This window comes from Leucoraja erinacea, chromosome 8 (assembly GCF_028641065.1).
Source record: "Leucoraja erinacea ecotype New England chromosome 8, Leri_hhj_1, whole genome shotgun sequence".
Lineage (NCBI taxonomy): Eukaryota > Metazoa > Chordata > Chondrichthyes > Rajiformes > Rajidae > Leucoraja > Leucoraja erinaceus.
In genome coordinates, this window is record NC_073384.1 from 28,566,497 (window position 1) to 28,710,675 (window position 144,179).

The 144,179-nt window shown below is 42.1% G+C and overlaps 2 protein-coding genes across 4 annotated transcripts; one reads left to right on the forward strand and one right to left on the reverse strand.

Moving 5' to 3' along the window:
* The first annotated feature begins 253 nt into the window (after positions 1 to 253).
* Positions 254 to 69,941, forward strand: adss2 (adenylosuccinate synthase 2). Its single transcript, XM_055639298.1, has 13 exons — positions 254 to 577; positions 36,448 to 36,550; positions 42,384 to 42,452; positions 44,075 to 44,125; positions 45,064 to 45,130; positions 46,907 to 47,014; positions 51,037 to 51,118; positions 53,080 to 53,206; positions 57,754 to 57,908; positions 62,305 to 62,429; positions 62,644 to 62,741; positions 62,967 to 63,116; positions 69,472 to 69,941. Exons 1-13 carry the CDS (start codon positions 362 to 364, stop codon positions 69,522 to 69,524), a joined length of 1,404 nt encoding a protein of 467 aa, XP_055495273.1. The 5' UTR covers positions 254 to 361; the 3' UTR covers positions 69,525 to 69,941.
* Positions 69,942 to 111,399: 41,458 nt separating this feature from the next.
* Positions 111,400 to 116,599, reverse strand: zbtb18 (zinc finger and BTB domain containing 18). Of its 3 annotated transcripts, none has more exons than XM_055639300.1 (2): positions 116,468 to 116,599; positions 111,400 to 114,848 (listed from the first exon to the last, which is right to left on the reverse strand). In XM_055639300.1, the coding sequence occupies exon 2, from the start codon at positions 114,832 to 114,834 to the stop codon at positions 113,257 to 113,259; it is 1,578 nt and encodes a 525-aa protein (XP_055495275.1). In that variant the 5' UTR covers positions 114,835 to 114,848; positions 116,468 to 116,599; the 3' UTR covers positions 111,400 to 113,256. The 3 variants fall into 3 exon arrangements, with proteins under 3 accessions (XP_055495275.1, XP_055495276.1, XP_055495274.1); XM_055639301.1 differs by lacking the exon at positions 116,468 to 116,599 and adding an exon at positions 115,941 to 116,266; XM_055639299.1 differs by lacking the exon at positions 116,468 to 116,599 and adding an exon at positions 115,452 to 115,934.
* Positions 116,600 to 144,179: the final 27,580 nt, after the last annotated feature.

Here is a 144,179-nt window from a genome sequence, read left to right on the forward strand (position 1 = left end):
TTTGCCATCTTTCCTTCAGTCTTTGCTTAATAATGTCTTTGATTTCAGTTTTACCTATGTTAATACTTAAATCAATCTTACTTCTTTTTGTTACCTCTTTTGCTACCTTATCTGCCATTTCGTTTCCTCTAATGCCAACGTGTGCTGGTACCCATAAAAATATGACTAGCGAGGCGGGTTTGGCGCAGCAAGGGAGGGGGTTGTGTGGGCGAGACTAGCGGCTGAGGCGGGCGGAGAGGAGAGGAGAGGCGCGGTCAGGGCCGGCGCTCGGTGGACCAAGGGCGGAGGCAGGCAGCAGGAGGGAGGAGTCAATCTGCCGCCGGCCGCACGATACACGGGCTCACTCGCACACCGGGACATCATGACGGAGAACGGCAGCGGGGGCGGCTTGGACTCGGAGCCGAATGGCGGGCTGTGCTGCGGCTCGGAGCCGGGCGACGTGCTCCGGCGGATGCCGAGGAAGGCCGAGCCGCCCAACAAAGTGACGGTGGTGCTGGGCGCGCAATGGGGGGACGAAGGCAAGGGCAAGGTGGTGGATCTGCTGGCGCAGGATGCCGACATAGTGTGCAGGTGCCAGGTAAGCGAGCCCGCTGGCAGCCAACTCCGGCCGGCCGGCTGGCGGGGAGCGAGCGGGGCCTCAGCGTGGGCCGCTGGTTCTCCCGCCCACCCGTCGAGCCCCAGGCTTTGGCCGAGGGGAAGGGGAGAGGCCGGGCCTGTTCCGGTCCCTGTGGCCTCAAGCCCGCTGCGGCGAGACCAGCCCAGGATGGCGGATTGAATCAAACCGCATTGGAGGGGGGAGCACGCCCACCATCTCGCCATCATCCCCCATCCCCATCCTTCACTCGTTTCTCCACCCCCTCTCTCACCTCCACTCTCTTCTTCCTCCCATAACTTTTCCAAAACAGTCATCTCTTTCTGTCCTCCATCCCGTTTTCCTCACCTGCTCTTTCTCTCCCACTTATTTATTTCTCCTTTTTTGAACCTGTCCTCCCTCTTCTCACTCATTGCTGACCTCTTCGTTTGGTTGTTTGGTCCAGCCTGCCCCGTTTTGGGGTTCAGACTCAGACCGTTGTTTGCTCCTTTTTTCACTGCGTGGTTCAGCAAAGCGCATGAACCCTTGCCGCGTCTACTTCAAGCGGAAGAGCTGCTGTATTTTTGTTGGTTAGAGACGTATTTATGTAAGATGTTTATTATCACGTCGCCGGCGTATCTTCATCTGGGTTGATAACGTCCTTGGCGGGACGAATATTTCGGGAAAGCTGCCGAAAGCTGCACGTCACTTTCTGGTTGCTAGTCTGAGTAACAGACCCACTTCCTTTTTGCCTTTAACACTACTCTCACACTTTCCAAGACGCAGTAGTAACATTACATAAAAGAGAAGAGAGCCTCCGTTTAAAAAAAACCCGTTACTATTTGTTTTCTATGGAAGCTGCATATGTTAAAGGAAATGGTATTTTATTACCCCATTATCTATTTCTCTCCCTACCCCCTTCTCCCCTCCCCCCCCCCTTCTTCCTTCCTTCCTTCCAAATGTAAACTGTTACCAGGACTGTATGGAAAAACAATTGCCTGGCTCAAAACTATGCATTTATATAGTTATTTAATGTTGCAGTGGATCCCAAAGAGTAGGGTTGTCGCAAAAATTTGAGATGTTAAAAATTAAGCCTGTCATTTTATCCTATCAGATAAAACATTAAAAAAACTTTAATTTGATAACCAATTTACTTTCATATCTTCAGTATTAATAAGGTTATGGTCATATTCATACTCGGAAATTAGCATCTTATTCCCGATTGTTTTTCCATTAACTTAACATAAAAGCTGTGATCGAGGGCAAGGGCCGTTTACACAGACATGTGTCCAACATCCACGCTCAAGATAATCAAAATCATTATTTTTTGCACAACCATGTCATAAGAACATCTAAATTATCTGTATTTTGTGTAATTGTCTATCCATGATCAATATTTTCATACTAATATCTGACTAAACACTTCCATGGTACATACAGATATCGGGGCCAAAATAACTTATTTCACATCATCAGATTAAAATGAAATTACACCAAACACTAGATAAGATGTTAAATAAACGTCCTACATACCTTTTATTTTGTCCTGAACTTGATTCCGTGATTTGGAAGGTGTTGAAGTTGAGCCCGAATTTCAAATCCAGCGATCCAATAGACCAGCAACGTTTTGAAAATAAAACGTGAACGGGATGACAGAACGAGATTTCCTCTACATCATAAGCTTGTCGTACGAGGAAATCCCTCCCTGACAACCAATGAAAAACGTGCATTTTACTCCCTCACCCCACCCCCCCCCCCCCCCCCAGCCTCTCTAGTTGCACGCACAGGCAGTGGGCAGATCTAGAACGCCACTGATCGCGGGGATTGTAACGTTACTACAAAGAGTGTAAATAACAGTATGAAACAAAAATTGACATTTAACCATGCAAGATATTGACATTTGTACCGAGAGGCTATTTGGCCATGCTTGTGTCAAAAACAGTCATACTGCACAGAAATGGGTCCCTTTGCTATGCCATCAAAGCCAAAAAGACTATAAAAAGGGAGCTCATGCAAGATTTAAGAGGATGAAATCAGACGGGTCATTTGACGAATATAAAGAAAGAAGGAAATAACTCGCGGGCAATTAGAATGGCCAGCAGGGACCACAAAATGGCTTTGGCGAGTCGGATTAAAGAAATTCACAAAGCTTTTTATGCCTTTGTTTAAAACGAGGGTAACCTGGGAGAAAGTAGGACCGCTCAATGATCAATTTCAAGAGGTCTAGAAAACAAAAACAGGGATGTAATCCTGAGGCTCTATAAGCTGCTGGTTCGGCCGCATTTGTGGTATTTTGGGCACCATATCTGAGGAAGGATGTGCTGACTCTGGAGAGGGTACAGGCGAGGTTTACAAGAATGATTCCAGGATTGCGTGGGTTACTATCTAATGGCCTCAAGTTGGGGTAGTACAACGGGATCTGGGGGTCCTTGTACATCAGTCTATGAAAGTAAGCATGCAGGTATAGCAGGCAGTGAAAAAAGCGAATGGCACGTTGGCCTTTATAACAAGAGGAATCGAATATAGGAGCAAAGAGGTCCTTCTGCAGTTGTACCACACCTGGAGTATTGTGTGCAGTTTTGGTCCCTAATTTGAGGAAGGACATTCTTGCTATTGAGAGAGTGCAGCGTAGGTTTACAAGGCTAATTCCCGGGATGGCGGGACTGTCGTATGCTGAGAGAATGGAGCAGCTGGGCTTGTACACTCTGGAGTTTAGAAGGATGAGAGGGATTCTCATTGAAACATATAAGATTGCTAAGGACTTAGACACACTAGAGGCAGGAAACATGTTCCCGATGTTGGGGGAGTTCAGAACCAGGGGCCACAGTTTAACAATAAGGAGTAAGCCAGTTAGAACGGAGACGAGGAAACACTTTTTCTCACAGAGAGTGGTGAGTGTGGAATTCTTTGCCTCAGAGGGCGGTGGAGGCAGGTTCTCAGGATGCTTTCAAGAGAGCTAGATAGGGCTCTTAAAAATAGCGGAGTCAGGGGATATAGGGAGAAGGCAGGAACTGGGTACTGATTGTGGATGATCAGCCATGATCACATTGAATGGCGGTGCTGGCTCGAAGGGCCAAATGGCCTACTCCTGCACCTATTGTCTATTGTTAACATATGATCAGCGTTTGACGGCACTGAGCCTGCACTTGCTGAAGTTTAGATGAGGGCTGAAACTTTCATTGAAACTTACCGAATAGTGAAAGGCTTGGATACAATGGACGTGGAGAGGGTGTTTCCACTAATGGGAGAGTCTAGGACCAGAGATCATAGTCTCAGAATTAAAAGGGATTCCTTTAGGAAGAAGATGATGATGAATTTCTTTAGTCGGAGGGTGGCGATTCTGTGGAATTCTTTGCCACAGAAGACTGGGGGCCATGTTAATGGATATTTTTAAGGCAGGGATAGATAAATTATTTATTTACGGGTGTCAAGGGCTATGGGGAGAAGGCAGGAGAATGGAGTTAGGCGGGTGATATAGATTAGCCACGATTGAATGGTGGTGTGGAGTTGATGGGCCAAGTAGCCTAATTTTGCTCCTATCACATGATCAAAAAGGGAATTTGTGCTTGGAGTCTGATGTAAGAGAGGTATTAAACAAGAACTTTGTGCCTGTTTTCACCAAGGAAAAGGAAATGGAGGAGAGTGTGATAAGCATGGAGAACATTAATTTGCAAGGGCACTTTGAGATTAGGGAGGAGGAGTTGTTAGGGGTCTTGAAGAGCATTAATGTGGTTAAATGGCAGGTTATTGAGTGAGACGAGAGAGGCGATTGTGGGAGCCTTGACAAGGATATTTGTATCTTTGTTAACCACGGGCAAAGTCTGGAGTAGCTATTGTTCCTTTATTTAAGAAGAAAAGTAGATAGAATCCAGGGAATTATATGCTCATCAACCGCATGTCAGTGGTAGGGAAGCTATTGGAGACGATACTCAGGCTTAGGATTTGCTCCCATTTGAATGAATTAATGAATGAATCTCTTTATTGTCATTGCACATGGTACAACAAAATTTAAAAGTCAATCCCACAGTGCGATTCACAAGAGCAATTTTAAATATATAAGAAAAGGTAAAAATATATACATATTAAAAAAAAAAAATACAGATAAATAACAATAGCAGTTGAGATAGAACCATTCAGTTGAATGTGAGTGTTATTTCTTATTTTGCATTGTTAATTTCACGTATAGCTATGGGGTAGAAGCTGTCTCTGAGTCTGTTTGTGCGAATTTTGAAAGACCTGTACCGTCTGCCAGAGGGCAGCAGGTGGAACAGATTGTGTCCAGGGTGGGAAGGGTCCTTCAGGATGTTGGCTGCCCTGCCAAGGCAGCGAGAGCTGAAGATGTCCTTCAGGGAGGGCAGTGGGCAGCCAGTGATTTTTTTGTGCGGTGTTGATGACCCTTTGAAGGGCTCTCCTGTCCGCTGCAGAGCAGCTGGCATACTATGTGGTTATACAGTACGCCAGCACACTCTCGATGGAGCAGCGGTAGAAGGACACCAGCATTTGGAGGAGAATGGGGTAGCCTGATCGCTATATATAAAATTGTGAGAGGCATAGATTGGATAGATAGTCAGGATCTATTTTCCTATAATGGAAAAATCAAATAGGAATAGCTTTAAGGTGTGAGGGGTAAAATTTAAAGGAGACTAGACCATGTGGGACGTGGCCTTCATGGTGTGATTGTCAGGAGAGAGAATCTCAACATTTTTTAAACACTAACAACTCTTTTATTTTTCATCGATGGGAAAAATCCTCGGCACCTGATGAACAGAGGGGGACTCTGAGTAAGATTGCCAAAGATCACAGCCGTACGTGGTGGCGTTTTTTCTAAAATCAATACACAGCGCAAACAGGAAGTGATTAGATTTTTAATTATATGGAAGGCAAGGCAACTTTAATTAGGCAAGGCAACTTTAATTAGGCAACACAGCTTTAGCATTTCCAAACCAATGGCAACATTGGTTTACAAACTATATTTTCAAACCACATTAAGGGCACTGACAGGTCAGTAAAACCACTCACAGTTTAGTAGACATGTGTTCAGTGTTATTCAGTGTCGGCACCCAAATTATGGAACGATCTGCCTCTCCACATTAAACAGGCCTCTTCTCTGTCTGTTTTTAAATCACTTCTAAAAACCCATCTCTTCTCCATGGCCTTTGATACACAGTAAGATGTCGACTTTATTTACTTGATTTAATTTCTTTTTTGATTGCTTTATTGCGTGGTTATTATTTTTTACTCATGTTTTATGTCTTTTAATTTATTGTTGGATTTCATATGTAATTTTTGTGCTTTATGTGAGCTGTTATGTTCTGTTATGTTGTCTGTTTATGATGTCTTGTTTATTCTTCTGTACAGCACTATGGTAAACATTGGTTGTCTTAAAGTGCTTAACAAATAAAATTGGATTGGATTCACAGCTAGACTGAGAGACGTGACCCTCTCGCTCCCCATTCTTGCAGCGACTGACTGAGGCACTCAACATTTTCGGGTTTAAAGTCCCTCCGGAAGGGGGCATGGCATCAGGAGAGAGAATCTCAACATTTTGTAAACACCAATAACTTTTTTATTTTTCATCGATGGGAAAAATCCTCTTGTCTTGCGCAGCGCAGGGGGACTCTGAGTAAGATGGCCAAAAATCACAGCCGTAAGTGGCAGCGTGTTTTCTAAACTCAATATACAAAACAACAGGAAATTGTCAAGATCAGACTTTTAGTAATATAGATAACGGTTTTACCACACCAAAAGGTGTATCACTCATTGCAGGTACCTTGTCAGCAATCGGAATATTTTTTGATCAGCTGTAAACTTGGCTTAAGAATGTAAGAATTGTGTAAGGATTACATCTGTGATGAGAAATAACATGGACTTGTCAGACTGCTACAAGGCTTTTGAGGCATTGAGGCAATGCCACTGCATTTAAAAATAGTGTATGATTTCGCACATTTATTAATTATTCAACATCATGATGTACTGGCACTTATCTGGCTAAACTCCATAACCTGTAGCCTGTGAAAATTTGAATAACTATCAATTAATATTTTTTAATTATTAATATGTCACAGAGCACTAAGAATTAATGTTCTGATCTTGTGTGTGACTTCATTTGGTGAATTGGATGAAGATAATAGATGGAGCTGGTATGGATTTTAGGGTTGCCTTTTTTCCAAGTTGGAATGGATCTTGAACTGAGCTGTGTGAGGTGCTATTTTGGAATTAATCTGTACTGCAAATTATCCTTCAGAAAGTTCTTATTTTGTTGTCATTGAGAAGCGCTGCAAAAGATTTTCTGAAGAGATTGATTTCTTTTCTCAAAATCGCAGACAATGCACTCTAAATACAAAATAAATCAGCCTGGTAATGTTACTTTAAAGTAGCGGGTGAAAGAAGTAAAACATAGGGGTCTAATGTTATGCTTAATTTGATCCATAGCAACTAGTCAAAACTGTCAACAAAACAAACAACAGCTATTCTGAAGTTTAATTTCTGCTGTCACTCAGCAACTGTTGATCAGCAACCAATGTTAGAGACAAGGAACTGTAGATGCTGGTCCCGACCTGAAATGTCGCCTATCCATGTTCTCCAGAGATGCTGCCTGACTCACGGGAGTTATGCCAGCACTCTGTGTCTTTTTTTAACCAGCACCCAATGCTGTATGTTTTAGGCTGAGAATAGAACTACCAAACTCTGCAATACAAATTATCAATTCAAGTTATCATCTAATAAGGGATAAGGGTTTGGCACTCATCTGCTCTAAACTGGCTACTGAACGTGGAGTCAATTATCTTCTGCCTCATTCTAGATAACCTTGGTGTGAACTTCTCTGGCTGAGGGAACAGGTGGCAGATCAAGTCACTTGTCACTATATTTTATCTTGTGTTGGTTATATTTGGCTTCGTAGAACTGCTGCATGAAGCAATTCAGCAGTAGATGTGACTGCTGGGGCTGTGGAGTTGCCTATTTACATTGTTCAGTTTCTAGGGAAAGGCAACACTTCCTCATCTATTTAAAAAAAAAAGAAGAAAATATCATCTTGGTATGTACAAGAGCTGCACGTGTCAGGACAAGATGGCGTACCCCTACTGATTTTATCAAATCAAATGTTGAGGTATATAGCTGGCTCTTGAAAGAGCAGTCAATAATCAATCCCAGTTGGAGACATGATACTGCAGATGTTGGAAAAAATGTGTGAGCAAAAAATAGTGCAAAGGAATTGAGCAGGTTAGGTAGCATCCGTGGAGAGTAATGGACAGGCGTATTTTCAGTTCGGAACCCTTCTTCAGTCAGATGCTGCCTGGCCTGCTGAGTTCCTCCAGCGCTTTGTTTTTTGTTCAGTCCCACTTTCCTGTTGTTTCCCATAACCTTGCATTTAAAAATAGCATGCAATTTGTTATTTATTCTTTTGAACTTCATAATATACTGACACTCATCTGGGATTGAATCTATATTGCAAATTGAAATGCCACTTTAGTTTAGTTTATAATGTTCACATGTACCGAGGTACAATGAAAAGGTGTTGTTTGTGTGCTATCCAGTCAAAGGAAAGACTATACATGAATACAATCAAGACGTCCACAGTGCTAGATAAAGGATACAACATTTAGGGCAAGATAAAATTTGATTAAAATAGTTCAAAGGTCTCCAATCGGGCAGATGGGTGTCAGGACTGCACTTTAGTTGATGAGAGCACCATTTAGTTGCCTAATAACAGATGGGTAGAAACTGTCCCTGTATCTGGAGGTATATGTTTTCAAACTTCTGTACCTCTTACATGATGGGACGGGGGAGAAGAAGGAGTGACCTCGGTGAGACTGATCCTTGATTATGCCGGCAGCGGAAATGCAGATGGAGTCAATGGAAGGGAAGTTTGTTTGCGAGATGGTCTGGGCTATGTCTACAACTCTGCAATTTCTTGTGGTCTTGCATACATCCCAATGCTAGCCTACAGCACAGTAAATACCAGCCTACAGCACAAAATTATTAAAATACATGGGATGAGTACTCTGAGTTGCATGATAACAGCATAACACAACCATAAGAGCCATAAGAGAGAGTCTGGTGCTGGATTAAAATATTGTCTTTTAAAGGCAGAGTTTAAATACATTGCCAAGTTAATGGCAGAGTATTTGAAATTGTATCAAATTGCTCCTCGTCCACTGTGGTCAATTGATGGACAGTGGAAGCATATTCAATCCACTCATCACTCTTCAGAAGATTGGCAATTTCGGCATTGGTATTTGATTTTGTAAAATTGAAATATTTTTTCTACGCTAAAGGGCCTGTCCCACTTAGGAGCCCTCCACAGCAACCTCTGGTGCCCTTGCCCGCCACCCATGATCGCTGCAAGGTCACCACGAGGTCACAGGAAGTTTTGGTCACTCTCCCTAACGGTCGAAAATGGTTTCCGCGTGGCCGAGTCTTCATCTAGGTTGCTGCTTTTTTTTCATCATGATTAAAACCGGCCTCGACTAAAAATAGGTCGCCATTTGATAAAATCGATCATTTTTTTTTAGTCGCAGGTCTAGTCGTAGCTGGTTGTGATGCTAGTCGTAGGTAGTCAAAGGAGGTCGAAGGGCAGTGGAGTGGGGTCGCTATTTACTTACAGGTAGTCGAAGGCAGCCGTAGGCAATCTCCTTCGCTGACCGGCCATTTTGATGGGCTCATTGGGGTTTCACGACCTAGAAGACCCACCAGTAGGTAAAATGCCCGCTAACTTTATTATACTTCTTTAAACTGTCTCTACTCCTTCTCCCTCCCCCTTCTCCCTCCCCCTCCTCTCTCCTTCCCTCCCCCTCCCCCCTCCTTCACTCCCGCTCCCCCCGCTCTCTCTAAAGGACTTATCATACTCTGTGGCAGCCATTTATCTTCATCGTGCAGGCAGCGCTACTCCGCTCTCCATGGCCCCCACCTTCGCGATGTGTTTGTGTGTGTGTGTGTGCGTGGTCTATAGATGCAGCTCGCGGTTTCAACGTGGCTGGTCGATCCAGTTCGAGGCTTTCCAGGTGAGTGCCCTCGAGCTTGAAGTTCGAAGGCACTCTTCTGGACTCGCGGATTCGGTCGTGGGACAGGCACTTAAGTCTATGATCAGCTATTGCTTAGATCAGTGGAAAAACCCCTTTCCCCAGATAACTTGTCTACAAAAAATCGCCTTAATCTAGTTTTGGTTTTATTTTAAGACTAGAAGTGTGAGAATGCACTTACCTGCTTTTATTTCGATAAATTATAATTTCCCATAATGTCTGCATTTTGATGACTGGATTATGTAAATCACTATTGATTCGTACTAATGTTCCTTCTTGCTACTTTTGCTGGAGAGGCCAAGTACTCTAATCCAAAGGTCATCTTCACTCCATATTTGATTTTTTTCATCAGCTCTTCAAGTGCTGAAATGTCCCGAAGTTTGACTATGATCTGTCGTGGGTGGGCTGGATCTGCTTGTGATCTTGGCTTAAATCTAGGTATTCGATGTGCCACTTCAATTTCCGGTTCCACAGGTAAATTGAGTACGTTTGATTAAGTTGGCAGTGAACTCACGGGCGTTGTTCCCCTCTGCCCCTTCTGTTACTCCCAGTATTCGTAAATTTTGGCGTCGTGAGCGAGCTTCGAGATCAAGACATTTATCTGAGACTTTTGCCAGTTGGCTCTTGAGGCTGTCTAGTTCTAGCTTCATTCCCTGCATATCTTCAGCCAGTTGATCACCAATTGTTTCCATGTCTTTTATTTCAGTTACATGTGAAGAAACAATTACATGCACAGCCTCAAACTTCTTCTTAGTTTCTTCTTCCCCTTTATTAATTCTCCCCATTAGCTCTTCATGCACTTCCTCAATTCGTTTTTGCAATGCAGTCAATAACTTTTTGATTACCAGCATTGATGTTTGACATATTTTCCATCAATTTAACATTAATATTTTCCATCATTTTTGAGTTTCCAGCCTCAATATCCTTTCTCAGTTCTCTTACCGAGTTCTTTATCTCCTCCATTTCATTTTTCGTCTTAGTAGCCATCTCAGTCTTGGATCTTGTAGCCATTCCAGAATCCACTTCAGAGGTCTGTTCTTCAGTTTTCTGTGTTTTCAGCAGTTTTGAGATTGTTCTCTGAGGGCTCTGAGCTGAAGACAGTTTTTTCATTTAAAATCCTTTATCCTCTGTTTTAAATCACAGCGCTTACTGATGACGTCATCAGCGCGACGTCCCGGGGCTCCGGTGAGTTTTTGAATTGGTCACGACCTCCAGATCCGTTTTAACGCAAAAAAATCGCGATTTTACAGCAGCGGAGCTAAAAGTTCCGACTGCTAGTCCAGCATGGCGCTACCAGAAGTCTCTTAATCGATTCTTAATCGATGGGATAGTGCCAGCCTCAACTACCTCCTCTGGCAGCTTGTTCCATACACCAACCACCCTTTGTGTGAAAAAGTTACCCCTCGGATTCCTATTAAATCTTTTCCCCTTCACCTTGAACCTATGTCCCATCTGGTCCCCGATTCCCCTACTCTGGGCCAAAGACTGTGCATCTACCCCAGGGGTCGGCAACCTACAGTACATTTCTTTACAAAAAAATTGGAACTGATATAATCCCACGAACTGGGAAAAAGGTTAGTTGGATTGGTGGACACGGTTCCACTGATGTAAAAGTGCAGAACGTTGCAGCGGCTGCTGTGCTTGGTGCTCAGCGCGCCCCAGAGCCATCTAGCCCCGTGCATCACCCAGGGGAGGGTCAGTGTCAGGGCCCCTGGTGGCCGTTGGTTCGTGTGGACGCGGCGGCCAGGAATCCAGCGGTAAATGGACGGGACTAGGCCTTGGAGAGGAGGGAGGGGATGGGGGAAAGGGAGAGAAGGGAGGAGAGGGAGAGGTGGAGAGGGAATGGGGAAAGGGATGGAGACAGGAGGGAGGGAGGAGAGGTGGTGGAGAAAGGTGGTGAGGGGTAGAGGGGGAGGAGAGATGGAGAGGGTGGAGGCGAGAGGGGGAGAGAGAGTGAATGTGGGAGGGGAAGAGAGGGTAATAAAGGGTTCACATGGTTTAGGTCAGAGGGGTGAGGGTAGTTTCAATAGCAGTGTCTCAAACTAACTGCTATGTTCAGTAGACATAATATTGCTTAAATATATAAATATAAGTCAAAGTTTAGTTAGTATGTATTATTACCTCCACTTGTTAACTAAGATGAAAGATGTAGCCCGCCATCCGCTCAGATATGGGTCCTGGCCCCTATGCAGAACAATGTTGCCGACGCCTTATCTACCTGATCTATTCCTCTAATGATTTTATACACCTCTATGACATCTCCCCACATCCTCCTGCGCTCCATGAAATAGAGACCCAGCCTACTCAACCTCTCCCTATAGCCCACACAATCTAGTCCAGGCAACATCCTCGTAATTCCTTTCTGAACCCTTTCAAGCTTGACAATATCTTTCTTATAACATGGTGCCTAGAACAGGACACAATATTCTTAATGCTCTCACCAACGTCTTATACAACTGCAACATGACCTCCCAAATTCTATACTTCTATACCGCTTTGAATCATCACAACAGCAGCACTCACCTGCTACAGCCCTGTTTCCACCCTCACCTAGCTCCTGTACTACTCCACTCACTGTAACGGAGCACGATGTCAGACGGGTGCTCCTGGCAGTGAACCCCAAGAAGGCTACCGGCCCAGATGGAGTCCCTGGTAAGGTGCTCAAAGCGTGCGCCCACCAGCTCACTGCCATCTTCACCAGAATTTTCAACCTCTCCCTGGCCCAGGCAGTTATTCCGTCCTGCCTAAAATCAGCCACAATCGTCCCTGTGCCGAAGAAGTCTACCATCACCAGCCTTAATGACTACCGTCCTGTGGCCCTCACTCCGGTAATCACGAAGTGCTTCGAGAGGTTGGTCCTCCAGCACATCAAGGACTATCTACCACCAGACCTCGACCCCCACCAATTCGCCTATCGCCAAAACAGATCCACAGAAGACGCCATCACCGTAGCTCTCCACTCTGTGCTGAGCCATCTGGAGCAGGGGCAGAGCTACGTCCGGATGCTCTTTGTGGATTTTAGTTCAGCCTTTAATACAATCATCCCGGACATTCTCATAGGTAAACTGGTCACTCTCGGCCTCCCCACTGTCACATGTGCCTGGATAAAGGATTTCCTCACCAACCGGCCCCAGACTGTGAGACTCGGCCCCCACCTCTCCTCCACTCGCAGGTTGAGTACCGGTTCCCCACAGGGCTGTGTGCTAAGCCCCCTCTTATACTGTCTCTACACCTACGACTGTAGTCCGGCCCACAACAACAACCGCATCGTCAAATTTGCTGACGACACTACTGTGGTCGGACTTATTTCGAAGGGAGACGAGGCAGCCTACAGAGAGGAAGTCCTGAAGTTGACAACCTGGTGCTCAGAAAACAATCTGGCTCTGAACACCAGGAAAACAAAAGAGCTCATTGTCGACTTCAGGAGGCACAGCACCGACTTAGCCCCCCTACACATCAACGGCGAGTGTGTGGAGAGGGTCAACACCTTCCGGTTTCTCGGTGTCCATATCGCTGCTGACATCTCCTGGACGGACAACACGACAGCGGTCATCAAGAAGGCTCAGCAGCGGCTGCACTTCCTGAGGGTCCTCAGGAAGCACAACCTGGACTCTAACCTGCTGCTGACCTTCTACCGCTCGTCCATCGAGAGCCTGCTGACATACTGCATTACAGCATGGTATGGCAGCTGCACCATGGCAGACAGGGAGAGGCTTCAGAGGGTAACCAGGACAGCGCAGAGGATCATTGGCTGCCCTCTCCCCTCCCTGATGGACATCTACACCTCCCGCTGCCTTAGCAGGGCAAAGAAGATCATCAAAGACAGCTCCCATCCTGCGTTTGGACTGTTCGACCTGCTGCCCTCTGGAAGGCGCTATAGGTGCATCAAATCCAGGACAAACAGACTCAGGAATAGTTGCTTTCCGAGAATTATATCTACTATAAATTCAAATTCACACATGCACTGACTACACCGCCCAACACGGACTTCCATCTGTATATATGTATATATGAATGTAGCGCCGCAGAATTTGTGCACCTATTCCCCCCCCCCCCCCCATCTCCCTTCTGTTTTTTGTTTTCTGTCTCTTGTTTTTTGTGCTAAATTGTATGTATGCACTGAGTACGAGCAGCTTTCAGTTTCACTGTACATGTATAGTGACAATAAATGGCATATCTATATCTATCTATCAATACTGACTGATGAAGGCCAAAGTGCCAAAAGCATTTTTAACCACCTTATCTACTTGCGACTTGACCTTCAAGGAACCATGCACCTGTACTCCTAGATCCCTCAACTCTATACTACCCAGAGGCCTACCATTTACTGTGTAGGTCCTGCCCTTGTTCGACATCCCAAAATGCAACACCTCACACTTTTCTGTATTAAATTCCATCAACCATTCCTCGCCTGTAGATCAAACAGTATTGCTGATTTGATCCGTGTCTGGTTTTGCTGTTGACCTGATCCATAATCCATGTCAGGTTTCCACACTACCACCTAGTGGCATGCGGGCAGCCATGTTAGTTAGTTCAACTTGCAACTCCGAGCCTACAGTACTCATTTTGGTGGTCTCTGTATGGAATCTCAACCTGTATGGTTGATCCCCTAGGTGGCACTGCAGCTTCACAATACCGACCGTATTGACCTCGCTTCCCCCAAATGCGAGAAGAGTAACATTGTTGGGTTTTAATAGCTCTGCCATCCTCGGATGATTACACTGTTCCCGAGACAAAACATTGCATTTTGCTCCAGTGTCGATTGTCACCTTGATCACTTTATTGTTCACTGCTAAGGTGGCCATTTTGTGTGATAACCGAATGTGCCTGCAGAACGAATCCATCGACGTTTGGCCTCATGCCCATGCTGCTATTGGACAAATCTGACAGGGGCTCAGCCTGCAGTAGATTTATGGGCTGCTTTGACTGCTCTCTGTTAGGTCGGGATCTGCAACATCTCCAGAAATGGTTTTGCCTCCTGCACCCATGGCAGGGCACTTCTCTCTCTTAGCCAAGTGTGCATCACCACAGTTATTACATTCTTGAATAAAACGAACCGCAGGATAATTAAACTGTCTGCCTTGTTAATTCTTGCCTGGGTTGACTGCGAGATGAGGCCTGAGCGCTCTCAAGATGACCTTTCTAGTACTATCTGAAGCTACAATGCAATGAGCAAAGAGCATGTTTTTCTGGTCTGCCATGTCAGATTATATACGCCAGAGGGTACAGTCCTGCACTGTGTGCAACAGCATGGCTCCACATCAACAGAAAGAGCCCCTTTTGCAGCACCCAGTATCTGGTGCTGTGATCTATGGTGGCTACTGACATTTTCGACTGGCATGGCAACCAATACTTGGTCATGGTTGACTCTTACTCCGGGTAGTTTTAGATCGATCTGCTCCCCACAGCTTCCACTGCAGTGATCGTCAATAAACTTACGAGACATTTTTCGGTCCATGGGGTACCTCAAACCCTCATGTGTGACAATGGTGGCCAATTCACAAGCCACGTTTTAAGGACTTTGCAAAGGAATGGGACTTTAAGTACATCACCAGCAGTCCGGAGTACCCTCAGTAAAACAGGCTGGCTGAGCGAACTGTGCAGTGTAAAGGAGCGCATGGAGAAGTCCAGCAGGGCCGGGTCTGACATGTTTTTGGATCTTCTCAATCTCCGCAACATTCCACGTGATCCCACACCTGGTTCGCCGGCTCAGCGACACACGTCCAGACAGACCAGGACTACTCGAAGCAACTGCTCCAGCCACAAGTCTGCGAGCCCGAGGTGATTCAGGCGCATCTACAGCGTAAAAGGCTGACGCAGAAGGCATACTACGACAGTTTTAGTTGTCTTCTCCAACCCTTGTTGGAGGACCAGGTGTTCCATCTCCAAACCCAGAAGGAGTATGACCGTATGGGCACGGTCAAGGAGGTGTGTCCGGTACCAAGCTCTTATTTGATTCAATCTGGCGGAGGTCTATACAGACGAAACCGACGACATATTCTGCCAGGAAATGAGCTGGTGCCATTGAGGCAAGTTCAGTATGATGATGCAAATGACCTAGATGATGTGTTATGGACAGAGGATGGAAACGATTATCTAAATGAGGAGACAGTGAGTAGTTCTGGGATCAGGAATTTGTTTCTGCACCTGCAAAAGGACTGCCAATGGGGCTGGTGCCGATGATGAAGATCCCTGTAAAGCCTGTCGACAAATCCCCCGCGAAACCTGTGCTGGTTAAGTCATCGTCTGCTAAGAAACTCCCGATGGAGGCCGTGCCTGTGGCAACATCTCCTGTGAAGGGTACGGCTGGAGGCCTGTACCATACTCGTGCAGGACGGGTCAGCAGGCCTGTGGCTAGATACGGGGATTATGTCTAGATGCAGATCTTGGACTCTAATTTACTATAACCGATGTTACTTATTACTTGCAATGTATCCTCCATTGCTTTACTGTAGATGATAGTTAATTTTCGAGCTTTATATACATATTACTTCTGCATGCTTTGTTTGCCCTCTGGGCAAAAAGCCTAAGAAAGGGGATGTAGATCAAACAGTATTGCTGATTTGATCCGTGTCTGGTTTTGCTGCTGACCTGATCCATAATCCATGTCGGGTTTCCACACTACCACCTAGAGGCATGCGGACAGCCATGTTAGTTAGTTCAACTTACGACTCCAAGCCTACAGTAATCATTTCGATGGTCTCTGTATGTATCCTAATTAAAGTACTTGTTATGATATATTAATGACTCTGTATCAATAGTACTTTGCACACCACCCACCTGGCCAATCAATCCAGATCCTGCTGCAATCTTCTTTTTCTTCCCCCCCCCCCCCCCCCCCCCGCAAATCTTTGCACATCATGGACTTTTTCACTCGATAATTTAAGTTCATGCTTGTTACGTATCTGCTGCTCACTTAAATTATTGTAATGCACATGACACCTTAAATGCCTTTTTACTGTTGGCAGACCAATTTCCCTCTGGGATAAATAAAGTTGAATCATATCATATGGATGTTGCAGGAAAGTAGCCGTTCCTGTACTGCGTGGTGCGGGACTTAAGACTTTTGTATGTCCTGCCGATGGTAGCGGTGAAAAGACGGCATGTCCCAATTGGTGGGATCTTTGATAGATGCTGCCTTCTTAGGCAGTGCTTTATGTAGATGGGTCCGTGGGACTGGCGGGCTGTACTCGTGATGGACTGGGCAGAGTTTGGCATGCAGTTGTGGTTTCCCCAATACGGGACGGAAGCTTTAGAGAGGGTGCAGAAAAGGTTTACCAGAATGCTTCCTGGATTAGAGGGTATTAGCTATAAGGAAAGGTTGGACAAACTTGTGTTGTTTTCTCTGGAGCATTAGAGGCTGAGGGGAGATTAGATGAAAGTTAAAAAATTATGAGCGGAGAGACATTCATAATCTTTTTCCCATGATGCAAATATTACATACAAGAGGGCATGGCTTTAAGTTGAGAGGGGCAAAGTTTGAAGCAGATGTGCTCTGCAATTTATTGTGCAGAGCTTTAGATGCCTGGAAAGCACAGGCAGAAGTCGTGATGGATATGATTGTGGAATTTAAGAGGCCTTAGATTGGTACATGAATATGTAGGGCAGGGGTCGGCAACCTACGGCCCACAGGCCGCATCTGGCCCATAACCCGAAATCATCCGCTCGCAGGCGTTTTTTTTTCCAATTAGTTTTCACGAGCCAGTCCCGGGGCAGGCGACCTGGGAACTGCAGCTAGACTCGGGGCTCGCAGGCGACCTGGGCGCTACAGCCAGTCACAGGGCAGGTGAGGGATCTGGGAACTGCAGAAAACTAATTGGAAAAACACGTGAAATCTAATGCGAAAAACAACACCAAGTGTCACACTAGTTAGTATATGTATTATTAGTATGTATTATTACTAATTTATGTATTATTAGTATGTATTATTACTAATTTAGTTAGTATGTGTTATTACTGTTTATTAACTATGGCGATAGATGTGGCCCGCCATCCGCTCACAGACATGGGTCCTGGTCCCTATGCAGAACAAGGTTGCCAACCCCTGATGGAGGGAATGGAGACACATGGATTAAGCGCAGATAGAAGTTTAATTTAGTATCATGTTCACACAGACTTTGTGGATCATTGGGCCTGTTTCTATGCTATATTTTTCTTTACTCCAGGGCAGAACTGAAGAAGTGAGCATCTGATGGATGTAAAGGATTCTAGGCTGTTCAAAAAGGAACAGCATCTCTGGCACAGTGTTCCTCCACAGTCAAAACCAACGTGTTAAATTTACATAATTCCTCATTTTTCAGTTTGTGGCAATTTGGAGTAAGCAGAATGGCAGTTATAACGTAAATTATTCTTGTCTTTCTTACTCATGGCTGTAAACATTTCTATTGAAATAAATACGCTCACAGAGCCACCATTAGTATAACTTGATCAGCATACAGGAGCAGATTAGTCCAGTTGTGTTGAGAAATGTTAGTAGGTGTGTGAATGTGCCAATAGCAGTGGGCCGCAATCTAAGCATTCGCACAAATGTTCTGAACTTGCTTCATAGGACAAATATAACATAATTTGACCGATCAGATCTGATGGTAATGGAAGAGCAATCTAGTTTGCCTCACTACCCCATCCTCTCTCAAGAGCCCTGTATTTCTTTTTATTTCAACTACTTTTAAAATTTGATACAATTGGTACCTTCTCTGACGAATACATTGAATAACTGTATAGGAATAAATTCATAAAATAGTGATTATGTAAGTCAGGTGAGATCTGAGGAAAAGAATGTAGGCTAACCTGTGATGTGTGTTTGGCGGCACTGGGCTTGTACTCGCTGGAGTTTAGAAGAATGATGGGGGACCTCATCGAAGCATGCAGAATAGTGAAGGGCTTGGATAAAGTGGATGTGGAGAGGATGTTTCCACTAGTGGGAGAGTCTAGGACCAGAGGTCATAGTCTCAAAATTAAAGGACGTTCTTTTAGGAAGATGAGGAAAAATGTATTTAGTCAGAGTGTGGTGAATCTGTGGCATTTGTTACCACAGAATGCTGTGGAAGCCAAGTCAGTGGACAGTTAGACTTTTGATTAGTAGAGGTTATGGGGAGAAGGCAGGAGAATGGGGTTCGGAGGGAGAGATAGATCAGCGATGATTGAATGGCGAAGTAGACTTGATGAGCCGAATGGCCTCATTCTACTCCTATCACATGAAAAAAGTTGATATTTCTGGGTCATTATTCATCGGAACTGAAATTGAGACATGAGACAAATTCTCATGAAACAGAGAAATCCAACAACATCTAGTGCCTGTTTGACTGGCACCCCAACATCAACCATAAATATTAACTTTATTTGTCACCTGCAGTTTCTCAGAAAGACTTCATAAGTGTCTACCAAATCTGTAGTCTCTGCAAACCAAAATATTACTGTTGTCAAGTTTTCCTATGAGTGAGTGTTATACTGCCCTGATATGGAAATATGCTGGCAGTTTCTTCATTGCGGGCTCAAAGACCAAAATTGTTTTGTACAAACTTACTATGGGAATGTCTTTACCACAACGAATACAGTGTTTTGAGAAGACGTTCATCACCACCATCATGAGGGAAACTAAGAATTAATATTAAATACTGGTTTTGCCTGCGACTATCACATCCCTTGGTCAAATAAAGGAAGGCTCTGTAATGAATCGGAGGTTGCAACCTCCAGTGCAAACAGTTTTTAAGAACATTTGAAACTTTACAAGTGCCCTATTATATATTTTTTTGGGGTATTGAGTTACATGCTAGACGCACACTTAATTAGTCAGGCAACTCAAAATGCACTTACAAATCATGGGTATTATGAACAGCATATTCTCTTATTATATCATGGGAAAAGTTTAGACAGGCTAAGCATGGTTTATTGTTACGTGTACCAATTAAGGTACAGTGAAACTCGAATTACCATGCATCCATAATAGAAAACTAGCAACGATACACACAACTACATAAAAGTTAACAAAAACATCCATCACAGCGGATTCCCCACATTCATCTCTGTGGTGGAAGGCAATAAAGTCTAAAGATTTGCTGGAGCATATAAGGATTACACAAATGAAACGTGTGATTGTGAGGGATCAATGCAATATTCTCTCCATAGGCCCTTTAGCCATCCATGTTCGTGTCGACCATTGGGTAGCAATCAATGCTGGTTCTGTTTATCAGTACTTGATCTAAAGCCTTCGATGCCATGGCAGTCTAAGTACTCCTCCAGATGCTAAAATGTTGTGAGTCAATCAGCCACTTGAGCAGTGCATTCCAGATTTTACTTGCCCTTCCTTGGTAAGTTGTACCTCAGATCCATTCTAAGCCTTTGTAAAACGTTCTGACTATCTGCCCAGCCTATGTGCTCATTTTCTTTTGTGGGAGATCTAGTACTTGGAGGTTTCTCCTAAAATAGTCATGTGCATTTGGAACTCTCCTTCCTCTAAGAGTAGCAGTGTGGATAAAGTCTGTTCAGCCAACACTGTATTGAATGGTGACGCTTGAGGGGCTGAGTGGCCTACTCCTGATTCTAACATGTTTATGTTGATCGATGATTTCAATCTATGCACAATGGATTTTCATACTTCAGTTAATGGGTTTCAACAACATAACTGAAGCAAATTGATTTGACACGTTGAAAATGAATTCTCCATTTGAAGTCTAGACTGCTTCCACTTTACATCTTAAGCATTGAACTCGCACTGAGACATTATTTGCTCCAGCTGAATATTCGAAGGACAGATACTTTTGTCTCCTGTACTTTCACATCTATACACAGTTTATCAATTCTATTCCCTTACCTTTTCCTATCGTAACAAAATCTTGCTGTTTTCTCCGTCCGTTCTGTTCAAATTCCGACCCATATCAATCTCATCCACCCGTTCACTCCTTTGTCACCTATGCCCTCAAAGTCCCTAAAGTTATCATCTACTGCCTTGCAATCCTCCAAAAGCTTCAGCTATTCCAAAACCATTGTCTCATTTTATGCTTGCCAATTTAATTTGCTGTTTTATGTTTGTCCCCATATAGCCATAATTTAGTGTTCTCAGTGTCTCCTCCAGTGCTCTTTAATGGTCTGCCCTAATCCTGTTCAGTAATTCGAACCAGTTTCTTGTATCCCTCCGATTCTGGACTCTTGGTGCAATCTGTTTTTCTTAGTGCCACCTTGGATTGTTAGGTTAAATCACCTCAATTCCAATTATTTTGGACCATAGGGTCTGTGTCAGCCCCTAGCAGAGCAATCCCTTCAATCTTATTTGTCTCTCTTTATTTCTCTGCAGCCTTACCTTGTTTGCAAAATGCAGGTAATCAGGTAATCGTGGTGGGATAAAATTGACAAATCTAATACATTTCCAGCAATAAACAAACTGCTGGAGGAAATAAGTAGGCCAGTCAGCATTTGTGGAGCAAAATTTACAGTCGATGTGAAGAAGGGTCCTGACTCAAAAGGTCAATTTGCTCACTTCCAGCCACAGTTGCTGTCTGACCCACTGAGTACCCCCAGTTTATTTTTTGCATAGGTTCCAGCATCTGCAGTCTCTTGTGTCTCTCTTAATGTATGCACATATTTGATTCCAATTTTCAAAGGAAATTTTAAACACCAGGACAGAATTAGCATTTTTATACTTTGCAGCTACGCACCCTCGGAACGGGATTGATAGCAACAAAATCTTTCTCTGTATCTTTTTGCAAAAGTAGTCAAGGCAATAAGGTTGCATAAAAATATACTACCTTGAAACTTAGACTTGCAGTTCCATGAAAATTTGATCACTTGAGTAAACAACCCAGTAATTGGTTCTCGGTTATCACTGAGAAAGAAACCCTAGATGCACTGGAAAATATTTCAATCTAGGATAGGGTTCATTCCCTAATTCTATTAATACTCTTGTGAAACCTCTTGAGAGAGGTTTTACTGAGTGAAGTATTTAAAGTCCAGTAGTAATTGCAAACATCTTCAGAAACATTTCAATTGAGCAAGCTGCCTATCAACCTAAAAAAATTACCTAAGATAGACACAAAAAACTGGAGTAACTCAGCAGGACAGGCAGCATCTCTGGAGAGAAGGAATGGGTGACGTTTTGGGTCAAGACCCTTCTTCAGACTGATTAAGGATAGGGGAAACGAGAGATATGGACGGTGAAGTGGAGAGATAAAGAACAATGAATTAAAGATATGTAAACAAAGTAACGATAAAGGAAAAAGGCCATAGTAAGCTGTTTGTAGGGTGAAAATCAGAAGCTAGTGCGACCTGGGTGGGGGATAGAGAGAGAGGTAATGCCTGGGCTACTTGAAGTGAGAAATCAATATTTTTGAACCATTGGGCTGGCTGTAAGCTGCCCAAGTGAAATATGCGATGTTGTTCCTCCAATTTGCGTTTAGCCTCACTCTGACAATGGAGGAGACCGAGGACAGAAAGGTCTGTGTATGAATGGGGAGGAGAATTAAAGTGTCCAGCAATCGGGAGATTGGGTTGGTTCACGCGGGCTGTGCGAAGGTGTTTCGCGAAACGATCGCCCAGTCTGCGTTTAGTCTCGCCGATGTTTAAGAGTCCACATCTTGAACAACGGATACTGTTGATGAGGTTGGAGATAGTGCAAGTGAACCTCTGCCATGACCTGAAAGGAATATCTTGGTCCCTGGACAGAGTTGAGGGAGGAGGTATAGGGACAGGTGTTGCATCTTCTGCGGTTGCAGGGGGTGGGTACACAAAATTGCTGGAGAAACTCAGCGGGTGCAGCAGCATCTATGGAGCGAAGGAAATAGGCGATGATTCAGGCCAAAACCCTTCTTTAGAGTGATGGGGGGTGAGGGGGGTGGGGAGAAGAAAGGAAAAAGGAGGAGGAGGAGGAGCCAGAGGGCTGAGGGAGAGATAGGAAGGGGAGGAGACAGCAAGGGCTAACAAAATTGGGAGAATTCAATGTTCATGCCCCCAGGATGCAGACTCCCCAAGCGGAATACGAGGTGCTGTTCCTCCAATTTCTGGTGGTGCTCGCTCTGGCCAGGAGACCCAGGACAGAGAGGTCGGATACGGAATGGGAGGGGGAGTTGAAGTGCTGAACCACCGGGAGGTCAGGTTGGTTAATGGGGACCGAGCGGAGGTGTTTGGCGAAACGATCACCAAGCCTCTGCTTGGTCACACCGATGTAGATCAGCTGACATCTAGAGCAGCGGATGCAATAGATGAGGTTGGAGGAGATGCAGGTGAACCTCTGTCTCACCTGGAATGACTGCTTGGGTCCTTGAATGGAGTCGAAGGGGGAGGTAAAGCGACAAGTGTAGCATCTCTAGCGGTTGCATGGGAAAGTTCCCAGGGAGGGGGTAGTATGGGAGGGAAGGGAAGAATTGACAAGGGAGTTACGGAGGGAGCGGTCTTTGCAGAAGGCAGACATGGGGGGAGATGGGAAGATGTGGCGAGTGGTGGGGTCACGTTGGAGGTGGCGAAACTGACGGAGGATTACTTGTTGTAAGTGACGGCTAGTGGGGTGAAAGGTGAGGACTAGGGGGACTCTGCCCTTGTTGCGAGTGGGGGGGGGGGGGATGGGGAGAGAGAGCAGTGTCACGGGGTATGGAAGAGACCCTGGTGCGAGCCTCATCTATGATGGGGGAGGGGAACCCCCGTTTCCTGAAGAATGAGGACATTTCAGATGCCCTGGTGTGGAACGCCTCATCCTGGGAGCAGATGCGGCGGAGACAGAGGAATTGGGCCCTGAAGAATGAAAGAGGTTGCAGAGGGTGGGGGTGGTTTGCGTAGGAAGGGATGAGTTAACTTGGGAGTTGCGGAGGGAATGGTCTCTGTGGAAGGTGGAAAGGGGTAGAGATGGGAAAATATGGCTAGTGGTAGGATCCCGTTGGAGGTGGCGGAAATTTCAGAGGATTATCAAGGCTCGAAATTAACGGTTGCCTGGGTGCCAATGACCACCCAAAGTGCCGACTCATTTTGCCCGGCTTGGCACTGCAGATACTGGTTCATACCGAAGATAGACACAAAAAATTGGAGTAACTCAGCGGGTCAGGCAGCATCTCTGGAGAAAAGGAACGCGACGTTTCGTGTCGGCGGCGGCTGTATTGCGGGGCAAAGATATTAGATGCAGGGTGACGAATGGTCGAAGCGAATGATGGGCCCCGAACAGCGGCAGCAACGGCCGCGACCGGCTCAACAGCCTCCTCCTTCACCCCGCACGTCCTGATAATGGCCGCTGCCTGCAAATCCGCTAACGGCGCTTTCAAAACAAACCATCCTGCATGCTGAGGAGGGGGCGAGGGGGAGGCCTCCTTCCGCCGTCTGAAGCAGCTGCACCAAAGATCTTATAGCTGTAGGATCTGCACCGCTCGGCCCCGCACCCAGTGTACACGAGTGCACAGAAGTGAGAGGTGAAGTGAAGACAACAGTGCAGGTTAGGATATGGACTGTAGTGTTTTGCATCATACTGTTTACAGACAATACTATGGCGGGGGGAACAGCCCACACTTTATAGGTGAGATTTTTAGTAGATGAGTTGAGGTAGTGTTAACAAAATTTAAGAAATGGTTAAATGCTGCATTTGGGTGAGAGTCAAAGGAATTGTGAATGATCTAATTCAATTTCAGATATTTGCCAAAAGAAGTGGTTGGGAGCAGGAATTTGTTAAGGAGGACAAACACAATGACTTTGACCTTCCCTATATTTAGCTGGGGGAAAATTTCAATCATCGGATTGTAGACGTCACTGAAATAGCCTGACAAATTTAATGATGGTGGGGGAGGGGGGGTGTGTGTTTTCAATGCACATTTTGTTATTGAGGCCATGTTTTTGGATGCGTTTGCCAAGAATGAGCAAGTAGATATGTTATAGGAAGGGAAAGGGCCATGGAGAGACATTTTGAGGAGACCTGAAAGGAACGGGTGCATGAAGAGATGCATTTAGAGACTGGTGATTTATGTGCTTATAATTGGACAAATAAGAATCAAACCATGGGAATATGGCACTGCCCAGCTGATGGGGGTGTTGGAGAAACATGATATAATCATTTGCATTAAAGGCTGCAAGAAGCTCAACGGGCAAGAAGGACTGGAGGATCTATGTCATGATCAACTGTGAGATCATTATGTTGGAAGAAACTGCAGATGCTGGTTTAAACCAAAGATAGACACAAAAAGATAGACTCAGCGGGTCAGGCAGCATCTCTGGAGAAAAGGAATAGGTTTAGGGTCGTCCCTTCTTCAGACTGAGAGTCATGAGAAAGTGAACCGAGACATATAGACAGTGATATAGAGAAATGTAGAACAAACAAATGAAAGATATGCAAAAAGGTAACTATGATAAAGGAAACGGCCCATTGTTGGCTGTGGGCTAGGTGTTAACGAGTTATACAGACAATGAAACCCACCAGGACGACAGTGAAACCAGTATAATGACTAGTGTGGGGGAGGGATGGAGAGAGGAAATGAAAGGGTTACTAGTTAAAGAAATCAATATTACTACTGCTGGATTGTAAGCTGCCCAAGGGAAATATGAGATGCTGTACCTCCAATTTGTGTTTATCCTCACTTTGACAATGGGGGCGGCCCAGGGCAGAAAGGTCAGTATGGGAATTGGAAGGGGAGTTAAACTGTTTGGCAACTGGGAGATCACATATCCCCAGTGGACTGAGCAAAGGTGTTCAGCAAAAAAACCCATCTAGTCTATGTTTGATCTCATATAAGGGTCAACACCTGGAACAACAGATGCAGTAGATGAGGTTGGAGGAGACGCAAGTGAACCTCTGACCAACCTGAAAGGACAGTCAGGGTCCCTGGACAGAGTTGTGGGAGGAGGTCTAGGGACAAGTGTTGCATCTCCTGCAGTTGCACCCAAACCACCCCCTCCTCGGGTACCTTTCCTGCAACCACAGGAGATGCACTACCTGTTCCTATACCTCCTCCCTCATCATGGGTCTGCTGCACTGTTCTATGAAATAAGGGGAGGGGTTGAAAGGGATTGGCAGGATTGCTTTGTTGGATCTGATGGGCCAGGTGATGATCTTCTGCGTTGTGGTAAAGGAAACAGAAAAGGCTAGAAACAATGAGGTATGCCCGTGAGAGAAAGGGAATGAAGGTTTTCAGGTTGATGATCTTTCATAAGAGCAGTCTTCTGTTGAAAGTCATCAACTTTAAGAGTGGATACAAATATGATTATCAACTTTATTTAAGCATACGATATAAGAATTTCCTGTCCGATGGCTATTGATAGATACAAAGAACTGCAGATGCTGGTTTACAAAAAAAATCTCACAAAATGCTGGAGTAACTCAGTGGGGCAAGCAGCATCTCTGGAAAACATGAATTGGTGACATTTAGAGTTGGGACTCTTCTTCAGACTGATTGTGGGGATAGGACAAACCCCAACAAGTGATGCAGATGAGGGGGAGTTTTGATAGGTAGCTGGTTGGACAAAGGCCAGACAAAGACCAAAAAAGAAAAAAAAAGTGTGAGATAGGGATATATGTGAATTGTGAAGCTCGAGAAAGGAATATCGAGGAAAGGGGAGAAATGGGTGCAGGTGGGGTACAGGGGAGGGGGAGAAGAAAAAATGGGCTATTCTTTGGCTAGTTACCTAAAACTCCCATTCCCATACTGGCCTTCCTGTCCTAGGTCTCCTCCTGTCTTAGGTCTCCTCCACAGAGTGAGGCTATACACAATCTGGAGGAACAACACCTCATATTCTATTTGGGCAGCATGAACAATGAATTCTCCATTTTTATGTAATAAACCTAAATAGCATGTTTGCTATTCCTATTTCTATTATATCCTGATAATATGAAATCTGGTATCTCCCCAAATTAATGCTCTGAATCTTGGTCAACTATTTCGGACTCGATGGGCTGCCCGTTTCAGATTATAATTTGGTCAACATATTAGTTTCAACAGTGAATTCAAAGTTACGCATGATTGGTATCATGAGACTGCCTTCTTGGAGCAGTGTGCATTTTCTGTGCAACTGGTACTGCGTGGTAACATGTAGCAAGTTCCACAAATCCAACAACATGGAAATATCTTAGGTCCCGAATACTAATGTTTTCTCTCTTTCTCAGTTCTGACAGTTTTCCACCTGAAACAGGAACTCTTTCCACTGATGCTGCCTGGTTTGCTGAGTGTTTTCATCAATTCTGCTTTCACTTCAGATTTCCAGCATCTGCAGTGCTGTTTGACTTTCACCAATATCAACTGTTCCTCCACCTTGTATTTGCCACATTGAAACCCTTAATTTTAAATTTGCTGTAATCACATCTTGACCTCGAAACGAGAGTAATACACCTTGAGATTTTTATCTGTTCTCTGGAATTATGGTGGGGAAATCAAATGCTTTTAAAAATTCAATTCACTTGCACTTTATGTGCACTTTAATACAATATCAGTTTTATTCGTCACTTGCACTTTATGTGCAAGTGACGAATAAAACTGATATTGTATTAAAGTTGCAAAAAAATCAAAGGAAAATCAAAAGAAAAACTGCAGATGCAGGAAATCGGACCAAACAAACATAGGAAACATCCAGTAGTAGGTCAAATACCAATCTCTGACAAGAGAAACAATGTTAATGTTTAAGGACTGAGACCTTAATAACGATTCTTTCAAACATAATTGGATTTTTCAATACTGCAGGTATCTGATCAGGTGATGTATCTGCTCTATGAAAGTTAATTTTACACAACAATGTTTTGTTGTTTAAGTGTCTCGCTATTTGCATAAACTGCAGAAGCAAATTACATTTTTAGGACTCAATGCTTCAAATGTAAAACTGTTATGAAATTTTCTATAGACTTAATTCTGACAAGTTAACAGAAAAGGAGAGGCATTAATAGATGGCTAAACTTAGCAACAGAACATGAGTGGATCTGCAGCATGTGCATGATTTGGTCCTGTGATTTATGGTTGAAAAGACATGCCATTGGTTAAGTTGGTTAAGTTGAGTTAAGTATTATGTATTGGTTAAGTATACACACTGTATAAATTACAGTCTTTAATTGCTTCAAGACCAAGCTAGTGCTTGGGGATCACACTGAACTATACTTTGACTCCAATCTGGTTGCTGACATCAAATTGGTACGTGCTTTGACACAGCTACACTGACCCCCATTGAGATTATTTTCAGAGATTTTATTACTTCGATGGAGGTATATCTATCTCCCAGTTATGGTGTAATTAGACCTGAAGCTGTAGAATGCTATCATACTTAGATTCTTTGTTACATTTTGTTGATGAGAAGTTTGAGTGTACTCTCATATGTCAGAATTACTTTGTCCAGATTATACAGGCAACTGTTCACCTGTTTTATTTTGCTGAGCATTATCTTAAAATAAATGCTTTTACCCACATATTCCAAAGTAACAGATGATGTCTGCTTTAAGAGAGGTCCCCCAACTTTAATGCGTGCCATTGTTCAATACTAAAACTCATTGTAGCATATTTTTTATTTTGACAAGTGCGCTTATGTATTGAATTTTAACCAAATTATAATATTCCTGAGGGATCAGTGGTGCTTAAGTTTGGCATCAACCTTGCCTTCTGGGGTGTAAGCAGGACTGTAAAAAAAGCTCTACCTTTGGTTTCTGGTTCAGAAATGTCGATAAAAGCAGTCTTTTGTTCTCTTAACAAGCAACATTTTAGTGCAATAATATTCTTAGCAGATAATATTACACTCAGTAAAATGCTAAGCTTTCTATGTAGGATAATGGTAACCACTATATAACCATCCTAAAACTCTTCACATATACGCTTCAGTTTAAAACTGGTGGCAGTGTTCTTCATCTGGTGTTAGTTTTACTGCTACTGAGAGGGAGAAGAGGCCTCTGACATATGAAATCTGAGTTTTGTAGTTTACTATTTGGTTGGATTGAAATTCAAAGAAAAATAAATTGTAAACATGTACATTGAACATAGAATAGTACAGCACAGGAATAGGCCCTTTGGCCCACAATGTCAGTGCTGAACAAGTTGCCAACTCTTATTTGCACCCTTTCCAAAGTGTCCACATCCTTCCTGTAATGGGGCAACCAGAACTGCATGCAATACTCCAAATGCAGCCTAACCAAAATCTTGTAAACTTGTATCTTGACTTTGTGAACCTTTACTCTGTACCCCGACCAATGAAGGGAAGCATACCATCTCATTATTGACACGGCAACTCCTAATGACAAGCACCTGAAGCTGTCAAAAAAAGATGAGATTAGCGACACTGCCTCAGGTCCTTTAACCTTCCCTTTGCCCATTCACTCTTTTTTAGCTATCCACTTTTAAAGATTTCAAGTTCTCAAATACATTTTCTCAATATGCAACAGAATGTCGCGGTTGCTCTTTTCCCCATCTTGTGACTGCAGAGGTTTGGTGGGTATGATCTCAGAATATGGCTCAATGGCACATTTTGACGGATGGTAGCTAGGCAGTAAGTATTGATTGCTGTCCTTGTCAGTGCTATCCCTGTCCTTGGAATGAATTTAAAAATAGGTTATTACTGAACATCTGTGGCCCCAGTTCTGGTCTCCCCCAACATCGTGAACATGTTTCCTGCCTCTAGCGTATCCAAGCCCTTAACAATCTTATATGTTTCATTGAGATTCCCTCTCATCCTTCTAAACTCCAGAGTGTACAAGCCCAGCTGCTCCATTCTCTCAGCATATGACAGTCCCGCCATCTCGGGAATTAACCTTGTAAACCTACGCTGCACTCCCTCAACAGCAAGAATGTCCTTCCTCAAATTAGGGGACCAAAACTGCACACAATACTCCAGGTGTGGTCTCACTAGGGCTCTGTACAACTGAAGAAGGACCTCTTTGCTCCTATATTCGATTCCTCTTGTTATAAAGGCCAACATGCCATTTGCTTTCTTCACTGCCTGCTGTACCTGCATGCTTACTTTCATAGTCTGATGTACAAGGACCCCCCAGATCCCGTTGTATTCCCCCTTTTCCCAACTTTACGCCATTTAGATAGTAATCTGCCTTCCTGTTTTTGCTACCAAAGTGGATAACCTCACATTTATCTGCATTAAACTTCATCTGCCATGCATTTGCCCACTCCCCCAACCTGTCCAAGTCACCCTGCATTCTCATAGCTTCCTCCTCACAGTTCACACTGCCACACAGCTTTGTGTCATCTGCAAATTTGCTAATGTTATTTTGAATCCCTTCATCCAAATCATTGATGTATATTGTAAATAGCTGCAGTCCCAGCACCGAGCCTTGCGGTACTCCACTAGTCACTGCCTGCCATTCTGAAAGGGACCCGTTAATCCCTACTCTTTGTTTCCTGTCTGCCAACCAATTTTCTATCCATGTCGGCACTCTACCCCCAATACCATGTGCCCTAATTTTGCCCACTAATCTCCTATGTGGGACCTCATCAAATGCCTGTGACTGCTAGTAAGGCAAAAGTTACATTTATCAAATTGCTTGCAGCGGGTGGATTGTTTTTCCTAACTGTGAACACTAATGATATACAGGCAGACATGACTGCCAACTTGCATACTGCAAACTCAAAGCAGTTAACAAGCATGAAGCAAGATAATTTTTTGTGTGGTATTGATTGAGGCCAGAGAATAAGACGTCATTGTCATCCCAGCCAGGCCCCCAGGTTTGGAAGAATGGAATCTGTAATCCACACATCTTCCTGAGGATTTTGCAGTTGAAATGGACATTGTACAAACATTTCACATGCAGCCCATTAAGCCTTTATAACATCCCAATGACAATAGTGCATTCCTGGGCTCTGACCAGCAATCCATTCTTCAGGTTGCGCCAATTCCATTAGTTAGCAGGCTGTTTTGAAAAAAATAAATACTATCCCCCCGCAAATCCTTCTCAACTCTTGCCTAACCCCCAAACGATTGTCTTGATGTGTTTTCTTCCTAGTCTAGTTAATGGAGAAGTTCAAGTTTATCTTTGTGCTTGGTTGCTGATAGATGGCTGAGGTTGGTATGTATTAGATGTCACTTAAGCTGTAACTTATGCAGGTTAGTTTTGTGATGCAATGTCTGACATGCTTCCATAAATGCTGAAAACATTCACGGTATTATTTTAAGTCCTTTCCCTCCATATGATCAGCTGCAAATCCATGTGGGTCATGACTTACACATGGAACAGGATCAAGACTCTTGTGCTATTTTTCTTTAATGAAGTGCTATGTCATGTGCTGTGCTGACGGCTGGAAATATCCCCTCATCTATCCATTCATGTAACTGGATAAATGTAAGGGTGGTGTAGAAAATTGCGACTTCTGGCAATGTACACAAGCATTGGTTGTTTAATTACTGCATGGCTATACAGCTTTGATACTGAAACGTGTTGAAGAGAGGAACTTCATTGTTAGGCATTGCTAAATTAGTTTTAATTTAAGGCAGGTTTGTTTTCATCAGAATCTATACTGTTCAATGCCAAAGAATTGTGACGCTGCCTAGCTGTTCAATCACTGGTGTGACCAGCTGTGCATAGTGGGAGAAGGGAGCCCTTGAACAGTTCATACTATGCCCAATACACTTCAAGTGCAATGTGCTGAATCTGTCACTTCAAATTGATCTTATTCCTGCAGATCAAAATAGTCATAGTTCAAAATATTTTCTACTGGTGCGAGTGGACATAACATGTAGCTTTTCCTATCCACCATAACATGATACTGGAATCCTGAAAAAGTACAAACACCAGACTACATGAGGATTAAATGGCACATAGATAGGATTGAGCCTTTGGTAGCCAGAACAACAGCAACTTTTAATATGTGTAACACTTTAATGAAGGCAAAAATGTTGTAAGATTCTTTGAGAGTGTACTTCAAATAGAAAATGATACTGAGCCAAACTGTGAGAATAGGAGGCTAATAGTGCAGCTCATAGAGCTGCTGCATCACAGTTCCAGCAACTTTAGTTCATCTTGGCTTCAAGTGGTGTCTGTGTAGAGTGTGCACGTTTTTTCTATGAATTTGGGGGCTTTCCTTTGGTGTTCCATTGCCCACCAAAGACGTACGGTTCACAGGTTAGAAACAGAAAAATAGGTGTAGGCCATTCGGCCCTATGATCATGGCTGATCATCTAAAATCAGTACCCTGTTCCTGCTTTTTCTCCATATCCCTTGATTCCTTTAGCCCCGAGCTAAATCTAACTTTCTCTTGAAAACATACAGTTAATTGGCCACCACTGCCTTCTGTGGTGGAGAATTTCACAGATTAACAACTCTAAGGGTGAAGATGTTTTTCCTCATCTCAATCCTAAATGGCTTACCCCTTATTCTTAAACTGTGACCCCCCCAACATCGGGAATTTTTTTTTGTGCATTTAGCCTGTCCTATCCTTTAAGAATGTTATATGTTTCTATAAGAATCCCTCTCATCCTTCTAAATTCCAGTGAATACAAGCCCAGTCGACCCATTCTTTCATCATGTGTCAGTCCCGCCATCCCGGGAATTAACCCGGTGAACCTACGCTGCACTCCTTCAATAGCAATAATGTCCTTCCTCAAATTAGGAGACCAAAACTGCACATAATACTCCAGGTGCGGTCTCACTAGGCAGTGATCCCCTGTACAACTGCAGTAGGACCTCCTTGCTCCTAAACTCAAATCCTGTCACAATGAAGGCCAACATGCCATTAGCTTTCTTCACTGCCTGCTGTACCTGCATGCTTACTTTCAGTGACTGATGTACAAGCACACACAAGTCTCATTGTACCTCCTCTTTTTCTAATCTGACACCATACAGATAATAATCTGCCTTCTGTTCTTGGCACCAAAGTGGATATCATAGAAACATAGAAAATCGGTGCAGGAGGAGGACATTCGGCCCTTCGAGCCAGCACCTCCATAACCTCACATTTATCCATGTTATACTGCATCTGCCTACTCACCCAGCCTATCTTTATGAAGAAAGACTGGATAGACTTGGTTTATACTCTCTAGAATTTAGAAGATTGAGAGGGGATCTTATAGAAACTTACAAAATTCTTAAGGGGTTGGACAGGCTAGATGCAGGAAGATTGTTCCCGATGTTAGGGAAGTCCAGGACAAGGGGTCACAGCTTAAGGATAAAGGGGAAATCCTTTAAAACCGAGATGAGAAGAGAACTTTTTTCACACAGAGAGTGGTGAATCTCTGGAACTCTCTGCCACAGAGGGTAGTTGAGGCCAGTTCATTGGCTATATTTAAGAGGGAGTTAGATGTGGCCCTTGTGGCTAAGGAGATCAGGGGGTATGGAGAGAAGGCAGGTACGGGATACTGAGTTGGATGATCAGCCATGATCATATTGAATGGCGGTGCAGGCTCGAAGGGCCGAATGGCCTACTCCTGCACCTAATTTCTATGTTTCTATGTTTCTATCCAAGTCACCCTGCAGCCTCATAGCATCCTCATCGCAGCTCAAACTGCCACCCAGCTTTGTGTCATTCGCAAACTTGGAGATGTCACATTTAATTTCCTCCTCTAAATTGTTAATATATATGTAAATAACTGGGGTCCCAGCACCGACCCTTGTGGCACCCCACTAGTCACTGCCTGCCATTCTGAAAAGGATCTGTTAATTCCTACTCTTTGTTTCCTGTCTGCCAACCTGTTCTTTACCCCCAACACCATGTGCTCTAGTTTTGCACACTAATCTCTTGTGTGGGACCTTGTCAAAGGCTTTTTGAAAGTCCAGATACACCACATCCACTGGCTCTCCCTTATCCATTCTACTTGATACATCCTCAAAAAATTCCAGAAGATTAGTCAAGCTTGATTTCACCTTCATAAATCAATGCTGTCTTTGACCGATCCTGTCACTGCTTTCCAATCTTTAACAATCGACTCAAGCATCTTCCCCACTGCCGATGTCTAGCTAACTTGTCTATAATTGCCTGTTTGAATTGTTGAACTGTTGAATACGATACGATAAAATCGCTGGGTGATCCTCCACAATCAATACTCCGTTCCTGCCTTCTCCCCATATCCTTTCACTCCTCCATCTTTAAGAGATCTATCTAACTCTCTCTTGATAGCCTCCAGAGAATTGGCCTCCACTGCCTTCTGAGGAATTCTCTGCCATGATCACAGTGAATGGCGGTGCTGGCTCGAAGGGCCGAATGGCCTACTCCTGCACGTATTGTCCATTGTCGACTGTCTAAAACTTTATTTATCCCAGCAGGGAAACAGAATAAGGCGCTTTTCAGACCAGGAGCATGAAGGAAGCATTTATTTGGCATTGCAAATAACTTGAGTTAATGAAACAAGATGAATAAAATTGTGCAGAAGTTAACTATGTGCTAGTTTCCTAAGATAACAGTAACTCTGCCACCACCTAATATATGCAAGGTACAAACCAATCTAGATATACAATATTTTGGGGGCAAACAAGGCACAATTGCATTTCACGGAGACAATGTGGGTCAGAGTTGAACAGAACTGTGCAGATTGGGTCAAAGGCAGTATAATGTTTACATGGAATAGACTGAAGGTGGTTGTTCAGATTTGCATGCATATAGTCAAAACTTTTGTCATAGATTTTGGTAAGTGTTTTGGCAGCAGATTAGCTGAGCCAAGGGGTGAGTCAAGTGATGTTTCAGAATTTGATATATGGTTTGGATATGTAGATCTGAAATTCTGGATCAAGAGAGTTAAGATTGTTTTATTGTAATATGTTCCGAAACGGAATAATGCAATTCCTACTGGCAGCAGCACAACAGATATGTAAACACAGTCCTCAGTAGATACCATAATAAACAACAAATAGACGTTCTATAAAATCAATATAATGCAAACATATTTTAAACTCGAGGTCCCTAGTGCAATCAAGGCAGTTCATAGTTTAGTTGGAGTTCATAGTGCTCAATAACCTGATGGTTGTTGGGAAGAGGCGGTTCCTGAACCTGAATGTTAGTTTTTGGTTATCGAGGAAGAAGTGTTTTGAATTCTTATCGATTGGATTCTGTTGATGAGGAAGTCGAGGGTCCATTTGCAAAGGGATGTGCAGAGACCTAGTTCCCCGAGCTTGGTATTAGTGTAGTTTAGTTTAGAGATACATCGCGGAAACAGGCCCTTTGGCCCACCGGGTCCGCGCTGACCAGCGATTCCCGCATATTAACGTTATCCTACACAAACGAGGGGCAATTATTACATTTACCAAGACAATTTACCCACATACCTGTACATCTTTGGGGTGTGGGAGGAAATTGAAGATCTCGGATAAAACCCACGCGGGCACGGGGAGAACGTACAAACTCCGCACGGACAGCATCCGTAGTCGGGATCGAACCCGTGTCTCCGGCGCTGTAAGGCAGCAACTCCGCCGCTGTGCCACCGTACCGCCCATTAAGTTTGCAGAGGATGGTGTTGGAATGCTGAACTGTATTCTGAGTGACTGCCTTACAGATGTGTTTTTATAGTTCAAATAGTCCAGTACAGAGTGGAGAGCCGGCACAATCATATCTCCCATTGATTCATTGTGGCGGTAGGCAAAGTATAGTGGGTCCAGGTTTTTGGTGGGGTAGGAGTTGATATGCGTCATAACTAACCTCAAAGCACTTCATCACCATGGATATTCGTGCCACCGGTCAGTAGTCAATGAGGCATGTCACCTTACTCTTCTTGGGCACTGGTATTTTTGATGCCCTATTAAATCAGGTAGGGGCCTGCACAGGTTTTGAGAGGTCCATCAGGTCCAGCCGCATTTCGAGAGTTCACCCTCCTGAAGGATCTTCTGACATTGGCCTTGGTGACTGAAATTGCAACACCATCGGTGGCGATGGGGCCCCAGAAGGCATATTAATATCCACCCTATCCAAGCATGGGCAGAACGAGTTGAGCTCATCCAAGAGTGATGCCTTGCTTTCGCTTGAGCTGCCCCCTGCTTTTGCCTTGTGAAAGTAATAGAGTACAAGCCCTGCCACAGATGCCAAATGTTGGCCTCAAATCCAAATTAAAGCAAAAGTCTCTTTTAACCTTGTTGATGGCGTTATCAAGGCCATATGACCTCAGAAAATTGTGTAACTGTATGGGTTTTAAAAATAATTGTAGGCACTTTATCCTGAAAATGTTTCACATTATCTTATTTGCTTTTTAACTGATAAGGTAGGAGCCAGAGTTTTAATTAAATATTCTTAGATGTACTCATTGTAGTGCTCGGTAAGATTTTGGCGAGACTGGGCCAATTTACACTGTAAACAAAAACAATTTGTATCAGCAAGCGAGTTGACTGAAGATATAATGAACCCAAGCTCCATCCTACACTCGACGTCTTCTCATTCAGTATGTTGGTGCTGAAGGTTGCGGTAAGGGTGACCTGCTTCCCTTTCTCCTCACCCATTTGCTTGTTACAGATGAAATGAATTGTTATAGCACCTTGCGTCAAGTCTTGTTTGCTAACCATTTATTCCTCTATCCATGTACAGCCTCACCCACTCCCACTTGTACTTTATAAACTGTCATTGCATTCCTCTTCCTTGTATCTCCCGATGTGAATGATACCACTGTTAGGCTCCATGTAACATTTCAATATGTTAGAGACACCATACAATACAACCTGAGACCAATTGACTGAGCACAGTCCAGAATATAGATGCTATGTAAGGCTCAGCTACATACTTCCCTTTCTACAATGAAGGCTCGAACAGTAATTCAGTAGTTTTGATCCGGTGATTGCCCATCACTGGTGCCTCTCGTTTGTTTATTGTGTCACTTTACATGTCTGACCGTGCTGCTGTGTGGAGTGAGTTTTCTTATATGGAGGAGAAAGAAGCCATATCATTAAATTTGCCCATTAATACACATACCTTGTCCATGTAAGCTGCCTAGACCTGTACAAGTCGGTTGCTAGAAAGAAAAGGTGGGTGGAATGTAGAAATATTTTTGCTTTATTTATCTCTTTTTCATACACAGGGAGGAAACAATGCTGGCCACACGGTGGTAGTGGATTCTGTTGAATATGACTTCCATCTTTTACCTAGTGGAATCATCAATCCCAATGTCATTGCTTTCATTGGTAAGTTTTTTTTTTGCCTGTAGCATGTGAAATTATGGAACCAAATCCAAAGTGCTCATCAATTTCTGTATTGTTTTGGGAGTCTCTTTCTCAGACATCGCTGAAGAATGGATTATTATATGTTGTCAGAGGTTTTTTTGACCTATAACAGCATTGCTCTTGAATAAAAGGAATTTGTGGCCTTTTTTTGTAACATGTTCTGCAGGGTAGTTTGCAGCTGCTACACAATAGTTTGTTGACATCAGCTTTTTGGCAAGCAGTTGAGACCTATTTACATCTTAACTAATTTATCTTCTGTTCTTCGGTCATCCACCAGAAGCTGCATGCGGTCATAAAAACAGCAAATACTGGGTATACTCAGTAGATCAGGTCACATCGCTACAAATCCTGTTCAGTTGTTTCCTTTGTCTTGTTTGTATCCTATGTCTGCAGGGCTAACACTTTTTAAAAATTTGAATCCACTCTGGAGGAGTTCAGGATTGCTATGGAAGAAATGTTGCATTTGTTGTTTTCATTCCAAATATTTAAAATATTTTTATTGATGTTTTTAAGAGCAATGAGAGGGAATTATCATGCCATAATTTGAGTACTATCTATTTGAATGAGTAAAGCCGTGGGAGATGCCCATACCTTGGGCCAGGTAGAATGAAAGTTTTAGGACTGGTTTTGGGACAGTGAGCCATAATAGCTGACATTTATGGATTTCTGACTTCCCACTTTGTCCATTGAGCAGACGTGAGTTTGAAAGCTAGTAAAACAATAGGTTTGCTACCATTACTGGAACATAATGAATGTAACTGAAATTCTCTTTCTAAGAACAATCACAGGCTTATCTGCTGTACCATACTATGGGTTCAGACAATTTGATTTCTAGCTGTGGCCAGCAGAAAGATAATTGTATGCATGTCGCTGTTTTAAAACTATGGTAGTTTGAAAATATTTGAAAATGAGATAGTACAAATATTTCATTGATTCTAATAAGTAACTCTCGGGCTATCTTATCAGATCCTTTATCCAGCACTAAGGTTCAGTGACCTATAATTTATTATCTAAAATTGCTGCCAATAACAATATCAGTGAGAAATCATTATGCAGCAGTTTTGTTATCTGCTCTCCCATTTTGAAAGGTCTATACATAAGATGCAAAGTTGTGGTTAAAACCTTTTTTAGTGAAATCAGTACTGCCCCAAATTGCTTCCTGTTGAAAGAGCTGCCGAGGCCCTCCACGCCGCCTGAGGTCCAGAAAGCTGCCAAGGCCCGCTGCTCTTTCGCAGTCGGCCCCGTCCGAGCCGCCCGCTCGCCGAGTTCAAGTCTACCCTCTCCCTCGCTCTCCCCTATCCTCCCCCTCTCCCCCTCCTCCTCCCCTTCCTCTCTCCCCTCCTACCACCTTCCTCTCCCTCCTTCACTCCCCCTCTCCCACCTCCTCCCCCTCCTCTTCCCCGTAACCTCCTCATCTCCCACCCCTTCCCCCCCCCTCTCTCTCCCCCCACTTCCCCTCTACCCCTACCCCCCCCCCCCCTCTTCCCTCCCTCCACCCTCCCTCCTCCCCCCCTCGCTCCCCCCCCCCCCCTCCTCCCCCCCTCCTCCCTCCTCCCCTCCCTCCTCCCTCCCCCTCCCCGCTCTCCTATCCCTCCCCCTCCCTTCCCCCCACATCTCCCCCCTCACTTCCCACTTCCCCCTCCCATCCGCACCCTCCCCTCCACCCCTTTGCCCTCTCCTCCCCCCTTCCCTCCAGCTCCTCCACCTCCTACACCCCTCCCCCTCTCCGCCCCACTCCCTCTCTCCCTCCCTTCCCCCACTTCTCCCCCTCATTTCCCCTCTTTTCCCCCCCTCTCTTTCTCCTCCCCCTCTCTTTCTCCTCCCCTCTCTTTCTCCCTCCCCTCTCTTTCTCCTCCCCTCTCTTTCCCCTCCCCTCTCTTTCTCCTCCCCTCTCTTTCTTCCTCCTCCCCCCCCCCCCCCCCCATCCACCCTCCTTCTCCCCCCCCCCACCCCCTCTTGCTCTGTCTCTACCCCCCCCCCCTCTCTAGATGCGCCTGTGAGTAGTTGGGGGCTATGTGTCAGTGGATAGGGCGGTTATGGGGTAAAACGAACATGATTTCGAAAATCCCCAATCTGACATCTTTTTCAAAAATCTAACTGCTAAAGCGAGCTGATGATGTCACAATGCCTCTGCTCCTCGCGGCCAGCTGCGCAGAGTTTTCAATGCGTGACGTCACCACCTCCCGGTTCTTCAAAAGACGCATAAAGAACGAGCAAGTGGGCTCTGTTCTGCAGATCCCAACGGCTTCCGAAGGCGCTTCCGAGGTCATCGAGGTCACGAGGTCTTTGCTTTTCAAGAACTTTCTCCTCGGGCCTGCTGCATGTTCCACGCGCATCGAGTGAAGTCACCCCCCCCCCCCCCCGCTGCTAACCGCTCCTACCTGCTGCTATCCGCTTCGACTCTAGTTTCCAGAGAGATGCTGAGAGTCGGGTCCTGTTCTAGAGCTCTCTCTCGCCGCTTTTCGCCCGCTTGCTTGCCCGCTTGCTTGCCCGGCTCTTCCCCCCCCCCCCCCCCCCCCCCCTCACCTCTAGCGTGTCCAAACCCTTAATAATCTTATATGTTTCAATAAGATCCCCTCTCACCCTTCTAAATTCCAGAGTATACAAACCCAGTTGCTCCATTCTCTCAGCATATGACAGTCCTGCCATCCTGGGCATTAACCTTGTGAACCTACGCTGCACTCCCTCAATAGCAAGAATGTCCTTCCTCAGATTTGGAGGCCAAAACTGCACACAATACTCCAGATAGTCCGGTGGGCGGCGCGACTCACGTCGCAGCGGCCTCTGCAGTCCGTCTGTCTTTTTGTTATTTTTTGTCTTGTTTTAATGTAGTTTTTATTTTTTTTTGACAGGGTGTGTGTGTGTGTGTGTGTGTGTGTGTGTGTGTGTGTGTGTGTCTGTCTGTCTGTCTGTCTGTCTGTCTGTCTGTCTGTCTGTCTGTCTGTCTGTCTGTCTGTCTGTCTGTCTGTCTGTCTGTCTTTAAAAACAAAAGTCCCCTGCACCGTGGAGCGGCCTCCAGCAGGAACGTCCTGGGGCTCCAGTCACGGAGCTGCCGAGCTACTCACCATCACGGAGCTGGCCGAGTCCGGAGTGGTGGCGCGCTGCTGCGACCCGACCCTCGGAGGTTCCGAGGCTCCAACCGCAGGTCTGGTGGACAGTGACACCAGGAGCCCGCGGGTTCCTGCTGGGAGACCGCTTTTCGGCGCTTCCGCAACGGCGACTTCTCCGGCCCGAGTAGCGGGGTCGAGGATGACCTGGAGCGGGGCCTTACATCATCGCCCGGCGTGGCTTCAACGGCTGCGGGACTTTGCCAGCGCCCGCCCGGGGCTCCAACAACAAGACCCGGAGCGTGGCCTTGCATCACCCGGCGCGGCGTTAATGGCCGCGGGACAATTGCTATCGCCCGCCGGGGGCTCTGACTTTGACTCTGACATCGGGGGGAGAGGGAAGTGCAGGGGAGAGATACGTTTTTTTTGCCTTCCATCACAGCGAGGTGGAGATGCGCTGTGATGGATGTCTGTGTAAATTGTGTTGTGTCTTGGGTCTTTTTTTTTTCTTGTATGTATGACTGCAGAAACAACATTTCACTTGAGCCTCTATGAGGTTCAAGTGACAAATAAATTGTATTGTATTGTATTGTATTGTATTGTATTGTATTGTAGGTGTGGTCTCACTAGGGCCCTGTTCAACTACAGAAGGACCTCTTTGCTCCTATACTCCTCTTGTTATGAAGGCCAACATGCCATTCGCTTTCTTCACTGCCTGCTGTACCTGCATGCTTACTTTCACTGACTGATGAACAAGGACCCCCAGATCCTATTGTACTTCCCCTTTTCCCAACTTGACGCCATTTAGATAATCATTTTCCTTCCTGTTTTTGCTACCAATGTGTATAACCACACATTTATCCACATTAAACTGCATCTGCAATGCTCATTATGTTATAGCTACTCCAAAACTGCTGTATGGGTGGGAGTTCCAAGATTTAGATCCATTGCTGATGGAAGACTGGCAATACCCAGGGTCGTGTGGGACAGAGGAGATTCTGGAGGGAGTGGTTTCCCCATGCATTTGAAGCCCAAGCCATAGAACCATAGAAACATGCCCTTCAACAATACAATCTAATTTACCATCCCATAGCCGGCTATGTCTTGGTGATTCAAGTGCTTGTCCAGCTACTTTTTAAATATTTAGAGAACCTGCCTCCGCCACCTTCTTAGGCAGTGCATTCCAGGCTGCAACTGCCCTCTTGGTGAAGCAATATTTTCTCAGATTCCCTCTAATTCTCTTCCCTTGCACCTATCCCTCTGGTTTTAGTAGTCACTGGTTTGGGGGAAATCTTTTCATTGTCCACTCTGTCTATGCACTTCATAATTTTGGATTCCTTTGTCAGGTCTCTACTCAACCTTATCTGATCCAAGGAAAACAATTCCAATCTATAGTATCATAGAGTGATACAGTGTGGAAACAGGCCCTTCGGCCCAACTCACCCACACCGGCCAACAATGTCCCAGCTACACTAGTCCCACTTGCCTGCGCTTGGTCCATATCCCTCCAAACCTGACCTATCCATGTCCTTGTTTAAGAAGGAACTGCAGATGCTGAAAAATCGAAGGTCCACAAAAATGCTGGAGAAACTCAGCGGGTGCAGCAGAATCTATTGAACGAAGGAAATAGGCAACGTTTTGGGCCAAAACCCTTCTTCAGACCCGAAACTTTGCCTATTTCCTTCACTGCATAGATGTTGCTGCACCTGCTGAGTTTCTCCAGCATTTTTGTGTACCATGTACCTGTCTAACTGTTTCTTAAACAATGGAGTAGTCCAAGCCTCAACTCTGGCAGCTTGTTCCATACACCCACCATAGACCCTTTGTGTCTCCTGTCACAACAAACATTGGCAACGTCCTAGTAAATCTCCATTGCACCTTCATGGTGCATTCACATCTTTTCTATAATGTGGCGACCAGAACTGTATACAATACTCGGCATTGGCCTAACTAAAGTTTGACAAAGATGTCCTTGGTGGTGGAGTCATGGCTTTTGGAAATGTTTTCAGAGTACCCTAGGCTCGTAAATGGAATTAATTTTCATATGCACTGCAGCCATGGTGCGCTGCTGGTAGAGGAGATTAATTATTGTTGATAGGGTGCCAGTCAGGCGGGCTGTTTTGTCCTGCATCATGTTGAGCAGCTCGGGGTTGTTGGTTGAACACGTATCCAGAGGATTTCATCAAATTCCTGACAGGCCTGTTAATGATGGGACGGCTTTGGGGGTATCAATGGGTAAGTTATTTATAACAGGATATCTGGCTTTCGCCCTGGTCTTATAGCAATTGTGGCTGACCCAGTTGACCACTGGCCATTAACTGTTGCCAGGATATTGATGGTGGGGTCTTGGTGATGGCAATGCCATTGAATGCCATCCCTTGTTAGACGTGGTCATTGCCAGTTATTTCTGTAGCGTGGTTGTATCACATATCGGTCCATGCCTGACCCAAGGATAGATTTTGTTGTGTGCAAGCATGGAGGTGTTCCCTTGTTGAAGAGTTGTGATTGGAATTGAACACTCCCAACACATCAGCAACACACGGTTCCGGCTGTTGATGAAGCTGCTAAAGGTGGTTAGGCCTGGAATGCTGTCGTGGGGAACTCCTGCAGTAATGTCTTGGGACTCCGATGATTGCCCTCCCAACATCTACTGCCTTCTGTCTGCATTTACTTTTATGAATGTATAACAATTATTAATTTTAATAAGAGTACATTTTATTTATTGGTTAACTGTTTGTGTCCTTTAGGTAATGGTGTAGTTGTTCATCTGCCAGGTCTCTTTGAAGAAGCTGCAAAAAATTTAAAGAAAGGAAAAGGTTAGTACAATAAATTTCAGGATAATTTTGTGGCTCGAGTAAGTTGGTGTTGATCATTACAAAACATCAGCAGTGTTGTTACTTACTCACTTCTATCCTTAGTGGCATCTTAAGGATAGATGAGAAATGTGAGGTCATACGAAGGAATATTGGGATGGGGGGAGAGAAAGGGAGAAATGGATGCATATCCAGCTGATGCCCAGAGATGAGAGGGGAGGAGGGTGAAGGGGGAGTTTGTTTGCGCACTACTCTCCTATCTCTCCCCCACCGGCAACCCGCCCCCCCTCCCCCCGTCCCTTTCCACCTATATTCCTTCCCCTGGCTTAACATTTCATACCTCTTCTATCTTTATCTCCTTATCTCATGTCTTTTCATCTCTGGCTGTTGTCCAACCATCTACCAATCAATCCTTTCCCCTGCCCCCCACCTGTATCCTTCTATCACTTGTCAGGCTTTGTCCCACTACCACCTCTCTTCCAGCATTCTTCCCCCCTATTACAATCAGTCTGAAGAAGGTCCCGACCCAAAACGTCACCTATCTACGTTCTCCAGAGATGCTGCCACAAAATACTGAGTTACTTCAGCATTTTGTGTATTTTTCAGTAAACCAGCATGTGCATTTCTTGTATCTTCATCTTTTCATTCCCCATCTCAAGTAAAGGTGCATGCCCTCATCCACCCTCTCACTTTCTTAATTACTCTGTAGAATAGATAAAACTTGGTAAAATAAAAATCTATTACTCTTATCATTCGTTTTAACATCAAGGCATAAAACATCAATTAGTGTCAAAGTAAGAACAATCCATCAACTTATAATTGTCTTTCTAGTCTATGCCCAGCTCCCAATTAATCTCATCAATCTCCTTTGCTTGCCGATTTGCCTGTAACCTGTTCTCCCTCATACCTAATAATTCCCCCGATTCACCTACCACCACCCACACTCGAGGTAATTTACACTGGCCAGTTAACCTATCAGTTCAGTGGGATATGGGAAGAAATGAGAGTACCCCATACCGTCAGAACTTGCTCAAAGGTAGCATTGGTTGTTGGAGTTGAATCTTGGTTGCTGAACATGTGTGGCAGAAGCCTTACCTATTGTATCACTCTACTGCTGTACCGCACCGTTTGTAGTTGTGAACATAAGTGATTGCTCCGTACGATTCTTGCTCCTGATTCTCCAACCTACATAATAGAAACGTTTATTCTTTGTACCATTTCGGTAAATGTACTCTCTCTACTCTTCTAAGGATGTGGTTTCTGGAATTGAATGTTGTATTTTACCTTTAGGCCAACCAGTATTTCATAATATATCATAATTTCCATGCTTTTGTACTATCTGCAAGTATCAACGATATCAGCCTTCTCAACTTCTACCAACACCTTCAGGAGTAAGAAGCACTCCAATTTATTTCCCGATTGTGGATGATCAGCCATGATCACATTGAATGGCGGTGCTGGTTCAAAGGGCCGATTGGCCTACTCCTGCACCTATTGTCTGTTGTCTAATGTTTATTGCATTCAAAATCATCTATCTGTATGTGAGCATTTGTAATCAACATAAGTATTTCTTCTTTGTGCCGTATTCAACAAGTAATATAATATAATTTTATATTCATTTTTAGGTCTTGAAGGTTGGGAGGATAGATTAATCATTTCAGACAGAGCACATATTGGTAAGATGAATGATTATTAAATTGTTATTTTAACAATTGAACTAATATAAATAACCTTATTTTTCTGTTTACCTTTGTTACTTTGAATTCTAAATAAAAGTGTTAATTATTGGACACGCATATTGATCATATTTTAGTTGAACTAGTCAAAGGCCTCCAGTCCGAAAAACAATCTCCACCTTTAGTCTCCTCATATTAAGTCACTTATCTATCCAGTTGGCCATCTCTCCTTGGATCCCATATTATCTAACCTTCCAGAAAAGCCTACCATACGGAGCCTTGTCAAATGCCTTGCTGAAATATATATACGTCTACAGCTCTCCCCATATCAATCATTTTGGTCACATCTTCAAAAAAATCCTAAAATCAGATTTGTGAGACAAGAATACCAGGGGCTCCAGGTACATGGATAAGAAATATTTAGGATGATGTGGGCCAAATGTAGGCAAATGGGACTAGCTCAGGAAGACACCTTGGTGACATGTACAAGTTGAACTGAAGGCCCAGTTTCCGTGCTCAATTACGCTATGCTGCTGTGAAGAATTGTTCTTATCCTAGCAACATTGCTGGGTTGTAGTTGTAGATTCACCAGATTAAATCATTTCTTGGAAATGTTGATTTAAGTAATATTCAGGGCAGTAATATGCATTGGGAAGATTTGATTGAATTGAATTACATGGTTAATGTATTGGTTGCTGTATTAATGAGCATGACATAAACATGATATGCCAAAGATATATTGATAACTGATGGACAGTTATGAACATGAATGGACAGTTAAGTTATTTTTGTATCTCTCATTTGTTCATGATGCCGAAACTATTTGAATTCTGAGTTGTCAGGCTGTTTATTTATTACAGTAAGACAAAATAATTCATGTGCTACTTCTATTAACTAAATTAGCACAGCTTTATTAATTATTTATTCCTTTGTTTTAGTATTTGATTTCCACCAAGCTGCTGATGATGTTCAAGAACAACAAAGGCAACAGCAAGCTGGAAAAAAGTAGGGCTTCTATTTTTTTTTTTCTGTGTAAATTGTATACAATAGTACATGAAATAGAATTTGTAATAAATTTTAGGGATTTTTTTAAATTGCAATTTGGTGTCCAGAATGTTGTAACACTGAAGGATGCAGTTCCCCCTCTTCGAGCTTGGGCAAGTTCTTCATAATGCCAAAAAAGTATTCATTTTTAAACCGCTTATGCAATACATCAAGCATTTCTTCTAATCCCTGGTTAATTATTTTATTTTTAAATTGCAATGGCTTGAACTATGTTGAACGAGAAGGCTCTTGGGAACCTGAAAGATCTGAAGGTGGACAAGTCACCTGGACCAGATGGGCTACACCCCAGGGTACAGCCAGGCTACACCCCAAGAGGGTAGCTGTAGAGATTGTGGGGGCAATAGTAGTAATCTTTCAGGAGTGGTTCCAGAGGACTGGAAAATTGAAAATGTAATTCCACTATTTAAGAACTGCGTGAGGCAAACAAAAGGAAATTGTAGGCCGGTTAGCATTTAAACCGGTATACAAGGTATTTGCTTTTATATGTAAACCTTCAATGAATAACGTCCAGTATTACTTTATTTTTTGGGATAGGGCCCTTTATTTATATCCCTGGTACCCAGTGCTATCAGGCTTCCATTCTAAAAAAGGCCTGTTTATTCCTATTGCTTTGTTCTTCAAACAATCTTCTCTTCATGTCCATATGTCATCCAGAATCTTATTTTCGTAGCATTCATTTCAGGTGCCTTTTAGTGCCCTTAGAAAATCCAGATCCACTACATCATCTGGTTTCCCCCTGCCTTCTCTGTTACATAAATCTTCAAAAAAAAGTATGACATTTTCATGCGTTCTTTTCTTTTCATTAAATAAGTTGATTCTTCCTAATATTATGTTATGATTTCCAAGTGTCTAGTCATAATTCTCTCCAATGCATTGGTACTACCTTTAGCACCAAGGATGCGCTCCCAATAATAAAAAGTGCTAATGGAATAAGGGCTAAAGGGAATCATTATAGGATTGTATTTCAAGAGAGTCGACACTACGCTGCCAGGAACCTGGTGTGAATCTCTGCATTGCGCTAGTGCTATCACAGCAATGAAGCGCTCACAGCTTGGTGTGAAGAGATTGCCTGTGGTGCTGAGCAGGCCAGGGTCAGCAAAATGCTGAGATGCAATGCTCAGGGCTGCACTCTGATCAACATGGTGAGGGGATGCTATTGATCACAGTGACAACACCTGCTCTGTGTTGACGCACGGCATGGTTGAGCTTGTTACCTCAGAGAAATCTCCAGACTTGGGGGATCTGTGCAACCATACAGGAGGGGGAGACAGCAATTCCATTGAGTTAATTTCAGTTTAATTTAATTACTTGAACTGAATATCCCAGCTGAAGTGGTGGGGTTTGGAATGCGCACCTTTAGATCAGTAATGTAACTTGTTCTGCTCTGGGCTACTCAACTAATACACTGCTGTACCTGTTGTTCACTACAGCAATTGACACTGTACAGTATAATATAAAGGGCCCTTTATTTATAGTACTATAAGGCTTCTGTCCTGCAATAGACCCATTTATTCCTATTGCTTTATTCTTTAACCAATCTTCTCTTCATGTCAAAAACTAAAATAAAACAATTAACATTAATTCTAATTCTAGGCAGCTTATTAATAAGAACCCTTAATCACAAGTAGTTTGACTTTGGAAAACTACCCTGTTTTCACAATCATCAAACTTTTATAAAGTCATACCATCAGCATCTATTTCTTTCTTATTTTATAGTTTGGGCACCACAAAGAAGGGAATTGGACCGGTGTATTCTTCAAAAGCAGCTCGGAGTGGGCTCAGGATATGTGATCTCCTGACTGACTTTGATGATTTTTCTGAAAGGTATTTAACCTTGTTCATTACTTCAGGTACCACTTGGACTTTCTCACTGCTTCTTTTCTGATTGCTCAAGCCAAACTCAACGACAAGGTCGTGCTTTATGTTACTACTGGTTTTCTGGTTGTAATAGTCTGACTATAATCATCCATGCAGGATAATATTTTAGTTGATGAGTATTAATAGTATTAAAATAAATTCACCAAACAATTTAAAACTACTTGCTGACTATGCCTTTTATTTTGGGCTTTTTTAACCATAAAGTACAAATATGAACATTAAGGTTATCAGAAATACAATTAGTCACATTTGGATTCCTAATTGGCTACATGCAACTAGTACATGCAACAGCACTGCCAAAGGTGATGATAACCATTTCTGTTTATCCTTTTTGAAAATACATAGCCACATGGAATTAAAAGAAAAATGTTAATGTTGATTTTCAACTAAAGAACTGGGAGGAGGTGTCAACTGAAGTGGAGGATAAATTAGCAGTTTAAGATTGTCCAAGGCTTGTTTCTTCCAGTTTGTGATATTGCCATAAGATTGACCATTGTAGGCGAGACTTGAGATTGATTACTTTCTTTACCTGTCAAGGGCATTTTAATAACCTAAGTGCATGCTCCCAACACACTTTAGGCTTAGCTGCTATCCTTTACCTGTTTAGAAAGTGCTCTGCTCCTGTTTAGTTCCAAATTGGGCGACCCTATATTGAAATACATTTACCAGAATTTTGTCAATTCACTTAATTATTAATATGGTACTTTATTCCACACGTTTATAAACAATGCCTATATTTACATCATTGAGAAAGAGCCATGTATTCAGACTTTTAGATTTTAGAGATACAGTGCAGAAACGGGCCCTTTGGTCCACAGGGCCTGCACCGACCAGTGATCACCCCAACATTAACACATTCTCTAGGAACAAATTTACAATTTTTTCAAAGCCAATTAACCTACAAACCTGTACATCTTTGAAGTGTGTGAGAAAACCGGAGCATCGGGAAAAAACCCATGCTTTCACAGGGAGAACGTCCAAACTTCACACAGACAGTATCCATAGACAGATTTGAACCCGGATCTCTGGCGCTGTAAGGCAGCCACTTTACAGCTGCATCTCTTTGCCGCCCCACACGGTTATTTTATTCATGTTTATCTAATCTGAGAGCTGTTTATAAATATACTAAACCTTGCCACAACCCGATAATAGAGATTTGCAAATTATCATTACTCTTATCTTCTGCATGCAGCCAATTTCCGAGCCTGTTTACTAAATAACATGGAACAGTGCAGAACACAAACAGGATGCCAACATAACTAATCTCCTCTGCCTACTTTCCAATTTCTTGAGTTTAAATCTTCAGCTAATGGTTTTTATAGAGTAAATGTGTTATGCTGCATGGAAATGCGGCCTTCTGCTTAACTGATGTGCAAACCAGGTTTTATGATTGAGCTGGTACCATTTGCTTACATTCAGTGCGGATCTCTCTAAATCTTCTTTTGGATGAGAATGGTTCAAGCCTCTTCAACCACTTACCCTTGAAATGATGGAGAACAAAACTGGCTCTGAGGATTTATGAACTCTTTTATATTTCCTTTCTATTACTTGGCAAGTACTTATTTTGGCAATGCCCTGTCTTTTAGTTTAGAGATGCAGTGTGGAAACAGGCCCTTTGGACCACCGGGTCCACACCAACCAGCGATCCCCACACACTAACACTATCCCCACACACTAACACTATCCCCACACACTAACACTATCTCCACACACTAGGGACAATTTTTACATTTACCAAGCCAATTAACCTACTAATTTTGATTCAATGACGGTTTTCTTTGGATTTTTGTATGTTCTCCTGTGTAAGTGCTGAAAACAGTGCAGTTATTTGGCAGGCTAGATTGAATCTGGAAAGAGGGTATAGTTGACACATTTTATGCAGTTAAGATATCTGGCTTTGAAAGTCTCAACCGTACATTTTGCTTCACAGTCAGACCTGTTGGATGTTTTTGGCATTTCTTTTATGATTTTTGTAATTGATGTCATTTTTACAAGATAATTTTATATAAATAGACCATGGAATTGTAGAGCTTTACAAAACGGAAACAGGCCTTTTTGACCAACTCAGCATGGATTTATGAAGGGGAAATCATGCTCGACTGATCTTCTGGAATTTTTTGAGGATGTAACAAGTAGTATGGATAAGGGAGAACCAGTGGATGTGGTGTATCTGGACTTTCAAAAAGCCTTTGACAAGGTCCCACACAAGAGATTAGTGTGCCCAATTAGAGCATATGGTATTGGGAGTAGGGTATTGACATGGATAGAGAACTAGTTTGCAGACAGGAAGCAAAGAGTAGGAATTAACGGGTCCTTTTCAGAATGGCAGGCAGTGACTAGTGGGGTGCCACAAGACTCGATGCTGGGACCCCAGTTATTTACAATATATATTAACGATTTAGAGGAGGGAATTAGAAACATAGAAATTAGGTGCAGGAGTAGGCCATTCGGCCCTTCGAGCCTGCACCGCCATTCAATATGATCATGGCTGATCATCCAACTCAGTATCCCGTACCTGCCTTCTCTCCATACCCCCTGATCCCCTTAGCCACAAGCGCCACATCTAACTCCCTCTTAAATATAGCCAATGAACTGGCCTCAACTACCCTCTGTGGCAGAGAGTTCCAGAATGACATGTGTCATCTCCAAGTTTGTGGATGACACAAAGCTGGATGGCAGTGTGAGCTGCGAGAAGGATGCTATGAGGATGCAGGGTGACTTGGATAGATTGGGTGAGTGGGCAGATGCATGGCAGATGCAGTATAATGTGGATAAATGTGAGGTTATCCACTTTGGTGGCAAGAACAGGAAAGCAGATTATTATCTGAATGGTGTCAGATTAGGAAAAGGGGTGCAACGAGACCTGGTTGCACATCAGTCACTGAAAGTAAGCATACAACAGACAGTGAAGAAAGCTAATTGCATGTTGGCCTTCATTGCGAGAGGATTTGAGTTTCGGAGCATGAAGGTCCTACTGCAGTTGTAATGGGACCTGGTGAAACATGGAGTATATGCAATTTTTGTCTCCTAATTTGAAGGACATTATTGCTATTGAGGGAGTGCAGCACAGGTTCACCAGGTTAATTCCAGGAATGGCAGGACAGACATATGATGAAAGAATGGGTCAACTGGGTTTGTATTCACTGGAATTTAGAAGGATGAGAGGATATCTTATAGAAACCTAAGCCCGTGAAAAGCAACAAGACACAGAACCACATAAAAGTTAACATAAACATCCATCACAGCAGATTCCACATTTCTCACTGTGATGGAAGGCATTAAAGTTCAATCTTCTTCCTCTTGTTCTCCTGTGGTCGGGGCAGTCAAACCATCCGCAGTCATGGCGATCAAAGCCCCCTCAACTGACGGTCGAAGCCCCCGTCGGGGTGATCAAAACTCATGGGTCGGGGCGGTTGAAACTCTCTCCGCGGCATGGAGCTCCCGAGTCAGCCCCTTTTTGCCAGAAACCGCGGGCTTCGCAATGTTAAAGTCCACAGGCCCCGCGGTTGAAGCTTTGATCCCCGGCAAAGGGATCACAAACTCTGCGATGTTAAAGTCCCGCAGACTCCCGCGGCTTGGAGCGCTGTCGGACTCCAGGAAAAGCCACCAACTCCACGGTGTTAGGCCACAGTTGGGACGGAGATACGATACGGGAAGAAATCGCATCTCCGTCGAGGTAAGATATTGGGGGAAAAAAATGTTTCCCTCAACCCACCCCCACATAAAACTAACCAAGAAACACTAAAACACACTTTTTAAACACATACTAAAAATAACATAAAGAACAAAGGACAGACAGACAGACTGTTGGCGAGGCAGCCACTGCTGGTGTTGCTCATCTGGTTTAAGATGTAGATGTCTTTAAACTAATTCTCTTATTGGATAATTTTCATCCATTGGTTTCTGTGTGTTTAATACATTCGATTGTATGAATTTGCATTTTTAAATATATACTTTTTTTACCACAGGTTTAAAGTATTGGCTAATCAGCACATGTCAATGTACCCTACTCTGGATGTTGACATAGATGGGGAACTGGAGAGACTCAAGGTAAGATGAGAGGAAATTCACTTCAATTTACATTGTTTATGTACATTTATTTTAGTTTAATTTAATTTAATATTGTTACATGTATTGAGGTACAGTGAAAAGCTTTGGTTGCATGTTATTCAGTCAAAGATTATCCATTCACGATTACAAAATACCCAAGAGAAATGGCTGACGTAGATCATAATTCAAAAATTATTTTAGGAAAAATGTAAAAGGGCACTGTAAATCTCATCTAAAAGTTTAGTGCAGCCGAGGAAAGCTCGTAAATTGCTTACTAAGCTTTCTTCCCACACTGACAAATCATTGTACACAGGGTCATTTGGCCTCAAAGCGGATGGCTGCTTCTGGGTTGATTGGTGGGGTTGTTAAAAGTATCTATCTTAAGTGTTCCAACACATCTTATTGGAGATGACAGAAGCCCCATAAATTGACAGTGCAACGTTTAATGAAGATGGTTTTCCTCAGCTGTTCAGTAATGCATGGACTTGTGAGTTGCATGTTAAAATAATTTGTGGCTTATTTTTTATTTCCTTTTTAAAGCTTATCTGTCATCATACAAGCATGGCGCTGCCACTCAAATCAATGGGATAAATAATATCTTCAAAACTTACACTGATCTTTTAACCTATTACAGTGGATGGACTCAACTCATTTTGCACCAATCTCAAACTAGTCATCAAACATGCAGACAAAGGTGGGGTTATTGCAATACAACGGATTGGCCTCTATCTTGCAAAGGCTCTAGGATACCTCCTCACATCTACCTCTGTTCATGACGCATCAGCAAACAGCTGCACACAGCCTCCTGCACTGTAATATCACATCAAGCGACATCCTATCCAAACCTCCAATTCCCACCTAACTCTTAACCAAGATTCACAAACAGGACTATCTTGGAAGGCCCAATGTTACTGTCTGCTCTTGAACTGAACTTATCTTCACAAACCTTGACTCTATGTTGTTACCCCTCTGCCCAATTCCTTCCTTCTACATCCAGGCTACCTCCACTTTGTGTAAAAAAAAAAGATCCAACCAATTCTTAACCTGAACAGCTGAACCTGTTCTTAACATAGACAGCTTCTCTTTTGACTCCTCCCACTCTTACAAATCGAAGGTGCAGCCATAGATACTTGCAAGAGCCTTAGCTGCATCTGTCTTTTCATTGGCTACATGAAACACTTCTTGTTCAACCTATTCTGGTACCATTCTCAACTCTGCTACATTGACAAATTCATTGGTGCCGCTTCGTGCACCTTTGTGGAGCTCATCAAATTAATCACTTTCGCTGCTACCACTTGGTTTCTCAAATTCTTTCAAACTATTTCTGACATTTCTCTCCATTTTCTGGATCTTACTCTGTCTCCATCTCAGGAGACAAACTATCTGCTGACATTTACTTACAAACCGTTTGAATCCCACAGCTACCTAGACCACACCTCTTTCCAACCAACATTTGTAAGGATGTTATCGTTTCCCCCCCACTTAATGACCATGTTAACAACATTGTCGTCCAGATGGTTAATATAGATGACAGAAAACAGGACTCCAGCCCTCCAGCACCGATTCTTGTGGCACACCACCAGTCACAGGCATCCAATTTGTTTATTTGTCCATAATTTAAACTATTACTGCTATTTTGATATTATATGCAAGTTTTATCTCAAAATCAATTTTCTCCTTCGAATTTGTTTAATCTTTTGCTGCTGGTCCCTGAAAGAAATCCCAGTCGTCTTGCCTACCACTAACCCTTGATACTTTGTTGGCTAGTGTTATGAACTAGCGGTTTAAATACTTACAACTGCATGTCCACTGATATATTTTGTAGCCTATTTAGGCAAGCTGCTCTAAAGAGTTCCACCTGTGATTTCCCTTAAGTTGAAGATGTAAAGAGCTGATTGGAAATGTTGGATACCAGTAATCATTCATTTTTTGAGACACTGAAGTTTGACTTTTAACTGCAGGGCTACGTGGAGAGAATCAAACCGATGGTACGGGATGGTGTCTATTTCATGTATAAAGCCTTACATGGTCCTGAAAAGAAGATTTTGGTCGAAGGAGCAAATGCAGCCCTTCTGGATATCGATTTTGGTAGGTTTTGGTTTAAATTTCCCTGAAATGCATTTTCTGACAAAAGAGCTGTGTGACCTGTGATATGAAATTTCACTTCCCCGGTCTGGTAATTGTATGATATCACTGCATATCATTGCTGAACCATTGGAAGTATCTTTGTTTATCTTGCTGTACCCAGCACAACAGCATAAATTACAAAACTGTCTTGAGAAATTTTATCTAAAAGCTCTTAAATATGTTTATATGTAATAGTAATTTACATTTGCTTACATTATGATCTGGGCAGTGGGCAGGTGCTATTGACCTGCACAGGAAGGTAGACGCTCCCACCCCCACGAGTCTTGGGCAGATGGGGCTCGTCAGCCTGGGAAGTTAGTCCATCTAGGAGAGGGAAAACTCTGATTTAAAACCTCCACTGCCTTGTGGCCATATCCAGTCATGGAAAAGGCTCCAGGAGTAAACCTCAAGAAAATCCGGAGTCAGAGCCCCTAAGGCAGTTTGTTGTTTTCTACAACCTCGCTCTGGCAGCTTCTGCGATGGCGCTGGTGCCAAACTGTAATGGCCCTGCTGTTCCTTTGGATCGATCAGCGATGTGGAGAGGGGGACGTGCTGCATAGGCAACAGCCATTCCTCCATATGACATCGCCCAGGCTTTCATTAGACCAGGATGCATCACCCATGGTCAGTCATGACCGAGGTGGGGCTACTAAACATTATGATGTTGTGGTTACAATTGGGTTATTAAATGTTTTCTTGTCGGTCCTTTCTTCCTTGTAAAATAGACAATAGGTGCAGGAGTAGACCATTCGGCCCTTCGAGCCAGCACCACCATTCACTGTGATCATGGCTGATCATCCACAATCAGTACCCCGTTCCTGCCTTCTCCCCATATTCCTTAACTCCGCTATCTTTAAGAGCTCTATCTGACTCTCTTGAAAGCATCCAAAGAATTGGCCTCCACAGCCTTCTGGAGCAGAGAATTCCACATATTCACAACTCTCTGGGTTATTACTCCTTATTCTTAAACGGTGGCCACTGGTTCTGGTCTCCCCAAACAACAATAACATGTTTCCTGCCTCTAGCAGGTTTACTCCTGGAGCCTTTTCCATGACTGGATATGGCCACAAGGCAGTGGAGGTTTTAAATCAGAGTTTTCCCTCTCCTAGATGGACTACCTTCCCAGGCTGACGAGCCCCATCTGCCTAATCTCTTAATAATCTTATGTTTCAATAAGATCTCCTCTCATCCTTCTAAATTCCAATGTATACAAGCCCAGTCACTCCATTCTTTCAACATATGGCAGTCCCACAATCCCGGGAATTACTCTTGTGAATCTACGCTGCACTCCCTCAATAGAAATCATGACCTTCCTCAAATTTGGGGACCAAAACTGCACACAATACTCCAGGAGTGGTCTCACTAGGGTCCTGTACAACTGCAGAAGGACCTCTTTGCTCCTATACTCAACTCCTCTTATTATGGAGGTCAACATACCATTAGCTTTCTTCACTGCCTGCTGTATCTGCATTCTTACTTTCAGTGACTCATGAACAAGGAAACCCAGATCTCATTGTCCTACCCCTTTTCCTAACTTGACACCATTCAGATAATAATCTGCCTTCCTGTTCTTGCCACCAAAGTGAATAACCTCACATTTATCCACATTAAACAGCATCTGCCACCTCACCCAACCTGTCTAAGTCATCCTGCATCCTCATAGCATCCTCCTCACAGTTCACACTGCCACATAGCTTTGTGTCATCTGCAAATTTGCTAATGTTACTTTTAATCCCTTCATCTAAATCATTAATGTATATTGTAAATAGCTGTAGTCCCAGCACCGAGCCTTGTGGTACCCCACCTGTCACTGCCTGCCATTCTGAAAGGGACCTGTTAAGCCCAATTCTTTGTTTCCTTTCTGCCAACCAATTTTCTATCCATGTCAGTACCCTACCCCCAATTACCATGTGCTCTAATTATGCCCATTAATCTCCTATGTGGGACCTTATCAAAGGCTTTCTGAAAGTCCAGGTTCACTACATCCATGGGCTCTCCCTTGTCCATTTTCCTAGTTACACCCTCAAAATATTCCAGAAGATTATGGGCCTCTCCCACTTAGGGACTAATTTTAATGGAATTCACCTACGACATCTGGCGACAACCTACGACATAAAAAATTGTCAGCACTTTCGCTGAAAGAAATTTTCAACTTGTTGAAAATATTGTGGCAGTCGCCTGTAGTCGCCCAAAAAAATCACCTAAATGGGACAGGCTCATTAGTCAAGCATGATTTCCCCTTTGTAAATCCATGCTGTCTAGGAACAACCCTGTGAGTGCTATCTAAATGTGCCGTTATTTCATCTTTCATTATGAACTCCAGCATTTTCCCCACCACCGATGTCAGGCTAACTGCTAGAATTTAGGAGATTGAGGGGGGATCTTACAGAAACTTACAAAATTCTTAAGGGGTTGGACAGGCTAGATGCAGGAAGATTGTTCCCGATGTTGGGGAAGTCCAGGACAAGGGGTCACAGCTTAAGGATAGAGGGGAAATCCTTTAGGACCGAGTTGAGAAAAACTTTTTTCACACAGAGAGTGGTGGAACTCTGGAACTCTCTGCCACAGAAGGTAGTTGAGGCCAGTTCATTGGCTATATTTAAGAGAGAGTTAGATGTGGCCCTTGTGGCTAAAGGGATCAGGGGGTATGGAGAGAAGGCAGGTACGGGATACTGAGTTGGATGATCAGCCATGATCATATTGAATGGCGGTGCAGGCTCGAAGGGCCGAATGGCCTACTCCTGCACCTATTTTCTATGTTAACTGGCCTATAATTCCCTGTTTTCTCTCTCCCGCCTGTCTTAAAAAGTGGGATAGCATTAGCTACCCTCCAATCCACAGGAACTGATCCTGAATGTATAGAACATTGGAAAATGAGTACCAATGCATCCATGATTTCTAGAGCCACTTCCTTAAGTACCCTGAGATGCAGACCATCAGGCCCTGGGGATTTATTAGCCTTCAGCCCCTGTCTCCCCAACACCATTTCATGCCAAATGTGAATTTCCTTCTGCTCCTCCGTCACCCTAGGTCCTCTGGCCACTAGTAAATCCTAGAGATTGTTGGTGTCTTCTTTAGTGAAGACGGGTCCAAAGAACCTGTTCAACTCCTCTGCCATTTCCTTGTTCACCATAATAAATCCACTTGTTTCTGATTTCAAGGGACCCACATTTGTCTTAACTAATTTTTCCTCTTCACAGCTTTTACTATCCTCCTTTATATTCTTGGCTAGCTTACCTTCGCACCTCATCTTTTCTCCCCGTATTGCCTTTTTAGTTATCTTCTGTTGCTCTTTAAAATTTTCCCAATCCCCCATCCTCCCGCTCATCTTTGCTATGTTATACTTCTCATTTATTTTTATACTGTCCTTGACTTCCCTTGTCGTCCATGGTCGCCTCTTACTCCCCTTAGAATCTTTTTTCCTCTTTGGAATGAACTGATTCTGCACCTTCTGTATTTTTCCCAGAAATACCTACCATTGTTGTTCCACTGTCATCCCTGCTAGGATCTCTTTCCAGTCAACTTTGGCCAGCTCCTCCCTCATGCCTCCATAGTAATGTAATACTGTAATACTGACACTTCTGATTTTCCCTTCTCCCTCTCAAATTGTAGATTGTAGATGACCTTGATATAATCTGTTAATTCATGATTGAATGTAGAGGCCTGTAAATATTTCTGAATTCGGAAGTGCCTCAAGAGCACTGTCAGTTATGCTAATTTGGTTGAAGGCCAACTTTGTCTGCCTTATAATTAACCCATTCCTCTTGTAGTTTAGAGCACATGAAACTTGCCACTGGAAATTGCTTAACACCAGCAGTTCTGTGCATGGTGAACCATTCCTGGCATGGTTCTTTTCATTGGTGTAAGATTACATTTGGCCCCCTGCATTTCAGCTTTGTGATTGGTAGGCATTGATCCAGAAAAATGGGAGGACAGGGATACAGATGCATCTTAAGAAAGGTATCCTTGGCCTTTAGCCACTGGGACGTGTTTAAAGGCAATGTAAACCGTTGAAAGATTGCTATATCTGTGGATGGTACAGGACCAAATTAATATGGCCTTGGACAGCTCAAAGCAGTGTGTGTTAGGCTGAAGCTGGGAACCCTGTCCCTAAATCTCAATCCAAATACTGATTCATAAATAGAGAGCTACATTGGAATGCAGCTGAGGCTATTGGTGGCGATGGTGGGGGTGGTTTGATGTGAAGCTGTTTAACCAGCTGGAAAGCTTAATGTTGGCAGTATATTCTTTAATTATAAATTAACATTGGTCCATTGCTTCCAAGGGATCCTCCTAAATAGGTACTATGGTAAAGATCACTCCTTGTGATTGATAGAATGCAAGTACAATTGTAACTTTCCATACAATAAAAATAATCAAATAACGCATCACATCATGCCTTTCACATCTTCAACATTACTTTTGTAATGAAGTCATAATATTTACATTATTTTATTTTGTTCTACGTAATTGCACTATTTCAACATTTTTCTTTCCTCCCACCAAAGGTACTTACCCTTTTGTGACTTCATCGAACTGCACAGTGGGTGGTGTGTGTACAGGACTAGGAATCCCTCCTCAGAATGTTGGAGAAGTGTATGGAGTGGTGAAAGCTTACACCACAAGGGTTGGAATTGGTGCTTTCCCCACAGAACAAAACAATGTAAGTCTTCAAGCAGTTCACCAAAACTCATCACTTTCTGCTCACTAAACCCAGTTTGTAATGCTCTACGTCAATTGTTTTCTGTTCCAAATTCTTTATCATGAACGATCAGAAGATTAATTTTTGTCTTGTCATATTTTTGTGAGATTGACTTGCATAGATTCATAGACAATAGGTGCAGGAGAAGGTCATGTGGCCCTTCGAACCAGCACCACCACTCAATGTGATCATGGCTGATCATCCACAATCAGTATCCCGTTCCTGCCTTCTCCCCATATCCCTTGATTCCGCTTGCCCTAAGAGCTCTATCTAACTCTTTCGAATGTATCCAGTGAATCAACCTCCACTGCCTTCTGAGGCAGAAAATTCACAACTCTCTGGGTGAAAAAGTTTTCCTCGTCTCAGTTCTAAATGGCTTACCCCTTATTCTTAAACGGTGGCCCCAGGTTCTGAACCCCCCAACATTGGGAACATGTTTCCTGCATGTAGCATGTCCAGTCCCTTAATAATTTTAGGTACACAAAAATGCTGGAGAAACTCAGCGGGTGCAGCAGCATCTATGGAGCGAAGGAAATAGGCAACGTTTCGGGCCGAAACCCTTCTTCAGACTGAATAATTGATTCCTTAATAATTTTATATGTTTCTATACGATCCCGTCTCATCCTTCTAAATTCCAGACTTGCGAGACAATCGGTGATTGATGACTCCCTCTCCTCTAGTCCTTGCTGCCTTCCCATACTCATTATATTATTATCCCTTCCCCTGATGATAGAAGGAATTCACTAGTATGTCACCAGTTATGACAGGCTGCTTGGAAGAATCTCCCTGAATCTTAATCTAGCAACTACATTCTTAGAATGGCCTTGTAGAGGTGATGGAGTGTAAACATGTGCCGTCATAGCACTTGTGAAGAAGGCAGCTCATGTCCTCTTCCGGCCACATCAGCAGTACCAGGAAAATAGCTGATTTCACCCTCTATTTCTGGTTGGTTTGTTTCTAGGCCGTATGTTGGTTAGTTAGACCATCGTATTGGTGTTTGTAACTAACAGTATCAAAATCTTCTTTTGTGCCAAACATTTGTTCAAACTAGAAATCGGTATCTTTTTGTTTGATTTTTAAAGTATGACCAAGAGGCACAAGAGATTTCAGGTGCTGGCGGGAATCTGGAGTAACAGACAATCTGCTGGAGGAACTTAGAGGCACAAGCAGCATCTGTATCTGGAAAGGAATGGTCGCGTTTGGGTTGAAACCCTGTATCAAGACGCATTGACCATTCCTTTCCACGCACAGGTGCTGCTCAACCCACTGAGGACCTTTAACAGATTATCTGTTGTTCCAGATTGTTTGTGGCTTATGAATTAACCCAAATTGATTACAGGCTAATTCTGGAAATCATGTTTAAAATATATGTGTATTAAGAATGGAGAATAAATCTTCATGTTACATGTCTACAACCACCCATAGTATTGCGATTGAGATAGTCAGAAAAAACAAAATCTCCCTTAAGCAAAATGTAATATAATATGATCATTGACACACAAAAATAAACTCTAAATTGTTCGAGGTAACATCATCGAGACGAAGTCCGTAGTACAAATAGCTTTCTCTATTCCTATACTATATTCCTAAGGAAATATATAGACATATATAAAAGAGGACGTAGGTTCAAGGTGAAGGGGAATCTGAGGGGTAACGTTTTCACACAATGGGTGGTGGGCTTATGGAACAAACTGTTGAGGTAGTTGAGGCTGGGACTATCCCATCGTTTAAGAAACAGACAGGTATATGGACGAAGTGCAGGCAGATGGGACTAGTGTAGCTGGGACATGTTGACCTGTGTGGGCAAGTTGGGCCGAAGGGCCTGTTTCCACACTATATCACTCTATGACACGGAGCATGGAAAGACAATTTGATTCTTTGAACCTGCTTCATCATTCAAGAGTTATCCAGCGTTGAAACAAGCTCTTGTCCCAACACTTCCCAGCCCACCAAGTTGCCTGCCTGATCTTGTCCCAATTGCCTGTATTTGGCCGATTTCCTCTTAACTTTTCCTATCCATGTATCTGTCCAAATGTCTTTTAAACTTTGTGATTGTATCTGCCTCCATCAATTCCCCTGGCAGCTTGTTCCACATACCCATCACCCATTCCCATTAGATTGCAAGGGATCCAAGGAAAGGTTCATGGAAGGAAGCAGTGGGTGATGGTGGAAAGTTGCTACTCGGTCTGGAGGCCTGTGACTAGTGGTGTGCCTCAGGATTTGGTGCTGAGGCTGTTATTGTTTGACATCTATATCAATGATTTGGATGAGAACATACATGGCAAGATAAGCAAGTTTGCATATGATATGAAAGTGGGTAGCTTTGCTAATAGTGAAGATGCTTGTGGAAAATTGCAGCAGGATCTTGACCGATTGGCCAAGTGGGCTGTGGAATGGTTGATGGAATTTAATACAGAGAAATGTGAGGTGTTGTATTTTGGGAAATCTAACAGGGACAGGACCTGCACAGTGAATGGTAGGGCTCTGGGGAGTGTTGTAGATCAGAAGGATCTAAGAGTTCAGGTGCACTCCTTGAGTTGCAGGTAGATAGAGTGGTCAAAAAGGCTTTTGACACATTGGCCTTCATCAGTCAGATTATTGAGCTCAGAAGTTCAAGGTTAGTTTATTGTCACATGTACCAATTAAGATACAGTGAAATTTGAGTTGCCACACAGCCATACTAAGTGAAAAGCAACAAGACACACAACCACATAAAAGTTAACATAAACATCCATCACAGTAGATTCCATATTCCTCACTGTGATGGAAGGCAATAAGGTGCAATCTTCTTCCTCTTTGTTCTCCTGTGGTCAGGGCAATCAAAGCCCCCGCAGCCGACGATCAAAGCCCCCATTGGGGTGAGCAAAACCCCCACATCGGGGCGGTTGAAACTCTCTCGACGGCATTAAACTCCCGAGTCGGCTCCTTCTTACCAGAGGACGCGGGCTTCACGATGGTAAAGTTCACAGGCCCTTTGGAGCTTTGATCCCCGTCAAAGGGATCGTAAGCTCTGCGATGTTAAAGTCCCGCAGACTCCTGCAGCTTGGTGCGCCCGTCGGTCCCCAGGAAAGGCCATCAACCACACGATGTTAGGCCGCAGTGGGGATGGAGATACGATACGGGAAAAAATCGCATCTCCGTCAAGGTAACAAATTGAGTTGGGAGGTCATGTTGTATAAGATGTTGATGATGCCATATTTAGAGTATTGTGTTCAGATCTGAGCACCATGTTATAGGAAGGATGTTGTCAAGCTGGAAAGGGTACAGAGAAGATTTACGAGGATGTTATATTGCCAGGACTATAAGGTCTGAGCTGTAGGGAGAGGTTGAGTAAGCTGGGACTCTCTTCATTGAAGCGCAGGAGGATGAGGGGTGATCTTATATAGGTGTATAAAATCATGAGAGGAATAAATCGGATAGGTGCACAGAGTCTCTTGCCCAGAGTTGGTGAATCGAAGACCAGAGGATATAGGGGAATAGGACCTGAGGATACACGGTAAAGGGAAAATGATTGAATAGGAATCTAAGGGGTAACCATTTCACACAGAGTGGCGGTGGTATGGAACAAGCTGTCAGAAGGGGGGGGGGGGGGGGGGGGGGGGGGGGGGTTGAGGCAGAGACTATCTGAACATTTAAGAAACAGTTAGACAGGTTCATGGATAGGACAGGTTTGGTGGGATATGCGTTAAACGTGGGCAGGTGGGACTAGTGTAGCTGGGACATGTTGGCCTTAGTGGGCAAGTTGGACTGAAGGGCCTGTTTCCACGTTGTATCACTCTATGACTCTCCATGTGCCTCATGAGTGCTTAATCATACGTTAATATTATTTTTTGATTTGTTATGTTCATGAGATAAATTTGTGAATGATTATAACTTTATCTCCACACTCCTGTCTACTGAGGGTAATAATTCACCCTCTTGTTAAAAAAATCTATTTACCAGCAAGATGGTGCTGGAGCATGGCCACTCTCAGTGTGCTCATACAAGAGAAGGATCTACTATCAACCAATACAATTGCTCTACTCTTTTCTGTCTATTGTACTTGAGCTTGATTGTTTTTATCTGATGTGATTGGATAGCATGCAAAACAAAGCTTTTCACTGGACCACTGTTTATGTGACATTGCTTGCAGGAGAAAAGTACTAAAAACACGCAAAAACTCAGAGAAAGAATTTTGCTCGTTCCTTTTGGATTTTCTTTTTGTTAAAACTGCTGATGCTTTGTTCAGTATTTTAACATAAATTCTCCATGACCTTTCATATGCTGAGTTTAAGGGCAATGTGGAATTGATGCGGTGTCAGATGTATTTTATTGAATATTGTATCCAATTATAATTTATAAATCTGTGATTTTGTAGGATATTGGTGAATTGCTGCAGACACGTGGTTCGGAAGTGGGTGTCACCACAGGTAGAAAGAGGAGGTGTGGCTGGTTGGATCTTGTTTTGCTGAAATATGCTCACATGATAAATGGATTTACTGCGTAAGTAATTTAATGGAGTTTTCTTTCCTCTAGACTGAATTTAACGGTCAATACTCAAAGAATTTAAGAATTGAAACAAGTAATAAATTTGTTTTGAAGCACTGCTATTTCTAAACAAATTTTGACGGTGAAAGTAAGACTGCTGGCCTATTTAAATTGAGTTTAATTTGCCTTAAGTAAGATTTAATGGTTTTCTGATTTACCTTTTGTGTAGTTTAGCACTTACCAAACTGGACATCCTTGATGTACTCACAGAGATTAAAGTTGCTGTGGCTTATAAAGTCGATGAGAAAGTAATACCACACTTTCCAGGTAATTATTATTGCATGATTTGTAATATTTTGGCAGGATCTAGTCCTGTTGGAAATGGAGGCAGAGAAATGGTACAATATTTCCAGGAATGTTTTAGACAGTTTTGAGTATTATTTGTGTCAAATATTTAATGCTAAAATCTATGTACTTGTAAATAACATTTTAGTGGATTGTTTTTCAGTAAGCTTGTTTTACCCAACAATAAGTATGATCATTTTCTCCCAGCTAACCAAGAGGTCTTGAACAAGGTGAAAGTTCAGTATGTATCCCTGCCTGGTTGGAACACCAGCATAGCCAAATCCAGAACATTTGAAGATTTGCCTGCAAATGCCAAGAGCTATGTCCGATTTATTGAAGGACACCTAGGGGTGCCTGGTAAGTGCTGCCTTTGCTGGATGTTAACATCTCTCAGCACTGAAAAATGTTTTATAATGAAATGTTTATTTAAGAATTCGATTTGACCATGTTTTATACAAAATAATTAGATCTGATTTGAGGTACTGAATCATTGCTTTACTTCTTCTGTTATAGTGAGAAGTACCTTCAGTATAAACATTGCAGAAATAAAATTTGAATTCATGCAGTAGCAGGTGCTCCCAAAAGAGTTATCTAAGTCTTCTGCTATATCTCCAGTACAGGAAAGCCATAGAGGAGGGGGAGGGAGGGGCGGGGTTGAAGCTGAGGTTTCTGCTGAGGACTGATTTATTGGAAGCAAAGAGGAGAAGATCAGAAGGAATGCTGAAAAGATGGCAAGGGATGAGATGGCCAGAAGGGTTAGGGTGAGAGGAAAGTGAATTTGGAGGAGGATCTGGAGGAGTTAAAATTCACAATAGATTTACAAACTGTTCTGGAATCATTCGGATAGAAATCTTGGCAGTTTTATTGGACTTGCACCCAACATCCATTCATGTTCCTGAAGACTACAGGAGCGAATTGAGAAGTGCAAGCAATGAATGAGAAAGTAATTATTTCAGATCTGTTCAGTGAAGCCCTGCATAAGATCAAGGAGCAGCGCCTCAACACCCATCTCGGCAAGCTAATCTCCTTGGGATTCAATATTGAATTCAACAATTTCAAACAGCCATTCTCTTCAGTTTGTGTCAGACTGAACTGTTTTCGTGTAAGGCAGGTAACAATGGAATGCTTAGCGGGTCACACAGAATCTGTGGGAATGGACCCGGGTTGGCATTTTCATTCAATGATCTTTCTTGATAAGAAGCCATCAAATGGGACACTGGCCATCAACAGAAGCTCGGCTCATTCCCTGCATTCTGATCTTCATGGATTCTGAGCCTATGAATGATTTTGAATTCTTCTGCTGACTTTCTCTATATCCAGTTCTTTGGCCAAGAGTCCCTTCCAAAGAATGTGGGCAATTTCACCCATCTCCAAAATATCTGATGCAACTGGATCCTTTTTCCAGCCTTTCAACCTCTCACAGCTTATTCAGCACTAATTGCTAATGCAACATTGACTGTGTATATAGGATCGACTGTGTAGTACTTTTCCCAATATCAGAGCTAGATAAAACTGGAGGACATAGTTTTAGGGTGAAAGGGAAGTTCAGAGAGGATATACAGCGGTCCTCCTTCAGCCAGAGGACCGTAGATACCTGGAATGCACTGCCTGAGAGAGTGGTTGATGCTGGGTGGCTAACAGCATTTAAAACGTGTCTAAATGAGCACAGGCAAGGAAGGCTACGGACAAATGTTGGAAGATGGAAGGGGGTTAATACAAAATGGTACCCACTGGTCAGCATGGGTGAATTGGGCCAAATGTCCCACCTCTATCCTGTACGATTCTATGAGCGCCATTATATCTACTCTGATAATGAGCATTTCCACAACACCCTTCAGATATCTTCCTCTTAAACATGATCTCCACTATAATTGACACTACTCCAAACTGTGTATATGCTCTATTTTTTGCACTTCTCTCACCCTCTCTTCCCAATGAGAACAAACATGGTTCCCCATATTCTCACTTTCCATTGTACTAGCTTCTGCCCTTACTTAAGCATTCTCCATAATTGTCACTACCTTCAAGTGTATTCTATTACAGGTGCACAACCTTTTATCCGAAAGCCTTGGGACCAGACACTTTTCGCAATTCGGAATTTTTCGGCTTTCGGAATGGAAGATTTTTAGCGTAGATTTTAACGGCTGGCTCAGTGGTAGAGTGCTCGGCTCATATCCGCAAGGTCGCGAGATTGCGCCTCGATCCCGGCAGTTACTCGATCGCGAGTTTGAGTCTTCAATGTAGTTTTTTCTTGCAGAATAGGAGAGAATAGGGAGGGTTAGGCTGGGGTCATTCTCTGCGAGATGATCTTAGTGCGGGAGACAAATGTAGGAGAGGTGTACTGACTGTGTGGGCAGAACATTGGAAGTGATTGCCCACCATTCTCAAAAGCCAATGTGTCTCCCTGTCCCTGGGATAGCAGGGGGCGATCAAACAGCACAATACCCCCCTCCCCCTCCCAACTCCAGAGGAATCCGCTCCCCAATGGGCCGCTACGGCGACAAGTGGCAGTTCGCCCACAGCCCGAGCTGCGCCCCCTCATCGCCACCCCAAGAACAAGACGTACCTTGCACACCATCAGCTTCTGCCCCTACGGGGAGCGTGTTCCTCTGGAGTTGGAGCGGGGCTGGGCTGGAGTTGCTGATCTGGGATCTCCATGCTTGCAGTGGGCCTGGGGGTTGGTGTCCCGATGAGGGGGCGCAGCTCGGGCTGTGGGCGAACTGCCACTTGTCGCCGTAGCGGCCCATCGGGGAGCGGCTTCTGGTGGTCCTGACGTCTCCGGCCAGTTTGCAGTTTTCCTCTGGAGTTGGAACGGGGCTTGGCTGCTGCTGGCTGTGGGTCTCTGGGATCTCCGTGCTTGCAGTGGGCCTGGGGGTCGGTGTCCCGTTGGTCCTGACGTCTCCGGTGACTGGCACTGACCTGCTGGCATCGCCGACGTGAAGGCTGTGCAAAGCCGGTGCAATGGGCAGGGAGCTGGAGAGGGGAGGGAAGAGGTTCACACACATGGCCGGGAAGCAGAGGGGTGTAGATGGGGTGAAACTGAAGGGAATGACAATCTGCTGCTGCCTGCCCGCTGAGTTAAAAAGTTTCCACGCAAGACTCACGATACACTGTGTATCGTGAGTCTACCGTGGGAACTTTTTAACTCAGCGGGCAGGCAGCAGCAGATTGTCAATTATTAACCCTCCCGCGCAATATACCCTCACCTTCTCTTTTATGAATGGGAATTTAGTTTTCCATTCTTCGAGGACCGACCGGAGGTTCCGCTGTCACCTCTGCGGGCCGCCCTCGGTGAACGTCTTCAAGGACCTTTCTTCAAGGACCGAAAAAATGTACGCTATTCGGAGCTTTTCGTTATTTGGAATTTCAGATAAAAGGTTGTGCACCTGTACCAATTTTCAGAATCGCAAAGGAACCATTCTCTCCATGAATCATGTCTCCATGAACTATGCCTATTTTCCCACCACCTTCCCATGAAAACATGAAGATGTGTTTCTTCCACTTTAGTAAAAAATATATATAAATTAGATGTTTAAGAAGGAACTGCAGATGCTGGAGAATCGAAGGTTACACAAAAAAGCTGGAGCAGCGGACGCAATAGATGAGGTCAGCATGTCTAGATGTCAGCAGATCTATATCGGTGAGACCAAGCGGAGGTTGGGCGATCGTTTCGCCGAACACCTCCGCTCGGTCCGCAATAACCAAGCTGACCTCCCGGTGGCTCAGCACTTCAACTCCCCCTCCCACTCCGTCTCCGACCTCTCTGTCCTGGGTCTCCTCCATGGCCACAGCGAGCAGCACCGGAAATTGGAGGAACAGCACCTCATATTCCGTTTGGGGAGTCTGCATCCCGGGGGCATGAACATCGAATTCTCCCAATTTTGTTAGTCCTTGCTGTCTCCTCCCCTTCCTCAGTTCCCCTGCTGTCTCCTCCCATCCCCCAGTCTTCGGGCTCCTCCTCCTTTTTCCTTTCTTGTCCCCGCCCACCCCCGCCCCCGATCAGTCTGAAGAAGGGTTTCGGCCCGAAATGTTGCCTATTTCCTTCGCTCCATAGATGCTGCTGCACCCGCTGAGTTTCTCCAGCTTTTTTGTGTAACCTATATAAATTAGGTGACTGCTTGTATAATGTCCTTTATTCAATGGGCAAGAGCTTCCATCAACTTCCATTCTCCTGCAATTTTAACTTCCTATTCCACTCTCACTCAGACTTCATTGTCTTTGAGTTCTTGTATGGATCCAACAATGGATCCACGTAAGGTAAGCTTGAGGACGGTACCACACCTTGTGCCTGGGCAAGTTGCTGCGCTAGGAATTTTATATTGTGAGCATATCATTTCAGATAACCAATTTTGTTTTCCTCACTGCAAATGATTTTTAAAGTAATTCTAAACTTGACAACTGTGCCCTATCACAGACAATCCTTCTGCTCTATCTTCTCTCTCCCCCCCCCCCCCCCAAAAAAAATATTTTGTGGTATTGTTCTGCAGTTATTTGCCCATTGATTAAATCTCATTGATTTTATGGCAGCATCTTTTTCAGCAAAGATACATTTTACACATGTTCCACAATCGCTGTTTTCTTTCTGCTTCTTTTCTCATACACTGGAACACAGTGAAAACAATCTTCATTCCCCCTCCCCGGGCACTTTCCGTTGCAACCGTAAGAAATGCAACACCTATCCCTTCACCTCCCCCCTCGACTCCATTCAAGGTCCCAAGCAGTTGTTCCAGGTGCAACAAAGGTTCACCTGTATCTCCTCCAACCTCATCTACTGCATCCACTGCTCTAGATGTCAGCTGATTTACATCGGGGAGACTAAGCGGAGGTTGGGCGATCGTTTCGCCGAACACCTTCGCTCAGTCCGCAATAACCTACCTGAACTCCCGGTGGCTCAGCACTTCAACTCCCCCTCCCATTCTCAATCCGACCTCTCTGTCCTGGGTCTCCTCCATTGCCAGAGTGAGCAACACCGGAAATTGGAGGAACAGCACCTTATATTCCGCCTGGGCAGCTTGCGTCCTGATGGCATGAACGTTGAATTCTCCCAATTTTGCTAGCCCTTGCTGTCTCCTCCCCTTCCTTAACCCTCGAGCTGTCTCCTCCCATCCCCCCCGCCCTCAGGCTCCTCCTCCTCCCTTTTACCTTTCTTCTCCCCTCCCCATCAGTCTGAAGAAGGGTTTCGGCCCGAAACGTTGCCTATTTCCTTTGCTCCATAGATGCTGCTGCACCCGCTCTCCAGTTTCTCCAGCAATTTTGTGTACCTTCATTCCTTTATTTCTTGATGTTCATACAATCAACTGAAAGTATGTCAGTCATGGAGATATATCCTTACCCGAGCAAAATCTGCACCGTTTGTGTAAGAAATATCTGAAATTAATGATATTCTGTCAATGGTAAAAGTTTTCACTATTTTGATATTTGTCAGCTTAGAAAATAATTTATTAAACTTGTAGCAAATGCTGTACCTTTTCCTTAAACGTGCAATACATTTGACCACTCTTCTGTTCTTATTATTGGATGGCAAATCTTGGAGACAATTGGTTTTCTTAAAATGTTCCTCTATTAGAGAGTCAAATTTAACCTAGTACCTTACCCTAACATAGTACCTACCCTTGGAAGGTTGTATATTTTAGGATTGTAACATTCAATGCTTTCTACAGGCTTGTATACATTTTATTTACAGAGCTACTTTCACTGAATTGGCTGGCGCTGTGCCTCTACTTTTTTTGATAACACCAATTTATGAATCTTCGAATTTGTAGCTCTCCTTTCCTTACCTTTCACAGCCAATACCTTGTAAGTAAACTGGCTTTTTCACTATTCATGTCTCCATACATTATCTCAGCCTTATTTTGGTGACTACATTGATCTTGGGCTCAGGATTTAGTCCTCACTTCAGATATCTTGGTTGTCTAGTACTGACAGTGTTTGACTATTTGAAGTGCATTTTTTAAAGTATTGAATTGAGGCTACTGCTCAAGTGGACAAAAAGATTTACGACACTTTTGAAAGAGTAATTCCTAGTCAATGACATTGCTCCAAACAGCAAAGCTAAATTTGTTTATTTTGTCAATAGTGCACAGGAATGTTTACAGTGTCAACCGTTGAGTTGGAAGTTGGGTGACTGACAGTAAAAAGTTTCCTGCAGCAAACTAGTCATTTTTCTTTAGAGTGGAGAAAAGAAAATCCTTATCAAACCAGATAATCTCCAGAAATATGCTGCCGTTTGGGAAGAATAATTTATATAACTCACATGCAGTAAATCAATGCAAGTTACTTGTGTTAGCATAGTCACAAAGTTTCAGAGAACAGCTGCTTCCCTGCTATTATCAGACACTTGAATGGATCTCTCATATGGGAGGAATAAATTCCCGATCTTCTAATTAACCTTGTGGTTTTTATTTTTTCTTCACTTTCTCTGTGGCTCAAACATTATACTCTACACTGTTTATTTTCTCTTTTATGCGACCTGATGAATTCATGGATGATTTGCCTGGATAGCAGCCAAAACATTTTTTTTCCCCTCTATCTTGGTACACATGACAATAACGTACCAAAATTACTGAATTCTAAAGCCATGTTCGGGATCCTGAAATGACATCTACTGTAATATAATTATCCAATCCTTTTGTTCAAAATTAACTCCAAGCTGTAATCTTGCATGAGCGCAGCTGATGTCTCCTGAAATTTACCAACATTCCTATGTTTACAGTTAAATGGATCGGGATCGGCAAATCAAGAGAGTTGATGATCCAGCTGTTTTAGGTTTGCTGGTGCCAAGAAGAGCCTGTTATCACCAGAATGGACTTCGGCAAGTTGAAATCTGGACATTTCGGTCTTCAAATACCAGTATTGTTTGTATCTGGCAGAAATGTAGGAAATTACTGTTTTTGTAAGGGCGGAGGAAATGAGGGGAAGAAAGGATGTTCTTTTTAAAAGCAACGTGAAAATGGCATTCAAAAAAATTAAATTTCATTTTATTCAGGGATAGGTTAAATGCTGCTGTCACAAAGTGTTCAGAATCCATTGCGTTGTCATTGAGATTTGGTATAACTGGCACTTGTTTAATTATTAAATCAATGTTGGTGGGGGTTTTTTTCAAGAGTTGCTCTGAATTGGGCAATATTTTTAATTAAGTTGGTAACTTTGAAAATAAAACAAAATTAAAAATTATCCCCTGTACTTTGGAAGAATACATTGGCTGGTGTTTTTTTCCCATACTAAATTGGAAATTATTTCTTTCACGTTTCTAAATTGATAATGATGGGGGGCATTTTGTGATGCCAACGAAGGCCGTGGTTGATACGAATCCCTGCATTTCTCTTGGAGTTGTCACCTGGTTTAGGTTATGTCTCTTATGCCTTTAAGTAGACAGAATCATTTCATTTCATCTTCTTCTTCTTGCGTATGCCTAAAGTTGTAGGACAACTTGTTCTATATGATCTTATTTGATTTTGCATTCGTTGAAACAGGGTGAAGGTTGCAATCTTCCACCCCATTTCCTTTCATGGACTCTCAGGAGGCAGTTGTTGAGGAATTCCTGGTAGCAGACAAAAGGGAGATGCTTGTAATTACCAGAGGACATGCCCTTTTCTTGACGATGGTCATGATGATGGCATTCCTGAAGTTGTATCGTGCGTTCTCCCAGAATTTAGAAATGGGGTAATGAATTATGATCAATTTTCCCGTCCTCCAAATTTTAAAGTTTTAACAAGGATGCTGTCAACTTCCATGACCTAAGAGATTCTCAGTCGGGATGTGGTCTTTTGGGTTTCTTGTCAGCCTGGATCACAGTGAGATTGAACTGGATATGTTGCTGTGGAATGTAGAGTTAAAGGTCATCCAGTTAGGCAGATTTACTGTTGAGTTCTTTGAAGTGTTCTGTCAGATAGGTGCTGACTGTCTCTGCCCTTGATATGATTGACTTTAGGTGGGGTGGTCCTTTGGGCATTACAGGTTGTAGATGGCCTTGATATTCTTCAAATTGTATGTTTATCAGTGAGTTTCCACTCGCCATCTGTCTTCCAATTCATAGGTTGTCTGCTAGACTTCTGCATTCACGTGCCAATGGAGCTGTTTCTTTTCCCTCAAGCCATGATGGTACCTCCAATCCATCGTGTTTAATGTTACTTAGATCCTGTATACCTTGGTTGTTCTTAGTTGTCTTTTATGGTATGGAAGGCCTATGAGTGCTATTGGTGCACAGGTGGCACCAATGTTTCATGCAAAAGCATCCAAATCCATTGGCCAGACAAGTGAGCCAATGCCACTCCTCTCACAGAGCAACGTCCTTAAAAAGAAAAAGGGCTATCGTGGGCAAGTCTTGTGATCCCCGTGTCTGGCACCACATTCCCAATACAGGCACTCTATTCCAAGTACTATCCTGGCAAGAGATTACTGTGTGGACAAAGGAAGAGATTCAAGGATCTTCTCAATGCATCATTGGAAAAGGTGTAACATCCCCTGGAATTATGGTAATCCCTGGTCCGTGATCACTCAGAAAAGAGAATCTCACCTACATTTATCTGGAGCACACAGCATACGTAAATAATGGGAATAGTGCATAAAGTATCTAACCACCCAGCTATGGAGAGAAGGAATGAAAGTAAGTCATCCTTAATTCGGAAGGACTTCCCTAGAAAAATATGATTCTTTTACAGTATTTTTGCACTATTGACAGGACAAAATTTCATGAGATTTTATTGTGGGGTATGCTGCAAACTTACATTTGGTACAAATGACAATAATTGCGATTAGTTTTTAGACTGTGTGCTATGCATGACCTTGTGCATGAGAGTGTTAATATATATGTGAACAGTGGGATTGTGTGCTTGTAACAAGCAAATCCGTCCTATGATTCATGCTCATGGTCCTTTGTGAATCATAAGAGAAGAAAAAAAAATCATTTTCGCAAAAACTCTTCAGTTCTCTTTGGGTGTGACCTGGGACATCATACTTTGAGTCTTTGGCCCTCATGAGAGAGATTTAATATCATTGTTATACTGCTGTTATTAACAAATGTTGCTGAATAGAGTGCCGCATGACATTGAAATGTATTGACATTAATGATAAAGGGTGAATGAATGTAGCATTAACTGAATGGTAGACAGCATTTAACTATTGCAAACAATGACTAGAATTCAAACTACTAAGTACTGGGAATTTCAAAATGTGGGTAAAACTGTTGTTTTAATATTTAATATCAAAAACGTTGATATTTAATAGTTTAATATTTAATAACAAAAGCTGTTCACTGTACCTCGGTACACGTGACAATAAATTAACAGAACTGAACTAATATTTAAGCTTGTCGAAGAGATATTAACGAAAAGTGATTCATTAGAAAAGACAAATCATTTGTTTTCTCCACAAAGATGTGGTACTTTCATTAGTAAGAGTTGGAAGCTTGTTTGATCCCTGTGAGAGACTCAAAACTAGAGGAAGAAGGCAAAACGTGCATTAATTCATTGCAGAGTTTAAGAGATAAAACCATGGCAATTCAACATCACTAGTCACAGAATTTTCCAGTGTTTTCCTAATTTGTGAAATGTATATTTTTTAAATGAAAAATCACTGGCAACAGTAGAATGATTGAATGTATTTTGAAAATCACAGTGTAAACTGGTCTCTTCAAACTGATTTGCTTTCTTGGCTCGTGTAGTTTGTTGCTGTACTGAAGCTCTTCAGGATTGAACTCCAAGAGCTCAATTAAAATCCCCAAATTTTGCAGTTCATTGTCCATGTGTGGCTCTGTTTTCCATACATTTTCTCCAAGCTTTTCATGCTGCTTTTCTGTGTTCCTCTTATGGATTCGGTTTTCAGTTGTGTATTCCATGTTTTAAAGGGCCTCCTTTGTATATTTAAAAACTAAATTACAGAATTTTAACCTCGCCCAACACAGGAATTCTTCTAAAGGAGCATTTCAGTGCTGTCTATATCTCTGCATTTATTCAGCAAGCAAGTATCTCAAAGCTGAGAAAGATCAGTGTCAAGATTTTTTAAGCAACCGTGAGCTGTCCATACCAGCATGTATAGTAATTAAAAAACATTTAAACTTCTTGTGAAACCCAACACCTGTGCATGTTCTTAGTTTTTTTTTAAGTAAAGGTATTATGGAAATTTCCATTTGCTCACTCCAACAGGTTTATTCTAATACCATGCATTTTTGCAGACTGCCATGCTAACTATTCTTCTAAAAAATGTTTTCCAATATTTCTGCCTGCTGATGTTCAGTGGAAGAATATGACAAACTGCACTGTAAATATTTAACATGATGTGCAGGGTATTTTTCCTGGGTTGGTGTCATTTACAATGAATATTCATGTACAATGCACACAGATGAGTAACGTATATGTACAGGCTGTATGTGTTTTACTTTGTAAATTATGCAACTGTTCTCTTTTTAAACATATAACTATTGAAACTCTGGGTGGGCTGTTAAGAACATAACTACAGAAAATAAATTCTGAAATGTAAAGCCTCTTTGTCTCAGTTTATTTTGAGCCCTGGTCGTTGCCAAGGACTTTTTACGTTGTGCTGCATTCAAGTAAAATTTAAGTAACTTTTTAACATTGTAGCAATTTGATTGGATTGATTTAAAGTACTAACAGATTGACAATATATGTACATGCATTTAATCATAGTAATAATTCAATTATAATGAGAGTATGTAGAATTATTAGTATTATATAGTATTCAGATATAAACTAGTTTGAATATAAAATATTTTAATAAAATGCTTTTCTGAATCTATTTCTAATGTTGAACAAAATGTGGAAACTTGACAAATTTAATGTATATTTTCTGTTGAGCCATAATTATTTTAGTGTACTAAGGAATAGCTCTGTGTACCTATTCTACATGGATGTCATAAGATTAGCTCTTTGCTAATTTACAAAATATTTGAATAATGTCAACATCACTGTATTATGCTACTTAGCACAAAGAAATATTTTAATTCTGGTCCTGAACATCAGATTCACAAGTGTTGGAAGATTTGTTCTTGGATTCATTCTCTACCTTCTGCCTTTGCAAAATCTCTGTCATCTATTCCATAAGTTTGGGCGGCACAGTGGCGCAGCGGTAGAGTTGCTGCCTTGCAGCGCCAGAGACCCAGGTTCGATCCCGGCGACGGGTGCTGCCTGTAAGAAGTTCACCCCGTGACCGCGTGGGTTTTCTCAGAAATCTTCGGTTTCCTCCCACACTCCAAAGACGTACAGGTTTGTAGGTTAATTAGCTTGGTATACATGTAAAATTGTCCCTAGTGTGTAGGATAGTGTTAATGTGCGGGGATCGCTGGTTGGTGCGGACCCGGCGGGCTGAAGGGCCTGTTTCCACGCTGTATCTCTAAACTAAACTAAAGTCGTACTTGGATCTGGTCACACTGTCAAACATTGCCAGTACTTTTTCCCAATTCATTCATTCATCCCCTGGATCTCTCATTCCTTTCCCATTGCAATCCTGATTCAGTCTGCCTTTTCCCTGACCGTCAAGTTGTTATGCTCTCTCCTCATATCTGACTCAACTCCTGTGTCTCCACAAATTGGTGAACCAAGATTGTCACTCCAAAATGTCTGGCTGTCCATAATAAAAGCAGAACGTTCTGGAAACACTCAGTTGTTTCGACAACACCTATAGAAAGAGAAACAGTTAATGTTTCAGTTTAAAGATCCTTCAGCACAACTGGGAATAGAGAAAACAAGTGTTTTATAACAATATTTAAAAAGACATTTGGACTGGTACATTAATAGGAAATTTAGGGGAGGGTGGAGGCAAGTGTAGATGGGCAACTTGTTCGGCATAGATGGGTTGGGCTGAAGGCTCTGCTTCCCTGAAAAAATTGGTCAAACTTCACACACAGTAGTGAAGGTCAGAATTGAACTTGGAGTACTGGAGCTGGACAACATCAGCACAGCTTTGCCACTGTGCTGCCCAAGGAAAAGAAAATGTAATTATCCAATCATTCCTAGCAATAAAACTTAAACAACAAGGCAGGCATGAAGAAGGGCATGTCATCTGTCCACTTCCCTTCACGGATGCTGCCTGACTGCTGAGTTCCTCCAGCAGTTTGTTCTTTATTCAAGATTCCAACATCAGCAGTCTCTTATGTCTCCAGGTGGGAATACTGTTTTTTTGCAAAGATACATAATTCAATCTCTAAGTTTAAATAAAGAACAGATTGTTTTGGCTGAAGAGGGAATCACATGTTAGAATATTGCTAATTTTCTGGGATCTGAATATGAATTTGCTTCAGTAAGGAAAAATTAACATTTTCTATCTCATGGGGCAGTGAACAGCGAGTAAAATAAATCTGAACAAAGCCCACAGCACTAACTATCTATAATTTGCTACTAATGCAATAATCACCTCAGTGTAACCATTATGAATCCCGTGGAAATGAGAAGTCAGGGCAATCTATTAGGCAATGTTGCACTTTATTGCCAAGGAAATTGTTGACTAGATTTAACATGTTAGGACAACTACTTCCAGCAGTAGTTTATAATACTATGTGGGACCTCAAACAATTATAGTAATTTAAGTGGCAAATATCAGAAACTTTTACTCCCAAATCAGGATGCCTCTCAGTTTAACTTTTTAAAGATTTTTAGATTTATTATATTACGAGACCAAGTGCGGACCCGTTGGGTCTGTTCCTCCAAAATGTGGTGTCACACACACTAACTACCCCCGCACACACACTAACTACCCCCCTTGATATTATATGAATATTATTAATTTGCTCCTTTTACCCCATAACCGCCCTATCCACTGAAGCATAGCCTCCAATTCGCAGGCGCGTCTAGAGAGGGGGGGGGGGGGGGGGGGGGGTAGAGAGTGAGGGCAGAGCGAGAAAGGGGAGAAACAGAGAGAAAGGGTCAGAGACAGAAGGGAAAGAGACGGAGGGGGTGGAGGAGAGGGCGGGTGGGGGAGGAGGGGTGAAAGAGGATTGGGGGGCTGAGAGGGGGAAAGGGATGGGGTGGAGGGTTGGGGAGGGGGGGGGGAATGGGATTTGGGGAGGAGGGGTGGGGGAGAGAGTGAAATGCAACTGCGCCACGCATTCAGAATGTTCTGGAAATGAAGCATGCACGTCTCATGCACGAATGCTGTCGGCAGCTCTATGGAATTCAGGGGAGCAGCCTGCTGTGTCACACGCACACACACACTAACCACCCCCCTCCCTCTAACCTCTCTCCCCCCCCCCGCCCCTCTCCTTAGTGATGTTAAGTGACAATTCAATGAAAACCAATGGAATCTACAACCTGGCAGGCGGGGCCAGCAGGCAATAATGGGGGGGGGGGGGGGGGGGGGGGGGGGGGGGGGGGGGGGAGGGGCAGGTGCAAAAGCATTGTGAGGTCAGCAGCCGGGCAACTTTAATATTTTTTGGGCCAGGTGCAAAGGCAGTGTGAAAGGGAGAGGGGGGAGAGATCTCCCACCCATGTCCCATTGTGATTAGACTTCTGTGAGATGGCACTCATGCAGAGGGTTGATTTTAATGGGACCACATGAAGGTCCCGATCTCCCACCCCTGTCCCATTGTGATGTCATCATATGAGATCCATTGTGATTGGACATCTGTGAGGTGGCACTGACTCATGCAGCAGTTTGATTTTTTTAAATGTTCATGATTTGGGAACAATTTTATTCAAAATCTGGTGAAATAATTGACCAAATCTAGAGAGGAGTACATTTATGAAATCGTAAGTTAAATCCCTACCGAAATTGTAAAAATCTCTGCGTTTTTGCGTCTGGTTTTCGAGAAAATACGTTTCACATGCAAAATGACACACATACATCCACACACTGTACACAGAGTTTTAATAGATACTAGACCAAGTTGGGTCTGCTCCCCCAACGTGTGGTTGCGGGGGAGGGGGGGGGCGGCGGCATGCGGCGTCACACACACTAACTAGGTATGTTACAAAACCTACCTGAACCGTGGCTGAGCATCTGCCCCACCCCTTGTGTGTGATTTTGGCGCTGTTTAGAGGGGGCGGGTTTAAAACGCGATTTTTACTAGGCTGTTGCAATCGAAAATGTTCAGCCTAGTAAATCATTAACGGAAAATCGCTGAAAGACCCCGTCGCAAAAGGTATTATTAGTTTTTATGGCCTTGTAAAATAGTTAGAGTAATTTAAAAATCACTCTCTAAACTCGCAACCTCTCGCAGCCCCAGGGTTTTATAAAGCAAACAATTAAAGGTATGTACCTTATTTTTACATTAAATGGGGCATGTATATAACCCTGTTATTAAAGTTTTCTATAGCGAGTAGCTCATTTTGGGCTCTTTATATCCCGCAGTATTTTTCTGGGCATTTGAGGGCATAAATCTAGCGCAATGTGAACGTTCTAAACCAGCGCGTTCCACATGAACCCACTGGAAAGCCGATTTAAATTGACTTTAATTTACAGCAATTGAACACTAAATTCCTTCCATTTGGCCTATAAATTGATGTAAATGAGATTTAAAAATCATGTTTTATTGTGAATTATTTGTGAATATTATTTGGACACTTGGGCTATTTAAAAATGTTAATCATTTATTAAGAAATGGATAGATGTTTAGATCTAGTAAATTGAAGTTTGAAATTAGCTACAATTGGGTAACTAACTACTTATATGCTTTAATTTCAGGTCATCCAAGTTAGATTATTTGGTCAGAATGGTTCAATCTATGATAACTGAAAATTTCATTCAGTTCTCTTAATTTTTAAGAAGGTTATGTGCTTTTGACTGTCCACGATCACAGCTTTTTTGTTATGTCCATAGAAAATCAATAGGGAACAAGATGCTAATTTCCGAGTATGAAAATGGCCATAACCTTTTTATTACTTGAGATATGAAAGTGAATTAGGTGTCAAATTAAACTTATTGTTATGTTTTATCTGATGGGATAAATTGCAGACTTTTATTTTTTAAATCTCAAAATTTTGTAACATTGCTACACTAACTACCCCCCTTGATATTATATTAATATTAGTAATTTGCTCCTTTTACCCCATAACTGCCCTATCCACTGACGCATAGCCCCCAACTCGCAGGCGCGTCTAGAGAGAGAGGGGGGGGGGGGGGGGGTGTAGAGAGTGAGAGCAGAGAGAATGGGGAGAGACAAAGAGAAAGGGGCAGAGACAGAAGGGCAAGAGACGGAGGGAGAGGGGGAAGAGTGGAGGGAGGGGTGGGAGGAGTCCATCTATTCCCTACTCCTTATCACCCCCACTCCTCTCCCTCTATTTCCTCACCTCCCCCATTTCCTCCTCTCCCTCAATCCCCCCACTCCCCCTCTTCACCTCCCCAGGATCTCGCCTGTCCTCCGGATCTGCAGAACTTGCTCAGTCACAGAGAGCACCGCAGAACAGGGAGGAGTCAGAGAGCCAATTGCCAGCGCCGGGGGGGGGGGGGGGGGTGTTGACGTAACTCGGCCTCGCGACGCCCGCAGCCATTGATAACTGCCAGCTGACAACAGCCCTTTAAAGCCGCTAAGGCAAGACGGGTTCGCCCAGGAGCGAGCATTCACAGCAAAGAAGCACCGGCTTCTGACTCTGGAAACCCACAGCTGCAATGAGTGCGCAGGGGATGGGAGGGGCACATAGGCAGGCGGGGCTTTGCGAGCTGCGCCGGCAGTGAGGAGAAAGTTCAGCAGAACTTATGAGGAGAAGTTCAGCGCGTCAGGAGTCGCTGCCCCGAGATCTGTCGAACATAGAAGCTATCGTGGAATGCAGCTGTAGAATCTTCTGCAGAACTATCTCGATATTTCTGCGCCTTTAATCCACAGCGGCGGGGGGGGTGGGGCCTGGATTTGTGGGCATTGTGACGTCAGCAGCTGGGGAGCCCCGTTTATATTTTTAAATTTGACTTTTGTGATAAATTTTATTCAAAATCTGGGTAAATAATTGATCAAGGAGTGGATTTCTGAACTCATGTTAAATCCCTACCGAAATTGCAAAAATCTCTGCGTTTTTACGTCTGGTTTTCTCGGACATATGTTTTGCATGCAAAATAACACACATATCCACACACACACACGCACCCACACACACAGTTTTAATAGAAATATGATATGATTATTGTCATATGGACCGAGTTAAAGTGAAAAGCTTTGTTTTACATGTTATCGAATCAGATTAGATAATACTACTCATAAACAATAAGTAGAGCAAAGGGGAAAGATACAGAGTGCAATATATGGTTCTCCGTATTGTAGCGCATCAGTTGCATTGACAAAGTCCATTGTCTGCAATAGGATGGAGGTGAATTGATTAGTCGCCTAGTTTATGGAAGGACCATTAAGATGCCTGATAACAGAGGGGAAGAAACTGTTCCAGATCCTTGTGGTGTGGCCAAGTCACGTTGTGGAAGCAGGTATTACAGCAGAACTACCCATGCTCTGCTCCTTGCAATGCTAGAAAGGACTTGTTCACTGTGATTTTAATCAACATATCTAGCTCCTTCCCCAGTTTTCCCTATGGCTTTTGTTTGGAAGGGTAAAATATAATTCCTGCCAATGAAAATTCTGTATTTGAAATATATTGGAACTATCCAATGATTTGAAGTAATGTGTAGCAAACTAATATTTACTGATGGTGAATTGCACTTTACTTTGATTTAAAAGCACAGAATATTCACTATGTACCCAGCTGTCAAGAAAATGATTTCAAGTTGCTTTTACTTACATTAAAACAGCTGTCAGAAAACAAATTAAAACACAAAGACAAAACAAAGAAATAACTATAGGATAAGGGGCTTTAGTTTAGTTTAGAGATACAGCACGGAAACGGCCCTTCGGCCCACGGGGTCCGTGCCGTCCAGAGATCCCCGCACATTAACACTATCCTACACTCACTAGGGACTATTTATACATTTACCAAGCCAATTAACCCACAAACCTGTACGTCTTTGGAGTGTTGGAGGAAACCAAAGATTTCCTCTTTCGGAGAAAACCCACGCAGATCACGGGGAGAATGTACAAACTCCATACAGACAGCACCCATAGTTACGGTCAAACCCGGGTCCCTAGCGCTGCTTTTGCTGTAAGGCAGCAACTCTACCTCTGCGCCACCGTGACCGCAGTAGTGGAGCAATATATTTGAAATGTAGCTGCAATAGTGCTTTGGACCAAAAGTAGCCACAAGAGGTGATGAGTACTCATCAAATACAGTCTTCTGTTGCTCTGATATCTCTGCTAGTTTTCCACAGTGACCTGGACTGTGCATCACACTTCCCTGCTGCATCCTTGCTGAGAAAACTATCTGCAACTCCGTGAGTTGCTTCTGGAAGACTTACCAGCTCCATGCTTGATTTAATCTAAACACTCAGTTGATGCCCATCATCTATTAGACTCAGAAAATTCACGCCAAATCCAGACTCGCTCCCTCATTTGTTGCCTGTCTTCCCTCAAGGTCATCTCTTTTTGTCCAGAACTATAATCCTTCCCCTAACCATGCCTTTATATAACTTGATCATCCCTCAGGAATTTCTAGTATGGGTAGAGTAAAATTTTCAGGGAGGAACTGCAGGATACTCTTATGTCCAGCTAAATGGTGAATAATTGGATAAAATCTGACTTGTCACACAACATGAAAATAAGCCCTACAGTCCAACCCATCCATGCCAACCAAGATGCCTATCTATGCTGGTCATATTTGCCTGCGTTTGACCCATATCTCACTAAATCTTTCCAATCCATGCACCCATCCAAATGTCTTAAATGTTATTGTATCTGCATCAACCGCCTTCTCTGGCAAATTGTTTTGTAATCACCTCCCTTCTGTCTGAAAAGGTTGCCCCTCACTTGTGTGACAACGAGCATCAATATGTGTACTGATCTTGGGCTTCGGTGGGGATCAAGTACACCACCAGGGGCGCCAAATGATTGGCAGCCCCGCCAACAGTCTGTCTGTTTTTTCGTCTTTTTAAAACATTTTTAATACATTTTAATAGTTTGTGTAAATGTTCTCCGGTTTGTTTTATGTGGGGGGAGAGGGAGGGGTCGGGGGAAACTATCAGTTTCTTACCTTGCTGGAGATGCGATTTCTTTCCGGATCGTGTCTCCGATCACTCTGCGGCCTACCATCGATGGAGCTGGAAGACTCTTCGGACTGACCGTAACCGCCGTGGGGCGTGAACTTAACATTGGAGTCAATCCCTTGCCTGGGATCGCTCCAACTGCGGCCTGCGGACTTTTCCATCGAGCTCGCAGTCTCGGGAGAGGCTAGTTGGGAGCTTCAACAAACGCAGAGGCTCGACCAGCCGCGACGCAGGGTCCGGTCGCTGGCGCGGGGGAGCAGACATCCCCTCCGATGCAGGAGCTGATTGCCCCGATGTGGAGGGCCCACCGCTGGCTATGGGAGTCAAGATCGTCCCGTCAACGGAAGGCTCGTGGCCCCGACCACGGGAGAGCAAACAAGGGAAGAGATTGAACTTTTTTTCCCCGCCTTCCATCAGGAGTCACTGTGATGGATGTTTATGTTAAAATGTGTTTTGTGTGCTCTGTTGGTTTTTATTTGTATGACTGACTTGGCAAATGAAATTCCTTGTATCTTGCAAAACATACTTGGCTAGTAAAGTATTACTGTGAAAAAAAAATGGTATCACTGCAGATAGATGTCCATGACATTTCCTCCTACTGCAGTAAACGAGTAGCACGCAGGAATTCTTGTTCATGCTTGAGCTGATATCATGAGACATAATGAAATCTGGACTGCCAGGGTCACCTTCCACCCAAAAAACACCACACTGTCTCAACCTCTTTTTGGTCTGACCTAGCAGTGGATGGGTAGCTCTGAGGATCATGGTGGAGAAGTCTAGGATGCAGAGAAAGAAATGACTTCTGTCAGGCTGTTCAAGCCCAACAGATGTACGGGTCAGCTCTCAAATCCAGCAGAAGACCACAGCATTAGATGCGAGCCTTTGTAGTGTTGACTGGCCGTGACATCCTTGAAGGTGCAAAACATAGCGTATGGCTTGCAGACATCAGTATGGCATGTTTGAAAGGACCAAGTGCTTAACTCAAGAATTAAACATACTCCTCCAAAAATTATAGAAGAGTCAATTAATAATATTTTCAAAACCTTATCTAATGGAATTTGTCATCTGTTTGTTTATAATGTGTTATTTATTAGTCTGTTTGAATAACAGGTATTTTTTCGCACCTCAGAGCCTGAGGAACAACTTAAACCGAATATAAAAATGACCCCTGTCAGCTGCTGTACATTTCTGCTGTACATTTCTCTGCCAGCTTGTATGGAAAATTTTACATGTTGAGGGAAACACTTGACAGTTTCCATTAATGTTTGTTGTCGGGCAAAAGACTTTGTGCACAGTTGTAGTTTCTATGTCAAGATTATATTGATCTTTGATCTTTGTGGTTATCTGATCTATGGTTTCACAGTTGGCAACATCTGGCTTAGATGATAAAGGAGTTAAAGAATAAAAATCACCCATGAAGGTTAAAATTATGCTAATCTGTCAGTTATTTTAACACTGGATTTAGTCTGCTTGTTTAGAATGAAACTATATTAAAACCAAGTAAGTACTATAAGTCAGCTACTATCTTTGTAATTCCCATCTTTGACCACAGCTCTCTAAGTTGATCTCAATCAGACACAAGGACAAGGATGGCACATACTTGAGCACCTGATTTGGGAATTTTTCACCACCCTTTCATCTTTGCTTGGGTAATCTTCTGGAACTCACTCCTTAGTAACAGTGTTGGAACCTTAGCCACATGTGCTGCAGTCTGCTGGCACTCACCACCACCTGTTCAAGGGTAACCAGGGATGGCTATAAATGCTGGCTTTCTTAGCAATCTTCAAATACAAGAAGGGATTTTACTTTTTTTTTAAAAGCTGCACATTAATAATTAAGTTCACTACTTCCTTCCAAAGGATTGCTGGTCAAAAACCTTCTTCAGACTGATGATTAGGAAGGGGAGAAAGCTGGAAATTAGAGGTGGGGGTGAGGCTAAGCCTGGCAAGTGATAGGTGGGTACAAGTGAAGGGTGGGTGGAGATAGGCTAGAGTTAGTGGACATAAGCTAGAGATATGGAGGCTGGTGGGGTGAAAGGTGAGGACCAGGGGAACTATTATTTTTATTCTTGTATATACGGACATGATGATCAGCATAGACGTGATGGGCTGAAAGGCCTTTTCCACTGCAGTATAATTCTATGAACTAAGATCTCTTTCCATACTCTGAAATTATTTTTTTCTGACAACTGTATGGGTTCAGCAAAGATATTTTGTACAGATAATTTTTAGCAAGTGCAGAAGATCAGGGAGTAACTGGAGCATCTTCTGTATAAACTACAGTTCAATGACGTGGCTTTGCCCCTGGACTGGCCGGGAAGCTACTGGATCACTGGGGCTCAACACCTCCTCTGTGTGCCAATAAGGACTTTCTCACCGCCAGGCCCCAGGTAGTCACACATGGGAGGGAATACATTTAAGGTCCCTCACCCTGAGTTTTAGCGCCCCACTGTTGCGTCCTCAGCCCCTATTGTACCCCTGGGGGGCTGCACTGTGTGGCTAGGTCAGCAGCTCCAATTCAATAATTAAGTTTGCTGATACATTTTTTTGGTATGTTGATCTCAACAATGTTTTAATGTTCCTACCGGTGTTTTGTGGGGGATGGTAGCACTCTGGGGTGAGGGGGAGAACAGCCTTTGGTCGCCATCCTCCAAGGAGAAGGAGCTGATCATGGACTTTAGGAGGGCACTCCCCCGAGGCCGTACACAGCATTGAGTATAAATGGGGATCCTGTGGATAGCGTGAACTGTTTTCGGGGCTCCGGCGGCGGGGATATGAGCGTGGTCATCAGCACGGCACTGGGGCTCGCTGGCAGGGGAGCGCCTTTACCACCGTCAGGCAATTGAGGAAATTCAGAGTGTCTCCTGAGGATCCGCCAGTGCTTCTACAGCTCCGGCGGTGGAAAGCATCTTGTCCGGGAACATTACAATCTGGTTTGGGTATTGCTCTGCCAAGGACAAGAAGGCTCTGCAGAGAGTAGTGCGTTCGGCCGAACGCACTATGGGAACCACTCACCCCCCTGCAGGAACTATACAACAGGAGGTTGCAAACAAAATCATAAGAGACCTCTTCCACCCCTGCAACGGACTGTTCCAGCCGCTACGGTCAGGCAAACGCCTCCGTTGCCGTGCGGTGAGAACGGAGAGGTTGAGAAGGAGTTTCTTCCCAGAGGCAATTCGGACTGTAAACGCCTATCTCACCAGGGACTAACTCTACTGAACGCTTTTCCTTCCATTATTGATTATGTAAACGAATCTGTGTGTTATGATTGTGTTTGCTGCGGAGGGTTGTTTTGTTGTTCCGCGAGCGGGGCCACTTTCATTTCACTGGCCAAATTGTGTGTATGTGACAAATAAACCACAGTTGAATGCTGTGACTTGATTTTATGTAATCATGACGTTTTGCTATTGGTCTTGAACAAGACTGATCACTGTTATCATGTATCCTCTGGTGCCAATAAGAGACACATAGTTTCCTTGCTACTGACACATGCAATTAGCTTTTCATTTAAGGTTGTTTTACTGAGTTTTGCCACCACTGTTGTTTGGATACCGGTTGTTGATATTTGCAGGGGGGAAAAAACACAACATTGGTTATCGGGAACCATTGCTGGTCATAAACCAGAGGTTAGCCATGCCAGTGGGAGCAATGATGTGAAAGGCATCATGCCTTTACAAAAATCCAACAATGTTACTGTTATTTCTAATTCTCTAAATTTAGATACATATTGTTATTGACCTGGGGTGGGGAACGATGACTTGTGGTAGATTCAATGATTCGAAGGGATTTAAACCAGAATGATTATGGAATTCAATTCCGTTTCTATAGCACAAAGATGTGAGAATCATGAGTGTCGACTCGTCTAATGGAGAGACTTGACAGTACCTTTTCCTAATTTATATTCTTTTATTTTATTTCAAAGTCACAATTGCCTATGCCAACTTTTCATGGGATGGATCAGATGTATCCCCTGATGTTTTGTTTTCAACTGATTTGGAAAGTTGACCAAAGTGAGGGCAAGAGCCATTATCACCATTAGGCTGGGGCATTGGTCAATGTAAATGAAGTTATAGGCAGCTGACCCTTGTGTTGTTAAACATGCAATCGTCATGATGACGGGTATGCTTCTGACGATAGATATATATATATCGGCCTTGATGCCTGTTTTCCACTAATGTGTAAGAGATATGAATGGACACAGCAACAGATGGAGGAGAAACTGTCCCCAAGAGGGCTTCTCTTTCCTTGAGGCACATTCCAAAGGACTTCAAAGGTACTTGATGCCAAATGTTGCTGGGCAGAAGGTTGGCAACCCGCATTTGGAACACTGGGAACTCTAGCTCAGTCTGTTTTACATTTCTGTTGAAAAAGATTATAATCTGGGAATACAGCCACTCACAATCTGGTTATCACAGACTCTTATTCCTCATAAATCAAGGATACCAAATGGAATTAAACCCCCCCACGCATTGCCTCAACTTGTCACCTGACAGAAATATCCCAATTAATGATTATTTTAAGTAAAAGAAAGTGCTGGAGTAACTCAGTGGGTCAGGTCGCATTTCTGGAAAAGATGGATAGATGACGTTTTGCGTTGGGACCCTTCCCCAGACTTTGTGGTGGGAAGGGCCATGATGGAGAGGGAGAAAGCTGGAAGAGAGAAGGAGAAGGACAGCATCTGTAGTTCTTGTATCTACATCCTAATGATTCTTTTAGGTGTACTGGATTGTGACCAACTGTTAAAAATATTGGAAATATTTTTGTCCTCTTCACTATTGGTTCTATTCTTTGGTACTTCTTGTAGACTTAACATTTCAATTCTATCCCAGTAAAAAAATCTTCATTTTCTATGCTTTGAGATTTTGTCCTTTGTTATCCCATCGCTCTTCCTTTCTTCCTACAATAAATGAACATCTCAGAATGCAGACTCCACCACAGTAACCTGAGATCAGATTTGTGTTTCTCTTCCTTGGTCACGGTGGCTGCTTAATGACAACCAAGTTGGAACTCAGTTAAGGATTACCATAACTTCTCATCCTGGAATCCAGTAACATTTTCACAGTCGAGATAGGTGGTAACTGATGGCCAGGTTGTCCACTCCTGCCACATGCACAGGGCTTCTGTGAACATCTGATGCATGGTATTGAAGTTAATACCATCCCAACAGCCCCTTTGAGTGTCTTTTCGTCTGGGTAGGGAAGTCAGTCGAGAATACAGATTTACCCTTGAAAGGGGCAATACTTAGAATGGTGTTGTTTTATATAGAGGGTGCTGTGTATATTGAACAATCTGCCAAAGGAAGTGGTTAAGGTGAGTACAAGTACACCATTTAAAGGACAATTGGACAGGTACATGGCAGCATAGGAAAGGTTTGGAGGGGATATGGGACATCACAAGCAAGTGGAACTTGCTCAGTTAGTTAAATTGCTCAGCATGGACAAGTTGGGCCAAAGGGTCTGTTTCTGTACTGCATATCTCTATGACTCTATTTTCTAATATCCATTAGTATTACCAATTTGCCCAAACCAATCTTTTTTTAGAAGTCCTCTCTGCCTTGGGGAAAACTTTGTTCTAATCAATAGCACTCCTGAAATTCTGGGCTCCAAATAGAATTCATAGGAACCAGCAACAAAATGAGTATCCTGATTTTCCTCTGCCAATCCAAAGGAAAATACTGCAAACCTGAAATAAAAACAAATGTTTTGGAAATACTCTGCAGGTCAATCAGTACCTGGGGACAAGAAAACAGCTTCAATATTTCAGGTGATAATCTTTCAACAGAACAGCTTGAAACAATGAACTTCTCTCTCCACATAAGCTGCCTAACCTGCTGAGTATTTCTGCACTTTTTGTTTTTATTCCCTTTATGAAGCAACGTTTTGCTCTTGACTAAAGTCTTTGTGTATTAAAATTCATATGCAACATCAAACCACACACAATATATTTCCACGTCTTTAGCTGGTTGACACACCACGGGAAGGATGGGAAGGCTCTGTTGAGAGTGCAGAAGACGTTCAATAGAGAGCTGCCGAAATTGGCAAGTTCTAGTTATAAGAAGTTGGACAAACTTGGATTGTTTTCCCTGGAGTGTCAGAGGCTGAGATGCAATCTGATAGAAGAATATAAAGTTATGAGGGGCATAGATAGTGTAGATTGCCAGAATCTTTTACCCAGCATGGAAATGTCCTTTGAAGACAGAGGTAATGGTGGAAAGGTATCATTCCGGCTGGTGGTCTGTGACCAATGGTGTTCTGCAGGAATCAGTGCTCTGTTGTTTGTGCAATAAATAAATGACTTGGACAAAAATAAAGATGGATTTGTATCAATGCAGGCAGAGGAAACTAATATAAATTGGCATCATGTTCATCACAGGCATTGTGGGCTGAAGATCTGTTCCTGTGCTCTACTGTTCTAATTCTATGTCATGTTTGCAGTTACATTAACCTGACACCACACAACACTATAACCCAGCAGCAATCAGCTGTGCTCATCTATGAAAAACCACTGAGAGGCAAATAACCAAGGCAAAGTTTTTATAGACTGTTTTCTTGGGTTTCAAAGCAGCCATCACAAGGCAGCAGGTTAGAATAATAGAACAATCCTGGAATCTGAGCTCCTGTCGTTCAAGTTGGAAATCACATGTCAAACTGAATCTACTTTTGTTTTAATTCCAGAGTTGCAGGAAGTAAAATAAAATGTTACTTTTTGTATATATTTTGAAATGTGCGTTTTTTGATTGTTATTACCCGCAGTGAAATCTGTCAGCATTCAGTATGTAAGAAAGAGAAGCCAATAATGTTACAAATTCTTACATCCCTCCTCTATGAAATAGATTGCAGGATAATTGGTCAAGAATGCTTTATTGTCATATCTCCCAGTTAGAACAATGAAATTCTTATTTGTAGCAGCACAACAGAATATGTAATCATAGTACACTAAACAATCTAATGAACGAGAAAAAAAAGTTCAGTGTGTGTATCTATACATATACACACATATACATGTAATATACAGATTATATTAATTTCATAATTTATAATATGTTAAATTCTTATTGTTCAGCAAGCTTTCTGACCTCAGAATTGCATGTCTTGTACATTCCAGGGTATAATCATCTCTTGCGTGGTTGATTTTTCTGGTAATTACCAAGAACATTGTTGAAAGCAAAAAACACTCCAGGAGCAACTCAGTTGGTCAAGCAACATCTGTGGTGATGGGGAAGTGTTGACCTGGAACACTTTGGTTCCGTCTTCACAAAGGAAGACATAAATAATCTGCCGGAAATAGCAGGGGACTGCGGGTCAAAGGAGTTGGAGGAATTGAGTGAAATCAAGGTTAGTCGGGAAGTGGCGTTGGGTAAATTGAATGGATTAAAGGCCGATAAATCCCCAGGGCCAGATGGGCTGCATCCCAGAGTACTTAAGGAAGTAGCTCCAGAAATAGTGGATGCATTAGTAATAATCTTTCAAAACTCTTTAGATTCTGGAGTAGTTCCAGAGGATTGGCGGGTAGCAAACGTAACCCCACTTTTTAAGAAGGGAGGGAGAGAGAAAACGGGGAATTACAGACCAGTTAGTCTAACATCGGTAGTGGGGAAACTGCTAGAGTCAGTTATTAAAGATGGGATAGCAGCACATTTGGAAAGTGGTGAAATCATTGGACAAAGTCAGCATGGATTTACGAAAGGTAAATCATGTCTGACGAATCTTATAGAATTTTTTGAGGATGCAACTAGTAGCGTGGATAGGGGAGAACCAGTGGATGTGGTGTATCTGGACTTCCAGAAGGCTTTCGACAAAGTCCCACATAAGAGATTAGTATACAAACTTAAAGCACACAGCATTGGGGGTTCAGTATTGATGTGGATAGAGAACTGGCTGGCAAACAGGAAGCAAAGAGTAGGAGTAAACGGGTCCTTTTCACAATGGCAGGCAGTGACTAGTGGGGTACCGCAAGGCTCAGTGCTGGGAACCCAGCTATTTACAATATATATTAATGATCTGGATGAGGGAATTGAAGGCAATATCTCCAAGTGTGCGGATGACACTAAGCTGGGGGGCAGTGTTAGCTGTGAGGAGGATGCTAGGAGACTGCAAGGTGACTTGGATAGGCTGGGTGAGTGGGCAAATGTTTGGCAGATGCAGTATAATGTGGATAAATGTGAAGTTATCCATTTTGGTGGCAAAAACGGGAAAGCAGACTATCATCTAAATGGTGGCCGATTGGGAAAGGGGGAGATGCAGCGAGACCTGGGTATCATTGTACACCAGTCATTGAAGGTAGGCATGCAGGTGCAGCAGGCAGTAAAGAAAGCGAATGGTATGTTGGCTTTCATAGCAAAAGGATTTGAGTATAGGAGCAAGGGAGGTTCTACTGCAGTTGTACAGGGTCTTGGTGAGACCACACCTGGAGTATTGCGTACAGTTTTGGTCTCCAAATCTGAGGAAGGACATTATTGCCATAGAGGGAGTGCAGAGACGGTTCACCAGACTGATTCCTGGGATGTCAGGACTGCATTATGAAGAAAGACTAGACAGACTTGGTTTGTACTCTCTAGAATTTAGGAGATTGAGAGGGGATCTTATAGAAACTTACAAAATTCTTAAGGGGTTGGACAGGCTAGATGCAGGAAGATTGTTCCCGATGTTGGGGAAGTCCAGGACAAGGGGTCACAGCTTAAGATTAAGGGGGAAATCCTTTAAAACCGAGATGAGAAGAACTTTTTTCACACAGAGAGTGGTGAATCTGGAACTCTCTGCCACAGAGGGTAGCTGTGGCCAGTTCATTGGCTATATTTAAGAGGGAGTTAGATGTGGCCCTTGTGGGATCATAGGGTATGGAGAGAAGGCAGGTACGGGATACTGAGTTGGATGATCAGCCATGATCATATTGAATGGCGGTGCAGGCTCGAAGGGCCGAATGGCCTACTCCTGCACCTAATTTCTATGTTTCTATTAGTGCCAACCACAAATTGTTCTCTCAACACCAATTCCACCCTCCCACCTGTCTCGAGTTGAAGCCGCATCCATTCAGCTCTGGCTTCAGTATGCTGACATCTATTAGATAAATCATCTACATCAACAGATTCTGCTTGACCTCCAGTGCTACTCCCGAAGCTTATTTTTTTGCTCCAGATTTCAGCATCTATAGTTTCTCGTGTCTGTGTGGTATGACAAATTGCAGCTCAACTTTGGATTTAAATGTAGTGTGTAGTGGGGAACTCCAGGTGGGGTTGTCACTGTAGCACATACTTGTTGCTGGAGCTGTTGAATATAACATTCAGAAAAACATCAGCCCAGCATTTTGTCAAGCCATGTAGCACCCTCTACTGGTGACCATGCTGCACTGTAGAAAAGTTCTCTCCTTTAAGATAATACTAGACCAAGTGGAACCCGTTGGACCACGTTCCCCCAATGCAATATTTCACCACTCACCCACAGCCCTCAATTGCACTGGTGCAGCTCATTTCCCCTCATCCCCCAGCATTCCCTCCCCCTCCACTTCACCCTCCCTCTTCTTTCACCTCTCCTCCTACCCTCACCCTCCCTCACCTCTCCCTCCCTCTCCTTTCCCCTACCCCCAGTCACTCCCTCCCTCCCTCCATAACCCCTCTCCCCGCCCTACCCCCCTCTTATGCATCAATCTCCCTGCTCCCCCACTCCTCACCTCTCCCCTATCTCAATCCTCCACTGAACACAATGTTTAAATAACATTTCTCCTCCTCCCCTTCCCCACTCCCTCCCTCTCCTCTCCCTCCGTCTCCTTATCCCTACCCTCAGTCGGCGCTCCTCGGAGCCAATCAATCGTCCCCGCGAGGGGGGGCGTTGGTGCTCACCTCCCCCCACACGGGAGGCCTGGTCCCCCAACGCAACCCGTTCCCCAACGCAATATAACACTACTAACCCATAGCCCCCATGGGAGGCGTGATCCCCTAACTCAACCTGTTGCTGAACGTAAGATTGCAGCACTCCCCAAGCACTGGATGGGGGTGAGTGTGAGGGGCTGATGATCAGCAGGGAGCACAGCCTTGATATCTGATATCAACCATAACCCACGACTCCCCTAGAGGTAAAAAAAAAATCCCTCTCCCCCAACCCTGGATAAAGTGATTCACAATTCATAATTGTCTGAGGCAGAAAATAATAATAAAGCTTTATTTCAGACTCAGGTCCATATAACACATCATACAGTATAAGGAGATACAAAAAATACATTAAAAATTGCATATTAGCCTATAAGATATACAAGCTATTGCACCAATGCCATCTTAGCCTAGAAGTGAATCTATAGCAGCTTTTCAGAGGGCTGACTAGGGCTTCAATTATGTGGTTCTCTGACTTGTCCAGGTGACACATAAAACTAAACATCAGCTGTCTTAAGAGTGCCTCACGGGTTGGCACTCTAGTGGACACAAACAATTGACTGGCACTATGCCACCTAGGGACACGAAGCAGCAACCTCATTGCATCATTGTATGCTACCTTGAGCCTCGACATACTCTTTTTCTTATAGTTAGACCACAATTGAGCAGTATATAACGGTGTGATATAGGTTCTGAGCAAAGAACACTTCACAGAGTCAGAACACATAGAAAACTTCCTTATAAGTATGTTAGCTTGAAAATAAATTTTACAGCGCTGTCGGTAGAGGTCTTTGTCATCCGTCCAGTTATCGGATATGACATGACCTAGGTATTTAATTTCCTCACACACAGCAAGAGGACTGTCTGACAAATAAAAGGTCGGAAAAGTTGATTTCCTGTCCTCAGCGCTTCTAACTATCATTATGCGGCTTTTCTTAACGTTATACTTTATGTCATAATCAAGGCCATACTGAGAGCACACCTTCAACATCTGCTGCAGCCCAGCACTATATGGACAGAGCAGGACCAGGTCGTCTGCATACATAAGATGATTAACAATAGTGTTGCCCACAAGGCAGCCAGTTTTTAACCTATTTAACTGATTTGATAATTCATCCATATAAACATTAAATAAAATAGGAGACAAAATTCCTCCTTGCCGCACTCCGTTACTAACACAGAATGGAGCAGATACAACATTGTCCCATTTAACCTGAAACGTTTGATGTGCATACCAAAACACTAAAATTCTCACTAAAAATTTAGGGGCACCTCTATCTAGCAATTTTACAAACAATTGTTCATGATTAATTCTATCAAATGCCTTGGATGCATCAATAAAACATAGGAATACATATGAATTCAGGCTTGTGTACCTGAACACAATCTCTTTAAGAGCATAGATACACTGGTCAGTTCCATGTTTTCTTTTGAACCCAAACTGATTGTCAGTAGTAAGGACATACATTTCTAGCTTTGTTAGCAGTATACTCTCCAGTACTTTAGACAAGGTACTGGCTAATGCAATAGGTCGATAATTGTCAATACTGTTGAGCTTACCAGCCTTGTCTTTAAGCACAGGCACTAACATTACAGACATAATAGCATTTGGCAGGACACCATGAACCAGACAACCATTAAAGCACATGGAAAGCAAAGGGCAGAGCTTATAGCTGGCATATTTTAGATGTTCTGCAGTAATGCAGTCCATACCGCAGGCTTTGTTGTTATCCAACATGTTAATGGCATCATAGACATCTGCTGCCCTAACTATCATATCTGCTGAGAGATCAATATGTTCATGATTGATTCTAACTGGGTTACTTTTAACACAATTAAAAAGGTTACGGTAGTGCTCACGCCAAATCTCAGCTATTTTTTCTGGGCTACTAACCCCTTCAATGTCAGACGGTAGGGGTGTTTTATTGTTATTCATTACTTTGACCTCTTTCCAGAAGTTAGTAAGGTTGTTGTTCTGTAGCTTTCTGGCAAGCGAGTCTGCTCTCATTGTGTTTTCATTTTTCTTAATAACACGAGGTGCATACTTAAATGCCACGCGTTTATGTCATAATCATGGAGCTATACAGCACATAAACAGACTACATACTGAGTTGCCCATGAGATCTCTCTTAAATATCTCCCCTCTTATCTTAAGCCTATGCTCTCCATGTGTGTCCACTTTACCCGTATACTTTCCTATACTTTAAAGAGACAATACGGGGAGAAAAGATGAGGTATGAAGGTAAGCTAGCCAAGAATATAAAGCAGGATAGTAAAAGCTTCTTTAGGTATGTGAAGAGGAAAAAATTAGTTAAGACCAAAGTTGGACCCTTGAAGACCGTAAAAGGTGAATTTATTACAGGGAACAAGGAAATGGCAGATGAGTTGACCAGGTACTTTGGATCTGTCTTCACTAAGGAGGACACAAACAATCTTCCTGATATAGTAGTGGCCAGAGGATCTGGGGTGACGGAGGAACTGAAGGAAATCCACATCAGGCAGGAAATGGTGTTGGATACACCGATGGGACTGAAGGCTGATAAATCCCCAGGGCTTGATGGTCTGCATCCCAGGTTACTTAAGGAAGTGGCTCTAGAAATCGTGGATGCATTGGTGATAATTTTCCAATGTTCTATAGATTCAGGATCAGTTCCTGTGGATTGGAGGGTAGCTAATGTTATCCCACTATTTAAGAAAGGCGGGAGAGAGAAAACAGGGAATTATAGACCAGTTAGCCTGACATCGGAGGTGGGGAAGATGCTGAAGTCAATTATAAAAGATGAAATAGCCGCACATTTGGATAGCAGTAACAGGACCGGTCCGAGTCAGCATGGATCTACGAAGGGAAAATCATGCTTGACTAATCTTCTGGAATCTTTTGAAGATATAATGGACAAGGGAGAGCCAGTGGACGTAGTGTACCTGGACTTTCAGAAAGCATTTGATAAGGTCCCACATAGGAGATTAGTGGGCAAAATTAGGGCACATGGTATTGGGGGTAGAGTGCTGACATGGATAGAAAAGTGGTTGGCAGACAGGAAACAAAGAATAGGGATTAACGGGTCCCTTTCAGAATGGCAGGCAGTGACTAGTGAATTACCGCAAGGCTCGGTGCTGGAACCGCAGCTATTTACAATATACATCAATGATTTGGATGAAGGGATTCAAAGTAACATTAGCAAATTTGCAGATGACACAAAGCTAGGTGGCAGTGTGAACTGTGAGGATGCCATGAGAATGCAGGGTGTGGTATTATGCAATAATAGTGTAAGGCTGAGCAGAGGGGCACTAGGACCCTGTGTGCCAGAAGCCAGGCTCCAGTAACCGGATGTGACTGGAACCCAGGGTGTGGGCAGTTAGGGAGTTGCCTGGGCTTGCACACGAGGCTGCTGTTGCAGTTGCTGCTGTTGTACAGATTAAAGATATACTCTGTTTACGTCGTGGTACGAGCCTTATTACAAGCATAACTCGACACAGGGTGACTTGGACAGGTTGGGGGAGTGGGCAGATGCATGGCAGATTAAGTTTAATGCGGATAAATGTGAGGTTATCCACTTTGGTAGCAAAAACAGGAAGGCAGATTACTATCTAAATGGCTCAAGTTGGGAAAAGGGGAAGTACAACAGGATCTGGGGGTCCTTGTACATCTGTCTATGAAAGTAAGCATGCAGGTACAGCAGGCAGTGAAGAAAGCGAATGGCATGTTGGCCTTTATAACAAGAGGAATCGAATATAGGAGCAAAGAGGTCCTTCTGCAATTGTATAGAGCCCTAGTGAGACCACATCTGGACTATTGTGTGCAATTTTGGTCCCCTAATTTGAGGAAGGACATTCTTGCTATTCAGGGAGTGCAGCATAGGTTTACAAGGTTAATTCCCGGGATGGTGGGACTGTCATATGCTAAGAGAATGGAGCAGCTGGGCTTGTACACTGGAGTTTAGAAGGATGAGAGGGGATCTCATTGAAACATATAAGATTGTTAAGGGCTTGGACACACTAGAGGCAGGAAACATGTTCCCGATGTTGGGGGAATCCAGAACCAGGGGCCACAGTTTAAAAATAAGGAGTAAGCCATTTAGAACGGAGACGAGGAAACACTTTTTCTCACACAGAGTGATGAGTCTGTGGAATTCTCTGCCTCAGAGGGCGGTGAAGGCAGGTTCTCTGGATGCTTTCAAGAGAGAGCTAGATAGGGCTCTTAAATATAGCGGAGTCAGGGGATATGGGGAGATTGGCAGGAATGGGGTACTGATTGGGCATGATCTGCCATGATCACATTGAATGGCGTTGCTGGCTCGAAGGGCCTGCTACTGCACCTATTGTCTGTTGTCTATTGTCTACTTCATGATCTTGTATGCCTCAATGAGGTCTCCACTAAGCCTTCTATGCTCCAAAGAAAAAATGTCCAAGCCTATCCAGCTTTTCCCATTAACTCAAGCTTTACTCCCAGATCTCTCTGCCCTGCAACAGTGGAGTTCTGTAGTGGTCAGTGCTCTGTCTGCTGTTGTTCATTACATACATTAACAATCTGAATGATAATGTAGTTACATTGTTAGTAATGTATTTCCTGAGAACTCTACCTTTTTTTGAGAACCCACTCATCTCACACCATTTAAATAATACTGTATTTTTCTATTACCCACATTGGTAGATAATCTTGCTCCCCTCCCCGCTGCATTATACTCCGTCCTATCCATTTAAACTTGTCTGTATAATTTGGCAGTCTAATTTTTCAACTCTCACAACTTCTTTTCCAACCTGTCTTTGTACTGCCAGTGAGGAACTTCCAAAGACCTGTCCTTTCAAGGCTTTGTGTATTATGCATCGCTTATTGCATTATGATAGGCTCTCCTCCTGTGTCATTACATATAAGATCGTGAGGGGCCTTGATCGGGTGGATGCACCGAGGATGTTCCCAATGATCGGGGAAACTAGAACTAGGGGACATAGTTGCAGAATAAGGGGGGGCTCTTTTAAAACTGAGATGAGGAAGAACTTCTTCACCCAGAGGGTGGTTAATTTATGGAATTCACTGCCCCAGGGAGCAGTGGAAGCAGAAACGTTAAATATATTTAAGACTAAAATAGATGTTTTTTTAGCTGCCAAGGGGATAAGGGGCTACGGGGAGAGGGCAGGGATATGGACCTAGGTATGGTTAGTATAGTAAGACCTGAGTGATCTCCTGGACAAGTGTCGATCGCCTAGATTGGGGTCGGAGAGGAATTTCCCGGATTTTTTTCCCGAATTGGACCTGGGTTTTTATCCGGTTTTTTGCCTCCCCCAGGAGATCACGAGGTTCTTGGGGTGGAGAGGGGTGATAGCGGTATAAAGGGGAGGGTAGTGTCTTGTGTTCTGTGTCTTGTGTCTACTGTTTGTGGGTAAGTGTGTCTGTTTAGTGTTCAGCCATGAGCGAATGGCGGTGCGGGCTCGATGGACCTGGTGGTCTGCTCTCGCACCTACTTTCTATGTTTCTATGTTTCTATTACAATGCTTGTGGTAAAACTATGCTCAAACTGATGTGAGGCTGTGAGTTGCGGGACCTTGACCTCAGCTAAATGAAACAAACAACAGATAATTAAATTAGTAAGAAGGAACTGCAGATGCTGGTTTAAACCAAAGATAGACACAAAAAGCTGGAGTAACTCAGCGGGGCAGGCAACACCTCTGGAGAGAAGGAATGGGTGATGTTTCGGGGCGAGATGCTGCCTGTCCCGCTGAACTGCTGCCTTGGAGATGCTGCCTGTCCCACTCAGTTACTCCAGCTTTTTGTGTCTATTTTAGATAACTAAATTATCCTGGTGTTTGGCTGTGGCAGAGGATTGAAAAGAATGATGCTTCCTTGGTAATGCTGCTCTCATCCCTACTGGTAGGGCACATAGTAAAACTCAAGAGTGTCTAGAAATTAGTGTGATGAGCTGTGCAGGATTCTATTCACAGGACTTACTGTTGCCACAGTGAGCTGGTGATAAATACTAGCAGTTGAATTAGCGGATGGGCCAATCAAATAAACTGCTCTCCTCTATATGGCATTGAGCTTGTCAAGTGTTACGTCTGAAAATGATAAATACCTCATCACATTTCAGAGCTGATGGATAAGGAGAGGCTTTGAATACCATGCCTTTGGGTTAGATGTTGCTTACAATGTTAAAATGGGCAGCCAACTTTATCTTCTGATCAGAGTTGACAGTTCCCTGCATTCCACAAGATATTGATGGTTGTGATAAAGTGGACACTTGTTGAAGGCAGGTGGGACCTAGGACTTGATGATTAATTGCAGCTTGAGATCACTTGTGTACATATTGCTCAAGTCTTGCTGTAAATAAGCCAAACAACTCCATTGGAAACATAGTTTAAAGTGAAAATCAGTTATTGGTGGCATGTTACCTATTTTTTTAATAATGCATTTGATTCAGCACAATTGGTTTATTATGTACTTGATTAATGCAGCAAATATGTTGCGTTACGGTAACATTGACAGCACACAATGCCAGTTGTTTATTAAATTTAAAATTGCAGATTTAAAAATTCAATTAGTAACCTCCATTATAACTAATATGTTAATAGTCTAAATTGAAGATGTAATGAGGAATGATTTTTTTTAATTACAATAGTGTTGATTGCTAATTTGCAGAGGTGTAGTGGGTAAAATGTATTCTGGCAACCACTTAAGGGATATGTTATTATTGTGCCTAGCAAGATGCTGGCTGACTCAGAGTCAATTTAATAATTTATGCCTACATTATTTATGTAAAGCTGATCTATCCTCTGCTTGTATACAGTTTAAGGTAATTGTCCAAAGAACCAGGTAGGAGATGAAAGACAATTTCTACCCACAGTGAGTTGTTATGATGTGAAGTTTATGCTGTCTAAATGGTTGGTGGAAGCACATTAATACTTTGAAACAAGAGACAGGTATATAAAGGGAACAATTTACAGGATTGCAGTGAAAGGGCAGAAGGTAAATGGGCCTAATTGGACTGCTTACGGAGAGATGACATGGGCACAATGGATGGAATTCCTTCCTTCTGCGCTGAGTTAAGTTGTACCAGCCATAAGTTGCAAAAATACTTTTCATTATTCCAAAGGCTGGATAATGCTTGAAACTGTCTTCTGGGAATTATGGTGGAAGTGAAACAAATTCTCAGTGAAATGACAGATGTTGCAGTGGGCAACATTTCGTTCTCACAAACAGTTTATTCCTCTTTCATCAGTACAGTGTCTATCTCCGTGCGTTCACACGAGAAGCAAATGTGAATTTTCACCAATTGGTGGAGCAAGAGGCTGTGATTCCACAGACGTCTTTGGCATTTCCCTGGCCTGCTGGGAGTATGCAACATGCTATAGTAATATTAAAAAATATCTGTCTCATTTCAAGAATGCCACTGTCCGTGATAATAATTTGCTGAACAGAAAGTTAAAGTGCAGACGAAAATGTGAAATAATGCAGTAGCTACCACATGAAATAATGCGTTAGCAAACTAAACATGTTCTTGTAGGAGACTGGAGTAAGCAAGATAACTTGGGAAAGGGTACAATAGATGTTAGTGGCTGGTCTATCTCTTAAGATGGAGACAGAGATTGCACTTTTGCAGAACTCAACAATTTTATTACTTTTGTTGTTACATCCTGCTTTCTTCTTTACATGGTCAATCTCTGACCTTTCCCTTCCCTTTCTAGATTTTACATTAATGGGGCGATATAGGCCAGGCACAGGCAAGTGGGACTAGCTCGATTAAGCAACTTGGTTGGCAACTTGGGACCTGTGCTATTTGTGATATATATATAAATGATTTGGGCGTAACTGTAGAAGGGCTAGTTAGTAAGTTTGAAGATGACACCCAGATTGCTGGGGTCACAGCCTTTGAGGAAGGTTATCAAGGTATACAATGGGGTATACCTTGATAACCTTGCATTTCGTTGTCTCTGGGTATAGATCAATTAGATCAATTAGAGAAATGGGTGAAGAAATGTCAGATGGTGTTTCAACCGAACAAGTGTGAGGTTTTCCACTTTGGGAGGTCAAATGTGAGGGGAAAATATACAATTAATGCATGAACCTCAACAGCATTGATGCATGGAGGTATCTTGCGGTCCAAGTCCATAGCTCTCTGAAAGTGGCAACACATAAAGAAGCCATATGGTATGCTTGCTTTCATAGGTCAGGGCATTGAATGTAAGAGTCAGGATGTCATGATGAAACTTTATTGGAATTGTTCGGACACATTTGGCAAATTGTGTGCAGTTCTATTCGCCCCATAACAGGAAGGATGTGGAGGCTTTGGAAAGGGCGCAGAAAAAGTTTCCCAGAATGTTTTAGCTACAGGGTGAGTTTGGACAGACTTGGATTTTTCCCTCTAGAATGCCAGAGGTTGCAGGGAGACCTGGTAGAAGTGTATACAATTCTGAGGCGCATAAATAGGGTAGACAGTCAGAACTTTTTTTTCCTGGGATGTAAATACCTAATACTAGGCAGCATAGCTTTAAGGTGAGAAGAGTAAAGTTTAAAGGAGATGTGTGGGGCATCTTTTTTACACAGAAGGCGGTGAATGCCTGGAACCTGCTGCTAAGGTTGAGGCAGGTACGATAGTAACATTTAAGAGGCTTTTGGAAAGGCATATCGACGTGCAGGGAATTGGGAAATATGGATTATGCATAGGTAGATGAGAGATGGCATTGTGGGCCAAAGTCTGTGCTGTGCAGTTCTCTGTTTATGTTCCTTTGTGAACTCTGCTTCCCCTCTACCATTGCTAACAAAGCCCTTGACTGCATCTCATCCATTTCCAGTGCCTCTGTTCTCACCCCCTCTCTCCAGGACTGAACGTGGATAGAGTTAGAAACATAGAAATTAGGTGCAGGAGTAGGCCATTCGGCCCTTCGAGCCTGCACCGCCATTCAATATGATCATGGCTGATCATCCAACTCAGTATCCCGTACCTGCCTTCTCTCCATACCCTCTGATCCCCTTAGCCACAAGAGCCACATCTAACTCCCTCTTAAATATAGCCAATGAACTGGCCTCGACTACCCTCTGTGGCAGAGAGTTCCAGAGATTCACCACTCTCTGTGTGAAAAAAGTTCTTCTCATCTCGGTTTTAAAGGATTTCCCCCTTATCCTTAAGCTGTGACCCCTTGTCCTGGACTTCCCCAACATCGGGAGCAATCTTCCTGCATCTAGCCTGTCCAACCCCTTAAGAATTTTGTAAGTTTCTATAAGATCCCCCCTCAATCTCCTAAATTCTAGACAGTTCCCCTGGCCCTCGTCTTTCACCCCAATAGACCACATTCAAAAGTTTATTCCACCAGCAGAAATATCTTCCCCTCACCTTCACTATCAGTATTTCACATGAGCTGCTCCCTTCAAGGCTCCCTAGTCCAATCTGCTATTGCCACTGACCACCCTCTTTTTTATAGCTCTTCCTTGGAATCACAGGCGATACAATACTTGGCCTTTCACCTCTTCTCTTTCTGGCATCTAGGGACCTAAACAGTTGTTCCAGATGAGGCAATGACTCGTTGCACTTTTTCTATTCGAATGTATTACATTTGGTGTGCTGCATTTCACAACTCTTACAGTTGTTGGTGTATGTTCTCACTCTCTAGGTGCTCCCATTCACTCATTGATCTGATAACCTTGCTTATAGCCTTAGTCACTCTGGTTTTAGCCTATCAGAGATATTCTACTTCCCCACACTCCCTGCAGCTTAATGAGCTTCTTGTTATCCCATTCTCAGTTCTACTAAAGGGTCTGCAATATTATTTCTGTTCCTCTTCCCACAGAGGACTTGCTGAGTATTTCCACCGTTTTCCCAATTTTATTTCAGATTGCCCGATGATCCATTGTTATTGCTGATTGATATTAGGCTTTACAACATCAGCAGCAGTGCTCTGGAGATAGATTTTAACAGCTGATTGTTGCCAATATAATATCGTGTTTTTAGTTTTCCTCTAACATTGAATTAAAAATTGGAATAAAAATATGAATGCTTACATTCCATGAATGAGTCACTGGTTTTGTAAATGTGCACATGAGTATATAGAGGGTTGACAACTTAGTCCATACTGCCAATGGGATATCGGGAATAATAATCTCATCTGCTCTGCTCTTGATGTTTATGCCAGGTTTTATCCTCCTCAAGTCATTACACCAAATCCATGATTAACCTTGCACATTGGAAGCCAACTATTTTTGAACTCTCATCTCTAGGTGGCAGTACAGCACGCATTATACAAATAGATGGTGTAAATGTATTTCTCATCATTGTCACAAAACCTCTGTGTGCAGTGAGGGAACATTAAAACAAGCACAAGAACTTTGTAATTTTCAATGAGAAAGATCTAAGTCTCATTCTTCGATGTTTATTAATAACAATGAATCTTTTCAACTGATCACTTTCTGTAGAGTTGTGAGTGCCGGCCCTATTCTAAACACTTGAGCATATTATTTAGCCTCCTATTTCAGTGCAGTACTGAGGAAGTACTGCGTTGAAGGAAGTGGTGTATTTTGGCTAAGATGTTCAAACAAATGTAGGTCCCTTGCAGTCAGAAACAGGTGAATTGATCATGGGGAACAAGGACATGGCAGACCAATGGAATAACTACTTTGGTTCTGTCTTCACTAAGGAAGGCATAAATAATCTGCCGGAAATTGCGGGGGACCGGGGATCAAATGAGATGGAGGAACTGAGTGAAATCCAGGTTAGTCGGGAAGTGGTGTTAGGTAAATTGAATGGATTAAGGGCCGATAAATCCCCAGAGCCAGATAGGCTGCATCCCAGAGTGCTTAAGGAAGTAGCCCCAGAAATAGTGGATGCATTAGTGATAATTTTTCAAAATCTTTAGATTCTGGAGTAGTTCCTGAGGATTGGAGGGTAGCTAATGTTACCTCACTTTTTAAAAAGGGAGGGAGAGAGAAAATGGGGAATTACAGACCAGTCAGTCTAACATCGGTAGTGGGGAAAATGTTAGTCAGTTATTAAAGACGGGATAGCAGCACATTTGGAAAGTGGTGAAATCATTGGACAAAGCAGCATGGATTTATGAAAGGTAGATCATGTCTGACGAATCTTATAGAATTTTTCGAGGATGTAACTAGTAGAGTGGATAAGGGAGAACCAGTGGATATGTTATATCTGGACTTTCAGAAGGCTTTCGACAAGGTCCGACATAAGAGATTAGTATGCAAACTTAAAGCACAAGGTATTGGGGGTTCAGTATTGATGTGGATAGAGAACTGGCTGGCAGACAGGAACCAAAGAGTAGGAGTAAACGGGTCCTTTTCACAATGACAGGCAGTGACTAGTGGGGTACCGCAAGGCTCAGTACTGGGACCCCAGCTATTTACAATATATATTAATGATTTGGACGAGGGAATTGAATGCAACATCTCCAAGTTTGTGGATTACACGAAGCTGGGGGGCAGTGTTAGCTGTGAGGAGGATGCTAGGAGGTTGCAAGGTGACTTGGATAGGTTGGGTGAGTGGGCAAATGCATGGCAGATGCAGTATAATGTGGATAAATGTGAGGTTATTCACTTTGGTGGCAAAAGCAGGAAAGTAGACTATTATCTGAATGGCGGCCAATTAGGAAAAGGGGAGATGCAACGAGACCTGGGTGTCATGGTACATCAGTCATTGAAAGTAGGCATGCAGGTGCAGCAGGCAGCGAATGATATGTTAGCATTCATAGCAAAAGGATTTGAGTATAGGAGCAGGGAGGTTCTACTGTAGTTGTACAGGGCCTTGGTGAGACCACACCTGGAGTATTGCATACAGTTTTGGTCTCCTAATCTGAGGAAAGACATTCTTGCTATAGAGGGAGTACAGAGAAGGTTCACCAGATTGATTCCTGGGATGTCAGGACTTTCATATGAAGAAAGACTGGATAGTCTCGGCTTGTACTCGCTAGAATTTAGAAGATTGAGGGGGGATTTTATAGAAACTTACAAAATTCTTAAGGGGTTGGACAGGCTAGATGCAAGAAGATTGTTCCCGATGTTGAGGAAGTCCAGAACAAGGGGTCACAGTTTAAGGATATGGGGGAAGTCTTTTAGGACCGAGATGAGAATTTTTTTTTTCACACAGAGAGTGGTGAATCTGTGGAATTCTCTGCCATAGAAAGTAGCTGAGGCCAGTTCATTGGCTATATTTAAGAGGGAGTTAGATGTGGCCCTTGTGGCTAAAGGGATCAGGGGGTATGGAGAGAAGGCAGGTACAGGATACTGAGTTGGATGATCAACCATGATAATATTGAATGGCGGTGCAGGCTCGAAGGGCCGAATAGCCTACTCCTGCACTTATTTTTTATGTTTTCTACCCAATGCCCTCGCTACCTTATGTTAAAGATCCAGTGGTGTTTTCCCAAAGCAAGATTTCTCAGCTAGCTTGGCTAATACTTATTCTTCAACCCTTTATGTTGTCATCTTCAGGTTGTTGCTTGTGGAAGCTTGCTGTGCAGAAATTGGTTACAGCATTTCCTAGTGATGACACAAGATTATGGATGACACAAGAATGGCTATAATGACTCAGTTGTCAAAACTGCACTATTGTATTAGTTCCTTCTTTGATTATCCCACGGTCAAAAAGTCTGCAAAAATATCATGCTGGAAGTATAGCCTCTTGCATAAGGACCAGAGTAATGCTAACCTGTGGAACTGTCACAGCAAGAGATTGTTCTTGGGGAAACCTGAGAAGGGCAAAATTGAGCCAAAAATGATAAGTTTGCTGCAAAAAATACTTTGAATAATCGATCCGTTGCATTCAAATAATATATTTTTTTCGGTTACACTTTCATTCAATAAAGTTTCCATTGTACAACAATGCATGATTCATGAAAATATGATGGAAATATTTTTAAAATATATTAGCTTATAGCAGGGTTAAAGGAATTGGATTCATTCCAGTAAATGTAAGATTTTGAAGTGGACCCCCAAAGCCATTCATTGGATAATGCCAATCATTTATGTCAGTACATTCATTTCAACCTCAGCGACTTAAAGTAATATTATGTTATTCATAGACTGCAACATTTTTCACAGCTTACCTCTATTGGGACATCTTCATTGTCTAGTAAGAAATGCTAAAACTCCCATTTGTCATGCTGCAAGTGTAGATGACTCGATAGTTATCAGGATAGCACAAAATATTCAAGTAGAGAGGTTCGGGATAAACATTGAGGCTGCTTGAATATTAGGTCGCGGGTATTTGTTGAAGGCTGCATATGAGAGCAGGGAGGTGAGGTACTGAATAGCGCTTATCATTAATACCGTGTCCTAGAAAATTGGTGCAATCTGGTCAAATCTGTTGACAACACTGAAATAGAAGAGGCTATTGAACGCTGTATTACTGACGGAGTGCTGCACTCGTGGATTTGGTTGAAAGAAGCAACTTGGAAATAACAGGATGTCAATTTTAAACAATAAGCAGGTATAACAAATGAATAATAATTTAATCAAAGGAAGTGTAAAGCATTACATAAAAGGACTTCTGAGTGCTGTTGACATGAAAGGAACAAATTATACACAAAGTTTCAAATACATCTCGTCAATCTATTTTCTAAAGTCTGTGGGATGTCAAACTACGTCTCCCAAACAACAAAATGTAAGTACAGAGGATGCAATAAATTCAAATTTGTCAGGAATAGCCTGGAGGACAATTAGTTATACAATGAGCCACATTTAGTCCATTGCCCAGAGACTATGAGGAAGGGTCTCTACCTGAAACGTCAGCCATTCCTTCTCTCCTGTCCCGCTGAGTTAATCAAGCATCAGATGTGGAGCACCATACTGGGTCTGCACTCCTTGGAGCTGGGTGACAAGGCACCTCAATGACAAGTGGACTCAACCCCCAGAACACCCTGACAACCCTTAATAGGACACAAGTCACAGGCAGTGCCGTCAAAGCCGGGGGACCTTTCTAACAAGTTTAAATATTTTTGATGTTAAAACAAAACATTTAAGGGCCACTAAATAACATTAATTAAAACACATTAAAGCAATGAAAGATTAAAATATCATTGTAAATAAAATCAAGTAACTGAATATATTTTTCTTCTGAATCTCTGGGTCAGGGATTGTCATTCAACTGAATGGAAATATCACCCTACACAGGTTTCCAGATACAGGGTGGAATAATAGAGAGCTGGTCTATTAAGCTGGTCTATACAAGCTGGGTTAGCATAATTCCATCACTATTTAACCTGAAGCAGGAAGACCAGGGGCCAAGTAATGTTTCTTGTGTTGCAGGTGAATGACCAGGTTATTTCTCCTGTTTTTCTTCAAGTATTGCCCAAGTCCTTTATTTTCAGGAGAACAAGCTGGAGCACCAGCTTAGCACCTCATTCAAACAACAATTGATGTATGGCACACTCAGGTGATGCTTTACTGCTTCAACAAGAGTAAAAATAATTCAAATTTCTCAACATTTCAGTTGTATTACTAGCATTGCTGATTTAACCTATTCCCTTCTTAAGGCACCAGCCACTTTTTAACCAGTGTCTATGTTGATAATATTAAAAATAGTGAGCATACGTTTAAGATGAGAGGATGATAACAGGGCAAGAAGGGTTTCGACCTGAAGCGTCGCCTATTCCTTCTCTCCGTAGATGCTGCCTCACCCGCTGAGTTTCTCCAGCATTTTTTGTCTACCTTCGATTGTTCCAGCAAAACATCTGCAGTTCTTTCTTAAACATTAAGTTTTTTTAACTTCTTGTGGTAGATGCTTGGAGTGTACTGCCAGAGGAGGTGATGGAAACCGATATGATAGCAACGTTTAAGAGGCACACACAGGCGTAAGAACAGGCATTTGGAAATATCACTGTTGCCTAGTTGTGTGTAGATCTGTAATTCTACTTCTGTGATATTCAGTATTTGAAAGCTGATAGGAAATATTTCAAAGCCACATTGAGCTGGGAAAAAATCCATACATAACTGAGGCATAATGTAATCAAATATAATTGTACTACCTTTTGGGAAATAAAATACTGTGATCAATGAATCAAAAACAATATCAATACAGTTAAAATTTGTGCCTCAGAATAATCTTTGGACTATTTGGGTTTCCCCATTTGGTCAGAAAAGGTAGAGGTTGTGTCATTTCTAACTTGAAGGCCACAAGTCTTATTGCAGGTCTGTGCCAATAACAACATACTCTCTTTGAATTAATTTCTTCCCATTTCCGTAAACTCCTTCAGTCCTTAACCTCCGTGCAACTTTGCACTCTTCCAATCCTGGCCTCTCCATTGATATTGGCATTTTAGCTGCCTGTGTTCTGATTTTTGGTATTTTTCTTTGGATCTCCTTGCTTCCCCAGCTCTGCAACCTTCCCTTCAAACATACCTCTCGGAACTAGATTTTGGTTATTAATTTCTATATCTCACTGTGAGGTTTAGTGTGAAAGAGCTTGGTACGTTTTAAGTTAAAGGTGCTATATAAATATAAATTGGTGTTTATGCTGGCTTCAAAAGAATCCAGTAGAATTGATTTAACAGTAGCACTAATTTTTTTTTCATGAGGCTGTTGAGTTGGGTAAGACTAATATCACAGTTGCTGCAGAATGCAATACAAACATTGCACAGCTGGTTAAATAATACAGCTAACGTGGAAACATGGTTAGGAAGCATTTCTTGGTGAAAAAAAAAAATGGAATTCCAGATTTCCACATAAAATATTTCTATATGTTCTATTTGAAATAAACCTGTATGTGCCTGTAGCTATACATGGTAACATGTTTTCCCTTCCTATTATGCAATTATTTCCTGCTTCATGCCAACCAACACCAGTTGAATGAGATAGCGAGAAGCATCAGCTTTTCCTGGCATCTCATTGTTGATCCATTTCTGTTAACAAGGCAAAATGGCATTCTTCTTTTAACCTTCTTGCCAAACAGTCAATCCCCATGTTTATATAAGGGAGGTAACATTAATCCTGGACCAATTTAAGATGCAGCAAATGACTGAAATGGGTCCTGGGACAAGTAATTTGTGGAGATCACATGTTTCAGCTGTGAAGGTAAAGGACTCACTTGTTATATTTTGGACATTTTCAATACTTATCAATCTTGGTTCTAAATCTCGCTGAATACATTTATTGAGAATTTGCTGAAAACTTACCCCTCCTCTCAGACTGTTAATACACTAATTTTCCAGTAAGTTCCCAAGACTTTGTTAAACGGGACTGAACTGAATTGAGTCATAACTGCTTTTAATCTCTTTCAAAATCTGGAGGTACTGTTTTATGTTAGCATTCCTAGTTTATTGTACTTGGAATCAAACGTATGACCATAGAGTGGCCCAAATACAACTAATGTTATTACCAAATGGGAGCTGAACTGAAACGATCGTCAAAGAATATTTCAAAGGCAAATTATATCTGTGTTGATATTGTTCAATATGTTACAATTTTTCACATTACCAATAAGTACTATTGGCTAGAAATAATTATAAACTGATTTATGTTACATCAGCTAAGCAATATTTTTTGGGGTGTTTCTTGCTTTTCTTACGGGAAGCCTTGTATCGCACTAGAGCATGGTTCTGCACCATCCAGCAATTCAAATGGGCAAATAAATCTCACCTGAACTAATTAAATTGAACAAGCATTGTATCATATAATTCCTTTAATGGTACCATATAATATAGTTTGCATTAAAGTCTTAATTTTAGATTAACATTTCAGTATCTTGTTAATTATAAGACCCCTTCTCTAATGTGTATTAACTCAAAACGCTTCTGTTGGTAACATCTGGTTGGTGAATTTGTTATAAAATCCCCTTTAGGAAATACTATAATGTGGATAATCACATCATAACAAATTTTAAAAGAGTCACAATTTGTAATAAATGATTACAGCTTTGGAACTCAGTTTGGATTATTATTTTTAGTTAGCCTATTTTTAGTCTTCCTTTATGAAGAATGTTATTACCTATACATCCTCTTACAGCAGTACGTTAGATGCTCTGGACTTTTGGCTTTGGACTTCCACCCAAGCAGCCACTTTGTGACTTGCAGAAGGTGCAAGTCAAGCACAACAAACCAAAAGATGTCAGCAATCCATCTGACAGACTGCCTGAATGAATGTAAAATAAAACATAGTTCACGAAATCTAGTTAAGTGAGATTGAATGACAGGCAGTTTAATTGCAATGTTTATATCTGCAGTTGACTAAATCTGACAATTGTTCTCCAATCCTATGGTGGATTTAAACTCAACTAATCCAACTCCACTGAAGAGAAACTGTCTCTTTTAGGCTGGTGGTGCCACACTGGCCTACATTGATGAACTAGGATGAATTGAAACGTGTTTCTCACATAAAGCAGTGATTACACTTTAGTCGTAAATCATTGGCTGCAATATATTTAAGAATGTTCCAGGGTCACCACCGATTATGACCAGAATAATTTCAAACTTTCTTTCTCAGCTCGGGTGTCCCTAGTTATGCTTCTCTTCATTTACTTTTTATCCGCTGTGCAAATTTAAGTAAAGTATAATTGTAGAAGTCTACGTTGATCCTAGCAAATTTCGTAATTAAAAATGTGTAATATTGACTTTAATGCAAATCAGTGCCATTTTCAAAATAATCAATACGAAAGAAAATAGCACTAGTCCAGTAAGTCCATTGGTGCTCCACCATTCAATGGCATTACATTGAATCCTCAACCTGTTCGATGCTCATAAACCTTAATCGATGGATTTCTTTATCGATTGATTAATCTATCATTCTCTGCCTTGAACATTTTCAACAACTGGGCATTTACAACACTCTGCTGTGTTCCAGTCTTAGATTTCTGCAGCAATGGGATTAAAAGACATGTTTTACAGTAAAATGGGAAATGTTTGGAAGGCAATTCCACTGTCCACCGTTCAATAAGGAAGGAGTAAAAATGATTCATTAATTTGCAATTCTATTTTTTACTTATGTTTGCCAAGATATTCACGCAATATTCCATAGAAAATGTCAGCTGACAAAAAAGTTGTATTGAAATACTGTTACAGAAATATTACACTGATACTTACTGTTATGACTGTGCAAAATTAGTCATTATTACTTTGCTAACAATGCAAATAAAAATGCTTTGATAGTAGGTGAACGTTTGAATTGGTGGAATGGAAATTACTGGGTAAAGGAAAGCAATCTTGTGCAACAGTATATTGTAATAACATCAAGGAGCATTCAAACAGTGGGATTTGATTAAGAAGGAGTGCAAGGAGTGTGGTGGTCATGACAGCCCAAATACCTAAAAGCTGCATTTTTGTGAAAAATTTAAATAGAATTTAAGTTTCCTTCTTCGTGTAATATGATCATGCAAACGGTTATATGTTCCTTTTACATTATCCTTATTGGTTAACCTTTTCTCCAACACCATAAAGGATAAGAAAATAAATCTCCAGTACAAAAACTCTTCCAAATCAAATCTAAGTCTTCTGACTGAATTATTGAGAGATCAAGTAGCCATCACGATAAATACTGACATGTCCTTGATTTTATTCCTTCCTTATACACTCAGGTTAGAAGATTGATATTTCATATATCTACATATTATGATGTGTTTTTTACTTCCACTTTTGCAGCTCTGCTCAGGTTTCTCTGAAATACCAAACTGTTGACATTTAATGCATGGGGAGTCACCTATAAATACACCTTTCAAGATGGGATGAATCCTGCAATGTGAATCATGTCACCCACTCAAATAGATAATAGGAAATAGGTTATTACTCCCTCCTATCACAAGCATCCAAATAAAGATGGCTTCAAAATATTCATAAACTTAGAGTACATTACGTCTTTTGCAGTTTTTATCAGTCCCACCCAAGAATGTTATGTTGGGTCAATTTTTAAATGATTGTATTTTCAGGAAGCAGAACTAGTCCAGCATGGGAATACGCTCTCAGCAGCTCAAAGAGGCACTGACCTGAATGCTTTTGCTTTCATTTCCCAAATTATTTTGTGTACAATTCATTTTCCCTTTTTGTTTATTAAGAAAATACAAAAGGCCTTTGCATAATCATATACCACCCACAATGTTTAAGAGCTACCATTTGCATTTTTGTTGCAAGCTGCAATCCAGAAGTGACATTGTGTATTTACATAATGTTCTAGTGTTTTAATTACTATCGATTGCAAATACTTAGTAGAAAATTTGAGAAAAAAATGTTACATTAATTTCAGTAATATTCCTATTAGCATCGGCAAACAACTCATCAGCTTTCAAAACTTCAGATGTCAATATATCCATATTAAACCTGAACTCTATTCATCAACCACATTACAACCAGCCGTGCATCCGAATTATACAAAGAAGTAAATCCAGCAATTCATCAAAAAATGAAAATTTAAAAACTAAAATTGAGAGCGTTGAAGGTGTCAATTTTGCTGTCAATAACAATTGATTTTTAATTTTTTGGGATACAGCTTTATTATAAAATGTCTGATTCCTTCCCACAACAGGATAACTTCATTCTGCTTGAAGAATGAATATTTATGATATTTTCACTAGTTTACTTTGCCTTTTATTGTTTATCGTTAACGCCATGGTTAAGAAGATTTGCTGTTGAAAGAAGCCTGTGGAAAGTGTGATTTGAACTCTATTTTCATTTTCTTATAAACATAAAAAGATAAAGAAAAGTTTGTCTTGAAACTGGATACAAATTCAAACTGGTCAAGTGCAGAGCTCCAACATGTTGTGCCCAGTACCCTTCGGCACAGCCAAATGTTTAACCAGCTGCCCTTTTGGCCTGTTTTTTTTTTCCCTTTCCCAACAAAAGACAGATACAAATCACTGACCTAAATTTGCAGGGGAGGAAAAAAACTGCACCATGGTTTCAGGGCAAAACGTGTGATTGGAACAGATGTTTAAACAGCATTTACTTTAAATATAAAGCATTTTTAATTGTTTTGAACAGTCCTATGTTAGAGGTGTTTTAAAATATCCTTTTCATCTTTGCGCATCACAAAAAGGCATTGATAAACAGGAAGAACCATTAACCGTCTTGTAGCTGGATACTTTCAAATTATTTCATTTATCTCACGTTATTTTTCTGATTTGAACTAGCGGGCGATGGAAATCAAAAGCCTGCATGTGATTTATCAAAATTATGGAATAGTGGCTGGACATGCCCCTCCTGTATGCAGATAATGACATCCTTAAAATATTAAGCCAGTAAGACATATTCATAAACAGCTTTCCTAGTGATTTGCAAATTATTTCTTACAACACTCGTGGCCCATTGTTACTTTCAATTCTGTTGTAACACAATCCACAAGAATTAGAAAAATATACTGTACAAATGCGAGTTGTTGCTGTAGATTTTTTGAACCAGAGAGAACATACAATTCCAAAAGCTTTTAATTAAACTTTTCTGAAATAAAAAGCTGAGTCAAACCACTTCATTTAATTTACCCTCATTGGACTCAAGCATCTTGATTCACATCTATTCAAGATCTATTCACATCTAGTTTAATTGAAGAAAAAAAACAACAATTTAATGAACAAGGATCTTTATACAGGATGTAATTTTTGCCAGGTTATTGCTATTTTGTGAAGGACCATTAATATTATAAATAAGGTAACTGGACAAAAATTAACTTTTCTTTAGGTAAAGAAATACATTTCTGTGCAAATTGTATGTTTTAACAACTTGGAATTGTTCAGTGAAGGTGTGTCTACAGAAATAAAGGTGAAGAAAACCTCGGCGGTCGAACATTTTGTGCTCAGAGGTCTGGAGTTGACGATGCATACGTAGGGAATGAATAAATTTCAAATCGAAAGAAAGACAACAAAAAAGCTTTTCCAGTTTACATAATTTATTGCAGTTAGCACACAATTTAAAAATTCCACCAACGGCACATCAAGGTACAAAACTAAACAGCATTATAATTTACTCCCCCCATTGTTCTGAAAATTAAAACAGACTATGATTGTCAAGGCTAACGTCAGTCTAAATCCAGGTAAAAAGGTAGAATATTACAGGCTTGTGGGGTTGGAGGTGGGGAGTGGGGGTGAAGAGGGAGGAAAGCAACAAAAATAGAACTATTAAAGGATCACCTGTAAGGAAAAAGTAAGTCATACTCACAAATACCACAAAGAAAACTAACGTGGGAACCAAGGAAGCTGTTCATTTTAAAGACACTGATTGTCTTACCTAAACATTTTTTTAAATCTACAGTTCAACTTACTTTTGTCAGACATTTAAACTCTTCAAGTAACTAGCATAATTACAGAATCTTAGAGGCCATTTCACAGCTTTAAAACAATGTCAAGGGCCAAAGGAAAAACTCATATGACCCGCTCGAAAAAAATCCAGCAATACACAATCTAGTTTTCCATTAATAATCATATTGCCTTTGTGCACAAAAATAAGCTATGTTTACAGTAGTTAAGGCAATCAAGTAAAAAAAATAAAACCCACGAAAAAAGGGGGAAAACAGCCACGTTTCCGTGCTACTCCCAGAGACCTTATTGCGAGTGCAAGACAGGAAAACAAACACTGTGCAAAACACTTGCCATATGTGTTGTTCATTAAAACCACACACATATCAAGCAGCCACTTCAGCTGCTTGGTTACACATTATATAATAAACCCCCTCTTCAAAACAGGGTTCATGAATCCTTCTTGCCTACCCTCCCACCCCCAAACCTAATGGCCAATTGATTTCTATTAACCACCAATTCAGGTCACATTACGTGTAATATATACATATTATTTTATATATATATATTATAGATATATGCGACTGGGAAAATTGTTTCACATATTGAAACTGCATAGCAGTACACTTAAAAAAAATTAAATTGCTGTGCAACACCAGTGGCATTTTTCACGGTGCTATTGCACTTGGCAAAAATGCATCTCAGGAAAAAAAATTGTCTCACTAATTAAATAAAAACTTAAGTTACACACTTTGCCAAGTTCATAGAATTGCAAAACGAAAACCCCAAAACGTCCAATAAAAGTCATGCATTTTCTTATCGCCTCAATATTCACTTTCAGAAGACCTGATTAAGAGCGTAAAAACAATCCACCAGGTTTGTTAAATCCATTCAATTCAGTAAGACATACAGTAATATAATTCACATTTTAAACATAATTTTAATTTGCCTGGAAATCCCATACATTTAGAATCTAAATTACATCAAGTTTCTGGTTAAGAATAAACATGGTAGAGAATCATTTAATTTGCAAATGCACCTTCCCGCACATACGGAAATGAAATTAATAATTATGTTTACAGCATTGTACAAAAAAAGTTTTAAATATCCAGAAATTGTGCAACATTAAAATATTAACAAGTTTTAATGAAGACCTTAAGGAATTAGTGGTTCATTGTTAAAAATTTCAACAACAAAACCTCATGTACTATACAGCAGCATCCTTTGCAGTGCACTCCACAACTGCAGGGTGCATTCAAAAAGAAAATAAGAATATTTATTAAATAAGTGTCGAGCTTAATAGTTAATTATTATTTACCTTATGTTGCATTATGAATCACAGAATCTCATTTTTGTAGACGGTGTTGTTAACAACAGTATTTATAGTTATTATTTTGTGGAGAGAATTCAGTGCCCAAAAAGCTGTCGAAGAAATTACCAGAAACTTGATTTTCAGAATGTTCCACAGTTAGATTTTATTTCCAGAGTTCTTGCGAGCTGTCTTCTATGGTCCAGTCTCGCATTGCAGGCAAGTTAAGAGACTCTGTTTTAACAGAGAGTGTGTTTATCAGCTCACAGTGAAATTTCCGAATGTGTCTATACAGGTCACCCGATTGGGTGAACCTGCGCTCACACCACTTGCACGCGTGTGGCTTTTCCCGGGTGTGAACAACCGCGTGTCGGCTCAAATTATGCGAATACTGGAAGCTCTTCCCACACTGACTGCAAGTGTATGGCTTTTCACCTGAATGAGTTCGCTCGTGCCGTTTTAAGGTGTACATACATGAAAAAGTCTTCCCACACAGCGAGCAAGTGGGTACATTGACATCAGTGGCAGGCTTGCTACGGAGGCCATCCTGCTCTCGAAAGTGCGTGCTCAGGTGGATCTGCAGAATATGTGGACTTGGAAACACTTTGTTGCACAGAGGACACATGAAGATTTGGCCGGCAGAACCAAGTATATTAGAGCAGTAAGGGAGCAAACTGCTGTCCATGTTTCCTTCCATCTGGGCTCCATCATTTTCGGGCGTTATCATCTCATCGTCACTGGCTCGATCTTCTCGGTCCATCTCGCTCGAAACAGAAGCTTCTCTTCTGGCAGACACATGGAGTGAGTCATAATGAACTCTGTTCATTGTACTTGCACTGTCTTTTGCCGTGCTACTTTGATCCATATCAAAGTCATTAGTGCTGCTGCCTTCCTCGTCAGAAAATACTTCTTTCTCTACTTTAACCTGTACCAGGTTATTTCTGGCACCGTCTTCATGTGGCGAGACATAAGGGTGGCTGGCGTTTTCTCCTGCTGACAGCCCGGACTTGACAGACAAATCCAGCACACAGTCAACATCTGCTGAATCCTTAATGGAGCTGGCAGACCTCTGGGACAAAGGCCCTGTTGAGCTGCAGGGACTGGACACTGTTTTTCCAGCTGTTACTGCATGTGTCTCAACCTCCACACCAGGCTGAGTGATGCCTGCTGAGTCAGAGGGCAATCTCATCCACATGCTCCCAGATTCAATAACTAAGTCCCTTTTGCTTGACACCGTGGCACTCACTTTTTCCTCCTCAGTTTCATCCTCCTCACTTGGTAGTTCCCCCACGACGTGTGCACTGCTCACAGAGGAGATTTCCCCTTTATCAGAGCAGCTTGAGGCATCTTCTTCTTTCTTAGTGCTGTCCGCTTCTGTAGTACATTTTTCTTTCAGCTTCTTTTTGCAGACTTTCACTATGTCATACATGTGAAGGTAACTTGCAGCTGCAAGTACGTCCTCAATAGGCAAGTCTTTGAACTGGAGTTTCCCTTCATACATGAATTCAAGGAGGAGAGCGAAAGCTGGGGCTGTAACAATGTCACTGTTCAGATGAACAATGTCTCTTTTGTCCAGCTGGTCCTTGTAAAAGAGATGGAAGTACATGCTGCACGAAGCAAGCACAGCACGATGGGCTCGAAACTGGGCATCTCCAACCAAGACAGTGCAATCACAAAGAAAACCTTGATGCCTCTGCTCACTCAGACACTGGAGCAAATGTCTGCTGTGGTCTGGAAACTCCATACTGTCTTCATAACCTGTAGCAGATAAAAGTTTGTTAACATTTAAAAGTATAAGTAATGCAAAAAGCAATCCCTTCCTGCTCCAAGTATCCTGAAATCTACAGCTAAAGATTAATAAAGGATAAATAAATAGTCATAACAAATTGTTTTGTTGCTGCCTTAGCAGTGCACAGAAGGGGCAAAAGCACATAAACTACCACAAGACTCAAACTCAATCACATTAACTGTACTATGTCCGAATCTCTAATCCTTAAAATGGCTAAAAATAAAGATTACATGATAGTCAGTAAGGTACTGTTGATCAAATTAGATGCCTAAAAGGACAGAGACAGGACGAAAACGAAGCTTATAAACATCTGATACAGATGACTATGGCCATATGGCAGCTGCTGCCCAGATAAAGAGATTAAAGAATGGAGTGCGATTACAGCTGTCTGGGCAATTCCACGCGTCGCAATCTGCGAATCCCAAATTAGTCACTATTACCGCAAACTCTAAAGAAAAAAAATAGCTTGTTCTAATAGTAATAATCTGTCAAGTCATAATAAAATAAAAACAAATATTAACATACAGAATTTCTAGCAGCATTTACAAAACGATTTTAAAAATCCCCCCTACCTGCCAAAGGAATATAAACAGAACAACTTCTCTTGATCAGTCCCCAAAAGAACACCTTCAATGGTGCGCTAAATCTTTGTGACTCTGGTCTGTCAAGTTTAAAAAAGCAGACTGAAGAGGAATGATACCGGCACACGGAGCAAGATCACACAAAAAAACCTAGCAATGCCAGACTGTCAGCTGCTCTGACATCACTTCAAATGGAAATGCTACCTCCAGCTGTGCTGCTTTTTAATGCCATATGTTACTCGTGTCGTGTTTGCTGCTGCTGCCACCAATCTCACGTTTGAATTCATTATCTGTTACAAAAGGCAAAAAAATACCCCCCCAAATAAAATAAAATCAAATAAAGTACATCACCGTGTCTTCCCCTCACACCCCTCCTTCCCCTTTATTTTCTTTTGTTGCCAAAAATATCCACTTCACTTGAAATGACACAAATAAACTGCGGCCGCAGAGCACTGTGAAAAAAAACCGCTACAGGGCGACCTGTTAAATGTGCTGCAGCAGCGATCCTCAATGCATGGTGACGGCAGACAAACCACAACACCCAGAGAGAAAAGTAATAACAGGCTTTAGCCGCCGCCGCCGCCGCCTCGCCGGTCCGGTGGAACGATCTGGGCTCCCATTCCACCGCCAGCGCGTGAACGGTTACCAGCAACAACGCGTCGCAACAACTGAGAGGGAAAAGAGTAACATTTTGAAACAGTGTAACTCCGCGCCGCTCCTGGCAACACGGCTTCTCCCTCCCCCTTTTTGCCCTCCTCCCCTTGGTAACCGGAGTAGTTGAAGAGGAAATCCATGAGGATTTGATTCTCTGAGATACTCACAGGAAGCAAAATTAAAGTGGGGAGGGGGGCACTTTTCTGCCTCGAGAACAGTGAGTGCAAGTAGGTGGGAGGGGGAGGAGGAGGCAACCAATGACTTTCAGGACTTCATGAGAGAGCTAGACACACACAGGAGATAAGTGCGGCCAGATGTTGGAGAGCTGTTGATATTCCGTGCTCTCTACCTACCTTGACGGAGGAAGTGTGAGTGACATCATATCTTCATTGAAGTCTTTGCCGACCACAAAAGACGCCGGGAATCGGCCGGCAACCTTCCGAAAAAGAAAGTCCGGGATCCCGCGAGCCAATCGGATCGTAAAGTGGGCGGCGCTTCCGCTTTCAGGGTAGGTTATTTCGGAGTAACCGTGAGCCAGCAAAAGGGGGAATTTGCGTGTCTTCGGTGGGGAGGATGGAATGCATCTCGGGAGTTGTAGTCAGCGGGCACCAGAGCAGAATCTTAAGTTTGAATCCTCGCCAATTCAGAGTTACCACCGTTCGCCTTTTGCCGGAGAGCTTTAATGTGGCGAATGCAGGTTGTCTGGAGATATGCAGAAGCGGAAGTTTAATTAGAAAATGATCTCTCGACTGGTACACTTAAGACAATAGTCAAAACTTTTTTTTTTTAAAGTTGATGTGCAATTACGCGCAATTGTTTTCGACCATGAAGAGCATAAATTTTGAGAAAACTGCAGAATAATAAAATCACTATAGAAACGGGAGGACGTGACGAAGCAGAGTCACGTCTGCAGATGTTGCAAAGGGGTCATCCCGCTGCTGCATACTTGCAACCCGCGTTTCTTTTGCCGAATTAAAAAGAATGTCAAGATTCTGTCCACATTTTCCGACTTTTTCAGTTAATCGCCAGCATGTGTTCTCCAACTGGCAGTGCACAGCTACTTCGGCTGTAAGGCGTCTGTGACTGCTGCCGATGTTGTTCTGATATTACTGTTACTGGGCTGCAGGAGGCACGGCTAAATCTGGATGCTACCAGTTGCCTCAATCTAAATAACAAAAAAAATCTATTACATGGTACATCGTTTCGTGTATGGCTGAAATATAAAAAAGAAAAATTTACGAAATTAAGGCAACTAAATTCACATAACTAGTTATTCCGGGCTGTTGATTTCACCGTAGCCGCTGTCAATGTCATTCAGGATTGACAGGCAATAGCAGAGAGGGCCTAATGACCAGCTTTTGTGTTCCTCTCTCAAAACAGTAATCTATTGGATGAGTCCAGCTGGGAACCAACAAAACTTACACAGTTTAGCCTACAGGACAGGCAGATGTTGGTTTTCGACCCGTGACCTAAAATTTAATTGTCAACTGCTTGTGTTGTGGATCTGCACTTGCTATTTGCTATAATAATGCAGAGTTAATTTCAGGCCAATGAAAAATTGCAATGGTATTTATTTTGCAACGCAAGCTTGGCGTCCAGCAATCTCTTTTACTTTCAGTTCCTATTACGTGGTACTAGTTGAACATTTTCATTCTCTCGCCTGCTTAACAGAAATGTCATGCAATATTATTTTTGCGGGAAGAATGGAGATTTTTGTGAACCAATTGATTGGCTACATTAATAATTTATCTATGGTTTGAATTTGCATAATTTTGAATATGACTTTTTTTTTTAAAGTAGCAACAAATACAAAGCTGATGCATTGAATATGCTACTCCAGCCAGAGGACATTGTCATAGTAGGGTATTTTGAACTTTTTTCACTCAATTTGTCAGCTTGCAGTCCCAGATAAATATGTTTTATTTTTTGGAAGACTAGAATTGGTAAACTAAATAGAAGTTTATTTAATGCAAGATACTAACAATATGCAGTTAAACCTACCAAAGTTGTATAAGAATTGATGGGGGGAGAAAGATGCACTATGCCAATATTGCCAGCTGTAATACTTCTGTGCCAGCTGTTCATGCTGTGCCAACTACACTGACACTGTCAATTGTGCCAAAGGTACTAGCTGTGCATCAGTGCCATTGATGCCAGCTGTGCCATTTGTGCCAACTGTGCTGTCTTTCCATTTGTGCCAAACTTATCTGTGCACAAAATCCCTGGTCTTAGTGATCAACATTTGCTTAGTTTCTCAGGTCTATAGATACTACACAGCCCAAGTTTGTTTTGTGCGGCAATATCCAGTATTTTCCTCAGTTTGCCATTCTGGACGTTGTTGGGCAGTTTCAGGGCACATAAAGTATAGTTAAACCCTTGAACATAAAGAAAGGAGTCAGGGATGTGGTGATCAATATATCCCGATAATTGTGCTGTGATGCTTTTAGCTGTGCCTTATTTACTATGAAAGCATTTCTGCACTCCAAATAAAACATTTTAAAATTAATAAACTTCTAATCTGCTTTATCCCTTAAGTGTGGTGGTGACTGTAAACATACATATCATGTGAACAGCATCACAGGGCACAATCAATGGCCAGAATTTGATTTGTATTGAGGTGAATTTCAGCCCTATTTTCATCTCACAATTCCTAGTGAAGTTATCGTCTCATTCCCCTTCCATTTCTGCATTTTGCTTAGCATATACTAGGCCATATTCTGTGTTTCACTTCCAAAATCTGACCTGCCCGGCTGCCATTCTTGGCTGGTGATGCCAAGAATCGACACTGTGCCCTTTCACTTTCCAGCAAGAAAAATCAGGGGAATGCTGTTGCAAGATGGAGCCAGCCCAACATCCACAGTACAAAGCAAGAAGGATGAGGGCTAAATTAACTGGCCATAGTGATAATAAAGCTTTTTGTATTATTAAGATAGAGCTATTAAGTCAAGGATAACCATACCTTCTGGTACCATTTCATTGGTTTATTTCGCAAGGGAAGGATTTACATGGAAAATGAGCAGTGTGAATTCCACCACTGGAAACTGACAAAGGCAATTTAATGGCCTGTTGTGTCGAACTATGCTTCGTGTTTGGACTTTTTACTTTAATGGACTGAAAATGATCAAAAGATAAATATGGCCATTCAACTATTTTTTAAAAGATTAATTGTTTCAAGGTTGCAGGTAATCTGCAAATGTTAGTAACAATCTTTCCTCAACTGCCTCAATATCATTGAGGTAACCTTGCTATGTAGTCCAAACTAGTCAAGGATGGAGGGATTCACCTCTAAGAGACAATAAGGAATGTGTGGGAATTTTATAAGTCGCCATAGCCATTCCTTTTCATGTACTAGTCTACACATTACATAAATTATTGAATTTAGTTACAAAGGAATAATCAACAGTAATATAATAAACAAACTACATGAACACATACATAAATTGTAAGTTCTAGGTAGAGATTTACAAACAGATGAATAAAGGTAAGTAGTACATACAATTTTAAGTATATTTGAAGTAGTTCAAAGGTCGAAACTAGAAGTCATAGAGTCATACAGCACAGAAATAAGCCCTTCTACCCAACTTATTTTATAGCTCAGTTAGTCCAATTTTCCTGCATTTGGCCTTATCCCTGCAAATCTTCCCTATTTATGTGCCTGTCTATATATCTCAAACATCACCATTGTACTTACCTTTACAGTTTCCTTGTTCCATATATACACCACTCTCTGTTTGAAGAAATTGCCCCTCGGGTCTCTTAAATCTTTCCTCTTTCACCTTAAACCTATACCCTCCAGAACTGGGGTCCTCAGAATTAAGTGACCTGTGGAGCAATTTCTTCAATCAGAGAGTGGTGTGAAAATGGAACAAGCTGCCAGAGGAAACTGTAGAAGGTAGTACAATGGTTAATGGGAATAAGTGTGATCATTCACCTATCCATATCTCTCATAATTTAATTTACTTTGAGTTCATCCTCAGTCTCCCATGCTCCAGGGAAAAAGTCCCAGCTAATCCAGCCGCTCCTTATAACTTAAGCCCTTGAGTTCTGGTAATATTTTGGTAAATATTTTCTGCACACTTTCTAGCTTAATTGATTCAGATGTTTAGAATTTTATCATTTCCAATAACCACAAACTAATCAAATGAGGATTTGTTTTTGTTTTGGACACAATTTTATTTCATTTTTGATGTACCTTTCTAAAGGAGAAGAGGAGGCATTTCCTTAGCCAGAGGGTAGTGAATCTGTGAAATTCATTGCCTCAGATGGCAGTGGATCACGTCTTTGGATATTTATCTTTAGGTATAATATCTTTACATAAAATATCTTTGGCTATTTTTAAAGTGGAGAGTGGCAGGTTCTTGATAGTAAGGGTGTCAAAAGTTATGGGGAGAAGGCAGAAGAATGGGGTTCCGAGGGAAAGATAAATCAGCCATGATTAAATGGCAGAGAAGACTTGATGGGCCGAATAGCCTAATTATGTTCCTATGACTTTTGAACTTATCAATTATATATCTTTTTTATTTCAAATCGAATACCTGTATAATGATATTTAGCTTGTGAAAATAACAATGGGCATGAGGATATTTATGATCACTTTGACGATTGTAAATATTGTCCAAATTATAAATATTTCAACAAAAATATCAAATTTTCCCTGTTTAAAATAATTTAGACAATATAGTGGAGATGACAGGGTCTCCTCTATATCCCGCAGCTCCGCTCTCACTCCCCATCCCCCTACTCGTAACAAGGGCAGAGTCCCCCTTGTCCTCACCTTCCACTCTATCAGCCGTCGCGTACAACAAATGATCCTCCGACATTTTCGCCACCTCCAACGGGATCCCACCACTGGCAACAAAATCCCCTCACCTCCCCTTTCTGCTTTCTGCAGAGACCATTCCCTCCCTAACTCCCTGGTCAACTCGTCCCTTCCCACCCAAACCACTCCCTCCCAGGGTACTTTCTCTTGCAACCGTAGGAAATGCTACACTTGTCGATTTACCTCCCCCCTCGACTCCATCCAAGGACCCAAGTAGTCTTTCCAGGTGAGGCAGAGGTTCACCTGCACCTCCTCCAACCTCATCTACTGCATCTGCTGTTCCAGGTGTCAACTTCTCTGCATCGGTGAGACCAAGCACAAGCTTGCCGATCGTTTGCCCAACACCTCTGCTCAGTTTGCAATAACCAACCTGATCTCCCGGTGGCTCAGCACTTCAACTCCCCCTCCCATTCCGAATCTGACCTTTCTGTCCTGGGCCTTCTCCATTGCCAGGGTGAGGCCCAGCGCAAATTGGAGGAACAGCACCTCATATTTCGCTTGGGTAGTTTACACCCCAGCGGAATGAACATTGACTTCTCCAATTTCAGATAGTCCTTGCTTTCTCCCTCCTTCCCCTCCCCTTCCCAGCTCTCCCACAAGCCTACTGTCTCCGCCACTTCCTTTATTTTTCCCGCCCCCCCTCTACATCAGTCTGAAGAAGGGTCTCAACCCGAAACGTTGCCTATTCCTTCTCTCCATAGATGCTGCCTTACCCACTGAGTTTCTCCAGCACTTTTGGCTATTCTAGACGATAATATGTTATCTTATTCTCAACATTGTTGTTGAGAGATAGCTATTAAATTTCCTCCAGATATATAATTATTCCTTAGTTAAGGCAATTCAATGGTTATTTGTGTATACAAAACTGATTTGAATAACTATACTTGGGAACTTGTATGACAGCCTTGCTCATTGAAAAGAACAAAAATGCACCGAGGACAAGATAACGAAAAGGCAGAACAGCTTTAACATAAAAAGAACAACTCACCACTTCCACAAAACTCAGAATAATTTTTCCAACCACCACAGCAAGGCATTTTCATTCACTAATCTTGCTTTTTTATGACTGGAGAAGTGTTGTTGAACTTTTTCTTGAGGTTTTCTGTTGTAAACGGTCACGGATTTACATTAGTACATTAACTCACTTCATGTTTATGGTTGTGTGGTTGTGGTGTGGGGGGGGGGGGGGGGGAATGGAGGAGAGAGGGGAAATTCATTTTCTATAATTGAAATTGGATTCAGCAAATATTTAAGCATCCTTCTACTCCCAATCACTGGAACATAAGTGCCTCAAATGACCAGCTTTATTTTTACTATTTATTTGACAAATACCCTATAACCTTCAGGGTTATACAGCCTCTTTTTGTGGGAGAGCAGGAAACATGAATTGGTGGGGTAAATGAAAAAAGAAAACACAGAATGCAGTAAACCAAAATTCAGGCAGATTATTTTCAAGGGACCAATTGTTGGTTGAGATCACAAATGCTTGAGATCATTTTAAATGTTTCTGTTACTGACAAATACAAAACAAATGGCAATTAAAAGCAAATATAAATTGCAAAGTGTAAGGAATATAGAAGCAGGATTAGATAATTGTTCAAAAGTATTCGCATGTGATTCTGGAACTACATTCTAGGATAATGAGCTTTAAATTCTCGTGATACATGCATTTCAAAGAAGATTGAGGCAAAACAACAACTCCTAGTTCACCTCAGAAGTACAAAAAGAAAAAGAAATGGTGTTGAAAAAATGTCCCTGCTTCTAAACTGAACCTGATTTGTGATGGTTATTGAAAACGTTACCCTGATGTGGCTACATAGTATGAAACAGAACTAGAATGTTTGTTCTTTTTTTCTTCCAAAGATATTTTTGATGGATCACTGCCCAGAGTCGAAACAGATGGCAGGCATATTAGCAATATACCTACTGAAATGAAAAGTAGAGAAACAAAAAATACTACACTGGCTATCTTCACAACTCTCCACTTAAAAGGAATTAGAAAGTGCAGAAAAATGGAGGCATTTGCCTTAAGCGCAACATGAGACTAAACATAGAACAGTACAGCACAAACTAAAGTTGGAAGGCTGACCAGCCCTTAAGGTCTACATTCCAAATACTACTGTATACAGCTAATTTCAAACAACTGAATATATTTTAAAAAATGGGTAAAATTGTAGAACATTTCCATTAACTAGATAAGTTCAATACTCTGGAAGATCTTTTTTTGCTATGAAGACTTGTTCAGTTCACTCTCATTCATGTAACCCGATATTGTCTATTACAATTACTGTTTACCAATTCTCCACTTTTTTTTGCAGCAGACCAAAAATAGATGAAAACTTAAGCAACCAAGACAAGAAAACTTGAGGATGGAGAATGCCATTCAGGCGTTTAATGCTCATTTCCCTGATTCCTGCCTCTTGTCATGACATTTAGCTGTAAACAATCAAGGTGAGTTCACTTTTACTACCTGTCTCTCAAAGCATTCCGAACAGAGGTCTCACTCTAAAATAGTTTTTTACTTATTTCTATGAAAATATCAAAGGACATTCATGATAATGTTAGGTTTTTATATTGATATATATTTCACAACCCTTTTCTAATTTAGTTCATATTTTTGAAATGTGCGCAAAGTTTTACAATCCTTAACGTTAAATTTAACTTCCCATAATTTCAGCAATCAAAGCTTACTCAGTGATGTAGACTAAAAATGCACTTTGCTCCATGGGTTTTTTACCATAAAGACAAATGTTCAAGTTTTATCAACACGTACTATTCTTCGAATCTATCAGTGGATTCCACCTGCTAATCTTCCATCTTATTCCGTCCCTTACACCAGTTATATAACTTGTTCTCAGTTAGTCATTCTTACTTTTTGAAATCACTCAGATAATAGTATACTGAATAAAGTGCCTCCCTTTCAAATACTACCTTTTGTACTGGTGATTTCCATCATATAAAGAGCTAACCATCACATTAGCCATTCTCATAGATGATCTCACCCACTGTGTGATAATTTTAGTTTCACATTTTTTAACTGAGGAAATCAATTCCTATGTTAACTGAACTGACTAGAAGGTAGAACCTGAGAAGGATCTTTTTCTCTTTCAGGTATTAATGAAGTTCTAAACGAATAACTCGGTGAATCATTTAGCATTTCCTTGGATATCACCAACAACTACAATGGGACAATGGTATGAAATGGAGTCTGAAGAAAGGTCCCGACCTGAAACATCACTTATCTATGTTATCCAAAGATGCTGCCTGACCCGTTGAATTACTAGCACTTTGTGTTCTTTGGTGAAATGCTAAAGTTGTCTTGAGAAAGTTCACAGTTTTTATATCCAATACACTTTGGATGGCAGTGGAATCGTGGTGTGTGGGTAACCTACACCTGTTTGAAAGGATGCAGTAAGCACTTGAAATGTGTGCACATGCTTCATTATTATGATTGCAGTAACAAGCCTGAACTAACCTTGGGGCATGAATCAGCTGCCTCCCTTTAACACAGTGATGCATCTGGTTGAGCTGATATCTTAACTCCAAAGCTGCTGGTTCAATGTTTTTTGTCGGAAATTTGCACATTCCCTCGATGAAAGCATGAGTTTTGTCTGGGTGCTCTGGTTTCCACCTACTTTCCAAAAACATGCAAGCGGTGTGTAGATGAGTGGTAGAATCTGGGAAGAGTTAATGGAGTGAGACAAATACATGGAATTAGGGTTAGAATGAGTAAGAGCTTGATGCTCAGCGCTGGGTAGAGGACCCGTCACTGAATTGCATGTCTCTATAACTCTCAGGATGACAGCATTTGTGGACCTACCACCACAATTCTACCCAGACCCTTCCTGTTTCCTATAAGCTAATTAGCCCCGGCAACTGATACTTACTGCAAAATGATGCTCAAATGTGCCTCAAGTGTGCTGTTGCAGTCATTGATATTTAGTATCTGGTCTAGTTATATTTCTAGTTAATAGCAGCCCCATTATGTTGATGATGGGGATTTTCCAATGGTAATGCCACAAGTGTAAAGAAGAAGTAGTTAATTAAAACACAAAATACTGGAAATAATCAACAGGTCAGGCCATATGTTTGGGAAGAGAAACAGACCTAATGTTTCTGGTTGAAGATCCTTCATCACTTTCAAGTGGTTGGATTATTTATTGTTAGAGATAAACGTAATTTGTCACTTATCACCCAAACCGTACATGGTCCAGGTCATTCTGTCTCCTGGCACTGTCTCTCTTTTTCTGTGAGTCACATTTGATATTAATTGGCTCAAAGTGAGCATACCATATCCTTAATGCACATCCAAGGAAGGCCTTTCATTATCACCTCCTCCCTTGATTGTCCATCTGTGCTTCTTGCTCCTCCTCTTCAGTGTGGTTTCATGGTCAATGTCTCAGTCTGTATGTAGACAAAATTATGCAGGACCCTCCAGGTGATGATGAAGTGTGACATATGCCCTGGAGTGCATCTCTAGACCATTCCAGACATTAATAACTTTACTTTTCTCCATAATGCTGGAAATAGCTCCAGGTTCTGATGAAAACATGATTGGCTGTGAAGACTGGAAATGTAACAAGTCTGGAGACAGTTCATTCAGAGAGTAGCCTTTCACCCTCTTGAGCTACAAGTTGGTCTGATATGATGCTGTTTTCAGTTTTCAGAGTAGACAACAGAAAACTTTTCCTTGAGTAGAAAACCTTTGAACCATCTAAAATGGAGCAGGAGATGGCTGATAAAAAGAGTCAGAAGCAAAGGAAATGGCAACAATGTCTTTCATTGGCATAGACAACCAGTAGTATATCTCAGTGACTCACCAGATAATAGATTGACTCTCCACCCGACTCTGCTCGCTCCTTTGGTCAGAAAGGACTTTCTTGGGTCTCGGATTTCTTACATTATTTGATTAAAGCAACACAGTTCAGTTCCTACTTATCCACTAACGAATTTGCAAATGATTAAGGATGCCTTAAAATAGTGTCGACAGGAGAGGACAGGTGGTCGTTGCTTTTCTTCCTGGATGCCTGGAATCCAATTTGTACAAATGTAATGGAAATTTTGAGCAAACAAAAATCACCATTGCAATTATAATTCCTAAGCATTACTTTCAAAAGCTTTTAATCCTTGATGGGACTTGTGCTGTATGAGATGTTTATTGCTTTAAGTTTCAAGAGAGCATTCTAAATGCAGCAGCTGACACTGCTCACTCCTCTGGTCATGTCTGTTCATTGCATCAGAAATTCATAATTATTACTGATCATTTTTGTAAAATGAAAATACAGTGTCCTCCATAATGTTTGGGACAAAGACCCATCATTTATTTATTTGCCTCTGTACTCCACAATTTGAGATTTGTAATAGAAAAAATCATGTGGTTAAAGTGCACATTGTCAGATTTTAATAAAGGTAATTTTTATACATTTTGGTTTCACCATGTAGAAATTACAGCAATGTTTATACATTGTCCCTCCATTTCAGAAAACCATAATTTTTGGGACACAACAATGTCATGTAAATGAAAGTAGTCATGTTTAGCATATTGTTGCATATCCTTTACATGCAATGACTGCTTGAAGTCTGCGATTCATGGACATCACCAGTTGCTGGGTGTCTTATCTGGTAATGGTCTGCCAGGCTTGTGTTGCAGCCATCTTTAGCTTATGCTTGTTTTGGGGGCTAGTCCCCTTCAGTTTTCCCGTCAGCATATAAATGGCATGCTCAATTGGATTCAGATTGGGTGATTGACTTGGCACTCAAGAATTGACCATCTTTTAGCTTTAAAAAACTCCTTTGTTGCTTTAGCAGTATGTTTGGGATCATTGTCTTGCTGTAGAATGAACCGCCGGCCAATGAGTTTTGAGATTTGTTTGAACTTGAGCAGATAGGGTGTGTCTATACACTTTGGAATTAATTATGCTACTACCATCAGCAGTTGTATCATGAATAAAGATAAGTGACATTATTGCCATTGAGGGAGTGCAGAGAAGGTTCACCAGACTGCATGGATGAACTACAAAAATTGTTCATCCCAGTTTGGCAAAAGAATAAATCAGGGAAGGTAGTGCATCCATGGATAACAAGGGAAATCAGGGATAGTATCAAAGCAAAGGATGATGCGTACAAACTAGCCAGAAAAAGCAGCATACCGGAGGACTGGGAGAAATTCAGAGACCAGCAGAGGAGGACGAAGGGCTTAATTAGAAAAGGAAAAATGGATTATGAAAGAAAACTGGCAGTGAACATAAAAACTGACTGCAAAAGCTTTTATAGATATGTGAAAAGAAAGAGATTAGTTAAAACAAATGTAGGTCCATTGCAGTCAGAAACAGGTGAGTTGATCATGGGGAACCAGGATATGGCGGACCAATTGAATAACTACTTTGGTTCCGTCTTCACTAAGGAAGACATAAATGATCTGCCGGAAATAGCAGGGGCCCGCGGGTCAAAGGAAGTGGAGGAATTGAGTGAAATCCAGGTTAGTCGGGAAGTGGTGTTGGGTAAATTGAATGGATTAAAGGCCGATAAATCCCCAGGGCCAGATAGGCTGCATCCCAGAGTACTTAAGGAAGTAGCTCCAGAAATAGTGGATGACTTAGTAATAATCTTTCAAAACTCTTTAGATTCTGGAGTAGTTCCAGAGGATTGGCGGGTAGCAAACGTAACCCCACTTTTTAAGAAGGGAGGGAGAGAGAAAACGGGGAATTACAGACCAGTTAGCCTAACATCGGTAGTGGGGAAACTGCTAGAGTCAGTTATTAAAGATGGGATAGCAGCACATTTAGAAAGTGGTGAAATCATTGGACAAAGTCAGCATGGATTTACGAAAGGTAAATCATGTCTGACGAATCTTATAGAATTTTTTGAGGATGTAACTAGTAGCGTGGATAGGGGAGAACCAGTGGATGTGGTGTATCTGGACTTCCAGAAGGCTTTCGACAAGGTCCCACATAAGAGATTAGTATACAAACTTAAAGCACATGGCATTGGGGGTTCAGTATTGATGTGGATAGAGAACTGGCTGGCAAACAGGAAGCAAAGAGTAGGAGTAAACGGGTCCTTTTCACAATGGCAGGCAGTGACTAGTGGGGTACCTCAAGGCTCAGTACTGGGACCCCAGCTATTTACAATATATATTAATGATCTGGATGAGGGAATTGAAGGCAATATCTCCAAGTTTGCGGATGACACTAAGCTGGGGGGCAGTGTTAGGTGTGAGGAGGATGCTAGGAGACTGCAAGGTGACTTGGATAGGCTGGGTGAGTGGGCAAATGTTTGGCAGATGCAGTTTAATGTGGATAAATGTGAGGTTATCCATTTTGGTGGCAAAAACGGGAAAGCAGATTATTATCTAAACGGTGGCCGATTGGGAAAGGGGGAGATGCAGCGAGACCTGGGTGTCATGGTACACCAGTCATTGAAGGTAGGCATGCAGGTGCAGCAGGCAGTAAAGAAAGCGAATGGCATGTTGGCTTTCATAGCAAGAGGATTTGAGTATAGGAGCAGGGAGGTTCTACTGCAGTTGTATAGGGTCTTGGTGAGACCACACCTGGAGTATTGCGTGCAGGTTTGGTCTCCAAATCTGAGGAAGGACATTATTGCCATAGAGGGAGTGCAGAGAAGGTTCACCAGACTGATTCCTGGGATGTCAGGACTGTCTTATGAAGAAAGACTGGATAGACTTGGTTTATACTCTCTAGAGTTTAGGAGATTGAGAGGGGATCTTATAGAAACTTACAAAATTCTTAAGGGGTTGGACAGGCTAGATGCAGGAAGATTGTTCCCGATGTTGGGGAAGTCCAGGACAAGGGGTCACAGCTTAAGGATAAGGGGGAAATCCTTTAAAACCGAGATGAGGAGAACTTTTTTCACACAGAGAGTGGTGAATCTCTGGAACTCTCTGCCACAGAGGGTAGTTGAGGCCAGTTCATTGGCTATATTTAAGAGGGAGTTAGATGTGGCCCTTGTGGCCAAGGGGATCAGAGGGTATGGAGAAAAGGCAGGTACGGGATACTGAGTTGGATGATCAGCCATGATCATATTAAATGGCGGTGCAGGCTCGAAGGGCCGAATGGCCTACTCCTGCACCTAATTTCTATGTTTCTATGTTTCTAAGTGAGCCAGTACCTCAGCAGCCACACATGCCCAGGCCATAACACCCCCGCCCGTGTTTCACAGATTAGGTGGTATGCTATGGATCTTGGGCTGTTCCTTCTCTCCTCCATACCTTGCTCTTGCCATCACTCTGATATAAGGTTTAATCTTCGTCTCATCTGTCCACAAGATCTTTTTCCAGAACTGTGGTTGCCCTTTTAAGTACTCCTTGGCAAACTGTAATGGGCCTTTCCCAGATGCGATTTTTTTGGGGCAACTGCAGGCGACTGCCGCAAAATTTTCAACATGTTGAAAATTTTTCGTAGACAGTGGAGACAATCTTTGCTCTCGTAGGTTGTCGTAGGATGTTGTAGTTTGACGCCAGGTGTCGTAGGCGAATTCCATTAAAACTAGTCCCTGGCAGTCGCATAAGTGGGACAGGCCCAAAACTTGGCCATCCTATTTTTGCGGCTAACCAGTGGTTTACATCTTGCAGTGTAGCCTCTGTATTTTGGTTCATGAAGTCTTCTGCGGACGGTGGTAATTGACAAATCCACACCTGACTCCTGAAGAGTGTTTCTGATCTGTTCAACAGATGTTTGGGGATTTTTCTTTATTATGGAGAGAATTCTTCTGTCATCAGCTGTGGAGGTCTTCCTTGGCCTTCCAGTCCCTTTGAGATTAGTAAGCTCACCAGTGCTCTCTTTCTTCTTAATGATGTTCCAAACAGTTGATTTTGGTAAGCCTAAGGTTTGGCTGATGTCTCTAACAAATTTATTCTTGTTTCTCAGTCTCATAATGGCTTCTTTGACTTCCATTGGCACAACCTTCGTCCTCATGTTGATAAACAGCAATAAAAGTTTCCAAAGGTGATGGAAAGACTGGAGGAAAGACTTAGTGCTGAGAGCTCTCCGATACCCGCATTAAGGAGGCAATTAAACACACCTGAGCAATTACAAACACCTGTGAAGCCATATGTCCCAAACATTATTGTGGCCTGAAATGGGGGGACTATGTATAAACATAGCTGTAATTTCTACATGGTGAAACCGAAATGTATAAAAATGGCCTTTATTAAAATCTGACAATGTGCAATTTAATCACATGTGATTTTTTTTTCTAGTACAAACCTCAAATTGTGGAGTACAGAGGCAAATAAATAAATGATGGTTCTTTGTCCCAAACATTATACAGGGCACTGCACACAGTTCTGTATATCCCTTCCTGCATCCTCGCTGTTTTGAATGATTGAAATTAAATCTACTTAAACTCATGGTTTCCCAGAAGCTCAAAACCACAAACAGTGAGCTTGTTCTCAAATTTATTGTTGGATGTTAGAATTTGGACATTAACATATTGGACCAAAATTTATTTTCCAATTTATTTTATATTATTTATTTTTTTGCTACTTAGGCCTTTAAAATAATATTGAGCATCACCTATTTGTGTTTTCTAAAATTAGTCTTTTATAACCTTGAGATTCTTCACAATCAGTTTTGGATTTTAATTTCTGTTTGAAAAAGGGTACATTTTTTAAGTGCAATAGCTCATGGTTAAAATTGGGAGCACAACTTAACAGACTAATTTTATTGAATAGTAGAGTTATGAAGAACATACTTAAATCTGTTTCAGACGATACTGTTGACTGTGAAGTAGGGTTGGACAAAACAAGTAAACCAATAGACATTCAATTGGTCCGTACCTCTTACATAAAACCGCTGTTTTACACTTTCTCTCCTGAAGATGGCAGATCATGCGACAATATGATACCCAAACCACAGCAGCCGTCTCATGCCTTGTACAAATAGTAATTCTTCATATTTGAGCATGGACAGTGATCCTCGAGGTATTGCTTTATGGAGCCTGACCACATACTACCCAGTAGGAAGCTGCTCCTGGTAGGGGGAATTCAAAGGGGACTCTTATTGAATATTATTTTCTCTCCACATCCAGGGGCAGAAGACAGAAGTGGCAGCCCAATGCCAATTTAATCTTAGATTATCTCTTTTAGCCAGGCTGAGACCTTATTAGCTAGTATAGTTCAGACCAGTATTCCAAATGGGGGAGGGGAATTTAATACAACAGTCCCACATTCTAAGATGAACAAAATTATAGCAGTATATTCCCATTCTGTAGACAATATGAAATCATTATCAAATGTATTATCTAATATATTTCATGCATAGTAAAATAGGAAATGCTATTTTCCTTCTAGTTCTCCACATATAATTTTATTACTGTATGCATCGGTCATTTTTTTGAGCGGCACAGAAATTTGAAATATAAATTAAAACTAAGGGTAGAAGTTTGATTAAAATAAAAGATTTAAGGTGCAAAGGTGGTACCCTTGCAATTGCAGGAATTATTGTGGGGAGACAAGTGTACCAGTTTGGCGAGTCGAGATGTTAGGGTGTACAAAATTATTTATTTTAAAACGAAAATAAAGTAGTCACTGGAGTCGAGATAGACAGCCAAATTTTAACAATGCTTATTCTATTTGCATGGCGCTATAATGAACGGTTACCGAAAAAACCCGCGAAAAAGCTCCTGCTCCAGCCAATCGCGAGGATTCGATATTAACAAGGCCACCACTAGGTGCCGCTACACCAGAATGTGAATGTTTTCTCCAAAATAAGTAATCCATGGGTAACTGTGTGGGTTTGGACCAAAGATAGTATCTTTGGTTTGGACATAGTAATTAATGCAGAAAATGTTTTTGCTGCTACAGGGTAAACGATAATGTAATAGGAGGGATATCAGATGAAATTTGGAAAAACCTTGATGTTAATGGCTGCAGATAGAGTAAAAAGATGGAGGAAGGGTAATGAAATTGAGTCCAAGTTATACAGCAGGTAAATTGTACTAAAACAGAAAATTCAAGAATGCTCATAAGGCCAAGCAACATCTGTGGAAAGAGAAATAGAGTTAATGTTTCAGGTTGAAGACCCTCATTAGAATGTGGGAAGACTGAAAACAAGTTAGTTTCATGTTATAGGGAGGGTGGAAGAAAAATGGGTGGGACAGGAATATCCTGATAGAATGAGATCAGGGTTATTGTGGTGATAAGCTGTTGATGATCCCATCTGGTTGATAGGTTAATAAGGAAGGTTAGAGAGAGTGATTGAGAGTGTTAGAGCGAACGAAACAAAGAAAATATAAAAGCTGTAAAATATAGAGCTATAACAAATGTCTAGCTGGTAAAGCTGTGCTGTTGAAGAGGAAAAAAGTCAATATTATAGATGGATGACTAATCCTAAATTCTTTGATCTTTAAAAAAAATATCTACCTTCTCTTTAAATACTTTCAGTAATCTCTCCTCCATAACCCTCTAGCATATCGTTGGATAAAAAAATAACAAAAACGTGGCAAGTATAGGGAATTGAAAATAAGAGATACCTTCCAAGCCTTGTCCACTATTCCAACAGGAATTGTTAAATGGAAATTGATGGGCAGATATGAAATATCATGATAAAGGAAGTGGTTAATGAGGAGTCGAGAAAGTGGTCCAAAATATGAGAGCATTGCAAGTGTAGAGGGATATTTTTAGAAATAAATATGATGCAAGTCTCTATGTTTGACAAAAATATTGAATGATCTTGGTTAGACTTCCATGATGAATCAAAGAGATGGTCACTGCTGAGCCAGTGCTGTGCTAGTCTGATGATAAACATTATAAGAATGTGCATCAGAAATGGATCTCCCAATAGATAAAATGCATGATGGCCAACCAAAAGCTTATACAAGCAGGGCTTTGACAGATGTTGAGGCACAGCATGTTTGAACTTAACAGAAATTATTGGCTGTAACACTGGGGATCAAGATGGGCTCAGAACCTCTGAGGGGTTGCTTTTCAGAACTGAAAAAATGATAGGATTAAAATCGTAAGTCAGAAATGCTAAAGCTTTTCGAGGAACTCGTGAATCAAACTACTGTCTTGAAGTGAACAACCCTTATGAAAAATATGACAAAGAGCCAGGAAATCAAAGTGATAGATGCGGTTTATACCTGAACCTGATGTGCCTGATTAACCTTGGTTGAAAATACCTGGTGACTGTTGACTATTTTCTAATTTTGTGTAAATCGACTATTTCAATCCAGTCACATCTTCAGCCATCATTCACGAACAAAGGCACAGTCTACTAGCTAAGGAATGCTAGACTAGGTTGCAATAGACAATCGCAGCAAATCGCATGTACCCTTAAATCAGGTCATGCCACTAACAAGTGGAAAGCGACTGTTTTCATTATGAGGTGAAGACACACCACAGGAACAGGTGTAATCTGAAGGAAATAATAGAGCAGATTCAGGAAAATCCAGACCAATGATGAGCTGACAAACCACAACCCACGCTGCAAAACAAAAACACTGCAGTTCAACTAGTTTATAATGAACAGTAACCATTGATGATCAGATATGTGTGAAACGGTTTGCCAGGCAAAACACTTTATAGACTTTGTGTCAGAGGGGATTTGTTCTTAATTGGAAGCATCTTGTATTTTTATGTTGAATGCACAATTTATGTTAAGAAAGTAAATAAAAGGATATGTGGACAATCTGACAGAAAACCCAAAAATGTTGAAAAAACAGGTCAGGCAGCATGCGTAGAACGAGAAACACTGTTAACATTTCGGGTTTCATATTTACCATCAGAACAAGGAAATGTAGAAAACAAGTTACTTTTTAACTTGCAGATAGGATGATAGTGAGTATGGATAGGACAGAGAGAATCCAATGCATTACCTCCATTTACTTCTTCCCTGCCAATCATCCTGGGATTCACGTCATCTTTCCAGATAATGCAATCATTTCCTCCAATCAAGTGTACTGCATTCAGTGTTTATGATTTAATCTCCTCTATATTAGAAAAACAAACATAAATTGGGTGACCACTTTGCTGAAAACTTAGTCCTTTGGGGCAATCCAGAGCTTCCTTTGCCTGTTACTTTAATTTTCCATCCCTCTCTGACTCTGAACTGTTATAGCGAGTCCAATTCAAGCTTGAGGAAAAAGCACTTCAATTCCCATATGGGCAGTTTGCAGCCTTCCTGAATTGGTATTCAATTCCATAACTTTCAGTTGTAGAACTCACATTCTCTGTTGGTAATAAACAAGATGATTTCACTAAGTCATACATCTGTGATACACGGTGTATTTATCTCTTTCCATATAAATGGTCTAACTTGCAGCTCAGTGTTTTGCAGTTTTTATTTTCGAACATTTGTATTCTGTGTCATTAACCTCCCTCACTAACCGGATGACTTCGCCTACAATTTATTCTCATGGCAACCATAATCTCACCTTTCAGAGATATTCTTTTTGTTTTCACCCTCTCTGCAACTTAAAAAATAAATAGTTTTCTTTTTTTGCCAGTTGTGAAGAAGCGTCTCTTACCTGAAACATTGACTGTTTCTTTTGTCACAGATGCTGCCTGACCTGCTGAATGATTCCAAATTTTCTGTTTTAATTTATGTTCATAATTAGTTTAAATTGATTGGATATTTGGGTTTATTGCTCGATGAAGCGTATAGACCCTCCATTGCATTGAATGCTGAAATCAGAATAATGAAAAACAAATACAAAAAGAAGGATTTAAGCATCTAGTGTTTCAAGATCCAAGGTCAGAACGTGGGTTGCTCAAAGTACAACCAGAAACTTGCAAATACTTGTCATCCCATGATATGACTCATCAAAAACCCATAGGATGTGACAAGGACTAGTTAATTAAAAGTATAAATGAGTTACTGTTGGCAGCATAACACAATAGAGAAGAGTTTCTTGGCCACAAATTTATGTTTGAAGAAAGTTCTGCATCACCAGTGTTTCATAATCATAACATTTATAGAAAACTTGTAGGCTGAAGGACACTCTTATTGATGTCATTTGGCTTTCCTGGAAACACAAAAACAGTATTCGGGCACATGAAATCATCAAATCATAAAAAATGTCCTTAACAGGTCCTTAACACAAATATCATGTTTGGTCCCAAAGTACAAAATTCAGTAATGTTTGTTTTGGGGCCCTATGCAAATGTGTAGGTCATTCAGCCCTTGGAAGCTAGCACTGAATACAGGCATTCAAGAAGGAACTGCAGATGCTGGAAAATCAAAGGTACACAAAATTGCTGGAGAAACTCAGCGGGTGCAGCAGCATCTATGGAGCGAAGGAAATAGGCGACGTTTCGGGCCGAAACCCTTCTTCAGACTCAAGAAGTCTGAAGAAGGGTTTCGGCCCGAAACGTCGCCTATTTCCTTCGTTCCATAGATGCTGCTGCACCCGCTGAGTTTCTCCAGCAATTTTGTTAACCTACTGAATACAGGCACTAATGAGGTTGGGTTCAATACAGTGTGATTTATTTATTCTCTGTATATCTTACAATGTTTCAATGATCAGAAGATGAAGAAGTGTTTAAATTGTGCCAGCTGATTTAATGTTCCTGCTATTTTACTATCAGGAACCACTCTCTCAAGTCATCATTGACTATTTCCTTCAGCATGATAATTCATTTCTGTCCATCAATTGCTGCTTAACAATCCCTATTGGAATAGTGGACAATGCTCTAAGTTTAATAAGGACTAGGCCTTATGCCCAGTATATATAATGGTATTTTTGTGTCATAGACTATGTTTGACCTCTCAAGAATTTGGTAACGGTAGTCGTTTATTATTGTCACGTGTACCGATATACAGTGAAAAGCATAAAGTGAAGAGAATTTGTGGTTTTGATTACAATTATGATGTTTGAAAGATTTTCTTATATATCGGACATGGCTGTTCTCTAAGCAACAGTGTAATTTGAGAGGACTGACAAGGGTAGAGCAGTAGATGTTATCTACATTGTCTTTGGCAAAGCCTTTGACAAGGTCCTGCATAGTAGTCTGGTCCAGAAGGTTAGAGTACATCAGATCCAGGGTGGGCTAGCCAACTGGAAACAAAATTGGCCTGGTGTTAAGAGTCAGAGGGTGGTGGAGGAGAGTTGTTTTTTAGATTGGAAGTCTGTGACCTGCAGTGTGCATAATCTATATTAATGATTTGAATGAGAATGAGGGTTGGCATGGTTAATAAGTTTGTGGATGACACCAACATTTATGGTTTATGAACAGTAAAGAAGGTTTTCTAAGATTACAAAAGAATCTAGGTCAAGTGGGAAAATGGGCCAAGCAACGGCTGATGGAATTTAACTTGGATACATACTGTATGAAGTATTACTCTTTGGTAAGTTAAACCAGGGCAGGACTTGCACAGTAAATTGCAGGACTCTGAAGAGTGTTGCACAACCAAGAGACCTAAAGGTACAGGTATATAGTTCCCTGAGAATAGCTTGTTGAGACAGCATGTTGAGGAAGACGTTTCACATGCTTGTCTTCATCGGTTAGGACACTGAGTACAAGAGTTGGGTCGTCATATTACAAGATATTAGTGAAACTGCACTTAGAGTATTATGAGAAGTTCTCGTCACTTAGCTATAGGAAGGACATCATTAAAATGGAAAGAGTGCAAAAAAGATTCATAAGGATGTTACCAGGACTAGAGGGATTGAGTCATAAGGAGAGAGTGAAGTGACTGGGGGTGACTTTATAGAGGTACATAAAACAATGAGAAGCATTAATATGGTGAATAGCCACAGTCTTTTTCCCAGGATAGATGAGGGTATAAATTTAAGTTGAGAAAAGAAAGATTTAAAGAAAATAAGAGGACAGGTTTTGGTAGGAATGTGGAACAAGCTGCCAGTGGAAGCAGTGGAGATGAGTACAATTAACAAGGTGAACAGACATTTGGAGAGATCCATGGATAGGAATGATTTGGAGGGGTAGCTCGGGTAGGCAACTTGGTCTCTGGATGAGTTGTACCAAAGGGCCTATATCCAAGTTGTATAACTCCACAACTCTAATGCTACATGGTGATGGATGTCGTATTCAAAGATGGGCAAAGTTTTTTTAGCTTTCATGACCAACAAATCATACTTCCAACATGTGACTCATTTTATTCGTAACTCCCTGGTCAATTCGTCCCTTCCCACCCAAACCATCCCCTCCCCTGTACTTTCCCTTGCAACCACAGGAAATGCTACACTTGTCGCTTTACCTCCCCCCTCGACTCCATCCAAGGACCCAAGCAGACTTACCAGGTGAGGCAGAGGTTCACCTGCACCTCCAACCTCATCTATTGCATCCGCTGTTCCAGGTGTCAACTGCTCTACATCGGTGAGACCAAGCGCAGGCTTGGCGATCGCTTTGCCCAACACCTCCACTCAGGTCGCAATAACCAACCAGATCTCCCGGTGGCTCAGCACTTCAACTCCCCCTCCCATTCCGAATCCGACCTTTCTGTCCTGGGCCTCCTCCATGGCCATAGTGAGTCCCACCGCAAATTGGAGGAGGAGCACCTCATATTTTGCTTGGGTAGTTTACACCCCAACGGTATGAACATTGACTTCTCCAATTTCAGGTAGTCCTTGCTTTCCCCCTCCTTCCCCTCCCCTTCCCAGCTCTTCCATAGCCTACTGCCTCTGCCTCGTACTTTATTTTTCCCACCCCACCCCCCCACATCAGTCTGAAGAAGGGTCTCGACGTGAAACGTCGCCTATTCCTTCGCTCCATAGATGCTGCCTCACCCGCTGAGTTTCTCAAGCTTTTTTGTCTACCTTCGATTTTTCCAGCATTTGCAGTTCTTTCTTAAACAAAATTTGAAGAAGTAAGATTGGTTAGAATACCAAATTTCACGCTGGTTTCAAACAGTGCCATGGAATCAGTAAGGTGAACGTGACACAGTGGAACAATTTAATATTCTCTTCATAGAGGCAATGATAATACAACAGTTCCATAGAAATGAAGGGCTAAATTAATTATATCAAGTGAGGCTTGACTTTTGAACTCCAGCAACTCCTGCTACCAACTGGCCCAAACTAATAGAGATGATCTTATAAAATTTGATCTTATGGAGGTGTATAAAACCATGAGAGAAATAGATTGGGTAGATGCACAGAGTCTCTTGCCCAGAATAAGTGAATCGAGGACCAGGTTTAAGGTGAAGGAGAAAAGAAAATGAGGGGTAAATGAGAGTGTAACGTTTTCACATAAGGGTGGTGGGTGTATGGAACAAACTGCCAGAGGAGGTAGTTGAGGCAGGGACTGTCCCAACATTTAAGAAAGAGTTAGGCAGGTACGTGGATAGGACAGGTTTGGAGGGATATGGACCAAACACGGGCAGATTGGACCAGTGTGGGCAAGTGGACTGAAGGGCCTGTTTCCACACGGTATCACTCTATGACATATATAGGACAAACATTCCTTCTATAAAGTTAACCCCTTAACAGGCTGAGCAAGTCTAAAATTGATATTCATCAGACTTGGCAATAATTTCCCCACAAATTTACTGTTTGTTGCAATTGCATACATCAGAATCTGGGAATTTTATGCAGACACAAGAAATCCTGGAATCTTGAAATATCAACATTTCCTTTCCCCCTATAGATGCTGCTTGACTCGCTGAGTTCCTCCAGCAGATTGTTCTGAGAATATTATTCTGTGTTTTGATGATTTTGTTCCATCCATCCATCCATCCATCCATCCATCCATCCATCCATCCATCCACCCATCCATCCATCCATCCATCCATCCATCCATCCATCCATCCATCCATCCCCCATCCATCCATCCATCCATCCATCCATCCATCCATCCATCCATCCATCCATCCATCCATCCATCCATCCATCCATCCATCCATCCATCCATCCATCCATCCATCCATCCATCCATCCATCCATCCATCCATCCATCCATCCATCCATCCATCCATCCCATCCATCCATCCATCCACCCATCCATCCATCCCACCCATCCATCCATCCATCCATCCATCCATCCATCCATCCATCCATCCATCCATCCACCCATCCATCCACCCATCCATCCATCCATCCATCCATCCATCCATCCATCCATCCACATTCCCTACTGTGATGGAAAGCAATAAAGTTCAATCTTCTTCCTCTTTATTCTCTCGTGGTCGGGGGGAAAGATTGCATCTCCGTCGAGGTAACAAATTTTTAAAAAGTTTCCCCCAACCCCCTCCTTCCCAGAAAACAAACCAAGGAACACTAAAACATACCTAAAACATACTTTTTAACACATACTAAAAATAACAAAAAGAAGAAAGGACAGACAGACTGTTGGCGAGGCAGCCACTGCTGGTGGCGCCGGTGTTTGCACCATCTATATCTCTCATTTCCCTTTCCCCTGACTCTCAGTCTGACGAAGGGTCTCGACCCAAAACATTACCTATTCCTTTTCTCGCTGAGTTACTCCAGCTTTTCGTGTCTATCTTTGGTTTTGCTGTGCTTGCTTTTTGACTTTCTATCCCTCCCCACACTGCTTTGTTGCTTGTTTTCTCTAACCCATGTTCTGCAGAAGGGTCTTCTCTGGTTAAAGAACTCTGGTTAAAGAAACCGGAAAGAAACCTTTCTTGGTTGTTGCCTGCCTGTCCTGCTGAGTGTTCTAACCATTTTCATTATGGTATTCCACTAATTACCAATTGCCACCGCAAGAAATAACAATTTACTCCTAGTTTCTGCTTAATATCTATCAATCAATTTTCAATCCATGCCACTATATTACCCCAGTCATATGTGCTTTAATTTTGCACACTAATCACCCTAGCTGTCTACTCTTCTCCCTGCTACCATTGGGAAGATGGTACAGGATTCTGAGAACTTTACTTCCAGGTTCAAAAACAGTTTCCTCCCACCAACCAACTCTGCACAATCCTAATCACAACCCTACCTCAGCACCAAACCACTACGGACGTTGCACTACTACAGTTGCTCTATATACTTTGGTTTTAGTACGATCATGGTATAGTTTGCTTGGAATAATTGATAATTTATTGTCCATGTGTTTATTTTGTTGCGTTTGCATGTAATGTGCCTGTATAGCTGCAGCAATAAATTAATTGTTCCAGTTCATATCCGTCCGGTAAAGATGGAGAATAAATACTCTTGAAAATATCTTGAACTCTTATATGGAGCTTAATCAAAGGCCTTATGAAAATCCGATTACACTATACCCACTGGTTCTCTCTTAATCTTTCTTACAGTTACATCCTCAAATACTCCAGTAGTTTGTCAAACATGATTTACCTTTCAATAATCCATGCTGACTTTGTGTAAAATAGAGACACAAGAGAAGATGCTGGAATCTAGATCAGAATCTAGAGATGCTGGAATCTAGATCAGAATCTAGAGATGCTGGAATCTAGAGCAGAATCTAGAGATGCTGGAATCTAGAGCAAACAACTGGAGGAATCCAGTGGGTCAAACAATGGCAAGAAAGGAATCATTGATGTTTTTTGTCACAACAGGACTCGTGAAACTGACTGTTTAATCCCATTGATTTTTCCTGCTATCATCTCCTGAGACTCGGATAATTACCTTTTATAAACAATGAGATAAATTTCAATTAAAAATACATGGGATCCAGGGAGAGCTATCAGACTGGATATAGAATGTACAAGGCGGTCGATTGGTGGTCTAGAAGGCTCTTGTTAAATGGCCCTTCAGCAGTTAGGGTATGGAGTATAGTAGTTAGAATAATATATTACAGTTGTACAAGACATTGGTGAGGCCGCATTTGGAGTATTGTGATCAGTTTTGATTACCCTGCTATAGGAAAGATGTTGTTAAGGTGGATAGAGTGCAGAGAAGATTTACAAGGGTGTTGCCAAGTCTTGAGAGCATGAGCTTTGGAGAGAGGTTAGGCAGGCAAGCATAGGGGACTGAGGGGTGATCTTATAGAGGTGTATAAGATCATAAAGTAAATTAGATAGGGCAAATGTACCGAATATTTTACCCAGAGTACAGGAATCAAAAACCAGAGGACATATGTTTAAGGTGAGAGGGGAAAGATTTACTAGGAACCCAAGGGCAACTTTTTAACACAGAAGGTGGTGGGTATATGAAACAATTTGCCACAGGAGGGAGATGAGGCAGGTACTTTAACATTTAAAATACCCTTGGACAGGTGCATGGATAGGAAATATTCAGAACAATATGGGTCAACAACAGGTAGGACTAGCATAGATGGGCATCTTGGTCGGTATGGGCACGTTTCTGTGCTGTTTAAGGGGGATGGTTAGTTAAATCTGAATATTTCACCAGATTATTATATGTGGTGTTTGTTCTAGGATTTAGACCATACAACGATGAAGGCATGACAATATATTTTCAGATCAGGATAGTGGGAGACATGGAGGGGTGCCTGCAGGTGATAGAGTTCCTATGTACTTGCTGCCCTTGTTCCCGGTGGTAGATTACAATTTGCAGGCTACCATGAGAATATCCACGGTGTGCAACAGAAAAGCATTTAATGCCGCTGTGTGTTGGTGGTGGAGAGAATGAAATGGGGTGCCAAACAGCCTACTTTGACATGAATAATGTCAAGCTGCTTGACTGTTGTTGGAACTAGATTCATCCAGGCAAGTGAAAATCATTCCAAACACTCCTTACTTGTGCCCTGTAGGTGGTGAAAAGGCAATGGGGTGCCTGGAAGCGAGTCACACTGCAGAATACCCAGCCCCGCTTTCATCTTCACACAATTTACTGAGTTGGATCCGTTTTTGTGCAAGGCTTGAAAGTGGCTCATGTTTGTAAGTTCTAGTTATAATACTTATTTTTCCAAATATAAGGCTTTTTTTGCTGAACTCTACTGCCAATGTTGTTTAAAGCTCACAGGGTTTGGAATCAGTACTCACAATGCTCACCTGGCATGAGTGGGACATGATGCCTTTCCCCTCCGGTCCCACCCTGATCTATGTCATCATGCCACCACAATCCTTCTACAAAGCACTTCTAGCAATGTGGATTTATTGTCACTAACCAGGTCCCAATACTAGTAGCTGCTGGCCCGATTCTGTGCAAATCACACAATAGTAATTACAGCCTTCATTTTTGAGGGTGATCTTCATAAAACTCAAGTATTAGCAGACATTACTGATTTCCACATATCTGTACTGGTGCAATCAAATGCATGTGCAAAAGTTGAGGTCATCTGTTGCAATGGACCGTTGGGACTGCAAAGTAGAGACAATTTCCCAACTGCATGGTCAACTGTGAGTGCATGTCTGCAACACTGCAACAGTGCAACACTGATTAAAGAGCCTGGATCAAAAATGACTCAATAATAAATGCTGTCACAGGTTATTTACCTTGGAGAATGGGGCAAGATCTTCATGGATGTTATTATCCTGACAAAAAAGGAATGTGTGGCCATCCAATTATGACCCAACCCCATATTTTCATTTTTTCCCTATATTCGTCCTGCTTCTCATACCCCTTAATATCCGTGGTTCTCAGAAATCTACCAACTACAGTTTTAATAATTGACTTAACATTCATTGCCACAAGAGGGTTCCAAATTTCTATTTCACTCTGCCTATACAGTATTTCCCAATTTACAATCTGCAAGTCCCGGCTGTAAGATTTTGACTACAGTCCCCAGTCTTAAAATTACAAAATTCAGAAATATCTCTCCCAATGTATCCCATCAATGCTCCTTGATATATGGAAATTTTCAATTAAATCCATCCTTAACTTTTTAAATTCCAAGGAATATAAAGCTTATTTCTGCCAATTTCTCCTTGTAATTTAGGCATAGTCCATGTGTCAATCTGGTTAATCTATAGTGCACTTCCTCCAGAGTTAACATAATATCCAAAGGAATTTGCTCGGAACTGGCTACTGAATTCCAAACGTGAATTAGGGCAGATCCTGTAAATCTCAATTAAAAATAATGAATGCTAGTAATACTTAGCAGGTCAGGGGGAAACAAAAAAATAATTAATATTTCAGAACAATGCAAGGCCATCAACCTGAAATATTAACTGATTCTTTTGCCACAGATTGCCTAAACTTTAGGGTTTGGAGATACAGCGCGAAAGCAGGCCCTTCTGCACACCGACCGGCGATCCCCGTATACTAGCCCTATCCTACACACACTAGGGACAATTTAGATTTATACCAAGACAATTAGCCTACCAACCTGTATGTCTTTGGAGTGTGGGAGGAAACCGGAGCTTCCCAGAGTTTGGACTCCAACTATGACCTAACCAAGGGTTCGTATCGCTATAGCGTATCTACAATCCCCTTATAGTCATGACACATAGGCCAGCAAAATATATGTCTTTCTGATTGTTTTCTGTACCTATTCTAATTTATTAATAATCCAACTGGATGGTATATAGTCTCCAGCTACACTGAAGTCCATTCAGTCAAATCAGTAATCTCTTCATAATTTCGTTGTAATGCATTTCGTTGTCTCTGTACTGTACACTGACAATGACAATTAAATTGAATCTGAATCTGAATCTGAATCTGAATAATATAACACCTTACACCTAGAGTGATTATAATATCACATATCTTTTGAGTCATTGACAAATTTGGTTAAGTGTCTTTCCATATCATCATCTAAGTTACTGATAGACACAGCGAACGGTTGCAGCCTCATTACAGATCTTTGTGGGTCACCTTTTGTAGAACGGACTCATATTGCTATTCTCTGTCACTTGATGCTCAGGTAATTTCTGAGCCAAGCCAAAAGTTCATGAGTTTTGACTTTAGTCAACAATCTTTAATCAGGAACTTCATCAAAAACCGTTAGGTCCATATTAGTAACTTATAGACAATCCTTTGTGCGGTATATTTAAAACCTCTTCAAAAAATTCAAATTCAAATCTATCTATCTATACATAACTAAAATTCTGATCTTGTTATTTTCTGGTTTGCGCGATTTTTCTATTTGCGCAAAAACGGTACGTGATAGCACTACGATTTTTTGCCAGCTCACTCACTGTTCTCCTGTGCTGCTAGTGCACCAAGTTTCTTTCTGATCAGTGGCATAATGTAAAAGTTAGCAAGGTTTAAAAATCTTTAAAATCGCGAATGCGCAGATCGATCTCCTCTCCTGCCAGTCAGCGCTGCGCGGATTAGTCTCTTCTCCTGTCACTCCCCGGGATGGTCCGCCCCTTCCTGCACCATCGTGTCCTTACTGGAGCTGAAGGATGCTGTGGATGGCCGGCGGAGGTCTCCAACCGGACACAATTTTCGGAGGGACCGGAAGCGGCCAGCCCAGCCCAGCCCGGAGCAGGAGATGTCGCCGA

Excerpts from the sequence above, each read along its gene's own strand:
- adss2 (XM_055639298.1), top strand. The coding sequence starts at position 362 with ATGACGGAGAACGGCAGCGGGGGCGGCTTGGACTCGGAGCCGAATGGC. Across the intron at positions 47,015-51,036 it reads TTTGATGATTTTTCTGAAAG|GTTTAAAGTATTGGCTAATC; the intron begins GTATTTAACCTT and ends TTTTTACCACAG. Across the intron at positions 62,430-62,643 it reads ATGATAAATGGATTTACTGC|TTTAGCACTTACCAAACTGG; the intron begins GTAAGTAATTTA and ends CCTTTTGTGTAG.
- zbtb18 (XM_055639300.1), bottom strand. The coding sequence starts at position 114,834 with ATGGAGTTTCCAGACCACAGCAGACATTTGCTCCAGTGTCTGAGTGAG.